The 127,972-nt window shown below is 37.3% G+C and overlaps 8 protein-coding genes, 2 long non-coding RNA genes and 1 pseudogene across 17 annotated transcripts; 5 read left to right on the top strand and 6 right to left on the bottom strand.

Moving 5' to 3' along the window:
• The first annotated feature begins 5,606 nt into the window (after positions 1–5,606).
• LOC126627138 (probable L-gulonolactone oxidase 6) lies at positions 5,607–11,047 on the top strand. The gene is made up of 4 exons (XM_050296564.1): positions 5,607–6,376; positions 9,355–9,610; positions 9,957–10,058; positions 10,161–11,047. The coding sequence occupies exons 1-4, from the start codon at positions 5,681–5,683 to the stop codon at positions 10,862–10,864; spliced, it is 1,758 nt and encodes a 585-aa protein (XP_050152521.1). The 5' UTR covers positions 5,607–5,680; the 3' UTR covers positions 10,865–11,047.
• Positions 11,048–20,066: 9,019 nt separating this feature from the next.
• LOC126627159 (probable L-gulonolactone oxidase 6) lies at positions 20,067–22,378 on the top strand (annotated as a pseudogene).
• Positions 22,379–34,698: 12,320 nt separating this feature from the next.
• Positions 34,699–36,187, top strand: LOC126625535 (mitochondrial import inner membrane translocase subunit TIM10-like). The gene is made up of 4 exons (XM_050294603.1): positions 34,699–34,755; positions 35,115–35,167; positions 35,622–35,660; positions 35,797–36,187. The coding sequence occupies exons 1-4, from the start codon at positions 34,714–34,716 to the stop codon at positions 35,921–35,923; spliced, it is 261 nt and encodes an 86-aa protein (XP_050150560.1). The 5' UTR covers positions 34,699–34,713; the 3' UTR covers positions 35,924–36,187.
• A 3,077-nt stretch (positions 36,188–39,264) lies between these two features.
• LOC126623605 (heterogeneous nuclear ribonucleoprotein Q-like) lies at positions 39,265–44,294 on the top strand. 3 transcript variants are annotated; one of them, XM_050292559.1, is made up of 9 exons: positions 39,265–39,465; positions 40,342–40,745; positions 40,855–40,971; positions 41,074–41,214; positions 41,302–41,478; positions 42,083–42,296; positions 43,358–43,539; positions 43,616–43,701; positions 43,795–44,294. In XM_050292559.1, exons 2-9 carry the CDS (start codon positions 40,344–40,346, stop codon positions 43,925–43,927), a joined length of 1,452 nt encoding a protein of 483 aa, XP_050148516.1. In that variant the 5' UTR covers positions 39,265–39,465; positions 40,342–40,343; the 3' UTR covers positions 43,928–44,294. The 3 variants fall into 3 exon arrangements, with proteins under 3 accessions (XP_050148516.1, XP_050148524.1, XP_050148508.1); XM_050292567.1 differs by having other exon boundaries at positions 40,284–40,745; positions 42,089–42,296; XM_050292551.1 differs by having other exon boundaries at positions 40,284–40,745.
• Positions 44,295–53,168: 8,874 nt separating this feature from the next.
• Positions 53,169–53,783, bottom strand: LOC126621495 (uncharacterized). Its single transcript, XM_050290038.1, has one exon. The coding sequence runs from the start codon at positions 53,698–53,700 to the stop codon at positions 53,236–53,238; it is 465 nt and encodes a 154-aa protein (XP_050145995.1). The 5' UTR covers positions 53,701–53,783; the 3' UTR covers positions 53,169–53,235.
• Positions 53,784–61,893: 8,110 nt separating this feature from the next.
• On the bottom strand, positions 61,894–64,012 carry LOC126622537 (3-ketoacyl-CoA synthase 1-like). The gene has a single exon (XM_050291331.1). The coding sequence runs from the start codon at positions 63,729–63,731 to the stop codon at positions 62,100–62,102; it is 1,632 nt and encodes a 543-aa protein (XP_050147288.1). The 5' UTR covers positions 63,732–64,012; the 3' UTR covers positions 61,894–62,099.
• Positions 64,013–72,806: 8,794 nt separating this feature from the next.
• On the bottom strand, positions 72,807–74,279 carry LOC126626531 (uncharacterized). Its single transcript, XR_007624716.1, has 2 exons — positions 73,954–74,279; positions 72,807–72,959 (listed from the first exon to the last, which is right to left on the bottom strand). It is a non-coding gene; the product is annotated as an uncharacterized LOC126626531 (long non-coding RNA).
• A 3,383-nt stretch (positions 74,280–77,662) lies between these two features.
• On the bottom strand, positions 77,663–82,356 carry LOC126632325 (CBL-interacting serine/threonine-protein kinase 9-like). 3 transcript variants are annotated; one of them, XM_050302701.1, is made up of 15 exons: positions 81,910–82,356; positions 81,360–81,422; positions 81,055–81,126; positions 80,802–80,909; positions 80,557–80,637; positions 80,270–80,323; positions 80,055–80,180; positions 79,881–79,970; positions 79,530–79,652; positions 79,264–79,371; positions 78,833–78,949; positions 78,638–78,694; positions 78,395–78,469; positions 78,213–78,283; positions 77,663–78,038 (listed from the first exon to the last, which is right to left on the bottom strand). In XM_050302701.1, the coding sequence occupies exons 1-15, from the start codon at positions 82,084–82,086 to the stop codon at positions 78,014–78,016; spliced, it is 1,347 nt and encodes a 448-aa protein (XP_050158658.1). In that variant the 5' UTR covers positions 82,087–82,356; the 3' UTR covers positions 77,663–78,013. The 3 variants fall into 3 exon arrangements, with proteins under 3 accessions (XP_050158658.1, XP_050158664.1, XP_050158671.1); XM_050302707.1 differs by having other exon boundaries at positions 77,663–78,098; positions 81,910–82,354; XM_050302714.1 differs by having other exon boundaries at positions 81,075–81,126; positions 81,910–81,995.
• An 18,426-nt stretch (positions 82,357–100,782) lies between these two features.
• Positions 100,783–104,775, bottom strand: LOC126629914 (probable protein S-acyltransferase 12). Its single transcript, XM_050300070.1, has 7 exons — positions 104,328–104,775; positions 103,350–103,599; positions 102,645–102,736; positions 102,186–102,312; positions 102,006–102,091; positions 101,628–101,693; positions 100,783–101,538 (listed from the first exon to the last, which is right to left on the bottom strand). Exons 1-7 carry the CDS (start codon positions 104,514–104,516, stop codon positions 101,422–101,424), a joined length of 927 nt encoding a protein of 308 aa, XP_050156027.1. The 5' UTR covers positions 104,517–104,775; the 3' UTR covers positions 100,783–101,421.
• Positions 104,776–117,317: 12,542 nt separating this feature from the next.
• Positions 117,318–126,801, top strand: LOC126619603 (GRF1-interacting factor 3-like). 4 transcript variants are annotated; one of them, XM_050288025.1, is made up of 5 exons: positions 117,318–117,470; positions 117,580–117,716; positions 125,276–125,352; positions 125,775–125,865; positions 125,942–126,801. In XM_050288025.1, the coding sequence occupies exons 2-5, from the start codon at positions 117,639–117,641 to the stop codon at positions 126,344–126,346; spliced, it is 651 nt and encodes a 216-aa protein (XP_050143982.1). In that variant the 5' UTR covers positions 117,318–117,470; positions 117,580–117,638; the 3' UTR covers positions 126,347–126,801. The 4 variants fall into 4 exon arrangements, with proteins under 4 accessions (XP_050143982.1, XP_050143990.1, XP_050143976.1 ...); XM_050288033.1 differs by having other exon boundaries at positions 117,339–117,469; positions 117,585–117,716; XM_050288019.1 differs by having other exon boundaries at positions 117,347–117,716.
• LOC126619628 (uncharacterized) lies at positions 122,010–123,968 on the bottom strand. Its single transcript, XR_007622121.1, has 2 exons — positions 122,546–123,968; positions 122,010–122,328 (listed from the first exon to the last, which is right to left on the bottom strand). It is a non-coding gene; the product is annotated as an uncharacterized LOC126619628 (long non-coding RNA).
• Positions 126,802–127,972: the final 1,171 nt, after the last annotated feature.

Raw genomic sequence — 127,972 nt, 5'->3', positions numbered from 1 at the left:
GGCCGATCTCAGAAATTGAAGAGGCGTTTGTTTTCTTAAAAGCTGGGCTGCTCAAAGACCACGAAGGCTGATCTCAGAAATCGAAGAGGCGCTTGCTTTCTCAAAAGCTGGGCTGCTCAAAGACCACGAGGGCCAATCGCAGAAATCGAAGAGGCACCTGCTTTTTCAGCCTTGTCAGCACCTGTCACATGCACACTCAGCTTAGCTGAAATTACGGGCATTCTGTCGAAGATTTCTGGTGAAGTAGAAAGCACGTGAATCTTACTGTTCAATCATCCACTTTCTACACGCACCATCAGCTCATGGGTACCATAGATAACTTTGCCAAAGATCTCTGACAAAGTTTAGACACGTGAAGCTTGCAGCTCCCAATAGGGTAAAAGAACAGCACCACTGCTGGATAATTGGAAAGTCCCTGTGTGTCAACCTCTATGCTCCGTTGCAAGGTAGACTAGCAAACATGCCCAACCTTTACTCACATTCGAGAAAACACTTCCAACAAGATTGCTTGCTCCAAAATCAAAGAGTCACCGCCCTCCAAATCTCGAGAACCAGACTCCCAACATGATTACTTTCTCAAAAATCGAAGAGACACCGCTCTTCAAATCTCGAGAGCCAGACTCCCAGCAGGATTGCTTTCTCAAAAATCGAAGAGGCACCGTTCTCTGAATCTCTTGAGGCAGATCCCCGACAGGATTGCTTGTTCGAAAACCGAAGAGGCACCGCTTTCTCAACTTCGAGAGCCAGATCTCCTTGGATAAAGCTTGTCTGTAATCTTCACACGCAACATCAGCTTTCCAGATACCACAGACCATTTTTTCAAAGTGCTTTGACAGAGTTAAAACACGTGAAGCTGGCAGCTCCCACTACCGTGCTATGACCAAGCAGGGTAAAGGAATAGCATTACTACTTGTTGTTAGGGAGACTCCTATATATGTCGACCTCCATCCTCAACGGATAGGCAGACCTGCAAAAATGCTCAACCCTTCCTCATATCTGAGAGGGCACTCCCAACGAAGCCTCTCGAAATACTTAGCTTTCTTTACCCCCGATAATACCTTTGCAAACAAGCTACACCAGAGCAAGAATATCTCCTATCATCAGGGTTAAAAGCAAGAGTATCCCATATCATGCTTTTTCCCTGTCTTTTCCTTTGGCCTTGTTCTTACCTGCAAGATAAGGAGAAAGAGAGCAATCAGTCAGCACTTGGAATCAAGCTTCCAGTCAGGAACTGACTGCCTGGAACCCCTTACCTGATTACTTACCTGGCATTGCTCTCGAGTACTCATCTTCAACATCTTATGCTTCCAAAGAAGATACCACATCTGCCTGAGGAATAGATAGGGAAAGTGACAAGGATACAAGGAAGCATGTGGAGACAAGCGTAACAGAACACGTGCCGATACATCCACTACTTTGTCAACAGCAAAAGTATCCCATATCCGCAGGGTCAACGTACTCTAGATTTGATGGACTTGTTTTGACCCTCAAATTCTTCAGTCAGCCTTATACTCTAGAGGAAACCAGAAAACCCTCCAGCCCAGTTCAAGAATAAGCCTGTGGAAAGTTACTTCTTCAAAAGAAAAAGTATCTCATATCATCTCTTCTCCTTTTTCTTCTCTTTATCCTTCATGCTGCCTGCAAGATAGGGAGAATGAGAACAATCAACCAGAACTCAAAATCAAACTTCTGATCTGGGACTGATTGCTTGGAGCTCTGATTGCTTACCTTGTTTGTCACCTCTTTCAGCATATCCCCTAGCTCGGCGACTTGGGGGACTCCTACTACATGGTTTGTATCGCACTTGACCAAGCCTGAAACTACAAGTGAAATTGATACATTACCTTATGCATCTCCACCAGTTAAAGATACCACCCCTGGATGGAGGAAGAGTACTTCCAGAGAAGATGCCACATCTACCTATGAGACAGATAAGGCAAGTGAAGACGATACCACACTTCGGTACTTAGAAGTTTCGTGATTACGAAGATCATTCTCCCACAATATTTCCTAATGTCATTTGTACTAAATCATTCACTTGTACTCACTAAAGGAGAGCTTGAACCTATGTACTTGTGTAAACCCTTCACAATTAATGAGAACTCCTCTACTCCGTGGACGTAGCCAATCTAGGTGAACCACGTACATCTTGTGTTTGCTTTCCTGTCTCTATCCATTTACATACTTATCCACACTAATGACTGGAGCAATCTAGCGAAGATCACAAACTTAATACTTTTTGTTGTACCAAAGTTCTCACTGATTTTGTGCATCAACAATCCTTAAGTCCTTACCTTTTTGCGTTGGTAATGGATGAGTTAACAGGACATATTCAAGATGATATTCCTTGGTGTATGCTTTTCGCAAACGATATAGTGTTGATAGATGAAACTCAGGAAGGGGTAAATGCGAAGCTTAACCTTTGGAGAGAAGTGTTGGAATCTAAAGGTCTTCGCCTAAGCCGATCAAAGACATAATATATGGAGTGCAAGTTCAGTGCAAATAGAGGCCAAAATGAGTTAGGGGTGAGGATCGGAGGTCAGGAAATACCAAAGAACGACCGTTTTCGCTACCTAGGATCTATCTTGCAAAATAACGAAGAATTAGATGGAGATCTCAACCATAGAATACAAGCTAGATGGATGAAGTGAAAGAGTGCATCCGGCGTGTTGTGTGATCGTCGTAGGCCACTGAAGCTCAAGGGAAAATTTTATAGGACGGAAATAAGGCCGGCGATGCTGTATGGCATAGAATGTTGGGCGGTGAAGCATCAACACGTACACAAAATGGATGTAGCGGAGATGAGGATGCTTCGTTGGATGTGTGGTCACACGAGAAAGGATAAGATTAGGAATGAGGATATCCGAGGTAAAGTAGGAGTAGCCGAAATTGAAGGAAAGATGAGAGAAAATCGGTTACGGTGGTTTGGCCATGTGCAAAGAAGGCCTACTGATGCTCCGGTTCGAAGATGTGACTACGGGATAGAGGATCAGGGCCGAAGGGGTAGACGAAGACCTAGGAAAACTTTGGAAGAGACCCTAAGAAAAGATTTAGAGTACTTGAATCTAACGGAGGACATGACACAAAACCGAGCGCAATGGCGTTCTAGGATTCATATAGCCGACCCCACTTAGTGGGAAAAGGCTTTGTTGTTGTTTCTATTGGCAATGAAATTGTATGGTTTGAGGACCCTCCTGATCTCATTCAGGACCTCCTCAGCCATGATTTGATGTAGTTCTTTTGAATTCAATAAAATATCAAGCTTTCGTTAAATAAAAAAAACATTAAAATCATAAGCATCAAAATCAATAAAATCTTCAATCAAGATTGATGGGTCTTGTTTTCCACTCAGAGTGCACATTTTTTTGTTTATATTAACCAATTTTTAATTAATTAAAAGCATTAAAATTAAAAACATTAAAAGCTTCAATTAAGATTGTGGGTCCCGTTTTCCACTCAAGGTTGTCCGTATACAGTCCCTATATATGAGGACATACATTATGTATCCAGTGAGTCTCTATACTTTGGGGACTCACTTTCCGCTCCTTTGGAGATTAATGTTGTCCCGATATTTATTTTATACCTATTTTATAAGATGGTTGTCCCTATTTAGGGAATCTACTGGAGATGCTCTACTTGTTTAGTGATTCGGCTCCGGATGGAATCTTCGCATATTTCTCTTAATATGTAAGTGGTTCAGATGGAAATGATACTTAAACCGCTTCCAAAGACTCAGTGATAGGGTGAGGGGGCATCCTCGCAGAGGCCCGTCTTCTAGGACATGATCTCGAGTTTGGATGAAGCCCAAAACCCGGCGGAGGTAAACCCTGTGTCATAAGTAATTAACCATATAAAATATTTTTAAGTCTAAAATACAAAAATAAATAATTAAAAAATGAGTCTCAAACAAATAATCACACTAAAATTTAATATTAGATGTGACTAATAATATTAATAAAAATTGCAACGCATATCGTGAATCGATAAAACTAAAACTATAATGCACTATTAGGTAGTGGAGAAGGAATGAGTTTTTGTCTAAGTGTTTGAAATACCAAATTTCCAATTAATTCTGCATGGAGCAAGGAATGAAATTTTCTCTCATGTCCATGCATGGCATCCCCAAATGGGATTATTGCACACTGATTACTGCTTTCTTTCTTGAGTTCATCATATCATCATTTGAGAAGGTGACGACTTCATCACGGCAGCCTGAAAATTGGGGGTAGTTGCCTTAAATAGCTTTCATCTATGACTTGATAAGTCGGCATCATCCCATCACTATATTAGAGATGGTGCGTACAGTGTACCTCATCACATCATTTTATCTTCTTGTATATATTAAACCCATTCTGGAACCCTAATTTAATAATAAAACAAGGGATCTCTTAACACACACACACACACATATATATATATATAGTTATAATTGATGGAAAAGTGTGATGACCAGAACCACTTAAGCCACCACAAATTCCACAAAGAAGAAAACCACTACACTGTTGCCACACTACAGAAACAACTAGTCTTGTGGAGAACTAGTGCAGTATTGGTTTTGAAATACTTTTGATAGGGTTTCTATCTGTTTAGTATTATTGGTTCGCATGCACTCCACGCATCATATAAATTAGAATCCAGTAGTATCCAAATTGAACGACACCTATCTTCGCATCCCTTTCCCCACTCTTTATCTGTCTATGTACTTCAACAGCTCATTCAATTGGAAGTTACCATGCACTAATTGCAAAGCAACAAACACTCGTGGATTTCAAGCTAAAGAAAATAATCCAGCTGTTTCAATGACCACACCTGTCTGCATGTCACGATGCCAAACCGACAATATCAAATATGGAAAAAGGGATTATGATCTTAATATCTGGTTGACCAACTCCCAAGTACCAACTAGTATTGAAATAAAATAAAATAAAATAAAAATCGATATATCACCTATATATAGATTTTTTTTAGCCAAAATGATTAATGAGATTTTGTATAACTCCTCATTTTGGTTTCTGAGATTAGAAATCGATAGAATTTGTTCTGAGTTTATCCACAATCAATCATTTTGGTTATTTCGTGAAAAATCTCCATAAAATAAGAATAAAATGACAAAAATACCCTCAATTTTGGTCAAATTATTTTGGCATGTCCAATTCAAAAAAGTTTCTCTCTTTGTTTATTTAATTGAGAGTAATTTTGTCATTTTAATCCTTATTTAACATAATTTTTTCACCCAATGGTCAAAATGATTGATGGTGAACAATCTCAATGACCACTTCTATTGATTTCAAATCTCAAAGACCAAAATAAGGAATTATGCAAATTTTAGGACCATTTTGGTTAAAAAGTCATATATATATATATATATATATATATATATATATATATATTATGTTATAAGTATGATAAACCGATAATATTAACTTTAAGTTTATCCTTTATGCATTGTCTACAAAGCATTCCAAACTTTAAAAGTTTTTAGATTTCGTGCTAAGTATATATATACAAGTTTATAAGTCAAACAAATATATATATATATATATATATTTGTTTGACTTATAAACTTGTATATATATACTTAGCACGAAATCTAAAAACTTTTAAAGTTAGTATGTACCTGCTAAGGGGTACATATAAATATATGCTTCAAGACCAAGAAATTTGAAGAACCACATCAAGCATGCCTTTGTTATACACAAACTCAGTTAAGTTGGGGATCCTTCTCCGATTAATTTGTCTATTCATCTTGTCATTCTCGGTGTGCATTTCAACCCCTCCAGAGGACCACATAAAGTGTTCATCATCAACCAACACAAACTGCGCCATCACAAACTCCTACGGCATCTTCCCCGATCGATCGGTTTGTCGAGCAGGCAGCGTAGCATATCCTTCGGACGAGGAAGAACTAATTTCTGTAGTGGCCAATGCAGCAAAGAAGAAGACCAAAATGAAGGTGGCAACTCGTTACTCTCATAGCATTCCAAAGCTGGTTTGTCCAAGTGGGGAAGATGGGTTGATCATAAGCACCAAGTACCTCAATCGTGTGGTGGAGATTGATGCTGAAGCAAAGACGATGACATTGGAGAGTGGTGTGACTCTTAGGCAGCTCATCAGTGAGGCTGCCAAGGCAGGGCTGGCCTTGCCTTATACACCATATTGGTGGGGTTTAACCGTGGGAGGTTTATTAGGGACTGGGGCACATGGTAGTACGTTGTGGGGCAATGGAAGCTCGATTCATGATTATGTGGTGGGACTTACAATTGTGAGTCCAGGAGGACCTGGGGATGGTTATGTCAAGGTCCGAAGGCTCAATGATGGCGATAGAGATCTTAATGCAGCTAAGGTTTCACTTGGAGTCCTAGGAGTAATTTCCCAGGTATTTTTTATTATTACTGTTTTTGGCATTCCTAAAGAACTTCATAGACTATTCATGTGCACAAAAGGCATACATATTTAAAACAAATATGCTACTTTTACCATATTTTTCATATTACATTTGTATTATCCGTCTAATAGAGATGAAACTCACATGTGTTAGTGGGTCGTACCTCTATTACAGAGGTGATACAAATTAAGGCACTATTACAAAATATACAAATTAGGTATAAACAATATAATAAATGTAACTTAATGAAAATAGTGAGGATATCACATTTATATACATGCAATGCCAATTAATGAATCTATTTCATTAGATATTGGTTATATGTATCACTTGCCACATAAGAAAGTAATTTAATGTAGTATAAATTAATAACCAATAAAAAGAGATTTAAACAGTATCATCGTTATGACGCATCTTGACAAAGAGAAGGTATCAAATGATAACCTTAGAGAACAAGAAAATTAGAATATACCAGAAGTAAGATAAAACGTTAAAGTTTATCGATTGAAATGTAGGAAAATTCTTAGGAGACTATTTTTGGATCACATTGGTACCATTGTGTATAACAAATGACGTGCACATGTCATGTCAATTATTAAGTTCATCTCATTTTTTTAATAAAATTAAGTTTATCTCATTAAAAATTGATTATACATCACAATTTTGCTATAACATGTGGTACAACATGTGTGGTCTCCTTAATATATCTCTTGACATTATGAAAAAATGGCCAGCCCTAACACTTCAAAGGTGATTTATATAGTTCTGAACTTTCTAGGACTAGGAGCAAAACAGTAAAAGAGTTCAACAAATAACAAATAATAAAATACCAAAAAAAGGTCCTAAAGTTAGAATGCTAAAAAACATTGTAAACATAGAATTCGGCCCAAAAAAACCATTAGTCACGGTTAAGAAATGGGTTGAATTCGTGATCATCGGTCCAAATCGGATACTAGGGCTAAAATCTGCATAGATTTCTGTTGTTACCGAATTTGTACTTTTCAACTTGATCTTCGATTCATTCCTTCATTTAATTTACGTTACATATTAGGAACAAAAACTTATACGATGAAAAATGCTTATTTTACTGCCCTGTGATAATGGGATCAGTTATTTACTGGGATTAGTCCAATGTGAGATAGAGTGGGGAAACGTAAGATTAGTATTAGGATAAGTTACGTATGCCCTTTGTGCAAAGGGATTCTCAATTTTTTTTTTTTCAAAAAATCGGGATTAGATGTGGGGTTCACTCCACATTAAACTTCAATGATCCAAACGTCTATTTTGTTCTGGATTCATAGATCATCCTTGCAAAAATTCAATTCAATCCGAAACCATTTGCTTATTTAATTATCAAGATAAAATTTCATATTTTTTATATAATAAATTATTCGTTAACTTCTTTGAACCCAATTAGATATCTTAAATATTTTCGATTTGGTAATATTTTGCAAGGATGATCTATAAGGTGCAACTTGAAAAATAGACGGTTCAGATCGTTAAAGTTCGATGCAGTATGGACTTCACAACTAATCTCTATTTTTATAGAAAAAAATAAGGATCCCTTTCCTTAAAAATTTTCTATATATATATTTGATCCCTTAATTAATAATTTACTTCGAGTAAAATTACTCGCAAACACCAGCCATGACAGTAGCGATGATGACCATGACCACCGGAGGATAAAGAAAAAAAAAAGGCCAGTTTATATTTTGGTCGACAGATTTAGTCGATCGTTACTTAAGTTTCTAATAATTTAAGTTGCATTCATAACCTTGTAATGTTTCATTCACTTTCCAGCCAAATACAAAAAAAAAAAAAAGGCAAATTAGGGAAAAGGATAATTGGTGGAAATCATTGATAGTGTGTTACCCTGTCATCACTCCATCAAAATGCTAGATAGAGGTCATTTTTTGTCTTTAATTGCAAACTAAATCAAACTTCAAAGTTACAATTGCATCTTTATAAACTATAAAGATTAGATGGAAATCAAACTGAACTAAGGGCATACAAATCTAGATATATGTATTCTATATATTAACAAAATAAGTACGTCAACCAAAATTTTCATAAAATTACAATTATAACACTTTATACATAATTGAATTGATTTTTTTTTAACAATCGATATTATCTACATTAAGAGAGAAAATGTGGGCTTAGCCTCACAATGAATTAACAATAATGTGATACAAATTCGTCTTTGACGAGAATTGAATCTAAGACCTCTCAATTATAAGTAAAGAGGAATAGCATAAGATTATAGTACTAAATGACATAATTGAATTTAATTAAACATGAATAAATACGTCAAACAACTAATAAAAGCAAAAAAAGTTAAAATAAAAACCACGTCTCCCAGACTCCCACTTCAACCCCCACCCCCTCCCCTTCTTCCACGCCCCAATTTTTTTAATAACAAATAATATTAAGAGAGATCATTATTTTAATGACTAATAAAACAAAAAATCTCAAGCGGTAAAAATATGCTGGTTGTTAGTAAGAAACCTCTTAATGAAATATACTAGCATTTGCTTATACACTTTATGTGTATGAACACATTTTTTTAGATATTAGTATTTGCCTACACATTTTGTGTGTATGAACACATTTTTTTTAGAAAATGAGAAGGAGAGAAGGGGAGAGAGGGAGAGAGGGGAAGAGAGGGAGACAGAGAGAACGTGAGGGAGTCAGAGGTTTTTGTTTTTGGTTTTTTTTTAAATAATATTAGAGATATTTTAACATCATCCGTAAGTGAGGCTTCAATAAAAATTAGTAAAATTTGAACAAATGAAATTACATTATTGCATATTATTATATTTTTGTGTGATAGAAGATTACGTTGTCTTTTCACCTTCTTTTAATTGAAAAGAGAATTTCATTAATTATTAGAGATAAGCAACATATTTCATGATGTAGAGACTAAAATATGCTCTCTCTCTCTCTCTCTCTCTCTCTCTCTCGGGTAGGTTACTCTAAATTTGCAACCCATGTTTAAGCGATCCATCACTTATCTGAGCAAGGACGATTCAGATTTGGGAGACCAAGTAGTTAGGTTTGGCAAGGAACACGAGTTTGCAGACATCCTATGGTACCCTAGCCAGCACAAGGCAGTCTATCGGATGGATGATCGAGTCTCCACCAATACATCTGGAAATGGCTTATATGACTTCATTCCTTTTCGAGCCACACCTTCACTTGCTCTTGCAGTTGTCAGAACCACAGGTTTGCTTACTATATATGTATATAGTTAACCACTTAATTACTAATTAGTGTTCAGAAAAACATTTCAAGACGTTACGACGCATATATATATATATATATATATATATATATATTACAAAGTGTGTTGTTATTGGAACTCCGAAAGATCATTATGCACTCCTCCTAATTAAATTTTTTTTTTTGTACGTTCTTAGAGTCCAAATAATTATTTTAGAGTGTTAATGCTATAAAACTTATGTGACAACAAAACATGTCAAATTGTAGATATCAATTCAGAGTGTGGCACCATAGCAAAAAATGTTTCGATTTTATTTATCCATGTATCTTTATCTTGTTATTATAATAGAGGAGAATCAAGAATCCAAGAGTGATGCTGATGGGAAATGCACTGGTGCGAAGTTGGTTACATCTACACTCATTAAAAGTGCTTATGGTTTAACAAACAATGGTATGCACTCTGCCTGGTATTTCCTGCTTTTCTTGCTTAATCATTCTGCACTCCATTTCTAAAGCAAAAAAAGTACTTCCAAATAATATTAACTTCAAACAGGTCTGATTTTTACTGGCTATCCTGTTATTGGATATCAGCACCGGCTTCAATCATCAGGGACTTGCCTAGATAGTCTTGAGGATTCAAGAATCACAGCGTGCGCATGGGATCCCAAAATCAAGGGTGAGTTTTTTCATCAAACAACGTTCAGCATCAACTTGTCTCTGGCTAAGAACTTCATCCAAGATGTGCAAAAGCTGGTTGAGATTGAACCAAAAGCGCTATGTGGAGTAGAAATCTACAATGGAATCCTAATGCGGTATGTTACAACCTCAAGCGCTTACCTTGGCAAGCAAAAAGATGCAATCGACTTCGATATCACATATTATCGAAGTAAAGACCCTATGACTCCTAGACTCCATGAAGAAATACTTGAAGAAATAGAGCAACTTGCTCTTGTTAAGTATGGAGCATTGCCTCACTGGGGAAAAAATCGGAACATAGCATTTGATGGAGTGATGAACAAGTACAAGGGTGCTAAAGAGTTCTTGAGGGTAAAAAATGTTTACGATCCAATGGGGCTATTCTCTAGTGAATGGACAGATCAAGTTCTTGGACTTAAGGATGGGGTGACTATAGTAAAGGAAGGGTGTGCACTAGAAGGGTTGTGCATCTGCTCAAAAGACATTCACTGCGCCCCAAGCAAAGGCTATTTCTGTAGGCCTGGCAAAATCTTCAACGATGCAAGGATCTGTACCCTGTGATTACGAACCGTGCTAATTAACTAGTTAATGTCACGTTGTCGATAATGTAATTTGATTGAGAGGGTTTTGCTTGCAGTATAGTTGTTCTTGTTTGTAAAATTGCCTTCTGTTGACTGTTGTAGTAACTGAATAAATTAAACATCCTATAAATAAAGGTAGCAAGCTTGGAAGCATAAGCATATATACAGCAGTCTTCCTAGATGTTGTTTTCTCCTTTCTCTAAACAGTCAAGAAGCAGTACCAGAAAACCGTTCATAAGCTTTGGAACAAGACCTCAATATATAGCCCCAGTTTGGGGTTGAGGTGATTTAAAAAAAAACTGGGATGAAAAAAAAGCTGGAGTAAAATTTGTGTTTAGTAACTCTGCTTATTTTCAAAGGCACTGTCATTTTAAGCTGAAAAGTGGCAAAAGGCTGAAGCAACAAAATGCAGCTTCTCAAAACCAGCTTTTTTTTTTCAAGAGGCAAGTCACAGCTGTTTTACATAAAAGTTTACTAAACACTATCATACTGCTTTTTTTTTGCAAAAGCACTTTTACAAAAAAACTTACCAAACACTCTGCTATTATATTTCACAGCCGCTTATTCTCACATCACAACAGAAACAGCTTTTTTTCAAAGCACAACAATACTAAACCAGCCCTAGTCTATTCTAATTGTGCCCAGAATTCCATTCCATCAAGCAAAATGACCATATGATTGACATTATATAAAGAAAAAAAAGTAATAATGAGGATCCATTATGTTGTGGTATGAATTTAGAGAGAGGGAAGAGAGAGAAATTGTCAGAGCGTTGTGATATTTTTGATGTCTTGTATCTTTATATATACACTAGTGAGGAAGAGAGAACTTTGTTGTCCAAGTAATACAAACATTAATAGGAAAGATCTTCTAAATCTCATAGGATTCTTATATAATCTCTACTTAGGATTTGCACAACCACACACATGTAAGCTATAATTCTAATTATAACACATCCCACATTTATCACAATTGTTAGACTAAACATTTGTGACATTTTTATTAATAACCTTTCAATAGTTCATCTGAACATAATCCAATTTCTCTTTCTGTTTTTGGTAATTCAGAATCCAAGTCCTTAAATTGGAGTGTTTACTCTTAAATAGAGTTATCTAATTAGGAAAGTGATATTCAGTAATTATTATTGACTACAATACATAGATATACTGTTAGAAGGGGATACTGCAACTAAACCAACCATTAAGCGATGCGATTTAGCTTGATTTGAACTGAATCGTAGAGAGAGAGAGAACAAATTGGGCAGTTGAATATATGTATACACATATACACACACAATATAAAAAGACGACAAATTAACTATATATACACGTTGAGCCACAATACACATATATCAAATGTACAAACCTAAGGCTTAAGGGTTAATGCTTCGAAACCAAGAGAATTAAGAACTGTCAATCATGTCTTTGCTACACACAAAATCGGATGTCTTGGGGTTCCTTATGTTGCGAGTTATATATTAGTTAAAGTGTAAATAATAGTTTATTGTCCCACATTGGTGAAGTACATATGTAAAACCAATTGTAACTCCTATATATACTCCGCTTTAGAGATTAATGAATATATAAGAAATTCCCAAATATTGTCATATATATTTTTGGTATTTACCATGTTTAGTTTGATATGGCATCAGAGCAGTTCGCTCTTAGTGACCTTTGTGCTTTAATTTTCTGCCCACATTTGTCGTGATTTCCTTCGTTGAAAAAATAAAAAATAAAAATGAATAGTGTCACACTACAGTACAACGCTTTGCTACAGTGCATGAACAGTGTCTTCTTTGTGAACAGTGATCCTCTACAGTACCGTAAACAGTGATTGCTATAGTACTGTGAATAGTCTGCTGCTACATTGTCCTGGTAAATTGTTTTTATTCCACTGCGTATCTTTTGTGCCTTTATTATTTGTGATTTAGTTCAATGGCTCAATACAATCATAGTGTTGTTATGCATCTTGATGGAACAAATAAAATGGATAATTGATACTGGGGCCACTGATCATGTGACTGGTGTCCCTAGAGTGTTTGATGAGTTATGTGACTATGTTTGTGATTCGTATATTACTAGTGCAAATGGAGTACCTTCCCCTGTAAAGGGTGAAGGCACTATCTCTCTTACTCCGACCTTAACACTGGTCCGTGTTTTACTTGTTCCTGATGTTAAGTGCAATCTTTTGTTGGTAGGAAGACTTTTTGATACCTTATATTGTTCTGCTCATTTCTACCCTACATATTGTTATTTTCAAGATATTCAAACTTAGAAGATAATTGGTCGTGGTAAAAGAATAGGGGGTTTGTACATCTTGACTATGGAGGATACTGTTATTTCCTATTCAAATAATCATCAAGTTTTAAGTGCTATAGTGGATGACAAACATCAAATTTGGTTGTGGCATCGACAATTGGGACATCCATCATGCAGTTATATGAAGCATCTATTTCCTTCTTTGTTTTGCACTTGTAGTGATTCAGAGTTCAAGTGTGAAACATGTGTCATGGCTAAGAGTCATCGTGCCTCCTCTCCCGTAAGTGATTCTAAAGCTACTTTGCCATTTATTTTGATACATTCTGATGTGTGGGGTCCAGCGAAAGTTACTTCTAATGGATTTCGTTGGTTTGTACTTTTATTGATGATTGTACTCGATTAACTTGGGTGTTCTTAATGAAGAATAAGAGTGATGTTCCGTTGCTTCTTCAAGAATTTTGTACAATGGTATCTACTCAGTTTCAAAATAAAGTTAAGGTCTTCAGGTCTGATAATAGAAAAGAATATGTGAATCACACTTTGGCATGCTTTTTTCGTGATCATGGTATTATTCACCAGATGACTACTCCGTTTACACCCCAACAAAATGGTGTGTTTGAAGGGAAGAATCGTCAAATAATGGAGGTTGCTCGCTCCTTAATGTTGGATAAATGTGTTCCTAATCATTTGTGGGGTCATGCTGTTTTGGCTGCTGTGTATTTGATCAATCGTATTCCAAGTAAAGTTCTTGATTTTCAGACACCGCTTGATGTGCTACAAAAACATGTTTCTCTTGTTTCTGTATTAAAACTTCATCCGAAAGAGTTTGGGTGTATTGCGTATATGCATGTTTACTCTCATCAGCGGAGTAAACTTGATGCATGTGCTCTTCAATGTGTCTTTATTAGGTATGCTAACAATCAAAAAGGCTATAAGTGTTATCATCCTCCAACTCAGAAAACTTATATTACCATGGATGTCACCTTCCACGATGAAGTTTTGTATTTTATGAAGCCCTCTTCTGACTCTCCACTTCAGGAGAGAGGAGGAATGAATTGCAGATTCGAAGAGACAGTATGGATGATGTGTTACAGGCAAAGTTAGGAACATAACCTATTATGTTGCGTGATACTGATCAATCGGCTACAGATAGTGATCGGTCACCTATCATTCCCGAAACTATTTCTACTAACAACAGATCAGATGTGCCCAACGAGTTACCTGTTAGTATGTCAGACGAATTACCTTTTGATGATCGGTTGTCTGCTGCTGGTATGTCTAACGAGTTGCCTAATGATGGTTCGTCCAGTGATGATTCTTCTAACAGTTTGGTACAAGATGGTGGCATACATAAGGTAAATTTTGATGATTCTTCTACTTATCAGTTGCCTCCACGAGCTAATCGTGGAAACCTAAAGTACAATATGAGCCTGATATGCATGCCAAAGCCAAATATCTTATCAATAATTATGTGTCTACTTATCGTTTGTTCAAACCATGTGCATCTTACATATGTCAGCTATCTAGTGTATCAATTCCAACAAAATTGCAAGATGCTTTGTCTAACCCTAAGTGGGTTAATGCCATGAAAGTTGAGATGGAAGCTTTAGAAAAGAATTCTACTTGGGATTTTGTTCCTTTACCAAATGGGAAGAAAACTGTTGGATGTAGATGGGTGTTCACTATTAAGCACAAAGCAGATGGTTCTATTGACCGGTATAAAGCCATATTAGTTGATAAAGGTTATACTCAAGCCTATGGGGTGGACTATCAGGAGACTTTTGCTCCTGTTGCCAAACTTAATATTGTGCATGTTCTTATGTCATTAGCAACAAACCAGGATTGGCCTATGTTGCAGTTTGATGTTAAGAATGTTTTCCTTCATGGTGATCTTAAGGAGGAAGTTTATATGGATCTCCCACCTAGTATCAGAACATCTTCTGGAAAAGGTGTTGTATGCAGGTTACAAAAGGCTTTGTATGGTTTGAAACAATCTCCTAGAGCATGATTTGGGAGGTTTACAAGTTCAATGAAGAAGTTTGGGTATATCCAGAGTCATTCAGATCATACTTTGTTTCTAAAGTGACAAAATGGTAAGCTAACTGCATTGATTATTTATGTTGATGACATGATAGTGACCGATGATGATCAGAAGGAGATACAACGCCTTCAAAAGCACCTAGCTACTGAATTTGAGATGAAAGAATTTGGTGAATTGAACTATTTTCTTGGAATCGAGGTTGCACGATCCAAGCATGGTATTTTTCTGTCTCAACGAAAGTATGTTCTTGATTTGTTAGCTAAAACAAGTATGTTAGATTGCAAACCTGTTGACACTCCGATTGAGCAGAATCATTGTCTAGGCTTATTTTCAGATCAAGTTCCTACTCATAAGGAACAGTATCAGAGGCTTGTGGGGAGATTAATTTATTTGTCTCACACTCGCCCTGACATTGCTTATGCAGTTAGTGTGGTAAGTCAGTTTATGCACTCACCTAGTGAAGCTCATATGGATGCAGTAACCCATATTTTGAGGTACTTGAAAATGGCTCCTGGCAGAGGCTTGGTTTTCTCCAAGAATGGCCATTTGAATGTCGAATGGTATATCGATTCAGATTGGGCAGGTTCTATCACTGATCGGCGATCTACATCTGGATACTTTACGTTTATGGGTGGTAATTTAGTTACTTGGAGAAGCAAGAAACAAAAAGTGGTGGCTAGGTCAAGTGCAGAAGCTGAGTTTCGTGGTATGTCTCATGGTGTAGATGAGTTGTTGTGATTGAAAAAATTGTTGAGAGATCTTGGTTTTAAACCCAATGGTGCTATGAAACTTCATTGTGATAACAAGGCTTCTATTGAGATTGTTCATAATCAAGTGCAACATGATCGAACAAAACATGTGGAGATTGATCAACATTTCATCACGGAAAAGTTGGATGCTGGAATTATTATGTTTCCATTTGTGGGATCTGAGGATCAACTTGCTAATGTTCTTACTAAGGTTGTGTCTAATAGTGTGTTTTCCAACTCGCTTGACAAGTTGGGCATGTGTGACATAAATTCTCAAACATTATTATATATATTTTTGGTATTTACCATGTTTAGTTTGATACCTTCTCTGATTAGATTGTCTATTTCTCATCATTCTCGCTAGGTTTTTCTCTTCCTCCAGAAGACCCCATTAAGTGCTCATCATCAAGCAACACAAATTGCACCATCACAAACTCCTATGGTGCCTTCCCCGATTGAATGGTGTGTTGACCAGGCAGTGATCCAGGGCCAGCCCAGGCCCAGTGCCACAGGGGCAATTGTCCAGGGCCCCAAAATGAAGGGGGCACCAAAATAAAAAAAACCCATATAACTAAGTATTAAAAAAAAAATTCACAGCCCAAATAGGGGCTGGCAAGAGCCCAAGAGGTAACAAAAGGGCCCAGAAAGGACCTGGCCGCAGATTAGAATAAGAAAAAAAAAACATAACAAAACATAACAGGGACCACTTGGTCCCAATTAAACCCTAATCCCTAATACTCCAACCTTTCCCGATTCCCCACCCGCCCACCCACCCTCCCTTTTGTTCCCTACATCCCCCATTTTGCCGTCCCTGCCTCTCCCTTTTCTTTCTCTAAATCATTGGTTGCTTTGCTCTGCAGTCCCCCACTTATTTGCTGCAATCTTTAATGGTTGCTCCAAACTCTCAAGCGTGGGGACAAAATTAGTTTTGAGGTAAATTTTTAAAATTTGAATTCTCAATTTATAATTTAATATAAAATTTTGCAATGCAAGTGATATAAAATTATATGATAAATTGATAATTGATGTATAGAATTGTTGATGAATGATGAATTGAATTCTTGACTAATTGATTATTGAATTATTTGATTTCATTTCAAACCCAATTTAGGTTCAATTTTTATAATATGTTCGACTATGTGTTAGTGTTTTTATAATATATAATGTGTTGGAATGATAATTTTGATAGGAAAATTTTGTTATATCATGTGTAGGTAATTTTTGCAAACAAATTATCGAAGCCATGTCTTTTAGGAAACAACTCTCTGGTAATATGAAAAGAAAAAAAAAAGGCAAAGGATAACGAAATTGCCGAAAGTTTAAGAGGATCTCTTAATAAATTTTTCTCTACAAAGAATAAGTCAGTTGAAAATATGAGAGAAAATGATGTTGGTGAAGAGCCACAAAATGTTGTTGGGGAGTCTCATGATCATGAAAATTGTAGTGATTTAGAAGAAAATGTTGGTGATGAGTCTCAAGACCATGAAAATGGTGGTGATGTGGATTTAAATGTTGATGATGATCATATTGGTGTAGAGGAAAATATTGAATCTCTTGAACCTATTTTCCATTTAAACATTTATGATCTAAGAGTTTGAGATGATCTTAATGCAGAAATGAGAGACTTGCTTGTAGAAAAGGGGCCAATTCGAGAAACTAATCTCACTTATCCTAAGGACAAACTCTTTAGAAAATTTTCCTCACACTACTATGATCGAAAATTACTAACAGGTGACATTTATGATAGGAAATGGCTCGGGTACTCAAAAGAGTTGGATAAAGTCTTTTGCTTTTGTTGTAAATTGTTTAAAACAATTGCCTTAAAAAGTGAGTTAGCAAAAGATGGAATTAGTGATTGGAGACATCTTGGTGTGAAACTTGACCAACATGAAAAGAGTAAAGAGCATCTTACTAATTTGAGAACTTGGGTTGAGTTGAAAAGTAGATTGACAACAAATCAGACAATTGATAAAGAATTTCAAATGCGAATCAAGAAAGAGACAAATCATTGGAAACAAGTGATGCTTAGAATTATTGCTGTTGTGAAATGTCTTGCCATACGTAATTTAGCATTTTGTGGAACAAATGAAAAACCTTATAAAGACTCTAATGGAAACTTCTTAGGTTTACTTAAAATGATTGCAGAGTTTGATCCAATAATGCAAAAGCATTTTCGACTCATTGAGAATAAAGAGATTCATCACCACTATTTGAGCCATAAAATTCAAAATGAGTTGATAGCTACTTTAACTTCAAAGGTCAAAACCACAATCATTAAAAAGGTAAAAGAAGCCAATTTTTTTTTTGTCATTCTTGATTGTACTCCTGATGCAAGTCATGCGGAACAAATGACTTTAATTTTGAGATGTGTTGACTTGTCAAGTAGGTCAATAAATATAAGGGAGTATTTCATGGAGTTTTTAAGTGTGGAAGATACATCAGGACAAGGACTTTTTAATGAGTTGCAAGATGTCCTAAAGTCTCTTGATCTTGATATTGATAATGTGAGGGGACAAGGTTATGATAATGGATCTAACGTGAGAGGGAAACACCAAGGTGTCCAAAAAAGATTGCTAGACATAAATCCCAGAGCCTTTTACATGCCATGTGGTTCTCATTGTCTTAATTTAATAGTTTGTGATATGGCAAGTTCATGTCTTAAAGCAAAAATTTTTTTTGGAGCATGTCAATGCATATATACGGTGTTTTCCAACTCTACAAAGCGTTGGAATATTTTGCTTGAACATATTGATGGTTTAACTTTGAAGTCATTGTCAACTACTCGATGGGAAAGTCACATTGAAAGTGTTAAAGCAATTTAATCCCAAGAAGCTCAAGTTAGAAATGTTTTGTTTACGTTGGTGGAAATTACTGAGAATCCCCAATTGAGTAGGGATGCAGAATGTTTAGCATCAGGAGAACTTTCCAGTTTTGATTTTGTATTAAGTTTGGTTATTTGGTATGACATTTTGTTGAAGATTAACATGGTGAGCAAAAAATTACAATCTGAAGACATGCGTCTTAATGTTGTTGTAAAGGCATTGGAAGCACTTGTTACCTTTTTTGAAAACTACAGAGAAACTGGTTTTGCTTCTGCCATGCATGATGCTAAAGAAATTGCACTTGAATCGGAAATTGACCCTGTTTTTCAAACTAAATGTCATAGACCTAGAAAAAGACATCATGATGAAGTTGATGGTAATGAGAGGGGACAACAGTCTGCTGAAGAATCATTTAACAGATTATTTTCTTGTTATAGTGGATATTGCTCTTTCTCAACTGAAACACAGGTTTGAACAGTTAAAGGCTTTTGAATATATTTTTGGCTTCTTGTTTGATGCACCGAAGTTGATTTCATTGGATGATCAACAACTAAAAGAAAATTGTATGAATCTTGAAGCACATTTGAAACATGGAAATACCATGGATGTAGATGGAGCCGACTTATGTTCCGAATTACAGGTGTTGCAAATGATGTTACCTGAAGAAGCATTTTTCTCTAATAACCCTTGGACATCCATGGAAATAGCAAACTTTGTAAAAGAAATTGACATGTGTCCTAATGTCTTGATTGCTTATCGTGTACGGTTGACTGTACCTGTGACCGTGGCATCTGCAGAAAGAAGTTTTTCAAAATTGAAATTATTAAAATCTTACTTGCGGACCACTATGACTCAAGATAGGCTAAATGGATTAGCAATCTTATGCATTGAAAATGATGAGATTGAAGACTTGGAGTATGATGATATAATTGATGATTTTGCTTCAAAAAATGCCAGAAGACAATTTCTTAAAGGTTGAAATTTCAAGGAGCTTTGCTAGGAATGGTTGTATATGATTGTATTTTTTATTGTCGGGGTTTAGGTATTATGTCCCCCCCATTGTATATTTTCTCAAGTAATATAATTTGGGCGTGAGGGCCTAGCCCCCTAGCTTCGACTGGGTTCCAGCCCTCGTTAAATATTTTTTTTAAACATATGTTTCCATATTAAAAAAGGTCACATTTTGAGCTTTTGCACTGGGCACCCAAAAACACAGGACCGGCCCTGCATTGATTGAATGGTGTGTCGAGCAGGCAGTGTGACATACCCTATTAACGTGGAAGAACTTCTTTCAATAGTGGCCAATGCAACAAAGTCCAAGACAAAAATGAAGGTTGCAACTCGTTTCTCTCATAGCATTCCAAAGCTGGTATGTCCAAGTGGGGAAGACGGGTTGATCATAAGCACCAAGAACCTCAATCATGTGGTGGAGATAGATGCCGAAGCAAAGACTATGACATTGGAGAGTGGTGTGACTCTTAGGCAGCTCATCAGTGAGGGTGCCAAGGCAGGGCTGGCCTTGCCTTATGCACCATATTGGTGGGGTTTAACCATTGGAGGCATATTGGGGACTGGGGCGCATGGCAGCACGTTATGGGGTAGGGGAAGCTCGGTTCATGATTACGTGGTAGGACTTACAATTGTGAGTCCAGGAGGTTTTGAAGATGGTTACGTCAAGGTCAGGAAGCTCAATGATAGTGATCAAGATCTTAATGCAGCCAAAGTCTCACTTGGAGTCCTTGGAGTAATTTCACAGGTAGAACATTGTCTAATTTTGACAGCTTTTAGCAGGCTCGCATGAGAAATTTTTTAGAGTGATAGTCATAATACTAGAAAATGGAAGTATATATTATTTAGGAAATGTGCATTAATTTGTCGCTTTCTTGTGTAGGTTACTCTAAAACTACAACCCATGTTCAAGCGATCCATCACATATTTAAGCAAGAACGATGCTGACTGCAGAGATCAAGTACTTGTGTTTGGTAAGCAGCCAGCACAAGGTAGTCTATCGGATGGATGATCGTGTTTCCTCGGATATGTCTGGCAATGGCTTATATGACTCCATAATTTTCCGAGCCACATCTCCACTTACGCTTGCAATTATCAGAACCACAGGTTTGCTTTACATATAGTTAACCACTTAATTAGTTTATACCATCTCAAATCTGAAAAGTTACGAGTCTCACAAAAAAAATTTAATTTTTATTATACAGAACTAAATCGTTTGACAAGTTTAGATTAATTTCCTCGTGCAAAATCGAATTCAGCCAATTTAATCTATATCCATATGTGGTTGCATACATATTTTATATGTAATTTTTCTTGGTTGACATATAAATCGTGCTCATCATGAACGTGAGTCGCAACTGAAACCTCATTATACTGAACTGCTAGTTGGTGTCCCATAGATTTAAATTGTTTCCACATCTGATTTAAAATTCACAATGAATTAGCATTCATGTCATTGAATTTACACCCCAATATATGGATTTGCTTCATTTCTTTAAGGATCGATTCTGTGATTAAAGAAAAGGACTTTTGATAATCCAAAACCAACACGACTTCTATTTTTGTTTGATTTTCCATTACATAAGATGTTAGGGTACAAGTGCAACTATTCACACAATAAAGGTTCAGTCATGTTTTGCGTAGGCCATGCTACATAGCTAATTAAGGTTTAATCATGTTGCGTTTTCTTCTTATTATAATAGAAGAGATTCAGGAATCCACGAGGGATGCTTATGGGAAATGTCTTACTGCAAATTTATTTACATATCTTCTCATAAACAGTGCCTATGGTTTAACAAACAATGGTATACATTCTTTCTGCTTTTCTTGCCAAATCATTCTCAACTCTCATTTTTAAAGCAAAAATTAAAATTAAAAAGTTACTGAATTTTGTAATTTAATTTGCAAATAGGTTTGAGCTTTACTGGCTACCCTATTATTGGATATCAGCACCGACTTCAATCATCTGGGACTTGCCAAGATAGTCTTGATACTAATACATCATGTGGATGGGATCCCAAAATCAAGGGTCAATTCTTTTACCAAACATCATTCAGCATCAGCCTGTCTATGGCTAAAAACTTCATCCAAGATGTGCAAAACCCAGTTGAGATTGAACCCAAGGCCTTGTGTGGAGTAGAAACATACAATGGAATCCTAATGCGCTATGTCACTGCCTCAAGTGCTTACCTTGGCAAGCAAGAAAATGCAATCGACTTCAATATCACATATTATCGAAGCAAAGACCCCATGACTCCTAGGCTTTACGAAGGCATACTCAAAGAAGTCGAGCAAATCGCGATGTTTAAATATGGAGCGTTGCCCCATTGGGGAAAAAATGGGAACGTGGCCTTTGATGGAGTGATCAACAAGTACAAGGGTGTCAAAGAGTTTTTGAGGGTCAAAGATGTTTATGATCCGATGGGGCTCTTCTCTAGTGAATGGACAGATCAAGTTTTTGTATTTAAGCGTGGGGTGAGTGTAGTGAAAGAAGGATGTGCACTAGAAGGGTTGTGCATTTGCTCACAAGACATTCATTGTGCCCCAAGAAAGGGCTATTTCTGTAGACCTGGCAAAGTCTCTGAAGATGCTAGGGTTTGTACTCTTGTAAACTAAAGAACATGATCAGCAGTACCGTAGTATTTGCATGCATAATGCATTCACAGCACAAATATGCTTTCTTTGCTTTATATCAAGATTTGGTGTTTCGTAAACTGATTGTTTGATTTGGAGCTAATAAATCTACAAACACTCAACTACAAATTAATCTCTCCTTTCATTAGGATCTTTAAACCAAAATTCTGTTTTGTTGTATGTGTTTTTTTTTAAATTGGCAAATATTTTTAGAAAAGTGATATCTGCACACTTATTTTCTTTTTATGTTATTTATTTAAATTAATTAAATAAATAAAGAATAAAGTGACGTATATAAACATGAGTATGCTTAAAAAAAAAAAAGTAATTTCTCTTGTTTCTAAATTAGCCAGAATAGTGAAAGAAGTCTACAATTAAGAGTTTTTGAATAAAGTATATAATCAACAAATTCCACAAAAATATAAGATCAAATACGGTTTTTTGTTCGTATATGTGTTGGTGGATGTTTCCAAACCCTTATGTAGGCTAAGAGCAATTCCACCCCTAAGGACTTTGCGCCAGCACCCAGCGCATTTATCCACTCAGAGCAATTCCAGCGGGGACAAAATGTCCCAGCCTTCAGTCCAAAAACCAAGCCAGGCCCCTGTCAATCAAGTCCACCCCAACAAGTTGACTGGTACCCAGCCCGAGCTGGGCAAGAGCCCAACCCAAAAGAGACTGAGACAGAAGCCGGGGAGGAAGCCTGGCGCGTGCGCTTCACGCAGCCGTGGCGCGAGTGCCCGACAAGCTTTCAGAGCCCGGGCCCGCATGCAGGCGCTGTCAGTTTCACCCCCCGAGTTTGCGACGTGGCTCCCTCTCTGCCGTTGGATTTCCAACGGCTATTTTTCTAGACCGTTGGATTTCCAACGGTAAAAAAATTTTAAATTTTACTTTTAAAATAGACCGTCGGATCAAAGATCAACAGTCCACGTTTTTTTCACAAAAAGTAAATTAAAAAAAAAAAGGGCCCAACGGTCAGAAATATGACCGTTGGCCACGTGGCAACTCCCTAGCTCTTGGATTTGAATATTTTTCAAATCCAACGGTCCAGATTAATTAACTATATTAAAATTCATTAAAAATTATTAAAAAATACAAAAAAATTATTAAAAAATACAGAAAATTTTAAAAAAATTACAGAAAATTTTGAAAAATGTTAATTTTTTTCCTATAAATACCTAACCCTCATCTTCTACCTTTACACCACATTCCAATATTTTCTACACTTTCTATACTATCTCATTTCAATATTTTCTACACTTTAAGAGAAAAAAATGTCTTCGTGGAAGCTCATTGAAGATGTTACGTTGTGTGAATGTTGGGTTCACACTACTCATGATCCGATTACGGGTAATGAGATGGATAAGCGAGAAATGTGGAGTAAAATTACGAAAGCGTTTTGTGATGTACATGGAGAAAACGCCAGAACTAGTCAAGGTCTTCAAGGTCGTTGGAAAAAACTCAACGCATCCTTTACTTGTTGGAAAAACGCCATCTCTCATGCTTCCGGTAACCTCCGTAGTGGGACAAGTTTAGCGGATCAGGTGACAATATTTTTATTTATTTATATGCATTCCACTCACATTAATATTTTGATTTATTTAATTTCGTATGTAATTTTTATCTTATTTCTTATGTAATTTTTATGTAATTTTTATTTAATTTCTTATGTCATTTTTATTTAATTTCTTATGTCATTTTTATGTAATTTATATGCATTCCACCCGTATTAATATTTTGAATTTATTTATTTGTGTTACACCCGCATTTTTTAACACTATGTTATCCCACATTTTTATAGACACTACAAGCTCAAGCATTCTACAATTCAAAGAACGGGAACAAATTGTCAAAGATTGCCCTAAATACAAAATTGTGGCAACTGGTCCAGAAGTTGTCATGCACGGTATGGGTCTACATAGTTCTCCAGAACCAAACATGGCCGAACAAGAAGCCGACACATTTCAAGACACGGAAGGGATGCCTGAACAAGTGCCCGAGACCCAACCGACTCGTCAGTCCCTTAGGCCCGTAGGTAAAAAGGCGTCAAAGAAAAAAGGTAGTTCTTCCAAGAATGACTACACTAAATATATGGAGGAACTTACTCGCCAAGGTGAACTGAACATGGCACGAGAAAAGGTTAGAGATGAGGAAAAAGTTGCTGCTATGGCAGCAATATTAGCAGCTACTGAGGCCCGTGATGCGGCGGCTGAGAGACAAAGAGAAGTAGTTAATCGAGAGAACGAGCTGGTTAGAGAAGCACTTCATCGAGAAAATGAATTGCTTCGAGAAGAAAGGATGGCTCAAGCAGATCGTGACACTATGAGCAAGTCTCTAGTAGGACTGTCTCCGAATTCTAAATATTTTTGGACATCGGAAAAAAGAGATGTCATGCGAAGAAGGCGTGCAAGAGATGCGGAAACAAGTCAAGGGGGTTCTAGCAACTTTTGTGACAACCAAGATCCTCGCACCACATATCCTAACTCGAGAGACTTTGTATAATTTTTATGTATTTTTTATGTTTTTTCTTTCTTTTTTCTTTTGAACTTTATTTAATTTCTTATGTTTTTTTCTTTTTTTAGGTTTGAACTTTATTTAATTTCTTATGTTTTTTTCTTTTTTTAGGTTTGAACTTTATTTAATTTCTTATTTAATTTTTATATTATTTCTTATTTATTTTTAAAACTTTATTTATTTTTATTTAATTTATTATGCAATTTTAATGTAATTCTTTATTTATTTTTAAAACTTTATTTCTTTTGTACTTTATTTAAACACATGAAATAAGATTACATAAACTCACCAAATAAATTTAAAAACAAAACACACTACATAGAATTACATAAACTCACCAAATAAATAGAATTACATAAACTCACCAAATAAACTTGAAAACAAAACACACTACATAGAATTACATAAACTCACCAAATACATAGAATTACATAAACTCACCAAATAAACTTAAAAACAAAACACACTACATAGAATTACACACTACATAGAATTACATAAACTCACCAAATAAATAGAATTACATAAACTCACTAAATAAACTTAAAAACAAAACACACTACATAGAATTACATAAACTTAAAAAAATACAATTTATTCTTCAACCACAAGCCTTATTCTAATTATCTTCGCCTTCATACAATCCCCACTGGTGCTCAATCAAGTCATTCTGGCGGGTTACGTGCCAGTATGGCTCTTGCACATTAGTGTAACGTTGAACGATCAATTCATTGTAACGTCCATCGCGTTCCAATGGCTCGTGTTGCACTGGATCTTCGGTCCCATCATGAGCACAATAGATACGTGTTCTTGAGTTGTTCATCGGATCCGGCTCATATTCATCGACGCCATCATAATCATACTCATCTTCAACAATCATGTTATGGAGAATAATACACGTCATCATGATGGATCGAAGAGCCTCGACATCAAACATTCTAGCTGCAGCCCTGATAATCGCCCAACGAGCTTGCAGGATACCAAAACAACGCTCGACATCCTTCCTACACCCTTCTTGACATTTTGCAAAGTGTTTTTCCTTTTCAGTTTGTGGATGTGGCACTGTTTTGACAAATGTTGACCACCTTGGGTAAATGCCATCTGCAAGGTAATATGATCCCTCGTATTGGGTACCATTAATGGTATATGTGCATCTCGGCGAGTTTCCTTGCAGCAGTTCGTCGAACACTGGGGATTGGGCAAGGACATTTAAGTCATTCTGAGCTCCTGGAACACCAAAAAAAGCATGCCAAATCCATGTATCAAATGAAGCCACCGCTTCCAAAATGATGCTTTTGGCTCCTTTTCTGTTGCCATATGCTCCTTGCCACGCACTTGGACAGTTTTTCCAAGTCCAATGCATGCAGTCCATGCTTCCAATCATGCCAGGGAAGCCTCGCATCTCACCCTTCCTCAGAAGCCTTCGCATGTCCCTTGGCGTGGGTGTCCGGAGGTACTCATTGGTGTAGAGAGCTTCAATTGCATAGCAAAAACGCATCAGGGACTCCAAAACAGTTGTTTTTCCCATCCTCGCGATCTCATTCACTTGATCTGCAGATGCTCCATATGCAAGCATTCGCAAGGATGCCGTAATTTTTTGCTCGGGAATAAGACCTAGAACATGAAAAGCATCCTCTTTTTGCACAAAGTATGAATCATGGTTGCAAATATCACTCATGATTTTGTTGAACAAATTTCGTTGCATTCTAAAACGCCGTCCAAAAATATGATTAGGGAATATGCTATTGGGAATAAAATAATCTTCCAATAGATTTTTACCTCATTTTTCCCTTTTTCTATCGAGGTTTGCAACACGTCTTGGTTTGGCTATCTGACCCACGGCTTCCATGACACGGCGGGAATGTGAGGCCTTCTGCCTTCTATGGTGATCATCCTTATCCTCCTCCATGAAGAAAGCCTCATCTCCACCTCCACTTCCACCTTCCTCGAGATTGGCCAATTCTGCCTGTTGTGCCAACAACCTTTGTTGTTGCTCCTGCAACTGTTTATACACCCTTCTTGAAGAAGACATTGTAATAAGAACTTAAGATTTGAAAACAATGAACAAGGATTCTGAGCTAAAAAGAAGGATTGAGCTTGGTGTGAGGATGGATGTAGGGATGTAGGGTTTATAAGGACAAAAAAAGAAAGGATGAGGTTCTGGACAATGCCACGTGGCACTACGTGATTGGTTGAAAATCTTATCGAAATCTTGGCTAAATTATTGTAAACCGGAAGTGACACGTGGCATGTCGGGATTGGTCGAAAATATTATCGGAAATCTATCCACAAAATAGTACGTTCAGATAATGACACGTGGCATGACGTGATTGGTTGAAAATCTTATCGAAATCTTGGCTAAATTATTGTAAAACGGAAGTGACACGTGGCGTGTCGGGATTGGTTGAAAATCTTAGCGGAAATCTATTCACAAAATAGTACGTTCAGATAATGACATGTGGCGTGACGAGATTGGTTAAAAATCCTATCCGAAATTAAAACTATTTTATTTTTTTATTCTTTTAGACAAAATTTAAAAATATCTTAAATGGGCTGGGTGCCAGCGCATTTTGTAGGGATGGAGATCGTTTGTGCCAACGCATTTTTTCACTAGGTGCCAGCGCATTTTTTTAAGGGTGGAGATGCCTTGGCCTATTACTGTTCACTGGAGTCTGTTACTGTTCACCAGCACCCAGCGCATTTATCCACTCAAATGAATAGTAACAGACTCCAGTGTACATCACAAAACGCTTTCGTAATTTTACCTTAACTAGTTCTGGCGTTTTCTCCATGTACATCACAAAACGCTTTCGTAATTTTACTCCACATTTCTCGCTTATCCATCTCATTACCCGTAATCGGATCATGAGTAGTGTGAACCCAACATTCACACAACGTAACATCTTCAATGAGCTTCCACGAAGACATGTTTTTCTCTTAAGGTGTAGAAAATATTGAAATGTAGATAGTATAGAAAGTGTAGAAAATATTGGAATGTGGTGTAAAGGTAGAAGATGAGGGTTAGGTGTTTATAGGAAAAAAATTAACATTTTTCAAAATTTTCTATAATTTTTTTAAAATTTTCTGTATTTTTTAATAATTTTTCTGTATTTTTTAATAATTTTTAATGAATTTTAATATAGTTAATTAATCTGGACCGTTGGATTTGAAAAATATTCAAATCCAAGAGCTAGGGAGTTGCCACATGGCCAACGGTCATATTTCTGACCGTTGGGCCCTTTTTTTTTTTTTTTTACTTTTTGTGAAAAAAACGTGGACCGTTGATCTTTGATCCGACGGTCTATTTTAAAAGTAAAATTTAAAATTTTTTTACCGTTGGAAATCCAACGGTCTAGAAAAATAGCCGTTGGAAATCCAACGGCAGAGAGGGAGCCACGTCGCAAACTCGGGGGGTGATACTGACAGCGCTTGCACGCGGGCCCGGGCTCTGAAAGCTTGTCGGGCACTCGCGCCACGGCTGCGTGAAGCGCACGCGCCAGGCTTCCTCCCCGGCTTCTGTCTCAGTCTCTTTTGGGCTGGGCTCTTGCCCAGCTCGGGCTGGGTACCAGTCAACTTGTTGGGGTGGACTTGATTGACAGGGGCCTGGCTTGGTTTTTGGACTGAAGGCTGGGACATTTTGTCCCCGCTGGAATTGCTCTAATCAAATTGAAACATCTGGGCCAAGGTTCAATGTGAGTTGACTTTAAGTGCGAGATGTGCAAAAACACAGATCCATCATCATTTGGCCGTGTATTTATCCATTGATCCGTCTATATGCTTTCTGCATTATTTGCACTACAGACCTCTCTTAAGAAAGGCCTAGTTAAATTACTTCAAGTTGTCCAATATAATTTTAATCATACAACAAGCTTTAAACACGTGGAAAGAAAAAGAAAAATGCATTAGATTCGAAAAATTCGTTGTATCAAAATGTGTCTAGTCGATGTCACTCAGTATTACGGTCTAGCGGTATTCCTCTTTACTTAGAAGTGAGAGGTCTTAGGTTCGAATCTCGTGGATGGCGAATTCGATACCAAATTAGGTTGCCCATTGTGTGGCTTAGCCGAACTCCCCCTCCCCTTAGTGTAAATATATTGATATACTAAAAAAATATGTGTCTAGTAGATTTGGGTACTTTGAAACTATTATTTTTGTGGTTATTTCAACTAATTAAGGTAACCTTATAATTATTAGAAAGAAATCCATTCTTTTCAAATTTTTCCATCTAATAAAAGCTTATATTAGAGCATCTCCAATCCAAAAATATTAAATGCAGAATTTTGTGATCTTATAGTCAAATTATAGCCTTTTAAACAGATTTTTTTCTCCAATATTGCAGTGCTGAAATTCATTTGTATTAATTATCAAACATGTTGTGGCCTATATTTAACTGAGGAATGCGGCATGGAGAGAAAGAGGGTGGAGAATCAACTTGAGGAATTGTGTGTTAATTCCTCAGTCCTTGTTCCTTTATTTATAGTAATAAGGAGGAGAGAAACTTGCTCACCAAGTAATTCAAAACCTATTAGGAAAGATCTTCTAGATCCCAAAAGATTCTTAATCTATCTCTACTTAAGATTTACACAATCACAATATGTATTAGAATATATGTCACAACACTCCCTCTTGAGTGTACAAATACTCAAGTAGATGACACATCAGATCTTCAGGCAAATGTAGAAGTAGTTGATGAAGTTGTCTCATTTAGTTGGCACAAGTGGCGAATGCGAGTCTCAAAACAAATGGAAGAATGCATGAGTGGTAAAACTTAGAAAACCTCGCTATGGCAAAATCCATGATGGGATAAAAGCCCATAGTCAATGGAGAAAAGTGAGAAGTTGCTTTAAGTCAAAACTATATGTCTTCGGGACACAAGTAGAACATCCACAAAGATATGACCAACCCAAGATGGGTGCCTCGTAAAAACCTAGTCAAGTAGCAAAAACCAAATGGGAAAAACGCTCATAAGTCTAGGGAAAAAAAGTACATTAAGGTCAAGTGAGTATACTTATGGATATTCCCCCTGAGTTTGACAGAACTTCCAAATGAAACTACAAGCATCGCAAATGAGAAAGTTACGCATACTAATTCCTTGGACAAGCTTCTGGAAGGTAGATTTCGGCAGTGACGTCGTGTAGAGATTGGCAATGTTGTCTGGGATTGGACTGCTTGACTTTAATCTTCTGATGCTCATGCTGATGTAGACACAATATACTTGGCGTTGACTTGTTAGATGTATCATGATCTAGTCGACACATACAACGTTATCTTCATGAATCGTTGTTAGGACTTAACGATGGATGAAAATCGCAGGGACTTTGAATATGCTCAACAGAGTCCTGACCATATCTCTCACGTGATGAGATATAGTGAGTCTTGGAATGATTCAAATGTTTCGCACCAAAATGTCTATCTAGTTGACCTCCAAGATATTGCGTTGTTCCTTAATGGTAAAAACATAACCATTCGGGAACGTACCTTGTGCGGTCAGAAAAATGGTCTAATTTAGTGAATCCCACAAGGTAAGCATCATTCTGAAGATTAAGGGGGTGTGATCTATTCTGAGATGCATAGGTATACATAAGCCTAAATCCGTAGTAATGGAAAAACGTCTTTAACACCAATTTGGTAGTGGCGTGTAAGCTCAATGCTACTTTATGCCAAAAGATTATCAACACATAAAATGTCTGATTTAGTGCATTGAACTAAGTACAACAAATGCCAATTGTACTTAGATATGGTTGCCTCACGTTCCAATATGGAACCTTATGCTCTATATCCTCTATAAAGGTTTTATTTGCATATAGTGTGCAGACGATGACATAAGACCTTATGGGTCTAGTTCGACTGGTGGACCAGAATACCATTAGAACTAGCTTAAAACTTCAGGTCGAGGTAATGTCAAGTTTTCCCAAGATCATTCATCTTAAAGTCCAACTTTAGGTGCGAGCTAGTTTTTTCAACTCTAGCAATTTCGAATTTTGTACACACATGGGTATATATCCCTAACTGATCAAATATTCACTTACCGGGTATACCACATCTGTCTGAATAGTTCTGCATCTGCAAAGTGAATGCCTCATCAAAACCAAGAGTGTGTTCTTAAGGTCTAAAAGTATTTGAATCAGTACATGTTAGTCATTTAGAAACTCCATATTGGTTTCGTATTAGTATCCTAGAGATACTACAACCACGTTAGTAATGCTGCAATCAATCACATGGCGTATGAGAGAAACCTTACGCCATAAAGCGTCTTATCGCACTATTTCATTTATCTCATTCTTCATAAATTGATTCTTCTAGTTGATCAATCAATTCTACGTTGACACTAATCAACGAAACGCGATTCGTTCTCATCGTTTTTCATTTATGTCGGTAGTTACCATACAAATGAAACATCATCTATGATAATCTCATTCTAATTCCATATTTCATCTAAACTAGTATACTAGACTAAGAACTTCAAGTCTTGGGAGTAATCCGAATTTAATCTCATGAGATAGAAAGGATTGAGACAGCGATCGAATGGCGGATTTGTTCATTCCATGTTCCTCCACTTTCAAGGAGGTGAATCCATCGAACCGAGTGATCTGCCATGCTTCTGGCATAGGACGGATTGATTGGCTAACCGTCAATGTACGAGGGTTGGGCACAGTAGTGGCGTTCCTGCTTTCGGGAACGAAGGTCCATCGTACATTTGGTACATTCATCTTTGCAGGCAATTTTGCAGCTGGTTTATGTGATCTCGTCACTTTTGCTAGATCAAATGAAGTGTCTGGTTATACTCTGACGATTTAGATTGGGATCGAGATAAGACATAGTAGGGACATCCACGATAATTGGCATCGTTTTTTAGGAACATTGACGTTCTTATCTCCCCCTAACAACATGAAGACTGTCTCATAAAAGTGACAATCCTCAAAACGAGCAGTAAAGAGATTGTATGTCAAAGGTTCTATGTAACAAATATTAGAAGGAGAATCATAACTGACATAGATTTTCATCTTTCTCTAAGGACTCATTTTTTGTTGTACGTAAGGGCGGTGCAAATGGCACATAGACCGCACAACCAAAGACGTGCAGATGCGATATGTTGGGTTCGTATCTGGTAACCAACTAACATGATATTTATAAGGTTGGGTCGTGGCAAGCCTCAGGTGGACCAACATGGTTGCTTGCAATATTGCATGACCTTAAGCAGAGATCAGGAACTTGGTACATATGACCAACGATCGCACAATCATTTGAAGGCATTTAATGAATGTTTCTGTTGCGCTGTTCTTGGTATGAACATGAGATACTAGATGTTTAACTTCAAAACTGAACAGACATGGAATATCCATCGAAAGTTTTCGCTGTAAATTCTCCAACTTATCCAATCAAATATATTTGATCAGATAATCAAGATGGTGAGCCCTAAACTTGTTAATATAAGCTACCAATGTGGAAAAGGCAACTTATGGACAGCAGCTACACATGTAACCAACGTGTAAAAGCACCAACTAATACTATAAAGTATCTAAATGGTCTGCAAGGTGGCTAAATCAGTCCACAAATGTCCCATTGAATCCTGTGCAGAAAAGATGAAGAGTACTAAGGAATGATACAATTCCAGATATGTCTTTACTTTTGGTAAGAGGATACCCAAAAACGATGCATCATGGATCATCTTAGATATTCCAAACGTACATCCATAGCGAAAATTCCTTTGAAATCTCGGGCTTCTGGCTAACCACATAGTGGGCCTAAATAGGTGTAATCCACTCGTTAAGCATTCCATCTTCTCTAAAATACGCTTCTTGCTATATTTGTATGAAGTGCAATATGGTAATATGCGAAGGAATTTTACTCCATTTTCTATGTTGGTTTCATTATGGTAATAATGCTCTCAAATATCTTTAAAGCTCAAAATGCATTCTTCCGGAATGAGTGAGTACCTTTATGGTAAAATTAATACCATTGGACAATATAGGGCAGTGTCATGCCCCACAATCAGGTTGGATAAGCCTGAAAGGGTTGTCAATGAGTGATTAGATATGAAGTTAGCATAGAACCAGACAACAGCTAATTTCTCCACAAAACATACCTAAGCATGAATTAATTGTATTAGTCACATGTGGTAATTTTCGTTAATTAACTCTTATTTGAGAATAATAGTGACATCCAAACACCAATCTTAAACCCGAGAACAAAATAAATTGTTCACAAAGCAAACCAAAATATACAATGGGGTTTGGCCAATACAGCATTTCATGTCAAATTTTGCTCGCCAAATGTGTTAGGTGGAGAAAAATTAGTCTCACAGATTGACTACGAGAATGGTACTCCTAAACAACATTGTAGAAGCATAGAAAAGTGCATAACCAATGATCTATTTTGTCAAAACAGAATTAGATTCTGCAGGGTTGACGTTCAGGAATACTATATCATATTCTTGAAGTTTTTAGGTCTTAGGTGACAAGGATCATGCTTCGGGCATGTTACCACATCTTGGCAGGCCCAAATTCTACCATAGGTTGTAAAAAAATTTGAAATTAGATTGTGAGAGACAGACAGACCCAAACTTAGGTTCGATAGGCTCCAACCGAAACTAGAGGGGTCTATTCGGTAGGCTTCTGTCGAAGCAGAGCATTACCATTCGATGCACCTCTGCCAAAGTAGAGCATGCCCTTCGATGCATCTCTGCCAAAGCAGGACACCACCATTCGGTAGACTCCAATCGAAACTGGGTCTATACCATTCAGTAACTCATAGCAGAATTACTAGGGGTACCTTTCTCTCACAAGTGTGGTAGTAATCACATCAAAGAATTTGGTAAACCTTCGCTCTCTATACTACTACTTCAGAAGCAATATAGAGATATGGAAGGGCGAGAAAGATTTTCTCTAGTCAAAATTCAATCGGATGTAAACTTAAGAATTGTACCTATTCATGGACGTAAAAACATTTCAATCATGTCTTGCTTCGGGCAAGAATTCATTTTTGCATGAAACGGTCCATAGGAGCGAGTCAAAGAGTCATGGGGTCCTCGACAGTGAGGTACTTCCATTTGATATGTTTCAAGCATAAGTCTTCGAATGAAGATCATGGCGAAGGCTTATTCAACTCTTCCATACCATAACTGGCTACAATGATTTCTCAACTAGTCGTACTCAAGCGGGGTGTCACATCTTGTATCCACATAAAGTAGTTTCTTGATTGAAACTCCCAAATAAGTGAAATCGAACTTGTTACGGTTTGACAATACGCTGAATGGCGGAAAAAAAGAATGTGATTGGTGCTTTAGGAAATAAAATTTCCATAAACATCAAAGTTAGAACATTCAGGTTCTAAGAAATGTTTTGGTTTAAACAGATTTAAGCATAGAGAACGTCGCGTTTCAACATGAGTGTTGCATGTTAAGAAACTTCAGGTTTCTATGGCACTTTTCCAAAACTTCGGGTTCGGAAGTATAAACTTCTATTTCATAATACCTACAAATAGTGGCGGATCCACAGTGGGGTCGTCGGGGTCGCACGACCCCTTGGAAACCATGGAAACAACCTTGAAGCTCCCATATGCGACCTCTTGGAGCTGGGGTCGTCGGGGTCAGACTCGCACGCCACCTCCAATGCGATTTCCATTTTCGCCTGCTTCAGCTTAAAATCAGACACCTAAAACCCCCTCTGCATCTGATAGCTTCCAATCACAATACTTTCGGTTCTCTCCCACCGAGTAAGATTACTTAAACCCTCTCTGCTACTTCATTCTATTTCGGTTTTGAAGGAATCGTGTGAGTTAATTTGGGGGTTTTTTAGGATCTAATGGCTGCCCCTAATGAGCCGACAGTTTTGGACAAGGAACAGGTGAGTGCCCTTTTCTTCATTGTTCTAAAGTTTCTACCTTTGGAGTTTGAATATGATTTCAAGTATACCCAAGATTGGAAATTCATGGTCAGATTGTTTAATGGGGGTTGGGAATCTGTGTATTCTTTGAATTTGGGGGTAATCAGATTTGGTATAGTTTGTCTAATTGGTCAATGATGGCGGTGTTTTCGACATTAGTAGTGAAACCGAGGCATTTCACGGGAGTTAGGATGGAGCAATATGGTTGATGTTAATGGATTTCTATTCTTTTTGTTATAAATTGTTGCCATAAAAGTTGTGTTATTAAACAATGTTGGCGTTTTGGAAAGACTTGAAGTTTGTTTTCAATGAATGTGCAGATTTTTGGTATGGCCGAGAAGGAGATGGAATACAGGGTTGAGTTGTTCAACAAGTAAGTTTTCTGAACGGTGTTAGATATCACAGTTCACTAATGTGGTTTTATATGGAAGGCGGCGAGGGTTGTTTCTTCAAGCCTATATTCTAGTTTGAGAAATTTTTAGGGGCTTTTTTCCGTAAGCGTGATCATTTATTTGTTTCTTTATTTTGGCTTGTACCTGTTTAACTATTATTTCCGTTGGACTTAATACTTTGTGTTGATGAGCATGTATGATTGTTCACTAAAAAACAAGGCTTCTGAACAATAGTTCTAAAGCAATCGTATTTGGTTGTCTTGTGGCTTCAATGTGTGAGCATTTTAGTCTTTTCTGTTTGTGTTATACACTTTGACTGAGCACATCTATTTAGGTTGCGAATTCTGCTTTGGTATCTGCAATTTTCCATGTCTAATACTTTGGCTCCAGTGGTTACCGGTTTTCACTTACGCATTTAATTGGTTATTGATTCAGGCTTACCCACACATGTTTCAACAAGTGCGTCGAGAAGAAGTATGAGAACCCTTTTCTTTTCTCTATTTAGTTCTTATGGACCTCTATGAAAGATACGCAGCAGTTTACTTTAAGGCCCTTTTTTGAAATCTAAAGTCACTCAAGTTAGTAAATGTGAATTGTCAAATACATCCAGGTACAAGGAGTCTGAGCTAAATATGGGTGAAAACAGTTGCATTGATCGGTGCGTGTCAAAATACTGGCATGTAAGTATCTATCTGTTTCATATGATTTTAGTGCTAGTGTATTGGATTACGTTATAAGAACAATCCCAGTCATCCTTCAAATATTTTTATTTCTTCATTTCTGCTGTCGTTGATATTTGTCACTTCAATTTATTCTCTTTAGCTACTTCCACTGCATCTCCAAATAATTTCTTTGAAAAATTGGGCATTCATAGTGAAGAGTTCTTAATTATTTTGTTTTCTTGAATAATTGCCATTGTTTTCGACGGTTTGGTTACACCTTAAAATGTTGGAATGCTTCTACCTTTTCGGCAGCTTTGTTAAGGAAAAGTTATGAGGATTTTCGATGGTTTGGTTACACCCTAATAGAAGTGCTTTTATAGCACATTACTAAACATTCAAGTGCATCATGAAAAAGTTCTTTTATAGCACATTACTAAACATAGGTTTTGTTGTCCTTACAACGGTTGTCAATGACCGGGGCTTTGTACTTCGCGACCCTATCTAGATAAGTTAGGGACTCACTTTTGTTTTTCCATCCTAAATTTTTATTTGAACTTTTACACTGCGACCCCTTGGGGTAAGATTCCTGGATCCGCCACTGCCTACAAACAAACACAAGACATAATATATAAAGCGAAAGAAAACAAATATATTAATAGTGGGTAACTTTGGCACCCTTTATGTAAAAATTTAGGGAAACACCCCTATAAATGGTATAGAGCTTTAGGTCCAAAATTTATTATTTTAATTGGCTTGGTTGCGGGCCAGCGAGAAAAAAAATTGGGTTAATAGAACCCAGGCCCAAATATGGGCTAAGAAAGAAAAAGTGAAAACCAAATCCCGATTATAGGGTTTAGGGTTTCATATGGGCTAAGTAAATAGACAAAAAAAAACATATTTATTTACACGAATTGGATTGCAGGTCCAATTGATAAAAAATAATAATAAAAATAAAAACTAAAAAAAAGTAGGTTGAAAGCCCAAAAAAAAATATAGAGGAATAAGTCCAAGTCTAGAATGGGCTGCTAGGCTGGTTGCTTATGTAGCAGGTCTAAAACCCAAACGGGCCAAGAGGTTTTAGGCCCAAACTAGGGCTATGAGCCTTTTGAGATCTGAGCCCAGCAACTCTAGATTTGGGTTTCAACTGGAAACCTCGACGGTAACCGCTGTTGGCGACGACGGAGACACCAAAACAGTGTCGCATATCGATCTCAGGTGAGGAGAGCCAGGGTTCGTTTTGGAACCCTCTGTTTCCAAACTGAGATATATTCTCAATGTCAGAGTCGCGAGGAACACGGCTGGGGAAGCTCTAGGAATCGCGATGGGTGTCTAAAAAAATCCGGCGAAGTGTTTTGACCGAGAAAATCAATCTTCATCGTCGAGATCGACGGTGGTGGACAACTTCTAGCGTCACCACAGTCTTACAATCACCGAGATTTGGTGATGGGTGCAGCTGCTGGCGTAGTCCTCGATTCCGTTGAGGTGCAGAGGGCTAAGGGATGAAGATGTCGTAAACGACGTCGTTCTGTGCTGGTGCCAGGAGTTGTGTGGCTCAACTGGGTTTTGCGACTTGGCGCAGCCGTGGGCTGCAAGCCATGGTTTAGACACAGGTCCAGCGCGAGCTCGGTGCTGAAGCACTGGGCTCTTATAGATTAGGCCCAAATTTGAAACATATATTTCCATGTTTTCAGGCCCTACTTAAGTTCTAGGGTTTCTTCTTTCTTTTTCCTAGCTATTCACACATATTCAATACACATAATAGCAATATTATGAATGTAATGCATAAACAATTTATGTAAAATCTAAAATTCATAAATCGTAAAGTTGGGTCATGCATTATGGTGAAGGTTCATGCAATCAAGGCTGAAAAAACATCGAGATAAACACCGTTGTTTTAGAAGAACCTGGATTGCGTGATGAATATTGTGAACGGGTTTGCAGAAATTCTTTCTTCAATTTCGACTTTCATCTTCAAGCTTGTATCACGTTCAACATAAGAAAAAAATAAACTGAATCAATACAAGTATATGAATTCAATTAAATCAAAATTTAATCAATTAAAAATAATTGAAACGTAATATTCCTCTAATTGAAGATGAATAAATTCTCTTTAGTACAACATGAAGAGCGTGTTGATAACGTGTTGTGACCTATATTTAACTGAGGGGTGCGGCATGGAGAGAAAGAGGGTGGAGAATGGACTTGAGGAATTGTGTGTTAATTCCTCAATCCTTGTGCCTTTATTTATAGTAATAAGGAGGAGAGAAACTTGCTCTCCAAGTAATACAAAGTCTATTAGGAAAGATCTTCTAGATCCCAAGGGACTCCTAATCTATCTTTACTTAGGATTTACACAATCACAATATGTATCAGAACATATGTCACAACAAAACAATTGTTTTAGCCTCAAAATTTTTGTTGAAAAGAGAGTATATTCTTACAAGAAAAGACTATCGGGATCTAGTTTGAACTCTTCGTCATCGTGAGTATTTATGCATAAAAAGAACTTATTTGGTGATGCCAAAATAAGCTAGAAAGAGAGTCGCACATGTGCTCCCATGCTTAGTTTCGCATAACTAACATTCATAGTTTTTGTATCACCTAGGTCTTCGCTTAGTGATATCTCTCTTTTTAGTTTACAAAGAGATCCCACTTTCGAATCTCTCATACTGCACAAATTTAAAAAAAAAATGTAATCAATGGTGATATTGTCATTTCATAATAAGGAAAATATGTTACTTGTCCACACGTATGTAGATAGAAATCGTTGATGTAGAAATGGTAGTCGTTGATTGGGGTAAAACTCGCGCCATTTAGTGATGCAATCGACATGTATGCAAACATAGTAACTGTTGATTGTGCAATACTCGAGCCATTTAGTGACACTACCCACGCATATACTGAAATAATAATCGTTAATGCATAAATGGTAGTAGCCATTGATTGGTGTAAGCCTAGCACCATTTGGTATGCAAATACCACGTATACGTGACTGTACTTAGCATAATTTTCAAAAAAAAAAAAAAAAATGTTATTCTTATCCTCTATTTGTACTATTATTTGTATCATCTATTTAATAGAGATGAGAACCACGTGTGATGGTGAGCTCTATCTATATTAGAGAAATAATACAAACAAACAGTAGATAAAAATGAAAACTAATGAAAAGGGTTTGAAAACTTTGAGTTTTAATGATAAGGAAAAAATAAAGGGTAAAGTGAATAGTACCATGTTTGACTTTTAGTGTAAAAGTGTGGTTTTTCGTTAAAGTGAACAATACCGTGGGTTTTTCGTTAAAACTCCTAGATAAAATTCAGCTAAGACAAGCCAAAAGACAACGTGTCACATTTTCATTCGTCGGGAGAAAACTGTCTCACAAGTATATAATGTCAACGCAACATTTTGCATTTCTCTCTCACACCCTCTTTCCCAAATAGGGAAATTCGGGAAACGAAAACCCAATTCGGGGCTCGTCGGATAGCAACATAAAGCACAACACGCAGACACACGGCACTCGAGTTTCTGCCCCTCTTCTTCCTCGACTCAGTACGAGCAACAAAGCCAAACGTCAAAATCCCCAACACCCAAATCTTTGCTCCCAGAATCACACCACACTGGTACGCCGCGAAGTCTCACTCTTTTTTTCTTTCAATTTTCTCATAACTTTGCAGTAACCGGAGTTGCCTTTGCCTTTGTATTTCTGATACGCTTTTGTGACTGTGACGGCCTTAAAATCTATGGCTTTTATGTGGGTTTTGTTCACCTGTCTCTGTGCTAATTGATCCTTCATTGGAGGTCCCTGATAGGCATAGAATGGATTGCCCTATTGGGGTTTCAGACAGATAGAGGATTTTTCTTGGATAAGTAGATTGAAACTCTATTGGGTTTTTGTCTCCTGGAACAGTTTCATCAATCGGGTTCTTGGGTTTTACTCAGATGAACTTTTTATTACTCCCTTTGAACTAAGTATATTGCTTTGAGAATTGCCAGAGATGGGTTGTCCAAGTCTGTAATTTAATATGTATTGGAAAGAACGCATTTGGTTTGCTTTCTAATCTAATTTGTTTTTAGATATGGGAATTCTTGAATGTGAAAATTTTGGAGATTAATTCTGCATAACCCTTTAAACATAGTCTAGATTTAGCTTCTTGTGCTCAGTTTGCTTGATGGATTCGCGACGTAAGGAAATAAAACTTGGATTTGATAAATGGTCTGTGGTTGGTGTGGCAATAATAAGGTTCCTCTGTTGTTTCTCAGAAACCGTGGGGTGCGGAGGAAAGTTGGCAAGTTTTAATGCACTTGTTGCCCGCACTGTACCAAATTAATTTTACACTTTCCTCCTACATATAAACTACTATTTGGTGTTTTTAAGAAGAGTATATGACATATGCTCATGGGGTGGGTGCAAATCCGTAATAATAGTGTGAGCTTGCAGCTTATTCAGCTGACCATTGGGCTAGTTATTGGATGACAAAAGTTGGTGCGTGAACCAGACATGGCAGAAGGAGCGGAAGTTGAGGACCGGGTGGATCTGGATGAGGACAACTTCATGGAAGAGATGGACGATGATGTAGATGAGCAAATAGATGAAGATGGAGTAGATGGAGGCAGTGATGAAAATGTGGAGGAGCATGTTGAAGCAGCACGTGAAGATCCTGCAACTAAGACTAGCTACACAGATCACCCACCCAAACCAGATGAAAGCCACAATGCTGGTGAATTTGTGGAAGATGGAGAGAAACCTTCTACTCCTGTCAATGAAGAGGAGAAAGAGAAGCATGCACAACTTCTTGCCCTTCCCCCCTATGGGTCTGAAGTTTTCATTGGTGGACTTCCTAAAGACACTTCGGAAGAAGATCTGAGGGATCTATGTGATGAAATAGGCGAAATTATTGAGGTCAGAACTTTGAGCTCTTGTGCTTGTGACGTTTTAGCCGTATGTTTGGGGTAGACTGGAGTTGGAGTTGTATTTTTTGTGAGGGTTTCATTCTTTAATTGTTTTGCAGGTAAGATTAATGCAAGACAGGGAAACTGGTGAAAGCAAGGGTTATGCATTTATAGGATTTAAGACTAAAGAGGTTGCACAAAAAGCCATTGAAGAGTTGCATAGTAAAGTATTCAAGGTAGTGATGTTTTTCTTTTGTGGTGTTGTGTACTATCATCTTTATTCCTTTTTAAGATAGTTCCAACGTGATTAACACCTATATTGTGTTTCATCTATGCAGGGTAAAACCTTAAGATGTTCACTTTCTGAAACTAAATATAGATTGTTCATTGGTAATGTTCCAAAAATCTGGACTGAGGATGAGTTTCGTAAAGTCATTGATGAGGTTGGTCCTGGGATTGAGCACGTTGAACTAATAAAGGTCAGATTTGTTAATCCATCATGTTCATATAGAGATTAATGCTGCTTGGATTAATATTCTTATGGAATTTTATTTGGCTAATTGCAGGATCCTCAAAATCCAAGCAGAAATCGTGGTTTTGCTTTTGTTTTGTATTATAATAATGCCTGCGCCGATTATTCAAGACAGAAAATGTCGAATTCAAATTTTAAGCTGGATGGAAATACCCCAACTGTTACCTGGGCAGATCCAAAAAGTACTCCTGATCATACTGCTGCAGCTCAGGTATACTCCAATTTCTAATTGAATGAATTTCCAGTTTCAGGGGCTTAATAGACAAGTTTAAACTTTAAGGTTTTTGTTTTTGTTTGGAAAACTTAAAAAAGAAAATATTTCCAAAGATTAATCTATTATGTCTGAACTGCATCTGGTAGCATATCAATGCAAGCGAGTAGTTTATAAGAATCTGTGCAATGTGAGTATGACTGTAATGCCCCAAAACTTGGAATAAATTATTTTTCTTCTTTTTATCGAAGTTTTTCTTTATTGGAAGTGTATTTTATTTGCAAGTTTATTTTAATGTTTTGTGAGGGATTTTTTTTATTTTCAGAAATTAAAGAGTGAAGAGCCCAAATGAGTTATTGGCATTTCATATTAGTATATAGAGATATACTCTAGTTATATTTTCAAATCGTTAAATTCATGAGTCACAGTTTGACTTGATATGAACTTGGTTAATTTGTTTAAAAACTTTGATGGAGAATTTAAAACTCAGTTGCTCATTTGCTTGAAGTTTAAATGGTACGTTTTCTTTCTATTTAAAATTTTCAGATTATGTTACTGCCTACGAATTGACATTTTCTTTCTGGTATGTTGTTTCTTTTACAAGTCCCAGGTGAAGGCTCTTTATGTGAAAAACATACCTGAGAATACTAGCACTGAGAAGCTGAAGGAACTATTCCAGCACCATGGTGAAGTGACAAAAGTGGTTATGCCACCTGGAAAAGGTGGTCAAGGAAAACGAGATTTTGGCTTCGTCCATTTTGCTGAAAGGGCTAGTGCACTGAAGGCTGTCAAAGACACTGAGAAATATGAAATTGATGGTACGTATTTTGCACTACTTCAGGGGCTTTTTGAGAATCTAAAATCGAGCAAGATAAAACTCTATCAGAAGTTGTTCTTAGTAGTTTTTAGTTTGATGTGATGTCATTGATGCATCTTTTAACTTACATGCAGCTTGCACTAAGTTAAGTGTATACAGTTGATGATTTTGGAACTCCTTAACTAAAGAAACTAATAAATCTAGCAAAACTTGTTATGGAAATTCTATCAGTTGGTTATGCATCTAAAGTCAAGTGTATGGAGGGGTGTCTTTGTTTGAAGATTGATTTTTTGTTGGGTAGAGATTAGGGGCCTGAGGCCCAAAGATGCAGAAACTAACTGCAAGAGGAACAAACAGCCCTAGGCCTGTGAATACAAATAATGCTTTAGAAAAGGATTATGCTCATGCCTGTAGGGGGTGCACTCATAATGCTACAACCAAAGGCCTGAAGATATCCCAAAGTGGGTAAGCTAATCTCCCGCACAACTATCTCCCGGTAAATTTGTGAAATAATGAAATAACATAGGGGGTTAGTTCATAATGTTTTAAGAATTGGTGTTTTGTGTCAAGATTCATGATGTAGAATGAAATGCTATATGATTTGGTTTGATATAGGAACTCATGGTGGAAGCATTAACTCTACTGTCCATTCTTTTCATCATTGCGGTTAAAGTTACTTCAATTAAATCATATGTGAAACTTGTATTCCTATTATATTATAACAAACATGTGGAACTTAAAAAATTTGTGGCTTCCATTAGGAACTCTTAAAATTTTAGAAATAACAGCTTGTAGGCTTGTAAATATCATGGTTATCTTAAAAAATGAAAAAGGCCTGAGGTTAAATGCTTTGTTTGCTTGTGCAAAGCTACTTAATGTGGATAATAATCAATACAGAGCAGGTCTTAGTTGAAAATGCTTCTTTATGTTACATATGTTTATTTGATTTTTGTATAAAGTATCATGAGTTGGTCGAAAGACACAGGTCTGAAACGTCCTCTTTATTTCTTTGTTGAGTTCGTAGTGTCTCCAAAATTAATATACGAAGCTATTTGTTTATAGGTCATCCACTGGAAGTTGTCCTTGCGAAGCCTCAGACTGAGAAGAAACCTGATGGGGCTTATCCGTACAATGCCGGGCCTCATGCAAGCCACCTTGCACGCCCAGGGTATGGTGGTGGTTATGGCGGAAATCCATACGGCTCAGTGGGGGCTGGATATGGTGTTGCTGCAGGCTTTCAGCAGGTACATCACTGAATTATATTGGTCCTTTTGCACTTTGGTAGTCTAACTTCTTCTAACCGGTTTTACACGTGAACAGCCAGTGATATATGGTAGAGGGCCAATGCCTGCGGGAATGCACATGGTGCCTATGGTTTTACCGGATGGTCGAATTGGCTATGTACTGTAAGTTGTCATTTGTTCTCTGGGGGAGGACCTTTAGAATAAAAAATGAAAAAATGTACAGAACAATGTCTCATAGAGATTGGTATTGTGCAGTCAGCAGCCTGGTGTACAGATGCCAACTCCACGACCTCGAAGAGCAGATCGGAGCAATGGTCCAGGCAGTGGACGAGGAGGTGGCGGCAGTGAGGAAGGCAACCGTGGTGGCAGAAGGTACCGACCATACTAGCGGGCAGAGGATTGAGGCTGTTTTCGGATAAAACAAGGAGCATGTGATTGGTTGAAAGACGAATTACCCTAAAAAGGGGGAAAAATAACAGAACCACCTCTCCCTATTTCAATGGAAAAGATGGGGTAGAAAAATGGTAAAACAAAAACAAAAAAAGGCTTCTAGGATTAGGAAAAACTGAGGGTTCTATAACTGAATGTTGGTGTCTCAGCACTGTTAATGCATGCCCCACAAAAAATGTGTTCCAAGACCATTGACAATCTAGGAATTGCCTCTTCTGTATAATGTAATGCAATTGTTGGCATTTTTTAATTGACACCTAGCAAAAATCAAAGTTTGATTTTATTGCCGGTACTATGCTACTGCATCCCAATTGTGTTGACACTGCTTTTCTCCTTCTGTCGCATTTTGTTTAATAATCAAGGCTCGTTTGGCACTGCTTTTAGAACGGTAAAAAATTCATTTTTGGCTAGGCTTGGTACAATGTTTTGTCGTGCTTCTAACAAAATCATGTATGACAGAATGAGCATGCAAAAGTATTTTTAAACGGGCCTTTAAACTATTTTAGGTAAAGGATTCTTTCGGGATCTATTTTGTGGGGATTCTCACATCCTAACCATTCATCGTACATCGTGATGTTAGTTTTCGTCAGGTATTATTTGTATTTAATTTTAAATTAAAAAAGTCATATGATTTCTAACCACACAATGCACAATTTAGATCCGGATGGGATTCAAATCCCTATTTTAATTGATTACGTGACTATTCAATGTGTTATGTAACAATGTGTATCGATGTAATCAACGTATATAGCACCCAAAAAAATATGGCGCCTCTCGCTTTGCTCTTAACGTGTATCGATGAGAAGTGTTTATGAAAGACATGCATAAAACTTCAAATAGAACAGCTACGCTTTTAATTCAACTTAATGATACAATGTCATGTGAATTCTTTACATAATATCGTACTAATAAAAGAAAACAGAATGTCACAGTAATTGTGTACACGTGACATGAAGGTCTTCCTCTATCAGGGCTCATGATATTTGGCAAATGTCATAATGAGGGGACCAGCTAACGTTTTAGCAAATTAAAAGTTGTCTGTGGACAAGTCAGTTTGTGGATCAAAATCCAAAATCCAAAATCCAAAATCCAAAGTGGGTTTTGTTTTGTCCTAATTTGTGGATGAGTCACTCAATCACTCCAAAGGGACCCAATTATATACGCTGCATCAGATCACAAGAACCAACAGACAAATGCTGTCGGTGTGTTGACAACGAAAACACCATTTACCAGAGTAATTCACCAGTGCGGTTTTTAACATGTATTAGGTGCACACTTGCTTTGGGCTTCACCTTGCTTTGAGCTTTGTCTCAATTTTCTTGAGCTTGAAATCAGTTTATGATGATTCTCGTACTTTCTACCTCTCCAATTGTTGTTCCTAGCCGCGAGCCAGTTCACCGACCTCTTGCCACTCAGCTTATCGAGTGTTTCCTCTATGGATTTCATTTGGACACATTCTTTGGCTTTGGGTGGCTCATAAAATACAATTAGTTAGCATTATTTGGTAAGATTATGAGAGAACTCGTAGCACGGGTAGCTTGTCCACCCCATTTTCTGTTCATCCACTTGGTATGTTGGAGGCAGCTATTTGGGCGGAGGCAGCTGACCCCTTTTTTCAAATGTAGGCTTTTCTGTTTTACAGTTGTCATGGGCTCCCCTTTTTAGGGCTATTTCCTTGTATTTCTTATATGTCGGGTTGTCGTCTTTTTGGTTGTTTTCGATTGTCCTTGGACTTTCATAACCTCGTATTAGCTTTCTATTTAATGGAATTAGCTTGTTTGACCAAAAATAAAATAAAATAAAATAAAACTTAGATCAGCATGTGGTCGTTGACAAAGAGTTACTCAAGCAAAGAAAACAAAGCAGACAGATGTTTTTTTTCATATTCTAGTCAATCTAAAGTCCAATTCAAGAGAAGGCCATCCATGCATACATAATTTGATTGGACAGACAACAAACTTGCTTACAAGAAAACCAAATCATGGATGTCCCATAGAATCAAGTACTTGAGTGTTATATAAGAAAATACAATAAGAAGTCCAAGTGTTGTGGCTACTTTTTCTAGGCTCTTCTCGAGATAGGAAGAATTGCACCACTATTTACTTTAATTTAATTGTGTAGGTCCGTCACTGAATGACCAGATCTATTTATACGTGGAGTTTTATATCAAAGGGAGTCGGTGCAATTTAGAAAGAAGTAGCGATCAGTTCGACAATCATTTCTTAACTTAATACTCCATTACAATTACATAGTTCTCTTATGCGTAACGATTTGTATTCTACGATTTCGAAGAATGAGAAATACATGTATCTTAACATTTGAAGAATTTCCATCCAAAGGAAAACCTAATGGAAAGACTTGCATTCTTTCTAAATTATTGAGTAATGAGGATGATAAAGGAGTCCAAATTCAACTTTCCAAACTTAACGGCAAAACTTGCGTTCTTTCCAACCAAGTAATGCAAAGTTTTCCCATAACCATTACCCAAAAAGTTCAAACATAGGCAAAGTTAAAGATTAAGAAACACAACAAAAATAAATTATTGAGTAATGAGGATGATAAAGGAGTCCATAGTCAACTTTCCAAAGTCAAGAAGTAAGAAACAAGCTTAATTGCGACGCAAGAAAAGGTTTACTACATCATTAAAGATACAAGCTCAATACGGCACTTCCTCCACCATATTAATTTATCATATATGGCATGTATGACGGTGGATTTATCTCAATGGAAGTATGAATGTATGATTTTTTAATTAACATGTAATTTTGTTGGTGTTGCGCATTAGTTTGAATTTCCATTCTCGTATTTGTAATGTTGTTGCACATTGTTAAACTAAGTCTGCACTTTCAATTGGAAATTACCTAGTTTGTGTTGAGGACCCTCCCGTTATTGTCCTTCTCAAGATTCGTTAGGTAAGAGAGAGACTAAATCATGCATGATCCAATGTTGAAGAGAAACTGAATCTAGAATGGGTTTATAAGTAAGTTGTGCTATGTTGGATTGGATTTATTTATTAATTAATATGGAGTTGTTACATAATATCTAATATTACAAACTTGGCTTTTAGGGCACACCTCCAACAGGCTACTCACAATATTGTTAATTGATTTTAGGGAGCTCTAATGAAAATGGCTTGGACCAACAAATATTGAACCAAAAACCATCCCAAAATGTTATTTAACCAAAAAGGCTCAAAGTTTAATAAAAAAATCATCCAAAATTATTGTTCACGGTCCAAACTTACAAGCCCAACCCACTACAAATCTACACTTCCGTAAATACCCCTAAATGATTTGATATTGTCCTGACTCTTCACCAACCTCAAACCAGCATGAAACTGCCATAATAACTCTTTGTCTTCCTATCAAATCGAATTCCCCCATTTCAAAAACCACCAAATCAAAGTTCAAATCAAAGTTAAAAAGGAAGCATTCATCAGAACAAAGCCGCCGAAACAAGTTCAAAGAAGTTCAATGGCAAAAACTCTGTTGAAACAAACCGGCAAAAAAACGGTGCAAAACGTACCAGAACCTTCGTCGGAACAAACCGGCGAAAAAATATGGAAAACGTACTAGAACCTTCATGTGAACAAACTGGAGAAAAAGAAGTGCAAAACACACCAGAACCATCGTCGAAACAAATCAAAGAAAAACTAACATTGTTTCTAGAAAAAAACTAACACTGTGTCTGGAAAAAAAAAAACATAAAACTGTTTTTGGAAAAACATAACACTGTTTCTGGAAGAAAAAAAATTCAGGTACAATGTGTAAAAACTAACACTGTTTCTAGAAAACTAAAATTGTTTATGAAAAAAAATCAGAACCACCGTCGAAACAAACCGGCAAAAAAACTAACACTGTTTTTGGAAGAAAAAAAACTAACACCGTCTCTAGAAAAAAAAAAAAAAAACCCAAAATATAAAACTGTTTCTGGAAAAACAAAAAAATAACATTGTTTCTGGAATAAACTAACACTATCTTTGAAAAAAAAAAAAACCAAAACATAAAACTGTTTCTGGCAAAACAAAAATACAACAGTGTTTTTTGAAAAAACTAACACTGTCTCTGAAAAAAAAGAATCAAAACATAAAACTGTTTCTGGAAAAACCAAAACATAACACTATTTCAGAAAAAATAATCTGATATAGTGTTTATTTTGTTTCTGTACAAACAAACACTATATTTGGAAAAAAAAAAAACCAAAATATAACACTATTTCTGGAAAATAAAACACTGTTTCTGGAAAAAAAATGTTGGCAAAACTGTATCTGGAAAAAAAAACATTGTATTTGAAAAAAAAAACTAAACAAAAAGCTAACAAATCTCGAATTTATTTTTTGGAGAAACAAACGATGAACTCCAGTGAAGAAGAAAAATTGAAAAATAATACCTCGAATACACTATGAAAAATTGAAAAACAGTGCCTCGAATTCTTCTTTTCTTCTTCATCAAATTGAAAGGTTAATAATCAGATGAATGAGGAGGGAATGGCAGAAATTCACCTTTGACTTTTTTGCCGATGTCGGTGAAAGTGCAGATCCCTTGCTCATCTTTACAGAGAAGAGAGAGAGAGAGAGAGAGAGAGAGAGAGAGAGAGAGAGAGAGAAATTTTGGGAGGGAGGGAGAGAGACAGAGAGTGACAAAACATACCGTTTTGCTTGTAAGAGATCGTTTCTGTTTGTACCATACTTAGGGCCTCCGTATTTAAATCTCGTATAAATACTCGGAGGACTCAAATGTAATTATGTAATAAAGGAAGGGGTAAATATATAATAAGTGAGGAGCCATTATTCTATAAAAGGACTCCTCACTCTCCTCATTAGGGGAGGCCATTTCTTAGGCCATGGGAAGAGTTCTCTCACCCTCAAAAGTTCTCTCCCTCACTCCCCTCACTTCTCAAAGAAATACAATAATCAGTGTGGACGTAGCCCAAACATTGGGGTGAACCACGATACATCTTGTGTTATTTACATTTCTTGCAAATTCACGGTCAGATTTACGTTGTTCCAAGACCTCCGGTTTTGTGCATCAACATTTGGCGCCGTCTGTGGGAAACGATACGAAAATTTGTGTCGGTTCTCTTTCATTTTTTCACCTCCACCGTGAATCTGCAAAACCCACACAGAGACACAGACACATAGCTCTCCCTCTGCCTTTGAACTCACGTCTCTCCCCATTCCCACCACGTTTCTTCATACCATTTAAATTATTCTTCAACCCAATTCCTCTCCCTCTCCCACACACACAGAGTCGCACACACAGAGATATACGTGTGGTGCATATTGCGATTTTTTTTCACTAGTGAGATCTCGGTAGGGAGTGCAGTCGCTGTCGACGTCGTAAGCTTCAATAATCTTCGTTTGTGAAACAAATTCGTGTTGCTGTGATAGGGTTTCTATGAGTGGAGACAAGTACGGAGATGGAACACCATGAGGATGAAGGTGGTGCTGGCAGTGAACCTCATAGGAAGCAAGATGATGAGAAGGTTGCTGCTCGGCTTGAGGAAGTCAAGAAATCTATTGAGGCAAAGATGGCTCTTCGTCAATGTAATCTGAACCGTGAACGGCCTGCTCTCGGCCCAGCGCATCCAAACCCACCCCAAAACCACACGTCTCTCTCACTGGGTTTGCAAAAATTAAAGATGTGGTTGCTGTCTGCAAATGGGTTTCTGAGAATCTATCAACTGACGCGATTTTGTGGGTCAACCCATGACCACGTAGCCCAAAGCCAAGATCTGATACAAATCGCCTTCCTCGGCTGAACTGCTAGAATCTCAGAATCTGATCCAGACCAATCCTCTGCCATCCGATCCCTCCCGCCACTCTCTCAGAACCTACAACTGAAGCGGACTCGCCTGGGAAAAAACGAGTCGAGTCATCTGCCAGAGTCCATTCCCGCTACGGAATCTCGGTCCTCGTCACCGGCGCGGCGGGCTTTGTCGGGACTCACGGGTCGGCGACGCTCAAACACCGTGAAGACGGGATCCTTGGTCTGGATTGCTTCAATGACTACTACGACTCTTTGTTGAAGAAGGCTTGGCAAGCACTTTTAGAGCGAAGTGGGGTTTTCATTGTGGAAAGCGACATAGAGAGCATGACTACTTTACAAACCAAGGCAGACTCCTACCGTTGTGGATACAACTATGCAATCAAAATGAGAAAACCATGTGAAATCATTTTTTCATTTCTGAGAAAGTAAAAGAAGAAAGCCATGTACTCGCGGTGAGAAATCATTATCTGATTCCTGAGAAAGCCATGTGGTAGCGGTTTTGAAATCATTTCCTAATTTCTGAGAAAGCAAAAGGCGAAAGCCATGTGGAATCATTTTCTGAGAAAATAAAAAGAGAAAGTAAAAGGGAGGCACATGGGGACACTGCAAAAGTAAGGAGTAAACACCCCACCAGAATGATGTAATTTATTTTTCGTATATTTCGGAGATATATGTATAAACCCCATCAGAGGGTAATAATAAAAAATAAAAAAAAAGTAAAGCCCAAAATAAATGGGCTGGAATGTTATGTGGAGGGCAAAGGTCCATAAGCCCAAAATAACACCAACCAGGTGACCAAAAGTACGTCCAGTACTACAAAAAATTATTCGGCACCCTGCCGCTATTATCACCAACCAAGTGACCAAAAGTACGCCCAATACTACAAAAAATTATTCGGCACCCCGCCGCTATTATCACCAACCAGGTGATCAAAAGTACGCCCAGTACTTCAAATTATACATGAGCATTACTCATATCAATCATACATAAACATTCATGAGCATCACTCGTGTCAACATTCATAAGCATCACTCATGTCAATCAGCTTCAAAAGCTTCATTTACAAAAGCTCTAGCTTCAAAAGGTTCATTTACAGAGCTCTAGCTTCAAAAGCTTCATTTACAAAAGCTCTAGCTTCAAAAGCTTCATTTACAAAAGCTCCAGCTTCAAAAGCTTCACTTACAAAGCTTCACCTACAAAGCTTCACCTACAAAGCTTCAGTGTAGGGTATACAAATACCGCCTCCGAACAACCGCCACTTCGGCCCATACATGGATTCACTTTAAAGTCTCCAGCCAACAGACTCTATTGACCGAAGACTTGGGGGACTACATTAAGTACCATATATTGGGCCTTAATTGGGCCTCATGAAAAATACAAAATACTTGGGGGACTTAGCCCATTATATATGTATTGAAGAGCGAGCCCTTATTCTATAAAAGGGAATCCCTTACTTTCATTAGAGAGCACTCATGAAAAATACTTGGGGTACTTAGCCCATCACTTATGTATTGAGGAGCGAGCCCTTATTTTATAAAAGGGACTCCTTCACCTTCATTAGAGAGTATCGTCGCCCGCTGAGCAACCGCCTCGCCGCGAGCTCCTAACCCATTATTCATGTACTGAGGAACGAGCCCTTATTTTATAAAAGGGACTCCCTCACCTTCGTTAGAGAGCATCGCCACCAGCTAAGCAACCGCCTCACCGCAAGCATCACTCCTAAACCCATTATTCATGTACTGAGGAGCGAGCCCTTATTTTATAAAAGGGACTCCCTCACCTTCATTAGAGAGCATCGCCACCCGCTGAGCAACCGCCTCGCCGCGAGCATCAGTCCTAACCCATTATTCATGTACGAGGAGCAAGCCCTTATTTTATAAAAGGGACTCACTCACCTTCATAAGAGAGTATCGCTGCCCACTGAGCAACCGTCTCGCCGCGAGCATCACTCCTAACCCATTATTCATGTACTGAGGAGCGAGCCCTTATTTTATAAAAGGGACTCCCTCACCTTCATTAGAGAGCATCGCCCCCTACGAAGCAACCGCCTCACCGCAAGCATCAACTCTAGCCCATCATTTATGTATTGAGGAGCAAGCCTTTATTCTATAAAAGAGACTCCCTCACCTTCAAACGCCACAAGCCGAGCCAACCAAGGCAACATAAGCCATAAGTCAAGCAGCCTCGCAACATGTGCTTCTTCTAGTTGAGCATCATTTCACTTTTAGCACCGCCTCATATCAAGTATTAGTTCAAGACGACATCTAGTTACTTCGGCCCACACATGGACTGAATTTCAAGTCTCCAGCCAAAAGACTCTCTTGACTGAAGACTTGGGGGACTATTGTTTGTACCATACTTAGGGCCTTCGTATTTAGATCTCGTATAAATACTCGGAGGATTCAAATGTAATTATGTAATAAAGGAATGGGCAAATATGTAATAAGTGAGGAGCCTTTATTCTATAAAATGACTCATCACTCTCCTCATTAGGGGAGGCCATTTCTTAGGCCATGGGAAGAGTTTTCTCACCCTCAGAAGCTCTCTCCCTCACTCCCCTCACTTCTCAGAGAAATACAATAATCAGTGTGGACGTAACCCAAACATTGGGGTGAACCACAATACATCTTGTGTTATTTACATTTCTTGCAGATTCACATTCGGATTTACGTTGTTTCAAGACCTCCAGTTTTGTGCATCAACAGTTTCCAATTTTCACAAAGATGGAGATGGCTCAAAATTAGGCTTGGGGTCGAAGCTGTGGTTTTTACATAGTGATAGAAATGGAGTTGCTATGCGAGATTAGAAAGAAAAATGGAAGGTTTTGAATGTCAGGAAAAAATGGGGAAGAGAATATGAGAGAGATTCATAATGAAGAGAGATTAACGGACAAAAGCTTATCGTTAGGGATAAAATCGTAAACTCAATATTTGGGCCATTTTAATTAGACTGATTTAGTATTTGATTTTGTCCTAACCATTAAATAAAGTTATTACATGATTTTTGGTTAAAACTCAAAGTTTTCAAGCCATTTTCATTAGTTTTCTTTTGGTTTTATGGTGCAATTTCAACTTTCTTCACACTGTTGTCACAGTTGACACTTCAAATTTGATATTTTATTTAGGATGAGAAAAAAAAAATCATTGAATTGTTTAAACCTCTCAAACTAAACCAACATGATTAGTATACAAATTTGGCTAGAGCAGTGTGTTCCACTCTTTGCATCAAACTCGAATTCTCATTCACATAATCTTGATGTATTTAGTATAATTATCTTATCATTTATACCACATTTGCGTATCATATGGTGTATTAATTGATAAGTTTAATTTATTTATGCTACAAATTTGAAGTTTAGAGCAAATCAAACCAAACCAAATCACGCACTCAATTTTTGTGCATGAAAATAAGTAAAGGTTAACAAATAATATAATTCACACTAAAAATTAGGAATACATAGATGGGCATAATTCCAGCCTCAAGGGGCCTTGGAAGAAAGCTCTTTAAGGCGTTTTCCCAACTCATCCAACCTACTACCCCACTCGCTTTTCACACACAAGGGCCTCACGTTGCCATACTCGTCCACACCTTCTTCTTCCCTGTGACTGCCCGCATAGGATGATGACGACGACGACGGCGGTGCCTTCTTCTTTTTCTTAACGCTCTCTCTGTTTTTCTTCGCCGCTGCTCTCTGCATGGCGGAAAGCACATCCGACCCACTAATTACCTTCTTATCCTCTTCATCTTGCTTTTGCTTTCCTTGTAATTTTGGGTTGGGATTGGATTTGAGTTTTGTGAGGATTGATCGGCCTAAGCCTCCGAGGTCTTGGGATGGCGGCTGAGACTTGGCGACAATAGAGAGGCGGATGGGGTACGTCGGAGGTGGTTTGGGGATGAGAGGTTGAGATGGTGGTGGCGGGGGCGGGTAGGACACCGCCCACATGGTGTGGTTGTGGTATTCGGGTTGTGTTGCTGATGGGTTGGCTTTTGGTTTTTATGTTGGCCATACATAATGAATGGGTTGGGTTATCGGCAAGTTGGAGATGGACTTTCGCTGATCCACGGGTCTAAGTTCGTAGAAAAACTTCAATAGTACGGTTGCATCGTCCAATAAAATAAGGGATGTGTTATCCACATTCCTTTTTAGTTCTCACACACTCCTTGTTAATTTCTACCATTTGATCTTCTTCAATTTACCCAATCCAATGGCCGAAACTTAGAAGGGTGTGTGAGAAGTAAAAAAGTGTGTGTGGATATCACACCCCTAAAATAAAGACTTACGTAAGCTTTTGTTTAAATATTTTACTGTATGGGCACTAAACGCCACGTGACGATGTATCTGTGCTATATATGAGAGATTTTTTTAATATGACCGGCACATGGAGTGGTACACCATGTGTCACTATACAAATTGTGAGATATGTGTGTTAAAAAGTTAATAACTAAAAAAATAAAATTTCCCACAACTTTTATAAAAACACGTGGTATACTACCCATGTTCCGGTCACAATAAAAAATTTAACACTATATATGTATTCTCTTCATGTTAGGTCAATACACGTGTGTTGTGATTATTTTTTTTGGTTTTTATCACAAATAGTACTTGAAATTGACCCTCACCATCAAGATGGTCCCTAAAAATGAAAATCAATCAATGTAGTCCCTGAAATAGATGTCGTAAATCCATGTGGTCCTTCCATTAAAATTTTGTTAAAAATTTCGTTAAGTACTGATGTGGCACATAAATAAGTTTTATATATAAGCCATTTTTTCTCACAAATGGTCATTTAAATTGACCCACGACATCAAAATAGTCCCTGAAATTGACCCACAACATCAAAATGGTCCCTAAAATTAAAAATTGACCAATGTAATCTTGCAAGTAAGTGTCCCAAATCAATGTAGTCATCCCGTCACAATTCTATCAAAATTTTGTTATGTGCTAATGTGACACATAAATGGGTCACACAAGTCTAATTAAATTTTAAAAAAAATATTACAAATAGGCTTAATAATTTAATAGTTAATAAAAAAATTTATCAACCCAAAAATCCAGTCTTGCAATCACCTCCAATCCCTGTCCACATTTCTCTACCTCCTTTGCTCTCTATTCACTGAAAAAAAAAATCAATACACTCATCTTTACACACTTTGACATTTTTCATCGAATTGAATTTGGATCAAGATCACCTTTGGTGATGGTTTGGCCCATTGACAATGACTTCTGGGACATCACCGTTAACATTTAGGCGATCAACATCTTCACAACTTTAATCTTAGAAAGTTTATTCGGCGCTTCCCTGGTGGTCTGGTGATGCAAAGAACGGTGAGGTCTGCCTTGAGATAATGAGGTTATAACCGAGGTGCGTCTATTGTTGGTTGAAAAATATTTCCACACCCCCTCTTAGGAATTGGTTAAGCCTTGTGCCTTTGAGAACTTATGGAAGAGATCTCTCTTTGGAGTAAGCCCTACTATAAGAAGAAAAAAAATTCATTGTGCAAAAAGGTATGTAGACAAACTTTTTAATTAATTATTAAACTCACATCAGCACATAACAAATTTTTTTTACAAAATAATGGCGAAATGAACATATTGATTTGCGACACTTATTTTTAAGGACTACATTAATTAATTTTAATTTCAAGGACCACATTGATGGTGTGGGTCAATTTCGGGGACCATTTTGATAGTGTAGGTCAATTTCAGGAATCATTTTTGATAAAAACCCGTAAATCTTATAGGGCCCATTTATGTGCCACATCAGCACTTAATGAAATTTTTAACAAAATTATGACGGAATGACCACATTGATTTGCAACACCTATTTTCAAGGACTACATTGATTGATTTTTAATTTCAAAGACTATTTGTGATAAAAAACCTTATTTTTTTAATCCACGAGAGATTGGCTTTGGTGGTTCTTTTACAAACTAGCCAACCAAAACTAAACTTGTTCCAAAAATGTAATCTCTTCTAGCTGTTTCTGACGAATATACTCTCAACTTAGTATTCATATCATATTGTGTTAATTTCACTAACTCCTGAAATTTATAATTTTACAAAAAAAAAAAAAAAACATTACACACTGACATCTCTTAAGATTTCAATTCACTTTAAAATTTAAAGTAAATCGATCTATGAGTTCTAACTCAATTACTGCATGCATAGTATTAAAAAAAATTTAGTTTACAAAATAGCTCTCATTTCCTTCTACAACCATCCAAAAAATACACAAAAAGACAGAATAGTACGAACATGTCCCTTCCCAATATGGGTGAGTGAATCATATGGTTAGCATGAGTTTAGCATGTGTGAAAGAACGATACCAACAAGTTAGTATTGAAAGACCTTATACATACCAACAACTTATACATATCAACAACTTATACTGTTATACATATCAAAGCGCTAGTGTGACCGATCGATACCAACAAGTTAGCATGACACATGCACAAAAACGACGCAGTGTGAACAAAGATAGCCTTTTTTCGCGAAGAAAAACGTGAAGCGATAAACTCTATCCTAATAAATGCCATTGTTAGGGAAGGGACAGGTACAACATTGAATTTTCAGTCAGCTTCCCCCAAATAATTGATACAATGCAATGTGGGATGGGAACGGGATAATTGACCAAACAAAGTATTGAATGTCCATCGTCATTCAGTACTATAGTTTGGTTGTATTCTGTTTTATTTGAAATTTAGAGGTTTTAAGTTTGAATTTAGTGGATTGTCCCCCCTGCCAATTCTTGCAAGTCGCGGTCAAGTGGATGTTAGGAAGGGGTTGCAAGGGACAATGATTGTCTACCCTCCCGTGCCCTCCTGTTTGTGTGATCACCGTTAAACTACGTCAACATTTTATATTACTATTCATTTTTGTCTTATTATCTCTATAAAAAAATAATATAAAATGTTGACGTAGTTTAACCGTGATCATACAAAACAGGAGGGTACGGGAAGGCACCAGAAGTGGGAGGGCAAACAATCCTTGTCCGGTTGCAAATTACAAAACCTAATAAATCTAAAATATACATTAAAAATGATAAAATTAGTGTGATTTGACTGAAAAATGTCATTAATTTATGGATAATCACAAAACCAACAAATCGACATTTGGTCACTAATATGGGGTGGATTGTTTGCCCTCCCATTTCCATATTCTTCTCATCCTCTCCTATTTTATGTGGTCATGGTTAAACCACATCAACATTTTATATTCCTATTACTTTTTGTTTTATTATTTTTATAAAAAAAATCAATATAAAATATTGACGTGTCTTAATCGTAACCACACAGACAGGAGAGGATGTGAAAAGTATGGAAATAGGAGGGTAGACAATCCACCTCCACCAACCTCTGTTACATGTCCCAATCAAGTTTGCTAAGCAATCAAAGGCAAAAGAAAATTTCTCAACCAAATTTCCATACCCTTAACATAACATTTTTTACATGTGTGGTCGTTCCATACCATGTGGGTAGGAAGGAAGATTAAAACAGATATGCAGAAAGAGGGACTTAATTGCCTCTACCAATCCTAGCCACACGATTTTTCTATGTTAGAGTTACTCTATTTTCTAGTTTGGGTTCATTTCATTTGAGGAACTTTGATGACACGAGAAAGACGTTTATTTAACAAATTAAAAGCATATACACAACAAATGAAGTAATACCTAACCTTCGATCAAAGGGCGTCCTAAACGAATAGGGGGCACGAAGTTGGATTGTAAAAAAATTTATAGCCACTAGAGAGAAAATTGGAGTAGGATTCTCTTCCCTTTTTTTTTTCCTTTCCTTCCCTCCCCTCCTACTTGAACGGTCACGGTTAAGTCACATAAACATCTTATATTAATTTTTTATAAAAAAAAAAAGGCAAATAGAAAATAAAAGATATGAGGATGAAAAGAGAAGAGTAGAGAATCCAACTCGGAGAAAATTACACTGCCTTGGACCCCTGGCTTTATCCTTGGTGACATCTCTCTTGTCTCCTTCATGTTTCTCTTGTCTTCTAATCATCTCCATTTTCTGGTTATAGTGGCTCTTTCGCATTGCTGAAAAAAAAAAAAAAAAAACACTTATGTGGATCTCTCTCGGTCAAGGTGAGCCTTTTGTGGTGACTGTGGCTTACTGCTCAACATTGAATATTGTTTAGATATGAGATTGTGGTTTTTGTGATTCTTGGTATTTGTGCACTTGATAAGTACTAGGGTTGGACAACGGTTATGGTGGACGGGTAACCATAGTTATATACCCATAACCGTTTATGCTCATACCCGCATAATCGTTTACCTGTTGGGTAATTGCTTAAACCGTTGGGTAATTGCTTAAACCGTTGTACCCATACCCATAACCGTTTATAAACGGTTAACCATACTCATAACTGCATACCCATTTAACCGTAACCGTTTAATACTCGTTTACCTATTTACCCTTTTTAACTTGTTTATCTTCTTTATTTTACCATTACCCATTTTTCACCCGTCTACATGTTTTTTAACAACTTGAAAATTAAAAAAAAATTGTCATAATTTTCTTTTTTTTTACAGTTAAACACCGTTATAGGTACATTCATTATACATTTCCGTATTTTAATTTTTTAAGTCCTTATACCATTCCAATAATTGAAATAATAGTTTACTGACGATATTTTTAATTGTTACCAATGAAGGTAAATATAATATTTGTTAAGTATTATTGAGTTACAAAAATTGTTTATGAGACATTTCTGTCAATTACACGGTTACCTGCAAGGAATTTAAATTAATTTAGCGAATTCCTTGATGATGAGAATCATCATTCCAGTAGCAGTGTTATTGAGAGAATGATCGATGAATTCCTTGCTAATTTATTGGGTGCTAAGTATTATTGGATCGAGAACATGGTTTGTGTTAGTTTTACATATATAAAATAAATGGGTAATCGGTTACCCGTTTATAACCACGGTTAATACCCATAACCGTCCATTTAAATTTCATGGGTAAACGGTTATACCCATAACAATTTATTTATCTAAATCGTTACCCATAACCGTAATCGTTTAATTTAAATGAACGGGTAACCGCGGTTATCCATAAACAATGGATATTTGCCCATCCCTAATAAGTACTATGAAGAGGAAGCTCAGATTTTAATGGAGGCAAGTCATAACAATGTTTCTTTTGCCAGGCATTGCAAGATTATCAAGGGGAGCTTGGACGCTAATTCATTGGCTTGCAAGGTTTAGTTCCCGTGAATGTTATATTCTTTGTCAATTAGATATGGACGCTTCTAAATATATTGCTTCTAAATATATTGTATTTATGATGAATTTGTAATTGTATAGTTCTTCATGGATTTCCTATGTGATTTTTCTTGAGTCAGGTTTGCCCTCACGTTTGACAGGCACGTCGGTCATATGTAATATTTAGAATTATTTTCATTTTGTTGGAAGAGATCTTAATTTGTTAAACTTTTTCTCTAAATGAAAATTTGAATTCAAAACTTAAGTTTAATTGTCGTGTTGTTCAAATAAATAAAACAAAACGATGAAATTTGATAGTTCCATGCCCACGTCAAATTTCCATTTTCAAGTAGTTGAGATTGCGATAGATCAACTTGTCCTTTTTATGTGCATTGAACATAACTGTTCAGCACAGAAGATACGTATCAATGCCCATTTATGTACGCAGATTTTCAAAAGGAAAATGACATCCACAAGTCTACTTTTAATTTTAACGCACATTTTTTAATTTTCGATTCTCAGATTGAATGGGTTGAAGATCATTATGACAAAAATTAATAAGAATATATGGATAGTACTATTCTTTTAAAATTCCTTATCTGCTTCCAATTGAGATGTTAAAAAATAAATGTCAAATGTTAATTTGATGACTAACGTGTTAATTTTAGATTTTCTCTTCTCCAATTTTTTTTTTTTTTGGTTATAATAATATTTGTAGGACACACAGTTAGAAAAACTAATTGACAACACATTTTCTTATATGTGAAAATTGACAGCAAAAAATACTTATAACAATTAACATATAATTGACATATCGATTAAAACGTTTTTTCTAGCAACAGACGCAGCAAAGAGTCAATGACTGCACATAACCCCCGACGACTTCATATATCCCCCTTTATATTTGAACGAAATAAACAATTAAGATCAGAAGATGGAGATTATTAAAAAAAATAAAAAACTAATGAAAAATACTTCAAAAATTTAAATTTTAACAAAAAAACTATCCTACAACTTTATTTAATAATAACGATTAAAAAAAAAAACCTAACTATGTGCGTGCAATTGCACAGCGTTTTTTCCCAGATTTTGTTTGGTTTGGGAGAAATTTTTCAGTGTGATTGGCACACGAGGTGGTACATCACGTGTCACTATACAAATTGTGTGATATGTGTATTAAAAAGTTAATAACTTAAAAAATAAAATTTTCTATCACTTACATAAAAACACGTGATGTATCATCCGTGTTCCCGTTACAATAAAAAATTAGGAAAACTAATGAAAAGGGCTTGAAAACTTTGAGTTTTAATGATAAGGACAAAATAAAGGGTAAAGTGAATAGTACCATGATTGACTTTTTAGTGTAAAAATGTGGTTTTTCGTTAAAGTGAACAGTACCGGGTGCTTTTCGTTAAAGTTCCCTAAAAAATTTCTCTTGGTTTGGCGTGCTGGTGTTTTTTCCCAGCTTTTGTATTTGCTTCTATGGAGTATTTTTATCAATTTAAAATGCATGCCGCAACTTTTAAAAAAAAAAATTATGTGGAGTGATTGATGGCAGGAGAAAGGGGATTCATAAAAAAAAAAAAAACAAGAAGTTTTAATAAAATATTTTCGGTAATGTTCATTTTTAACGAAAAATTACATTTGTACATTTATCTGGTACTACTCACCATACCTTTAAAAAGGAATTTTCATTAAAATGAAAGTTTTTTTTTACTTTTCGTTAGTTTTCCTAAAAAAAACTTACAAGAAGGGATTTTTTTGGGAAGAAAATAAAAAAGCAATCTTAGAGAGAACTTGTGGAGTTCATTAACATAACATAAGGAACTCCAAAAAAAACTTTGAGTTGTGAACCATATGAATTTTCAATTACCTTCCCTTCAGTTCTAATTGGTTCTTTGTTTGATTAGAAAATATAAAAAATTTGAAAAAGTTCAATGTAAAACACTAGACTAAGAAAGAAATATTATTTATGAAACTAGACCAAGAAAGATACACTATTTATGAAACTGTATCATTTAGTATACGCTATTTATGAAACTAGATCAAGAACTAGACACTATTTATGAATATATGACCAAGAACTAGACATTATATATGAAAGTGGACCAAGAACTATGCACTATTTATGAAACTGGATCAAGAACGAGACATTATTTATAAAACTGTACTAATTACTATATATTATTTATAAAACAAGATCCAATAACTAAGCACCATTTACAAAAGTGAACCAAGAATTAGGCATTATTTATTAATTTGAACAATAAATAGTGTAGTACTGTTTAGTTTCATAAATAGTATAGTACCGCAGTTTCATAAATAGTATGGTTTTTTATTAAATTAAACTTAATCCAAGCTATTTTCATGAAAACTCCCATTAAAAAATTCTTAAGTTGAACATGTTAACTTCTCAAACAAGCATAAAGCCTCATTCCACAATGCACTCTGCATATATTTTCCTCTCCCTCCACTCCAGAATCCTCCATATCTCTCAATTCCAAGCTTCTCTAGCGATTAATTTTGGTCAGGCACGGTACCTGGTTGTATCAAGGTTTCATAATTATATGATTTTCATTTTTATCCTTTTCTTTTGTGCAGAGTGGTAGTTTAGATAGTTAGTCATTAGGAGAGAGTTGCGTTAGTAGGAATCCGCACTAAGGTGCATAAGTATGATTACTTTTTGTCGTTGCATATATTTTTCTCATCTTAGGTTTTGGGGTTTCAAGCGTTCTTTTGTATTGATTGATTGTTAGATTAGGAAAGTAAACTGACAAACTAAATCTTATGAAATACATGGGCGTTAATTCTTTCTAAGACTTTTGGCTAGGTTTTCTTCATGACCCCATTATTGTTTTAACTTTTAAATTTGATTGTGTGACATTGTCAACTAAAAAAAAAATAAACATACAAAGAGCATTTGCAAATGCCTTAATGTTCAGTTATTTTTTAAATAATTCATTCTACAAGTTGGTATAGGAAATTCAGTAATAAACAGAAAAATAAAAAAGGAAAAAGGAAAAAGAAATGAAAAAAAGGAAAATAATTGCAGCCACAAGCAATTCCACGTGCGAGAGTACGGGTGGAGCTCCTCGTCCACTGAAAACGCCACGTGGACAAACAGTCTAAGCCATCGGGACTTTGACCGGGTACTTATCAATCGAGTCCATCCACGGATTACCAAACCCGTCCCCGACCGAAATCGGCCGGAGGGCCCGCCAAACCGCGCTGTTACACTTAAAACCCGACCCAAACGCGATCTGCCAAACCCGATCGCCCCTCCCAACCCGACCCTTCGCCTCCGCGTACGACAGCTCGTACCACAGCGAACTGCTCGACGTGTTGCCGAACCGGTGCAACGTCATCCGAGACGGCTCCATGTGCCACTCAGTGAGTTGAAGATTCTTCTCCAACTCGTCCAGGACGGCGCGTCCGCCCGCGTGGATGCAGAAGTGCTCGAACGCGAGCTTAAAGTCCGGAATGTACGGCTTGACCTTCGCCTTGAAAACCTTCTTCCGAATCAGCGTTATGAAAAACAACACTTGTTCGGTAAACGGCAGGACGAGTGGGCCAAGCGTCGTTATGTTCGTTTTCAACGCGTCGCCCGCCACGGCCATGAGCTCACGCGCCAGCGAAACGCCGACGGTGCCTTTGTCGTCTTCCCGCTGGTAAACGCACTTGTAGTTCTTGTCGTCGGCGCCCTTATGGGTCCGGACGGTGTGTATGAGCTCGTACTTGGACCGGGAGCGGTCGCGGTTTTTGTTTGATAGGAGAACCGCGGCCCCGCCCATTCGGAAAATACAGTTGCAGAGGAGCATGGATTTGTCGTTTCCGAAGTACCAGTTTAAGGTTATGTTTTCGGTGCTGACTACGACGGCGTAGGAGTTGGGGTTTGCTTTGAGGAGGTCCTTGGCTAGGTCGATGGAGATCAGTCCGGCGCTACAGCCCATGCCGCCGAGGTTGTAGGATTTAATGTCGGTTTTGAGCTTGTAGTGGTTGACGATCATGGAGGACAGTGACGGCGTCGGGTTGAACAGGCTGCAGTTAACGATGAGGATGTCGATTTGGTTCGGTTTGATTCCGGTTTTTTCGAAGAGTGAGTCGAGCGCGCCGAACATGACCGACTCGGCCTCGGACCGGGCTTGCTCCATTGACAGCTGTGGCGGGTTGGAGGTGATTCCGCGAGGCAAGTACGTCTCGTCGCCTAGACCGGACCGGTTCGAAATGCGGGTCTGGAAGTTAACCGTGTCCGGAGCAAATGCGCCGTTGTCTTCCGTCATTTTTAGAAACGACTCGACGGACATTTTGCGTTCGTCTTCCGGTTTGTAGCATGAGAAGTCGACGAGGTAGACCGGTCTAGACCTCTTGGCCCAGTAGAGGCCAAAGAAGAAGAGAAGGACCCCTGAACCGGTGAACCTGGTGGCGGCGTCGATGCTTTCGAGCCAGACGGCCTGGTTGGTCCAGAGCTCGGTGATCCGTTCCAGCTCCAGACCGGTGAGCTGGATTATTACGGAGACGAAGAGCGGTAAAATGAGGAGGAACAAAATAATGGTGGCTGCGTTAACGGTATAGCCATACCCAAGCTTGACGTACTTGAGCTTGACGGACTGCAAGAAGTCCGGCAGGTGCTGCCGGATTTTGATGACGGCGGAGGACGAGTCCTTGAACGCCATCTCCGCCGTCAATCTCTCCTTGTCCATGTTTATACTACTACTGTTATCACTACTACTTCTAGGATGAACAGAAGCAGCATCCATTGACGATTGGTTTTGATTTCGCTCTCTCTGGATGCTTACAAATTAAACAAAACCTGAAATGATGAGTGTATATAAATACCCAGATGGAAAAAATGAGTGACTGCTTGAATTGAATCAAGAGTCGCAAGCAAAGTTGAACACGTTTAGGGAAAGAGAGGGAGGAGAACTTGCGAGGAAGAAGAAACGGGGAAGCTTATAAGAAGAGATGGTGGTGTTGTTCCACACACAAAGTTGAATTAATGGTGAGTAGTTCTTAGAAGGGAGATTGGATAGGCAGATGGCTCAACCACCATTAGGGTTTATAGACTAAATTAATATTTTGAGTCCAACTTCTGGCTTTGGAAATGTTTGTTATATAAAATTATGACATGAGTGTGTGACTATCCATACACACCACAAATTACTTCTCACACACCTTTGTTAATTTATATCCGTTGATATTCTTTAATTCATTCAATCTGACGGCCGAAAATTAGAAAGGTGTGTGAGAAGTAAAATGGGATGTGCGGATATTACATCCTAGTGCCAATTGACTATATGGCCCATGTGAGATAATAGAGAGAGAGAGAGAGAGAGAGAGAGAGAGAGAGAGAGAGAGAGAGGTGAGGTAGAATTGAAATGCATTATATTGGAAAGGTACATTTGATATGAGGTAGTAGTACGATTATCGTTCCCTCCTTTTCGTAATTAGTTATCCTACAAGAAAGAAATAACGAAGTTACGAAATGATCTCTTAAATTTTTTATATGAAACCCTAGTCATATTTTAGCACCAAATATAGGGTTGGATAACTACTTTTTACTAATAAAACGAGGTCTAAGTTGTAGCTGAAAGACATTATTAAATTGAACAACAATTCAACATATTGTAGCTTACAGATCCTTTATCAAGCGGGTGAGATCCTATAGGAAATGGACTCAACCCCGGCCAAAATGTTGAACTCTTTTTCTTTCTTGTTGAACAGTTACACATTTTTGACATTTCCACATATGCAAGTGTAAAGGCTGGGGACCATTTGTGCTGCTGTTTTTGGCCTTTTTGGGGGAAAGTTGTTACGTTCAATAATATTTGGGACTTTGGAGGGTAAGCAATAAATTTTAAGGAGTTTTAACGAAAAGCTTACGATACTGTTTACTTTAACGAAAAACCACATTTTTACATTAAAAAGTCAAACATGTTACTATTTATTTTACCCTTTATTTTGTCCTTATCGTTAAAACTCAAAGATTTCAAGTCATTTTCATTAGTTTTTCTTAAATTTATATATATATTACATGATGGGAGTGTGGGGAAAGAAACAAATAAGGGGATGGGGTATTTTGGGAAATTTGTGTAAGAGAATGAGAGAGAGAGAGAGAGAGAGAGAGAGAGAGAGAGAGAGAGAGGGGGGGGGGGGTGTGGTGCATGGTGGTTGTAGGTGTAGTTGACCGACCGAGGCCTTCAAAGAAACAATAAATGGAGGTAAGAGTCAAACCAGTTCATGTAGCCGCTAAACAAACAAACAAACCGTCCAAAACTTTGCGACGTCTGTTTTTATTGCATTTGGTAATGTTAGAGAAATCAAAATTTTTAACTAAATTTACAAACCAAATAATGTGTCATTGATAGGAAATAATCACATTAATCAATACTCAAGTAATAATTCAATTATCAACATCCACATCATTTGGTTTACAAAATTTGGTTTAGAAATTTGGTTTCCCCTGGCAAGCAACAACTTGGATAAGCTACGAAGCTCATGTAAATGACAATAATTAACATATGTGATAACCATAAAACAAGTCCATCGATCTCAGTGTAGAATAGCATTCACAAAACCATACTTTATATAATCATAAACCATTCACTGGAAATCTCGAAGGAGTCACCCAAACATCCATCAGTTTTTCTAAATCAAACCACAAAGGTTCTCAAATCTCTAGTTCATAAATACGTTAAAAATTAGGCTAGAGCGACATAGTTCAGCTGTAGCGTACAATAAGTAATCATCAATAAGTGGTCCTCCAATGCGGATTAACCAAGTAGAACCACTCATGAGAACAAAGTAACCATGTACACAATGACCCTCCCAATACGGATTAACCAAAGAGAGTCACTCTTATGAACACTGGTAGGCGATGATCACCCAATGTGGATTGAACAAGCATGATCACCCCTAATTTACGTATGGCCATACCTAGGTAACCAGGATCGCCCAATGCAGATTAACCAGGCGCAATCTTAGGCTACCCAATGCGGATTAACCAGGTGCAACCCTTAAAAAGTATGGTTCTTAATGTGGATTAATTAGATAGAACCATCCATGTACCATTGCTACATGGTGCAGAGTTGGTATCACATAGCCCATTAGCACTAGGGTAATGGTCATCTCCGAACCTTCACGTTTCTCAAACATAACAAAATGCATATCAAATCACTTTCATGAAATAGATCGATAGTTGAATTTAAAAGCAACATTTTAATAAAAGTTACATTTATAAATCCATGCTACTTTCACAAAGTATACTAGCACGAGAATTTTCAAGGTAATGCCCCATACCACATATACTAAAGTCACTCACGTGCGCGCTGGGTCAACTGAGATATTTCGTCACTATGACGAAATATTCCGTTACACTTAACGAAAATTGTAATGGCATACTGGACGAAGTCAGGAATATTCTGTCACGTGATGGAATATTCCATTTCACCGAAAACTGTAAAATTGGCCTGAAAACTTCTCGAAGATATAACTTGTTCATTTTTTCAACTAAATTTGACGATCCTTGTATCAAAATGAAGCTACAAAGATAAGGACCAAGTTCATACCTACTGGAAGTTAAAAAAAAAAAAAAAAGTCAGAGATGGCCTAAACTTGTCGAAAAATCTCAGCCCAAATCGAGGTTCATGGAGCTTTGTTATTTGAGGTCAACCCAAGCTCGAAACTGACTTCTGGGGTGACCGGACTCAATTGGTGTCCCAAAATTCGATCAAAATCGACGTAAAAGATACAGAATCTCGTCGGAAAAGCTAGCCTGTTAATGGGCTCGTGGGTTCAGACATATCCTTCATGAATCTCCGCAAACGAGTGGGGTGGTAGTGATGTTTGCAAGGACTAACTCGCCGAAAAAATGACGGCTTGCCGTCATGTGTAGCTCGGGTAGGAGGACGTTGAGAGAGAGAAAGTGCAGAGTGAACTGCATGAGAAGATAGAGTGAGGGAGAGAGAAGGGGAACACAGAAGAAATGGGAAAGGGGTTCCACTGGCACGCAAAAAAGGCCATAAAGATTCAAACAATTTGTGTCCCCCCATTACAGGTAAAATTACCAAAACTACTCTCGATTTTCGAGCCCCATAGGATCTTCATTCTAGTTCCAAATTTTACTCCGCTTATGTCCACGAGTTCGTAACGACATGTCCTACTCAAATATGCTAAGAAATGGGGCAAAACATGAAAGGAGCTCAAACGTTCACGTAGAATTTCTCGCAACATGGGCATTTTCATCCTTTTACAAATTCGAAAAAAAAAAAAACAAACGTGTCGTAACAACATCGAAATACGAAGTTTGAATAATGAAATCCGAGGACAGGAGTTCACATACAATCTAGGAATTGACGTGCGCCATAAGTAATCATACTCATAAGAGGATACAATATATAATCCTAGATATTCTCTTAGATTCTCTTTGTTTAATATAAATTCTATATACTAAAAAATCTTTATCGACTAGTATAAAACCCCATGTTGGGTTCATTTGTGGGAACACAATTATCTCATTCTCAATATTCTCTTACCCACTTCTTGAGTCTTAATAGTTTTTACTAACTTAACCGTCGATATCAGACTGGCACCCAAGGTTAATCATGGTTGTTTGTTTTTATTTTTTATTTTTTTTTATAGGTAGTTGAGTTTGCTCAAACCCTTTGTTGAGGACAATACGGAAATTTGATTTTAACAATTATTAATTAACGTGACATGTACACATTACTTACCAAATTGAAACCATCAACTTGGACTAATGACTTGTTTATTCTATAAAACTAATAATTTTGACTCTTCAGTAAATGATGGATTATTCTGGTGAATAATGTCTTAACTTTTAACTTAATGCTTTTTTTATTTCAAACTTTTTCTTTCTCTATTCAGAATAGATTATAATAATAACATCGCTTGTTATAAATAAATAATAAATAATAAATACTTTGCTTGTTATATATAATAAATAGTAAATACTTTGGCATCACTGTGAATATAGCCAAATAAAGTAAAGCATGTAGCAGCCAAAACAAGAAAAATAGTAGAAAATCGCAACCCCTTTGATAAACAATTAAGACTTTAAGGGTGAGTTTGTTGCGCCGGACTATCTTGGACTGGACTAGCTTCAAGGACTAAGCTGGACTGGCTTAGACTAGACTAAGCTGGATTAACTTAATGAAGCGTTTGGTGCAGTGTTAGACTAAGAAGCTGTATAATAACAAATTATAATATTATATTATTTAATCTATAAATTATTAATAATTTATTATGATCTTATATTTTTCTCCATCTTTTCCTACCATTTCCGTCCCACTCTCTCCCTCTTCTCTCAATTCTTCATCCCACCTTCTCCCTCTTTTTTTTCCTCCCAGACCTCTCGATTCATGTCTCTCTCTCATTCCCGGTCAAGCTCCTTATCGATTCCAGTCTCTATTTCTCTATCCTCCCTCCCTCTCTAGCTATGCGATGTTCGAACGGAACCTCACGGCTCCATTTTTCCCGACGATTTGCAGGTTTCTCGACGTGTTTTCTGGCCAACCCTAGTTAAATTGGATGAAGTTAGCACCGCCAAAAAATTCCTCACCATCCCTAGATCGAGATCTTAGCTTTGCATGCTCGAATCTGTCATGGATTCGAAGAAGCCCAAATAGGCCGAGACTTCCAGACCATTTTTCGGCCACATTCGACTACCTTTTGGCCTCGATTCAGGTAGAATCGTAATCTTGTCAATACCAGCTTCAATTTGGTATAATTTATATGAATCTGCTTTTGGTTTCTGGGTTTTTGGCTTTTTTGGGTCTCTGACTTGGAGATCTTATGGACAGATTATAGGGAGGTAGGGAGAAAGACAGTGGGAGGGCAAGTTCTCAGGCGTGGGGTGAGGCAAAGTGAGGGGAAGCGGGGAAACGGGACTAGCAATCCCCTCCTTTTCGAGGGCTCTCACTAAGCCTAGCTAACGAAGGATTTAGTCGGCACGAGTCCGACTTAATCCCACTAAACTCAATCCCGGCTTGCACCAAACATGGGTTATTAGTCCTAGCTAGTCCAGTCCTAGCTAAGGGGGTCAAACAAACGAGGCCTAAGACTAAAATTTTGACCTCCACACTAGAAATGAAAACAACAATTTATAATGTAATATTCTAATAACCTAAGTTGTCGTTGCATGTTCAAACCAAATTCATATATACGCGTCCAATAGACTGATCGAAATATCCCCCCGCTTTCGGAGCATGTTCATCTTTCTTCTCGTACGTCCATGATAATTTCTTTATTTTTCAAAAATTAATTAGTTTTTGTTAAACAAAATCGATGTAATTTTACTCAACAAAGCAACAAATAGCGTTAGCATTAGACTTCGAGAATATTAGACGAGCATGACTATAAATCAGGGCTCGATTGTTGAAATACTGTAGCTATTATTCACTTCAGTAAGAGCGATTGGAAGGAACCACACCTCAAATAGACTACACTCTTCCTAAAAAAACCCCATACTATAGTAAAAAAGAGTAACAGGTGTAAAAAAAAAAAAACATCAATAATGTCATGCGAAATTTTCTCAAACCAACTTCCAACATCATTTATGCTAAGAGCAAAACGAGCTAATAGGTTATTAGTCTATTGGCATTAAAACCAATTATTTAAATATATTGACATATAACCAACACCATCGAATGAATTTGCTTATGATCATCGCAAAGATGAACGATTGAGGATTAATTAGTTGTGAGTTGTTAGAGTCGACAATGAATCAATGAACTTTATTACAAGTTATCATAAGCAGATACATCTGATGATTAGTGATATCAGGGCCGTCTCTGATATTTTAAGGGCCCTGTGTGGAATTTATAAAAGCGCCCCTCCTTAAAGATAGTCTTAAAAAATGTAGAACAATGTATTGACACTAAAAATCAATTACTTAAATCAAAACAAAGTTTAGCACTCACTGATTGCAAGTTTAAAAATATCATTAGTAATAAATAAAAGAGCTACAAACATAAACGTTCACTAAATAATCAAAAGCATTTCACTCTTAAATAACCAAACAAGAAAACAAATTTCAAAAACTCTAACTTTAAAGTTTCACTTGAATATGTAACTTTATTATATAATAATATTGAAAAAATACCGTCTTTTATGGTGTATTATTGACACTCAAAATATCTTATTGTGCTCTAAATTTTTATATTTAGAAAAGAAAAAAATTATGCTTATAAGGAATGTAAGATGAGATTTTAAAGTGCTCACAAAATCAATTTTTGAATATAGAACATTATCTCATAACAAAAGCAATTTTAAATATAGAATATTATTACATATAAATATTAGGTGACAAAAATTTTAGAGCCCCTTCAAATTTGGGGCCCTACTGCACCTTTAGCACCCCTTTAACGCCCCCTCAGAGTGATATGTCCATGAATCATATGTATCTAGACTTTAAATCTTTTAATTAGATATGCTAGAAATTGATGTTTCTGTCCTTCAATCACAATCACAATCACAATCACAATCAAAGAAAAAAACTAAATTGCATATAGACTGGCCAGTCTGGCCCCATATGAGCTTGTCCTAATTAACAAGGTTCTTTAGCTGATCTTGGTCAACTCATAAGTAACCTAGATTAACCACAAAATAGAATAGGATTAAGGGGGTAACTAGCTATTTAAAGTGAAACGAATAACCAAAATGCGTTACTTAGCTCATAAGATCTTGCATTTTATACTCTTATCTTATTAACAAAAGATTCTTCTATGTAATCATATTTTTGTTCAAGTGACATTATCATCCAATAAAAACCGGTTACGTGTTTAAAAAGTGCAATACTCGTTGTAAGTTTGTGAGAATTCACTGATTTTTTAGAGTGAAATGCATGCCATCAAGCTTGAGAATCTACAAGTTGGTCTTGTTTGGTAATTAACTTTGACGAAGTTTATTGTAACCAAAGAAGCGTGAGACGTGACAAATTTTTGCATGTGTGGAGCTGCTAACTAGAAACTATAAATCCAATCAATGACCAAGTGGCACATTGGGCAACGGCCTGTCTGTTGCCAACTGTGCCTTTTCCAAAACTAATTGCAACATAAATAAAGCTTGGGTGGCAGTGGGCTATGGGTTGTGTTTTAGCCGTGTAGGGTTTCGTCCATTCGGTGAGAAAAAGATGCCGACCAAATTTTATTTGTTGTGATTTAATGGATTTTGAAAGTTCGAAAACGAAGACCTCGAAATAGAAACAAGAGAAAAAGTTGGTTTGATTTTCCAAGATACGTTTACTTCATTTGAGACATTATAAAGAAATCAATAAACTGTTTTTAAGAGAGATAGGTAAATGACACATTCTAAGTAGGGATTTATAAACTTTTATCATTTGCCTTTGCAATGACCATATGAAGATTTTCTAATCCCTCCTATAGACATTTTGCGATTCGTTTCTTACAAGCTTGGCCTCAATCTCTTGAGACTTGGAAATCCTTCGTCTAAACATATGAAAAATATTAGAAATTATGATTACATTGTTCTACCACTGCATCTCAAATAGAGACGAGTCTTACTTGTATTGGTTTCTCGGATATTAGAGGTAGATAAACAGTTACAACACTTGGGCTTCTTAGAACCCTTCTATCATAACAAGCCTAAAAGCAGGTATACCAATTAAAAAACCAAATACACATGTTCGAACAATGATGCATGTCTCAAATTCAATGAACTCATACGAGGTGTGGCTAGGTGCATATATAATCTAAAGTTCTACCCTAATAGAAAAATTATATTTTCCTTCCACTTATATAGGTAGACAACAAAAGCAACTAACAACAGTCAATTATACCAGTTCACCAGGTATGAATATCTTCAAAACCCAAACTCGTGAATTTGTACAACGTCGAAATCGGCATGATTGTTTTTTTTTTTTTTTTTTTTTTCTGGTGCATTTTTGCTCGGACCTGGCTTCTCTGCCCTCCCACTTCCCATACACTCCCATCCCCTCCTATTTATGCGATCACGGTTAAGTCACGTTAACATTTTATATTACTATTGCTTTTTATCTTATTATCTCTATAAAAAAAATCAATATAAAATGTTGATGTGGCTTAATTGTAACTGTACAAAATAGGAGGAGATGAGAGTGTATGAGAAGTGGGAGGGCAGAGAAGCCGGATCCTTTTTGCTCACCCACATTAACTTTGGTGTATGCTCACCATACACATCCTTGTTTGCCATGTGTCTTATCTCTTAATTATAGTTAACATCTTTATTAAATGTTCTTTTTGTTTTTTAATAGTGATTTAAATAGTGATTAAATAAAAACAAACAAAATAGTAACTCTACCCAGCCATGCCAACCCAGACAAACACGTAGCTGTGCCGCCACCACCGACGATGACCAATTTCAACCCAATTCCTTAATCCTTATCAACCTATCATTCCACTCGTACCCCAAAACAACATCTACCACGCTCTTAACAACGTTATCCGTCCCATTATCTTCGATCATCCTATCATAAAAATGCTTGAAATGGAAAAGCCTTTTTTCAACTACTCTATAATTACCACAAAAGTTTGCACAAAAATGGAAAAGCCCTCCCTATCATTTGCCTCAGATCGATCCAAACCCTTTCATGGGCCTTTATCCAATTTCTTCAAAACATAGATTATTGCATCAGTGGTGAGTGATGTGTACTAGGGCTAGGTTCGGTTCAAATCGGTTCCGTTTTTTGCTAAAACCGAAACCAAACATAAATTTTGGTTAGGTTCGGTTCGGCCCCTTTTTTTTCGGTTTTAGTTGGTTGTTTTTTTTTCGGTTCGGTTTTGGTTTTTTTTCGGTTTTTTTTTAATTGAAAAAAAAAATTGAAATCTGAAATTTTAACATCTCCAACACAATCACACTTCAAGTCTTCCACACCTAAAATAAACATAACGTCCAAACTTTAAAGTCCTCAAGCACACACTTCTTCTCTTCAAGTCCTCAAGTACACACCTTCTCTTCAAGCTCAAGCTCATCTAATTAAGATACAAAACATATAATAAGATTCAATTAGGGAACAACCCTAAATCACGATTCATAAAGCTTTCCTATACACCAATTACATAACATATAGCTGTAAAGAACAGAACATAACATCCAATGGGTCAGTGAAGGGATAACATGTCAGAACGTGAGAACTTAGATTGTCTACAAAACAACTGATCTTTGCTGCAGCTTGGGTTATCTATATATATACAAAAGCTAGCCTTTATTTTAGTATGAAACAAAATTATAATAAGGAAGAAGAAACTATATATTAACTACTGTAAATGCATATCTTATTAATGCAGATAAGGGTATGGTTTTTGTCAGCTAACTCCAATGGAGATAAGGGCTGACTAAGCTTTCCGACGGTATGGTTCTGTGCAAACATCACCATTTTTGGTACCTTCCATCCTTTCCAAAACCAGCATATACAAAATCACTATTCTATAAAACACTCTCAGAAATGACTAGTTACAATTAATCATTTGAAACACATGTATTTAATAATTTCATTCCAAATACACACAATTTTTGAAATCGAGTTATGAATTGACAGAGACACCATAATCTGCAAGGCCTGCATCACAATTTGTGAATTTTCGTCTATCGATTTTATCACCATTGCTTTGATAATTCGACTTCCATTAAACAACAGTGCTGTAACATATCAGTGAAAAAGAAATTTATTGAATTGGCTATCGAACTGATGGCTGAAGAAGAAGATGGTTCATATTCGTATGGGAACACAAAGTATCGAAGTCGAACCCAGTTTTCACCACAAGGGTATGAATGTTCAGACTTCAGATGCACAGCCAATGGTTACAAACCCATAAATCAAAACCTCTCATTTTTTCTAATTGACAACCCATTCCTTACCCATCAGATTCTTCTAATTGACAACAATAGTAAGCATTCTAATTGACAACAATAGTGAGCATTACTATCAAAGGAAATTTGTAGAACATGAGAGACTGACTGACTAACCTTGCAAAGGCAGTCGTGGGTCGAGAGACTCGAGAATGGAAATGAAGAGAGGACTCAGAGCCAGAGAAGGTCGCGGGTCATGCCGTCACGGCTCACGGGGGTGAGAGATTGAGAGTGAGACGGCGACACTGACTGAGAGTGAGACGGGTAGCACCGTCGCAGGTCACAAGGAAGAAGATGAAGACAGGTAGCAAGTGCGAGGAGCGGCGGAGGCTGCGAATGGGAACTGGGAACTTGGGATTTGGGAAGGCTAAGGGAAGGGAAGGGTTTCTGACTAGAGTACAGAGGGAAGGGAAGGCCCGAAAGTGGCGAAGGGTGAGGGGGTATGGTTTCATACTGAAAAAACGACACCGTTTAATAATGAAGATATTAATTTATAATTAATTATAAAAACTTCGGTTCGGTTTGGTTTCCGAACCCCAAAAACCAAACCAAACCGCCAAATCAACTTCAGTTCGGTTCGGTTTTTCAGTTTCGGTTCGGTTTTTTTTCAGTTCGGTTTTTTTCGGCTTTGTTTCGGTTTGGTTTTCGATTTTTTTCGTTTTTCGGTTTTTTTAACCCACCCCTAATGTGTACAACTCGAATAACTCATTCTTGAACTCACCGGACAATAGGTTAGCCAAAATGAGTTGATGCCTCGGAGGACTAGTGCTGAATAGAGATAAGAGGGACGGCAGAAGGGTGAAGAAGAGAGAGGAAGAGAGTGAACATATGGTTTTTCCGGCGGCAGGACAGAGATCTGGTCACCGGTGACGACGTGGGTAGTTGACTGTTCGTTGGGTTGGTTGGGTGGGGAATTTGAAGCGTCAGAGTTATTTTATTTTTGTTTAATCTCAATTTTAAATCATTGTTAAAAAATAATAAAAAAACATTTAATAAAAAGGTTAACTGTAGTTAGGAGATGAGACACATGGCAAACAAGGAAGTATATGGTGAGCATACATCAAAGTTAATGTGGGTGAGCAAAAATGCACCCTTTTTTTTTCTTTCAAACTTGTCAGAATCGACGGGATAAATATTGAAGACACGGATGAACTCAACACCCCCAAAATCGTTGGAATTTGGCAGTTCAATTAAAAAAAATTACAATGGCATGTGATGTAATTTGTGTGAAAATTATGGACATGTAAATTACTGACGTGGTGATGTGGTCTACTTACTAGATCTCGCCTATGATGATGTTATACTAGCGGACTCCATTCAAAATATGCCTATGAAATTGGACCTATATTGTGTTTTTTTAATGAACAAACGATATCTATGCTAGGTGTGGGCAAACGGGTCTAAGACTCGCAGGGCAGGGCAGGTCCAGCCAATTTAGGGTGGGTATGAAGCCGGTACAAATTTTCTAAACTTAAAACGAGGCGGGGCGGGCCGAGGCCATGTAATTAGCGGGGAAGGTACAGGTTTTCTAAACTAAAAATGAGGTGGGCAGACCAGGGCCATGTAGTTCTCGGCCTCGAGGTCTCTATCCCGACTCCGACACCACCATCTGCTTTCCTCGACACAACCACCATCAACTGTTCTCCTCAACACTGACAAACTCTATTTCCCTCAAATTCCCAACTAGAGCACTCGCAGCGGGCGGCGACTCTCTCCTCCCTCGATCTCGAAGTATGTTGCTACTAACCACCTAATCTAGTTCGACTCGGTCGATTCTGGGCGTTTCTTGACTCGATCGACGACCTCATCACCACCATTAGGGACTGGAAGAAGCTTGCTTTCACGCTTCAGGTGGCATCTGGGTTGAGATTTGATCTGAGTTTTAAAATTTCAAGTTTTTGCCTTCCATCCCTTGTAATATATTAACCTTTTGATTCTGGAAAGGTTGAGTGAGTTTGTATTTTCTGGCCAAATTGTGGGTCTTCTTTTTATAAATCTTCAATCTTCAATCTGTAAGTCAATTTTCATAACCCAACATTTCGTTTTTAAGTATTCAAAAACCAAACTTGAATTGCAGCGGATAAACTTGATCAATTTTGTGAGTAACCCAGATCTAGAATTTAGTTGGATTTGATTTGTGGCTAACAAAAAATAAAAAAGATATTGGACTCGTATGAGTCGGGTTAGGTCTGGTTCCAAATTCTGAAATCCCATTGCCCGGCTCAGTCCGGCCCATTACTATTTACAATGGGTAAGGTCCGGTTCTTCTAAATTTGGGTCCGTGCCCACCCCTAATCTACACTAAGGGGTGGGGGAGTTGGCTAAACCTTACAATGAACTAGCAATAATGTTGTTCAAATTCACCTTTGACGAGAATCGAACCTAAAACCTCTCATTTACAAGTGATGAGGAATACCACTCGAAAATTGGACCTATATTAAAAGACCATAAAAAGATCGTCACTTTCTTCTCAAAAATAAGTTTTTCTTTTTTTGTCGATTCGTTAAATTAGAAAATGCCCAATACAAGGTACAACAAACAACCCAATAAAATCAAGGATGGCCAAGAAGCCCATGCAACAAGAAGACAAAAAAGAAAAAAGAAAAACTATAAACTTTATCCTTACTACTCATTGCCCACGACACAAATCATTGCTCTAAGCGAAACCTCTCATACTTTTGAGAAAAACACTAACTACTCACTGCCCCACAACACAAATTCAGTCTGGTTAGATAAGTTAGGGTTGGCAACCGACAGACGACGACTGCCTTATTAGAATGCGTTTTCCAGAAGCAACCACCAAAGGCAATAACAGAGCAGGAGTTGAAGAACTAATTTGGCTTAATAGTCTTGGCTGCCTGTTAGAAGAAGTTCAATTGATTAACTATCTCAAGACTCAGTAAGCAAATAATCTTTTATTCTTTCGCCGAAAGATGACACTTCATTAGCTTTCTTGGTGAAGTGAAGTGTTTTATGATTGGATATTCTCAAGTCATGTTTAGACTTCGACAGTTAAACGACCGAATCAATTGATTAACTATCTCAAGACTCAGTAGGCAAATAATCTTTGATTCTTTCGCCGAAAGAGGACACTTCATTAGCTTTCTCGGTGAAATGAAGTGTTTTATGATTGGATATTCTCAAGTCACGTTTAGACTTCGACAGTTAAACGACCGAATTATTTTACAATAAAGCACTCATTTTTTTTGTGTGTATCTTTATCCCTAAGGTTTGATACCAATTCGGCGGACCTACAATGTTACCAATATAGTCGAGGCTACTGAACCTGGTGCACAAGATCCAGAATTTCATAGTGATTTGCATAACCTCTTCTCAGGTTATACAACTCAAGGCTGAAAGTGTTCATTCCTCAGCTGAAGTTGCTTGATTCAAAAGTCAGCAACACGATTCACCACACCATCACACCATCACACTCAGAGGCATTCCCCCGACCAAGCTCAGTTGCGAGTTGGCAGACCCACATCTGCAATCAACCCCCAAAAGACATAGTTCCTAATTACTTCAGTCTCCGCACCACATAGTGTATGTAATTTTGAGGACCAACACTTGCCATACGAGTCCAGGATGTTCTACCATTGTCATAGGTCCAACACTTCCATTACATCAATGCCATAAAATTTCAATCAAAATATCCGTTGGTTCCAATCCATATAACAAGGTGTTGCTAAGTGGAAGGCTCTAATCAATGAGAGCAATTTAGAATAGGACGCCATAGTGGCGGTAAACTTAAGTCCTCCTTATCAATGTCCACAAAAGATGAGTGGTAGCATAGGTCAGAGTTGCTAAGTCAGAAAAATTGGTAGAATTTTAAATAACATCACAAAGCTCTTATCAAAATTAAAATTGAACTCGCTAGCTACATGGGGATGATCATGAACAAAGGTATCACATGACTGTCCAAAAATTGGAAAGTACAATCAAGAATGTTCATTGTTCGATCTTCCATCACAGCAGGGAATCAAGAATTTCTCACTTCACTCTAATGATATATAATTGTTTCTTCAAAATCGTCGATGGATTCAATTCATAGAACTAAAAGGAAGAGAATCCAGACCACCCCAGTTCTGAGGGATTCATATCTCGTTACCGTGGACCACTTCAGGCCTGGCTACGCTGCCCGATATATGCTCCCAGTTTCCTTTGCATCCATGGACCATTATGCATTTGTATAGGTCTCAGACCTAAATGCATCACAGGCCAAAACAGATCAGAAGAACCAAAAGAAGAGTTTTTATTATGCCCTGCACAAAAAAAAAATTAAAACATCTGTCAACAAGCATACTCTCCGTAACAATGAGCTCACATGTACACTTGAGCGAGCGTGCAGAGAGCGAGAGAGAGAGAGAGATGATCACCTTGATTCTTCAGTAGTTTCTTCAGATTTCCACACTATATCTTGTAAACCCGATGAGAAAGTTTTGTAGAACTGTAGTAACAGACATTTAGAGGGCAGAATCAGTAGACAGCATGTTGGCCCTTGAAAAATAGTATGGAAAATGTTTGAAACTAAAATGTTCAAAATAAAATGTTCGCTTGCCTTGTGAAACTCTAGTGTGTCACCACCAGTTTTTCGGAGCTCTACCATGTGCACGGAGGGGGCCATCTCGAACACCTTAAGCAAGAAGTTAAGAAGAGAGTTAATTACACCATGTTTTACGATTCGGTACTTAATCGAAAGTAGCATCTTTAGTTTTTGTCAAGTTGACCCTTACTAAGTGATGACTTGCTTTCCAAATAACTGTATCAAACACGTAATATATATACATGCCACAGACAATACCTCAGTAGCTACGGAGAGGTGGCCCTTTCTGCCATGCTTGTCTCCTTGCAACTTCATCTGCAATTGCTCGGAATTAGCAGAAGATACATTTGGAATTTATAAACATAACAGGAAGGTTGTTTTGATAGGATACTTGCATATTAAGTCAAGTCTTATAAAGTGCAGCATGAGAAAGAGTAGAATAAAACACATTACCTTGTAGTCTCTCTTGTGAACATTAAAGCCCAAAGGCTTTGCAGCTTCCTCAATTTTGTTCATGATTTCATTTGCAGGGCGTTGGGAAGTAAATCGGGTTTCTCGTTTCACAAGACCCTATAGTATGGAATTCCAAATGATCAGAAGGCAGAAAACTTGCAGAATAACTTTGACAACTACAAAGAATTAGAAGGCCACTATGGATTGTGAGCCTAAGCATGCTCTTGATTCAACAAAACCTATAAGTCCTAAACACTAATACCGCGAATCCTTGACTTTCTAATCTTCCTAAATCTACTAGGCTCCCTAGTTTCTGTCCGACTAACAATTGGAACAAAACATGTATTTTGCAACTGCAAATACAATCATACTGTAGAGCGCCACACCGAAGCATTCATAAAAAGGAATTAAGAAAATGTCATGCTACATACCATTTGCTTCTCAAATAAATTTTCCAGGTTGAAACTGTTTGAGCTAGAAATAAGCTCAAAAGCATTCATTGATACAGGTTTCTCTTTCCTTTCCGTTACTAATTTTTCCTGCAACAAGCCAAAAGAAAAGGACTATTTCAGAATGTGTACAAACTCAAGACAATATTCTATCAAGCACACAAAAACTGACAGATTATTCCGACTAAAGATAACTAGAAAAATTCATGGTTGAGAGAAATAAATTAACTTATGACTAATATTCATACGTTTGAGTTGCCGAAAACAGCATCTACATCATCTAGATTTACATCCTCTTCCACTTTGAACTGTGCTGGCTTGTACCCTTCCTTAAACCATTCATTTTCTAAGATCTCAGGAATTGTGGTCCGCTGTCACAGAAAAAGAAAAAAAAAAGGAGAGAACAAGAAAAGAACACCTAGTCAGGCTATATAACAAATGATCGTCTGCATTAAGGTATTAATGCCCTGTAATGCCTGTATAATGAGCTTATATGCGCACGCTCATATACCAATGGTCTCAAATAATAACTTTCAAGAGCATATGGGAAGAATGTACTTATTGAATTTTGTCACAGTAGAAAGGGCTTTGGAGCTCACCGTTACAGGGTTTGGATCAAGTATGCGCTGAATCATTTTCTTTGCACCGGATGAAAACCATCCTGGACATGAAAATTCAGCTTTGCAGATCTGAAATTAACAATAGCCATACATTAATAAGTTATCCAGAGATTCCCATCATTTAAACAGAGGATGCGAAACTTGTTTACATACTTTTTGGTACAGCGCTATAAGACTTGGTTCGTCAAAAGGCAGGTAACCAGCCATGAGTACAAAGAGAATGACCCCGCAAGACCAAATATCAGCTGATGTGCCATCATAACCTTTATTGTTTAGCACCTGATACAAACATACCAAATGTGAGAAACAAAAGAACATAATCAAACAGTAATGCAATAACTTGTTTTCATAAGGTCAGAAGTGAATGCCTCAGGAGCAACATAATTCGGAGTCCCACAGGCAGTATGAAGAAGGCCATCTTCCTGCAAAATGTGTACACTATCTGCTTTAGTATGTCATATAACATAAGTTATAACATATCGGGAACAAGATCAAATTGAACATTCCGACTTCCCACCAACGACAAGATCCAAATACACTCCTCATAGCAAGAGGAATATTCACTTCTGGTAACAGTACATGTGGATTAAACTATAATCAACTTCAATACAATATTTTACATCCACTAAAATCTTTTTGCAACAATTTTACTCACCCGCACTTGCTGTTCAAATGTACTGAGACCAAAGTCTGAAATCTTCAGGACACCATATGAATCCAGAAGAAGGTTTTCGGGCTACAGAAGAAGTAAAAAGATATAAGTGATGAATACTCAAATAATGAAACCCAATATTTCATTCCTATCGCATGCAGTATGCAACCAAAAACCCAATATTTCATTCCTATTGCACGCAGTATGCAACCAATGCATCTGTAATAAAGTTATAAAGTCTGTTAAACCTTCAAATCTCGATGGTACACGCCTCTACTATGGCAGTAATCCACAGCATTAATGAGCTGTTGGAAATATCTCCTGGCCTCATCCTCTTTCAGTCTCCCATTTTTGGCCTAAGGAAAAACAGAACTGATAAGGGAGTGTTTTCCAAAAGAAACACAAGACTTGTGTCCTAAGTAACAAGTAAGAACATAGTATTTAACCAAAAAGAGTATTGTGCAACCGGGGATAATGCAAGTTGAAACAACAATCGCTTACTATTTCGTCAAAGAGCTCACCCCCATCAACAAACTCGAGAACAATGTAGATCTTAGTTTTGCTTGCCATGACCTATTCATAAGCACAAAAAGTTCTCGATTCAGAAATGTGCGAAGAAATCTGTATATGCATATGGTATTCATTGCGTATTTCAATACCCCCTGTACAAGCTATATGATTGTTCATATCATTTACAATCAATCAAATTTAAGATTTCACATTTTTTTTAAAAAGCTACTATAACGATCATAACGAAAACACCTATAATTTTTTTTCTTCAACAAAATAAAAATGGAAGAGATTACCTCAAACATCTGGGTAACATTTGGGTGTTTGATCAGCTTCATTGTTGATATCTCTCTTTTTATCTTTCAATACAAGCACCAAGAAACAGTTAGGTATACTTTCATTCCTGCTCTACATTATAACCAACTAAAGTCCTCGTATTTTATCACCTGACCTACTAAAAAACATGAATTATAATGTTTATCATTGATCGCCAACTTCAAACCAACCATGAAGAATTAGAGTGTTAGAACAAAAAAAAACAAAAACAAAAAAAGGCATTTGGGTCACACTGCCATCCTAAAATGATTAAAGGCATGTACTGTTTACCAGCGCCTCCTTTTGCATTTGGCAGAAAAACTTAAAAACCTTTTCAAAACCTAAAACAATAAAAACGATTATGCGCAGAAGTGATTCATACCAAATCATTCTGAACGACATTCCTACGTACATTTTGATTGATTTGAAGAAAAAAGCACATTATATAAGGATTAGGATATGGGGACACACGTTTTTACACACATTTTAATGTGTTTCAACCAACTGAACAATTTATGTTTTATTACGTACGTGTTCGATCATCTTGTTTCTGAGGACTTGCTCACGGTGGACGATTTTAATGGCGACGCACTGCCCGGTCTCCATGTTCTTGGCGAACTTCACCTTCGCAAACGCTCCCTCTCCCAGCGTTTTCCCCAGCTCGTACTTCCCCAAGCGGGTCCTCATCCTCGGCCCCTTCACGCTCATCTTGCGCCCCTTCCTTACTATCCAGATCCCACGGTCCGAAATTTCCAACTTGTTCCCGCGCAAAGGATCTAAAGATTATAACTCAGTGTTTGTTGCAGCTTCTTGGTCGGGTTCGATAGGAGGGAGGGAGGGAGGGAGGGAGAGAGAGAGAGTGGCGGATGATGAAGAAGAATAGAAGGGAGGGATTAAGGTGGTGGTGTTTACCGTGTTGACAGCGTGTGGGATCCTTCTGATATTCTCTCATCACAAGTTCCGTGGCTGTCCTGCCTCTTCCTAAATCACCTGCTATTATATCTCATAATTTCGTCGATAACTGTCTCTTATTTTTCCTTTTTTTATTGTTTTCCCAAAATACCATTTTTCTCAAAAGGCTAGAATTATGGTTTGGAGCTTGTTTTAGTGGTGGCGGAGTTATTCACGCTCAATCCAAACACTCTCACGTAGGTGAGAAATCGACTCGATTTAAAGTGTGGTCTAAAGCATCTTTAAAGAATTAACAAATTTTTTCTTTAAAAATATCATTTGCTAATTTCACTTACACGTTTATGTTACTTAACAAATTTGTCACTCTATTAGTACCTTGAACTCACTCACTCTCTCTCTCATATTTGCATCCCATGTCTACTTTTCTTTCCACTTTTTCTAACTTCTCCAATCCACTAATTTTTTTTGCATAATTTAACATTAATTTAATTCTTTTTAAGAAATTTTAATCACATACTGTATCTAGTATATATAATTACAATATTTTCTTGTTTTCAGGCCAAGGAAAAATATATAATTACAGTATTTCTCATCATGTGCGCATGTGAAATGCGTATCAAAATATAACTCGGTTGAATATAAGAATCTTTGATATATCATATAAGATTTTAGAACATTTTTGTAACTAATATAATGAGATTAATTAGTCTTTATTTCTTCATATTTACAATAAGAGTATAACTAATAATAATAAATAAAAAAAACAAATGAGATAATGTATAATTTGGTAGTTATTATTTCATAATAGGGTTGATATCTAACCTAATTTGTTTGATTTCTATTTTATACTAACGTTATTATTGGTTAGTCCAATTCATTAGCATTGTTTGGATACAAGGGCAATAGTGTAATCGTGAGTAGACTGCTAATTATGTAGGAGAAACAAACGATATAGATAAACACAAACGTGAGGTCTCATGCAATAATTGAGGTATGTCTCACTACAAGTCAAAGGGCTGGCAATTGCATGGAAGCTTCAAAGTTGGTTGGGACATATTGCCCTTGCCAAGCCACGCGAGACTTTGTTTAGTGTGACCATCACATAACCATGTGGTGACATTGACTCAAGTTATAATATGTGTAACATGTAGATTATTAACAACATGTTATGTAAGGGTGTAAACATCACGTACAAAAATTGTTAAATCGAAAAACGGCATGTGTACAAGAAACAAAAGTTAATAATCAAGTTAGGCCAACATGCCATCTTTGTAACACTATGTAGAAACTCCTTCCTCTATCTCCATATATAAGCAAGAGTTACATTTTCTTGGTGATCCGATGATTAATGATATTTTGTCACTCACCGTTGCATTTAATATCAATAATTGAGATTGAAACATTAGAAACACATCCATTTAATACACACCTTGTATATCAAATTCAGCAATAAATGACCACGTCGAAGAAAACACTTCTGCCATGCAAAACCCTCTAGTAGATAAACTAATCACAATGAACTTTCTTCATTAGTCATTTATGCAATGGTTTAAGAATTTCAACTATTCAGATCAATGAGAAATGAGCCCTATAGCATACAGGCTATACAGTTTTGTTTGGTTCACAACATCATATAGGCTTCTTAATCCACTTCCACGGACAAGAATCTTATTGGGCTTGAATTATATCCCAATTCTAGCTGGATCAGAAATGGTCCTGGACACATTCAAGAAAGGGGCCTTATTCGAGCTAGAAGGAGAATAATTGAAAGGGGTGTGATATCCACACACCCCATTTTACTTCTCACACACTTTTTTAATTTTCGACTATCGGATCTGATGAATTGAAGAAGATCAACGGACATAAATTATCAAGGGGTGTGTGAGAAGTAAAATGGGATGTGTGGATAGCACACCCCTAATTGAAACTGTCATATGATGAGAGAGCGATAGATATATATAATTGTGTAAAACTAGTGACTAGTCACCCTTCGTTGCAATTCTTAGTTTTGTTACAGGGTGGTTTGATTTTATTTTCTAAACGCACAAAAAGAGCTGCACAATTACGCATGCTTACCAAACCAGTTGAACATATGTCATTGCATTAAACCCCTAAAAAGGAACTTTTTATGAAGTGTATATAGTACTCTTGTCTTCTCCTTGCACACTCTCGCCTTGTTTCCTCCACATAGTTTTCCTTTAATTTTATCAATCAAAGGTTAGAAAAAGAATGGAGGAGTGTTTGAGGAAGAGGGACTGTGCAGAAATGATGTAAGAGAACTTCTGGTTGTTAGTTATATATTAAATAATATTTGTATTATCTACCCTAGGAAATTTGGAGAATAGTTCTTATCAGTTTGCACAATTTAATCGAAAAGAGTTATAATAGATTTGCCCTAGAAAGGGATTTTTATATAAGTGAAATGTATAAGAAAAAGCAAAGTTTATTATATCTTTTATTGTATTCTACTTTATCTTCTGCTGTTTTAGGGTTGTAAAGGTTTAGGGACCTGGCTTCGTTGCCCTCTCAGTTTCTATACACTCTCATTCCTTCCTGTTTTGTGTGGTCACGGTTAAGCTACGTCAACATTTTATATTGATTTTTTTTATAGAGATAATAAGATAAAAAACAATAGTGATATAACATATTGACGTGGCTTAATCGTGACCACACAAATAAAAAAGGATGAGAGTTTATAAGAACTGGGAGGACAGAGAAGCTAGGTCCAAGGTTCGAGGGAGAAACCTCCAAGACAACTACAAGTGTACAACTACACAAATCAAACTGAAGAATAAGAAAAGTGACTTTATGCTGTTATCATTTGCAGAATGTCGAACAAACCAACCCAAGTTATATATATATATATATATATATATATATATATATATATATGGATGACAGGGTTTGTACTCCTGCTTTAGGGTTGCAACAAAATACCTTTCAATTATTTAGAAAAGAAAAATGGGCAAAAGAATAAAGTCCAAGATGTATAAGTAGCTGATGACAGCAAGAGCTGGGACTACCCAAGAACAAAACATCCCAAGAACTCTACATTTACATTCGAAGCTGAAAGCTGCACAATCTAATGTCTGCGTGTGCGTGCGCGCGCGCGCGTGCGTGTTGGCGTTCTAAAACTGCAAAGTTGCCGAGTAGTTTTACATACATATACTTGTTTTTAAAGATAAACATATAATAATACTCTAATAATAAAATTTTCGTATGATTTAAATGAACACTTTTTTTTTTGTACCCATAACTTGTGATCTATTCTCATTACTTCAGCTTACCATAAATCTAAGTGGTTAAGAACGTTACCTTTACACCCGAGGGTTTGATTTACATTCGATAAATTGTTTCAAAATTATATGTCATAATTTAAAGTTTGATAATTTGGATGATAATGTTACTAATAATATCGTGATGGAGAGGGTAAAGATAACTGCGTATATGTGAACTAATCATAATTGATGAGAAGAGAAAAAGTGTAGTCTATTTGAATGTTCCCTAGTAGCTAAGAGCAACTCCAGCGTGGGAGCCCTCCCCCAGACTATTCATTATTCAATCCACCAGTGAATAGTAACTGTCTTTAATGAACAATAACAGCTTTTTGCATCTCCACCCCTACACTGAATAACCTTGACAATTGGCAATAAAATATTACTATTTTTTTATTTATAAAATAATACAAAACAATTTTATTTGTAATTTCGGATAAAATTTTTAATCTTTCTCGTTGCGCCACGTGTTATTATCCGAGAAGACAATTATTGGTGATGGATTTTCGATAAGATTTTTAATCGTTCTCGTTGCGCCACGTGTCATTATCCGAAAAGACAATTATTGATGATGGATTACCGATAAGATTTTTAATTGTTCTCGTTGCCCCACGTGTCATTATCCGAAAATACAATTATTGGTGATGGATTTCCGATAAGATTTTTAACCAATCATGTCACGTCATGTGTCACAATCTGTTTACAATCTTTGAGGATAGATTTCAGTCAGATTTTTAACGAATAACGGCATGCCACGTGGCATTATCTACAACCTAATCGTTTTTTAATCCTCTATATAATCCATCATCCATCCTCACAAATCTCACACCAATTTTCTTAAGATCTCTATCATTATTCATAATTTCTACTTCCTTCTTCACCAAAATCAAAATCTATATCATTATTCATAGTTTTTGCTTCCTGTTTACAATCATGTCTTCTTCTTCCTCAAGGATGATGTAGGAAATCGATCAGCAAGAGGAAGAATTGTTTAACCAATCAAAAGGAATGTTCCATCTCCAGGTGGCCCAAAATGAGATGGAAGATGATGAGGAGCGTAGAATGAGAGATAACAAAGCAAGAATGGCCAGAACCTCACATTCCCGTCAGGTCATCCAAGCTGTGGCTCAGATCTGCAAGCCCAACCGTTCCGCAAACCTTGTTAGAAGCAGGCAACGACGAGGTACGGAACTCTTGGACGATTATTTTATCCGTAACAGTGCATTCCCTGATATGTACTTTAGATGTCGTTATATAATGGAACGACATTTGTTCAACAAAATCATGATTGCTGTTTGCAACCATGATTCTTACTTTGTGCAAAAGAATGATGCTTTTGGTGCTATGGGTCTCCTTCCTGAGCAAAAAATTACTGATGCCTTGCATATGCTTGCATATGGAGCATCTGCAGACCAAGTGGACGAGATAGTGAGGATGGGGAAATCAACCATCCTTGAGTCCTTGATGAGGTTTTGCGGAACAATCGAATCTATCTACACCGCAGAGTACCTCCGGAAACCTACTGAGATGGACTTGCAATGGCTTCTGAAGAAGGGCGAGATGCGAGGTTTTCTTAGGATGATTGGAAGTATCGATTGTATGCATTGGACCTGGAAAAACTATCCAAGTGCATGGCAAGGCACTTATAGGGATAGAAAAGGAGCAAAAAGTATCATTTTGGAGGCGGTGGCATCTTTTGATACATGGATTTGGCACGCATTTTTCGGGATTCTGGGAGCTCAAAATGACCTCAATGTCCTTGCCCAATCCCCAATGTTCAACGATGTCCTGCAAGGAAAGGCACCAAAAGTCACGTACTGGGTCAACGGAAGTTAGTACGACGGGCCATACTACCTAGTAGACGGCATTTACCCAACATGGTCAACGATGTCCTGCAAGGAAAAACACTTTGCAAGCTGTCAATAGGGGTGCAAGAAGGATGTGGAGCGTTGTTTTGGTATCCTCCAAGCTCGATGGGCGATTGTCAGGGGTGCTGCCAGAATGTTTGATGTAGAGTCGCTTCGATCCATCATGATGACGTGCATCATTCTTCACAACATGATTGTGGAAAATGTGTACGATTATGATGCCGTTGATGAATATGAGCTAGACACGATGAACAATTCCAAAACACAAATATATTGTGCTTATGACGCCACCGAAGAACTCGTGCAACATGAGCCATACTGCACTTCAAAGGCCATATGTGCACAATGCCCGGCAAATTGACCTGATAGAGCATTAGTGGCAATTGAAACAAGCTCAAGATACTTAAGTTCATTTAGTGTGTTTGTTTTTATTTGGTATGTTTATTTAATTTTTATTTAGTGTGTTTGTTTTTATTTGGTGTGTTTATTTAATTTCATTTGGTGTGTTTTTTTAGTTCATTTAGTGAGTTTTTTTTATATTATTTGGTATGTTTATGTAATTTTATTTCGTGTGTTTATGTCATTTGAATAAAGATTCTCTTAGTATAAATAAATTACCAAATTAAATAAATTTACTCACTTTAAATAAAGTACTAAATTCAATAAATTGGAAACAATATAAAGTACTCTATTCAATAAATAATAAATTACAACCCAAAGTACTATATTCATCATCACTTAACCAATTTGTGGTGCTATGATGATCTTCTCTTGTCGTGTTAGGACCATCTCCTCTTACTTTCGCTTCTCTTGCACGCCTTCTTTGCACCACATCCTCTTTCTCCAACTTCCAAAAATATTTAGAATTTGGAGACTTCCCTTCTAAAGGCGTGTTCATAATGTCATGATCTCGTTGAGCCATTTTTTCTTCTCTAACATGTTCCATTTCTTGCCTAAGTAGCTCTCTTTCTCTCTCATTAGCTTGAAATGCTCTCTCAACAGCTGCAGCTTTTGCCTCCTTTCTAGCCTTATCAGCCTCAAGTTTCGCCATTTCCCGCGCCAAAGTCAATTCACCTTGGCGAGCAAGTTCTTCCATGTACTTTGCATAATCATTCTTGGAAGCACTCCCTTTCTCTTTGAAGCCTTCTTACCTTGAGGCCTAAGGGTGTGTTTGTTTGGCTTCCCTAAGTTTCACTAGACTGGCTTGGCTTAGCTAAGAATGTTAGTCTGTGTTTGTTGTGCACTAGGACTCACTTTAATGAGACTAAGTCTCACTCGTTCGGACTAAATGCTTCACTGAGAGTTCTTAGCGAGACCCCTTGAAAAGTGGCGGACTAGCTAGGACCGCTCGCCCTCGTCTGTTGTCTGCTTCGCACCTCCTCTGAAACTAACATGCATCTCTCAAAGATGCCTAGAAAACCAACCCAACACCAACCCACATGAATCTACATCTCAAAGATGCCAGCAGCATCTGAAATGCTTTAACCGACCAAGGACCTCAAAAATCCCAGAAAACCAACAAATTTTCATCATCGATTACCTCATAAATTCATACGGGTTGTCCCCAGAAGCTTCGATATCAACAATTCAACATCCAAAATGCTCGAATTAATTGCAAAAACCCAGTTCAAAATCAGATCAACCAAGTTGCCCAAATCAACCTCGTCGCCCAAATCAACCTCGACGCCAACTCCGACACAAGATCCTTGGCATTTCTCTAAATCCGGCTGCAAAAATGAAGAATTTTGATTTGGGGTTTTCACAAAAAAAGGTGACTTGAGCCTTTGAGAGAGAGAGGATGTTGGATGGAGTGATACAAGACGACCAGAGGATAATGGAATGGAATAAAAATGGCAAAAGTGGATTAAAATATTGTAAAAAGAATGACTAGATGATGCTCGAACGGATTAAAAAAATTGGCAATAGTAGATTAAAAATTGTAAAAGTGAATAAAAAATAGCAAAATATTTTAGTCCAGACTTTAGTCTGGCATTGCACCAAACACTTCACTAATTTTATCCTGCTTAGTCCAAGCCAAATCAGTCCAGCTTAGTCCCTGAAGCTAGTCCAGTCCGAAATAGTCCGGTGCAACAAACGCACCCTAATTGGATAATGGGTCGAACCCGACGCTTGTTCAAGTAGGGGTGTTTCAGGCACTTCTTCTACATCATCTTCATGAACATACGAGCCATGATCGGGTGTAAAGTGTAGAGGGGTGCTGTTCATAAAAACTTTTGAACCGACAGACACAACTCTGAATTTAGGACAATCTTTAACAATATTTCAACATTCCCACCGGGTTAATGATTTGTTTTTTGTTTTGGTTTTGGCACTATACCAAGCTTGTGCTTGAAGTTCCTACACCATGCAGGAGAAGAAATAATTATAATGAAAGTAGGTAACAAATTAATAATACAAACAAATAATTATAATAAAATTAGGTAACAAATAAATAATACAATCAAATAATTATAATGAAAGTAGGTAACAAATTAATAATACAAACAAATAATTATAATCAAATTAGGTAACAAATAAATAATACAAACAAATAATTATAATGAAAGTAGCTAACAAATTAATAATACAAACAAATAATTATAATCAAATTAGGTAACAAATAAATAATACAAACAAATAATTATAATCAAAGTAGCTAACAAATTAATATATTGTTACCTAATCCGCTAAATTTTCCCCACTTCGAATATTACCACTAGCTTGTGCCAAGGCGTCTCTCCACGTACTAAACGATTGGCTAAGTAATTTCCAAAGACTGGACATCGATTCTTTGGTTCTTTTCCCAGCCATTTTCTCAAGAAAATTGGTATGAATAAGACTCCACATTTCTCGCAACTGCATCTCATTACCCGTAAGAGAATTATGAGTAACTTCAACCCAGCTAGTACACAGCGCAACATCTTCAAGAAGTGACCAATTCGTATCTGCATCAGTAGTCATTTTGTTGAAAAAAATTGGATTGAAATTTTGAGAGAAAGGTAGGAATGTGGTTGAAAGTAGTTGAGAAAATATGAAATTGTGGTTTAAGGTAGATGATAATGAGAAAGTATTTATAGAAAAGTAAAAACAACTTTTTTAAAAAAAATTCAAAATTTTTTTTCGGATTTTTTACAATTTTTTTAAATTTTTATTCAACTAATTAATCTCTGCCATTGGATTTAAAAAAATTGAATTCCAACACTCCAGATTGTGTCACGTGGCACAACAGTAACTTTTCTTAATTTTCAAACTATTTTTTCTTTTTGTTTTATTTATAAAAGAGAATAATATCAACTGTTGATGTCAAATCCAACAGTTGATATTAATTAAGATTTTTTTTACCGTTGCAAATCGGATGGTAACTTTTCAAAACTGCGATACGGGCCCCAGTCGCTGAAAACATGTCGAGTGACGCGCCCCCACGCGCGGGTGAGATGCATGCGCCTGACAGAAAAAAATAAAAAAATGGGCTGATGCCTGGATGACGTCAGATCTACTTCGGGCTCGCGGGCTGGCAATTCCTCACAAGCCTGGTGCTTGGGCATGCACTATCCCTCGGGCTCCCACACTCTAGAGTCAATTGGCCGAGCTCACTACTACAAAATTATCTATAACTGGCGGTCCAAAAACCGACAAAAAACGTATATTACTGTCGGATTTTAAGTAAAATCCGACAGAAAATGGATGCAGTGGCGGATATAATAAGCGACAGAATTGCCAGCGTCAGGAAATGAATTTTCCTACAGAAAATACTCTAAAACCAATAGAAATTGTGGCGGATATAACCGACAGAGAATATATTAATAATAAATAAATAAGAGCATTTCTGTCGGTTAAAACCTATAGAAAATACTAAAACCGACAGAACTTGTGTTGGTTATAACCGAGAGAATTTATTAATAAGAATAAATAAAAGCATTTTATGTTGAATAAAACCGACAGAAAATATATTAATAACAAAAAAAATATAAACCATTTTCTGCATCATAAGAATGCCTCGAAGAACATTAGAGAGGGAGAGAGACGATAGATTCGGAATAGCCCATCTTCCAAAAGCCATGGATTTATTCTGCAGTCTGGACATCCTTGTTTCAAAAGCCATATACCAGTAAGTGAAACTTCACACTCGAACTTTTTTTTTTCCGCCATTTGTGTAATAATTTCGAGCTTCATTTTCCATATCAACACAGAGTTTTGTATTCAATTCGGAGCTGATTCGGCCTAATCTCAACTACGGGCATGCAATTAACATTTATTCACCCCAGCACATTTATCATTCATTCCTCTACATTAATGGGATTTGGCAGTGCCAATGCGGAAAAAAAAGACATAGTTCAGAAATACTCACAGAGGGGGCTACTAAAAAGCTTCTATGCCACTTAGATCCATTCATCAAATTCCTAATACACGCATTCTACTTTTTGGGGATCTAAGTAGCACAGAGGACACGGCTCATTAAGGCAGAATATTGATTCAGTTATGCACATGCTTGGCTCGAGAATGTATTGGTGGGTACATGCAAGCAAATAAGAACATATTCATGAGCATATTGAACAACATATTTGATTTATGCATGCATGCACAAACCAAGATATTGCCATTATTCCACATATATAACTCGAGATATGGTGTGCACAAGATCGAGCTCGAGTTTGGGGAAGTATGCCTTATACCTTTTCTTGTAGATCTAGAACCTCGATTTTTCTGCTTGTATTAGGCGGATTTGAAATTTTGCAGTTGCTTTATTTGTGTTCTTGACCCTCTCCGCTGATTGTTGAACCTGCACTGAAAGCACACATGCACGAGGGTTTCGTCTATTTTCTAATAAAAAAAGGAAACTGGAAACGGAGATGTCTAAGAAATGGTGGTGTGGGTTGTTTTGGTTTTGGGTTGCAGGCCGAGAAGATTAGAGAGGAAGGATGACATATGAGGCTGAAGATTATAGAGAGAAATGAAGAGAGAGGAAGAGAGCTCTCATGGCTCTAGGCTCGAGGCTAGAGAGAAGAGGGGATAAGAGCTCAACGGCAAAAATGGGAAATGAAGGAAGCGGGAAGGGGGAGGGGTTTTATTTTGGAATCTTTTCATTACTGTCGGTTAAAACTAACAGAAATTTTTTTTTAAATAAAAACCGACAAAAACATTTTCATTACTGTCAGTTATAACCGACATAAACAAAATGGCGGCAAAAATCCCCCCAAAATTCCCTTCCAAAATTTTAAATTCCCTTCCAAAGTTTTAAATTTCCCCCCAAAATATTGTTTCGATTTAAAAAAATAAAATAATAATTGTTTGGTTTAATAAATAAATAAATAATATGTATTTAAATTAAATACGTTTTTAAAAATTAAATAAATAATTGTTTGGTTTAATAGATAATAACCCATGTAATAAAATATGTGATAAAGAAACAAAAAGATAATTGTACAATGAAAATGTCATCACACAAACTAAATATTGTCTAATCAATACTTGAAAAACATAAATAAAAATTTAGCACAAATTACTTTTCCCACTTCAAAATTTAGGCAAATTTAACGGAGATATGCATTCTACGAAACTAGTTTCCATGATCTAACCGTCAAACTTGTTTATAGATACTATAAGATCGCATATGTAAAAAAATAGCAAAAAAAAAAATTCAAAGATTAGGTAACGAAACAAAAGTTTTCAACAGTTATAAACAAAAAATCACAATTTAACGATTATTTTAGCTTCGGTTTTGATGATTTTTACAGCTACAATCCTTGACCTTATAAGAATGCAATGAACAAATTCGATCTTCAATTTAAAATATTTACACTAGTGGGTATCACAAACTATTATTTTATACTTAATGGAAGTATAATATTAACTCTAAGTATTTGTTTAATCTACCGTTTTGACGCGATATGCATTATACGAAATTTTTTTCAACGATCCAACCGTCAAACTTGTTTGTACACACTTTGAGATCGCATACATAAAAAATCACAAAAAACAAACATTCAGAGATTAGGTAACGGAACAAAAGTTTTGGATGGTTATAAACGAAAAATCATAATTTAACGGTTATTTTAGCTCCGATTTTGATGATTTTTTATAGCTACACTCTTCAACCCTATAACAATGCAATAAATAAATTTGATCTTCAATTTAAAATATTTACACTAGTGGATCTTACTTTATACTTGATGGAAGTATAATATTAACTCTCAAGTGTTTGTTTAATCTACTGTTTTGACGTGATATGCATTCTAAGAAACTCTTTTCAACGATCCAACCGTAAAACTTATTTGTACACACTCCGAGATTGCATATGTAAAAAATTGTAAAAAACAAACATTTAGAGATTACGTAACGGAACAAAAGTTTTTGACAGTTATAAACGAAAATCACAATTTAACTGTTATTTTAGCTCTGATTTTAATGATTTTTTTACAGCGACACTCCTCGACCCGATTTTAACGAAAAATCACAATTTTAACGATTTTAAACAGCGACACTCCTCGACCCGATTTTAACGAAAAATCACAATTTTAACGATTTTAACAAAAAATCACAATTTTAAAGATTTTAATGATTTTTTACAGCTCTGATTATAAACGAAAAAAATATATTAAAACATGTGTTTATTTATTTATTTTTAATCAATAAAAAAATTTAAATTAATAAAATCAGACATGATAGAGTACACCACATGTTCATGTGTGTTTATGTGCCAAACAATGTGCTTTGTGACGCATTGAAAAAAATTGTTTGAATTTCTTTGTATCTTGTTGCTTGTCTGTGAGGGAGTATAATCCTTATTACAAAAATGATAGAGCTTCATATTGTAGTCTGTTGTTATTATTCTCTCAGAAAATTTATGACTCTGTGGGAATTAGGTTCATTAGACTTTAGGGTCATGAGTGAAAAAAAATATTTAAAAACATGTGTTTATTTATTTATTTTTAATCAATATAACATATTAAAATAATAAAATTTTCATTTATGTCGGTTATAACCGCCAGAATACTAAAATAATAACCGTCAGAAAGTAAAATAATAAAATAATCAATTTCTGTTGGTTATAACCGCCAGAATCTTCAAAAATATTTTTCAAAAAAAGATTCAAAAATATTGTCGGTTATAACCGACAATATTTTTTTGATATCCACCAGGACTTTATGTCGGATATAACCGATAAAATTTTTCTAATATCTGCCACTAATTAAATGATGTGTTGGATATATTTTATCTGACATGATTTTTCTAATATCCGCCATCATCATCCATCACCTAAAGCTAATATTGTAGTAGTGGCTCTTAGGCCTGTTTGCTGGCATGAGCAACAACCCACGGTGGAGTGCTCTAATGGGGGGGGGGGGGGGGGGGGCGGGGTCATAAGATATATAGATCCTTTGTTTCAATTTTGTTTTTTACTTTGGGCCCTGACAAAGGATTGAAGCTCATAAAGCTCGTTAGATCTTTAAGATTAAACTGGAATAAATAATTCGTTAAATTTAAATTATTTAAGTATATTGCAAGTAAAGAAACATTATTTTTCATGTTCAAGAGAAGAAAAATAAACATAAAGAAAATTTATCACCTTCAATCATTCTATTTCTGCAAAAATTAGAATCGAAAAGTTTTCTTTAAAATATGCAAAGGAAAAGGAATCACCTCTTTTCCCCTCTATATTTCTCACCTTCACTGAGTTGAACCCAAATTTCTATAGTTTAACAAATGAGAACGAATCCTCAGTTTCACCTTCTAGTCTTGCCGGCTTGCCAGCCAGCAGATTTATGACCATTACAAATCTTGAAAATAAAATTGAAAAATAAAATTTTAATACGTTATGAACAACCACTAGTACAGTTTTATCACTTAAAACAAGCCACTTGTCAAAACAGTGACCAATATATATATTACAAAAATAGATTCATATAAAATCTACCCCAGATAACTTGGCAAATGCGTTGTGTGATCGTGATACGTAATCATTTTTCTCCTTTATATTTATTTTCTTTAACAAATAATAACTTTGATAGAAAGCCACGTCGGATGTTTAGCTAAATCAGACTCTTTGGTTGTTCTTGTGTGACTTTGCAAAGTCCAAAGCCCTCCTCAGAACCTCACTCCCTTAGTATTAATCCACCAGATCCATGGGACTCTTGCCCTCCAAGCTCCCAACACTCTCCTGTTCTTGCTCTTAGGGTTTTTGTCCCTCCTTTAACACCTCTCTCTATATCTTCACCCCCAACACCTAACTTAATTTCCACATCTCTCAATCTTTTTCTTCATCACCAATAACACCGAGGTATGTTTCTTTATGCTTTTGTTGTTTTGTTTTATGGAACTTGTGCATGCGTATATAGAAATGTTCTCTTGTTAGACTGTATGTCTGATTAGAATACATGATATAGGAAAAATGTTCTTTTATCACACTGTCTAGCTACTTAACATGGCAAGGAAACATTACCCTACAAATTATGAATTCGATACTTTGTTAATTTTCGTTCCTTTTCGTTTTTTAACCAATATGATTTCAGGAGCAGAGCCAGGAATTTACTTTTTTTATCGTTATTTGATGGGATTGAACAAGGAAGACAAAGAAACAATAAGTTACTTGGAGCAACGAAGAATTGTGGAGACAAGAACAGCTTGCTTTTGGTCAGTTCTGGTGAGTGTGGCTGGAGGACTCATGTTAGGGTGGTGGGAGTATCAGTATCATCCTGCAAATAAGCAGCTGTGGATGGTGCCCTTTGGTCTCGTCCTATTTGCTACCCCAGCCATCGTTTGGTTCTCCGTCGTGGCCTCCGATATCTGTAATCCGAACGACCATTATGTTCTGAGGGTGAGTCAACCCGTTCACCTCAATGACTCGGTGGTTCCGGCCAAAAAAGATGAGCAATGGAGTAACCATGTGGATCGTGTATAGATATTAAAAAAATAATAAAATTATATATATATATATATATATTTGTTAACATGCGTGGAGTTTTTCTATAAGAGACCTGTTGACTATTAATTAATTTTTGTGGTTTATCTTGATATAGAATTACATTAGTAGTACGATTTAGTTTTGGTAGTTGCTGTATAAAGTTAGGAAACACTTCGTTTTTAATTTAAAAAAATAAAAAATAAAACTACATATTGAAATGATTATCAAGCAAGCCTAAGTTTTTCATTCTAAAAACTCTATTTAATAGTATCTGTAATCAATTTAAAAAGGAAAATTTTATTTGAACTCATATAACATTTTTATACACCCAACTTGCTCTCTACACCTATATTATTTTTAATTAAAGATTTAATATCTTTTTAAACCCAAATTTACTATCTAAACTACCCTCATAAATCCAATTCAATATATATATTTATCTTTACACCCATTCCTTACCGATTTTCTCGCTGATTGATCACCTTACTTCGGAGGTTTGCTATTACAAGCTGATAGATCAGTAGAAAGAATAAACACAAGCTCATGATCAAACAAAAATATGAACTATATCAAACATAACTAGTCTACCATAATATCATACCTTAAGACCCTTTCTACCTACACTTTTCTGGACCTCTTCAAGCATAGTGATCCCCCTAGTATCGATGCTTCCAACATCTGTAATTTGATTTTAATTTTAGCATTAGACTCGTAGTAAAGCTAAAAGGCAGATATCGTAAAAGTTTAATTTGTGACCGTTGCAGATTGATCACTTGCCAATATCTATTATAACATAGTGTAAGCTTGTTTCTCCAGAAGATTTTATCTTGTCTTCCTCCTCATGTACCACTTTGAGATCCTATGAACCAAATTTTGTGCATAGATTAAATCTCTATCCCGCTGACTACGTTGTCTTCATATATCGATATCTAGCTTGTATTTTATTACCTTTCCCTTAAATAGTTTGCATTAGCAAAAGTAGATATTGGTGCATCAATTTGAAGAATAATAACTCGTGGAATATTATTCAAAACGTATAATCTATGTTTCTACAAATCGACGATGGGGTCTCATCACTGGACAAAGAGGATACTTGACATCTCCCTTCCTCACCACGGCATTCAAGGTCATGGCTCCTCTGTTTGCTATTTATCCAAGGCGTTTGGCTTCTATTAGAATTATTCTTTTGTCAAGTTTGAAGATTAAGCTGTACTTCCTCAAGATGAAATAGATATTGAGCCTTATATGCTTGGAAACATATGGATGTCTAGTTTATGAAGAATTTTACGGTTCGTGATTTTCGATTTTTCTAAAAGATGTTATTGCTATTTATAGTGCAAACAACACATAATGATGATTTCTTGCAAATAAATGGCTCACATAAATGTTGATTAATTGCGTGATGAAAGTAGGATAAGCATTGCGTGATAGTAGAGTTTGATTATTTGAGATGTGGGGTTATTAATAAATTTTGATTTTATTGTTAATTTCATCTTGTACTTGGTAGTAATTATGCAATAGGGTAAAAAAAACAATTCACAATTAAAATTTAAATTTGATGTACAAAGAAATTATATATGTTCAAATAAAATTTCTCATTTAAAATCACAGACAAGGGGATTGGGTGGTATATGGGTCAGGTTTGTGTGGTTATAATCACATCATTGATTCATTCATTGTTAAATAATATAAAAGGGAAGAGAGCTGTCGGGGAATCAAGTTTATATGATATAACATAAACAGGTTAACAATGTTGCCTACCCTAGTCTTGCATTGTTCCAAATAATATTGATGCTCATCGATAAAAAAAAAAGTCTTTCAGGGAATCTTCTCTTTCCTCGAGTAAAAGATTATTTTAGTGAAACTCTGAAAGCGTGATTACTCAAAAAAAATTTAAGTAAAACTTTGAATACGTGTAATCAATGGAAAAACCATACATCTCAGGTACACGCAAGGAAGAAAATATCGGTAATATCGGAAATATCGGTAGTCTGAAAACACGGAAATATCGATGGAAATATCGGGATAATATCGATATCGATAAAAATTACATGGAAACCACGGAAATTGTAAGAAAAACTTGGAAATTTTTATTGAAACTTTGCAGGATGTTTATTTAGTCAATTATCTATTAGTTTATCACAAAAAATTGGAAGGAAATGCATTGCATGATGGATTTAACTGATTTAAGTTGATTATATAGCGAACTGGCAAACATTGTGAATGTAAAAAATATGTAGTAATTAATTAAAGAAGTTTAAACACACCATAATTATTTATATATAATGAATTAGTACAATATTTTACACTTTATACATTGCATGGTAAGATACATGAGTGACTTAGTACCACATAGAGTTCCTATGAGGTTCAAAATTTTCACTATCTTCATCATCTCTATTTGTAGAGTAAGTGTATTGTGAAGAGTAATCAGCAACCATGACAATGGTTTTCAAGAACCAAAACCCAAAAGTCAATAGGAAACCGAATACTTCGGTATTTTTCAGGATTACCAAACAAATGGGATTTGGAAACCAATCCCATATCGAAAATTTCGGTATTTTTCGGGATGGGATTCCCGAACTTCAGGATGGTTTTGGTTTGGGATTTTTCGGTTTGGGTTTGGGGATTTTTCGGTTTGGTTTGGGATTTTCGGGAATTTTTTCCAGCCGTACCATGTAAGTGACCAAATAAAAAATAGAAAAATTAAAAACCACATGCCATTAACTAAGTAATTAATTGACACAATTTAAAATATAATACCACAAAAAATTTGGAATATGTGCAAATTTGTTTCTTGTAAAAAGAATTCAAAACAAAACAATATATATAAATATAGTAGCATATTATCACAACAACCATAAGTGATATGGTGGTTAAGGCGTTAAGAGTCAAATGGGAGGGGGTTCGAATCCCTTTAGTTTCAAAATTGAGACTTTTCAGAAAATTTTAAGAATTTTTGGATGTCATATCGCGAAAATATCGCGATATTATAACTAATATCGCGATATTACCAATAATATCGATAATATCGCGATATTATCGATAATATCGCGATATTTTGACGAAAACTCATTGGATACTCATTAAAATATCGGTAACCGAAAAAAACGATTTCGCCGATATTTTCGATATTTAAATCCTTGGGTACACGTAAACGTTGTACCCTTTGTAGGAGTTGAAACTAACATTAAAGTGGTTTGCTTGGATAGTCATCTTTTTACTACTAAGCCACAGGCTACTCGGATTTTAATTGAAGGCTTATTTTATGAAATGCTTCTTGAAACTCGACTTCACCTAACTTTCTTTCTAGAGCCAAAATTTTACGATTTTACACCTTGAACCTTTATTCACTTCACTTTAACGAGATTCTGTCAAATCAGTAAAAATGACGTTTACCTTGCTAATGTGACCATGATGGATCCGCTAATTTGCTGATGTGGCAGTCACATCAACTTTTTTATGCCAATTGGCGGCACCCTCCCCCAATCCAAACCTTTCTTTCTGTCTCACTCTCTTTCCTAGCCCCATTTCCCAAGCCGCCGTCACCGAGCCGCCTCCCCACCATGAGCACTCTTGCCACCACACGCCACCATCCACTCTCCCAAGAAGACACCTCCCCATGCCTAGCACTTTCTGTGGTTAATACAGCACGAGGAACAGCTGTAACGGGCGGCGACTTCCGTGCCTGTATATGCCCTAACACACGCATAAAGACACACATACGCACATGCATACACACATACATACATAAACATATAAATTTTTACTAGTTCGCTATTTGTCTGTCGAGAAGTCCGAGGAAAGTGAAAAAAAAAAAGAAAATTACTTTGCTATTCTCGTATTCCATAAACATGTAATCATATCCCAATTTCACTTTCGCAAAGCAAACGAAAATCAAAATTTCAAGAGCTGCATATCTTTTCTTCCTTTTCTTTTTCACGAAGAGTTTATGGGAAGCCAAACAGAAAATCACAGAAAAACTATGCTAAAAACATTCACTGCAACATTTCCACTCTCTTCTGAAAATCTGGAATCTAAGAACAGTAAATGCACGTAAAGTTCGATGAGTAAATGATCAAATGGGGGCACGCAGTGGCAAGAGAGCTCAGAGCGGGGAGTTGGGGTGGTGCTGGCTTGGGAAATGGGGTTGGGAAAGAGAGACGGAGAAAGAAAGAGGAGGCGTGGGGAAGGTCCCGCCAATTGGCATACAAAAAGTGATGTGGCTGCCACGTCAGCAAATTAACGGGTCCGGTCCATCACCACATCAGCAAAGTTAACACCAATATAACAGATTGGATAGAATCTCGCCAAAGTGGAGCGAATATTGAGTTTCAAGGTGTAAAGTGGCAAAATTTTAGTTTTAAGGGGAAAAATGAAATTGAGAGTGAGTTCCTTGGGGCATTACAAAAAATAAGCTAAAAACTGCAAGAAAGAAGCGAGCAAGTGAATCAAAACTAACTTTATCCAGTGGAACACACTTGCGCCTGATTTATGATCAGAAAATATTTGGTGATTTACAACTTCAAACCCAATTTTCAGCCAACTGGACATCCAAATTATCACCCCAAGTCTACATCAACATCCCGTGCAATGTGAATGAGTTACTGGCAATCACAATTTCCAGCAACGAATAGTTTGAGGAAGTAGAGCAAACTTAGCTACACATCAATATAGATTTATACATCTCAGTATAAAATCTTCGACGCAACTACTTCAAGCACAGCCCTTTTCCCATATCCAAGAAATTGGGGTACACGTAGTTTGGACGAGGGACAAGACATGGAGGAGAAAAACAATCTGTATAAAAAATTGATGGGTAGCTAACTGAGTTTTTTCCCCAAGCAATCACTTTCCTAGTTTCCTGTGTAGGGTGATCCTTCTGAATCCAATTTTTCTTCAATGTATAAAAGTAAAAATAAATAACCATGACTCAAATTTAAATCCTCTCCTAACTATAGACTAAGTTGACTAAATTGGACACGGGGTAATACACCTTTTTAGACCCATTGTAATCAGCATGTATGAGTCCGTAAAGATATCTAAATGGCTGGTGGGAGGTAAAAGTATAGGAATTCACCAAGCATCAAGCCTCAGTATCTGAAAGTGTCGGAAACTCCAGTCCCCGAAGGGCAGGTACGTTGTCTAAATCCTCTTTTGAGAACAGTGGTAAGAGCCACAGTGCCTTCTTCGTGCCGAAAACCTACAGGACAGGATAAGAGTTAAAAATTATCAAATGTCTGATGGAAAAGGGGTTTACATAAGCAGTGAGAGAGAGAGAGAGAATTCCACCTGCTCAAAATTCTTCTTCCTGCCCAAGTCGTACTTCCATCTGATTGCTCCTCTCTTTTCATGAACCTGAAACATTGTTTCAAATAGTTGCATACAATTGCGATGTAATAAGACATGATAAATCATAAACATGTGGCATTATTAAATTCTTTGTAGATTCAGGTTACTCTGATATTTGGATCATTTTAGGCAACTGTAGCAAATTCTTATTGTACAATGTATGTATTCATAAATTAATATAGAACCTCAAGCAGAGGGTAGTAGCCAGATGAACATAATTTTATCAGGTAATTCAGGTCTCAAATGGTAAGTGCAAACTGTGAAAATATTCATAAATCTCAAAAATGGTAGAAAGAAAGTAGCAGGTGAGTGTATTACCTCAACCGTAGTAGTGTTGCTTGACAGAAGGGACGCATGCATAACCACAAAACAAAGAAGACTCAGTGCAAAGGCTAAATTAAGCACTGCAACAAGGTAAACAATCTTTAAGGAGCAAGTAAACAATGAAAGTGGAACCAATATGTGGACATGAAACTGATTTACTCGGTGGAATATTACCAAATGTCAAAAAAATGACTGCAAGATTTCCAGGAGATTCAGAATGATCCATGGCTTCAGAGAAGAAATCGATAAAATTTGGCAGCAAAACTAAGGTATCCATTGTTGTCTCCAGAAATGTATAAAGCTTTCAAGGCACAAACAGAAACTGGAACGAGTGAGCAAAAACAAAGGGACAGTAAAATAGCCAATTACTACTACTTTTAAAGTTTATTTGCACACCAGAAGGTATTTATTTTATAATCAATTGCATTTCCCATCTCTCTCTACGACCCCAACTTCCCCCAACACACACACATGTCAAAGATAACTCAAACATCTCCAGTTCCCAGCCCTAGATTCTGTGGGATTGCCAGCCTTTGAACAAAAAATCTGGTGGGGAAGGAAATCTACACAAATTTCTTATTTCGTGAGTCATGACTGCAAGTACATTAATAAGAAAAAGGAATATGTCATTACCAAGAAAAGAAGAAAAAACTTGTAGTTGCGTGCACCAACACAATTCACCACCCAAACACAATGGTGATCCATCTTAAGTACACATCTTTGGCCTACAGAGCATAAAAGAAAACAAAAAGATTATCACTTAATAGACAGTTTCACTGATCACTGAATGTTAAATAAGGATAGCGACAATGTTCCAAAGTTGTCAGGTTATCAATGATGACATAGAGTTGCAAACAAAGAACACGCCAAAAGGACACATGCTACCACAATTTAAATAACCGGATAGGATGTTAAAGACGTCAGATTGACATTTAACAGTCTTATACCATCTCTCAATGCATATCCTTGCTGACCAAGTTCTCAGGAACTTCCATAAACAGTGGCAAAGAGAGAAACATCCAACGGTAAATGATAACTTTATTGATAAAACCTCTAGAAACTTTATTGATAAAGCTGACAACGCAAAAATGTGAGAGTGAATTCATATATTTGGTACCACCCATGGGACTGGGAATATTTTCTAGGGAGATTCTATCAAGGATAAATGGCATCTCCTTGCAAGAAATATAAAAATCAAGGATAAAAGGTACTCTTACATGCATATTGGAAGCAAAGAAGAAAAATAAATGCTCCATGGGAAAATGCACAAAAATCAATAATGCATGCCCAGATACAAGCAACATATGTATCGTCAACATTAGAAAAAAAGTTGCTTACAGACAGAGCAATGATGGCATCGTGGTGGCTTGCCATTTTGGCATCGACTACAATACCCTACTTGTGGTCTTCTTTCTCGTCCATCTGAAGATTGTGTTGAAGTGAATGCCTCAGGTTCGATATTTTCTGACAAAGTCAGAGAACTACCAGCCTCTAAGTTTTCCTCCTCTATTAGAGGTTTCCAATTTTCCGGAACAGAACCAGGATCTTTAAAGACTACCATAAAGTAACTCCACAGTAACATTACAAGCTGCAACAAAATACAAATTCAAACCGAGGGCCAAACTCAAGAGTTAGTTTTCTACCAAATCAATCTTTCTACTCAATTCGGCCTTCTCAGAAGTCATAAACAAATAACATTATTTATCAATGTATTCTCATTTTAAATTTTGCTATAACAAGCTTGAAAAAATCATATATGACACGAAATCAACATTCACTCTCCTTAGTCTTTGTCAAAGGCAAAACTCCCACGGGTCCTCGACGTAAGTATGAAACGTACCTCTCTACTTACTAAGTTTTTTAGAACAGTTGTAAACCAGCCAGCAAAACTGAACCCAATATTTGATTTGTCTCCCCGAATTTCAGGTCTAATTTCAAATCCAGCTCTTATTAGCTTGTCAGACATTCGAGACCAACTTCGTTCAAGCTCATCCATCAATCTAAATTAGTAAATTGTACTAACTAATCTAAATTGTGCTCATTGCAGCAGTTATCAATCTAATTAATCTACTTCGATGCTATCTAACCACGTCAATTTAACTCTATTAATTAGACTCTAATCATACAAACAATAGCATCAACAGAAATTAACACACAACACACAAAATAAAAATCAAATCTTTTTCCAAAATAAAAACTGGGTTGTTTACAATTTCCAATTTCCCGATTGCCCTTTAATTAAGATTAAAAAACAACAGAAAAGGGAAAAAAAATAGAAAACTTGAAGCATCCACAACTGAAATAGTTGAGAATTACCAGAATATGGAACATTACGATGATGAAGAAAGCTAGAAACGAGTGGACCCCGCCGCGGAGCAGCTCGGGGCCCCAAGTGACGACGACGATGGCGTAGTAGGAGACGGAGATGATGGCGGCGACGAGGAGGATCATGAAGTAACCGATGACTTTGAGGCCGGAGCAGAGCCTGAACATGTTTATCTCCATTCCGGAATTGATTGGGACTCGAAACGGCCGAGATATCCCGATTTGGAATTGGGGGAGGGTGATTGGCCGCCTGGTTCGCGGGGGGAAGAGGCGTTTCCAGATGTCAGGAGCCAGGATTAAGGTGTTCCGGAGAAGGATTGGAGTGTTCCAGGATTTGGAGATGGAAGCGGTAAGGGACTCTCCAGAGTGAAAAGTCGACTTCTACTTTTGACATTTTACTACTGCACTAGTTGTAACCGAGTTTGGTACTTTGGGCGCGTCGGAGGATTTGTCACAAACTCATTCCACCTCTTCGTCTCCCCGCCCACCAACTTCAAACCTATGCTAAAAGTCAAATTTTAGCCCAAAATTTCCCCCCAAACACCACCCAACCCAAGTTAAATATTGGGCTAAAAGGAGAATGCTAAAACTGGGCTAAATTCCCCCTATCCGCGTGGACTCGCCACAATTTGGGCCACTCTCGGCCCGCCCACTCGCAGACGCGCCCCAAGGGCCTGGTTTGCATTTGCTCCTGACAACGCAGGGTCCCACTGCCAAGGCCCTGTCGGCCACTACCACCGAGCCTAACGGCTCTTTTCCTCATCCGACGATCATCATTTAAGGACCATTGGTTGATCGAACGGTCCAAATTCAAATTTCATTTTTAAAAAATATGTTATTTTAAAATATATTGAATCCAACGGCTGAGATCGAATGTAATCAAATCTAACGGTAAGAAAAATGATCTAACGGCCCAAATTTAAATCCAACGGCTAAAATAATTTAAAAAAATTATTTAACTCAAAATTTACCCAAAAACTCTATAAATACCTATGTATTTGTTCAAACATCCACACAAAACTCAATTTTCTCCTACAATTCTTCCAATTTATCTTTCTACCATTTCTTTCCATTTCCAAATTATTCAACATGGCAAGAGAGCATGTTACAGGTCGTAATTGGGCTAAATTGTCGTTTGAAGGCTTGCTTTGTGAAAAATTTAATGATTTTTCAATATTTATCGGAATTTAAATTTTTTTAGATTAAAATGTTCACAAAATTAATTTACAATAGTCTACATATTTTTTTTTTAAATTGATTTAAGAAAAATATTAGCCTAAATTCATTATTTAATAATCCAGGGCTAAAATTTTAGGCCATAAGGGTTGGAGCAGAAAAGCTGTTTCTGGGCTAAAAGCCAAATTTTCCGGGCTAAAAAATTTGTCTTTTAGCCCAAGGGTTGGAGATGGTCTTATGAAGACAAAATTTGTAGTCTAAATTTTGTGTAAATAAAATAGAAGTAGATGATTAGGTTACTGCATAGTATGTCACAGCTCGTCCCGAGATTTTCTTGTTAAGGACGTGAAATGTCGGATTTGCCCTTAGCGGGGGCTAAGGTACATGTGTGTGACATTATTTGGATTAATTCTATATAAGTTTTGGATTTAAATTTTAGTTTTATAAAATTTTGGTTAGGGATTAAATGGATGGTGAGGATTTGGTGTTGGACCATCTACTTTCCCTGCTCTCTCCCTCTTCCTCGTATCACTCTCTCTCTCTCCTCCCTCACGATTACCTGCTCTCTCTCTCTCTCACCCCGATTGTACGGACCTCACCAAAACCATCCAAAACTCAACGGATCGAAGCTATTGAGGTAAGATTCTTCATCCTTTCGTCGTCCTGAGTTGAATGGTACTACTTTTAGATAGTGGAACCTTCGATTTAACGTGAAACCCGAACCCTCATTTTTTGTCACTGTTCATGCACACGTGAAATGTTGTGTTTCAGGGAATTCTAAGCTTATAGTGAGCTTAGTGAGGTCCCAAGGAAGCTCGGAGTGCTTCGTTTGAAGGTTTTGGACGTCAGGATCACTAGGTTCGAGTTTGGTCGGTTTTTCTTGGATTTTCCCGGTGAGATTTAGTTGTTTTTGGAGCTTTAAAGCAGTATATCGTGAATCTACATGTTTGGGGCTTCAAATTGATATAAAATACGAAGAAAATGGTTGAGAAACGAAGGAGAACAAGGAGTTTCAAAGTTGGCCGGAAAGTTCAGTTCGGCGAGCCGAGGTTAGGGATGATGCGCGTGGGGGCGCGTGTCCCCGTGCCTGTCCCGGTGCGTGGGGGCGCGTGCGACCTCCAAAAATTTATCTAAAAATTTCTCGACGTCCGTGACGTCGAGTAGGTCGATGTGGTATATTCATATACCCAAATTGAGCATCGTATGAGAAGTTATTTCGAATTGTTGGTCATGTATTTAAATTAACGTTTTTATAGTTGTTTCGCATATAGGTGACACCTATCCCGAGGACGAGCGCATCCAGGGACGTCACGGGGGTTACGACCCATCGACTTATCAGTGAGTGGGCAGTTTTGTTTTCGTATTACCTATATACTACTGTTTTCCCAGAAAATGCGTTTATATGAAAATATGATTTAAATTGCCATGCATGCAATTGTTGAGATATTTAAATTGATAATTGATGCGTATATATGTGAATTGACGCGGTGGACGCACAGGTGAGTCTTTACATTATTCAGACGGTTTATTTTATGTGAATTACGTTGAGAGCTCATAAACTGCACCTTTGGTATTAGTGCTTATAGTATTCACCACACCGCACGCTCGCCTTGGATCCAAGTAGGTAGATGTTGTACAGACCACTAGAGGTGGTTCCGACATGCCAGTCGTACAGACCATTAGAGGGGTTCCGACTGGTGGGTGACTTTAGATTATGTGCACAGATGATTGATGAGAGAAGCACTAGAGCGTATTATTTCACCATCTTAGTCGTACAGACTACTTTAGGTAGTTCCGACTTATGTGCAGTGTAGTGCCGTACAGGTCACAGTTGGTGACTCCGGCAGGGTCGTACAGGTCACAGTTGGTGACTCCGACTTGATGGGATATTGAGCTATAGAATCAGCCGTACAGGACCACTGCAGGGTCTCCGGTTGATTTATTATTTCACCTGATTATATTGATGCATTCATATTATATTTTGGCATGGCATGGCATATTCTTTCTGAGATGTTATGTTGATAGATGGTGAGCGGAGTTTTGATGATATATGTATATATATATATATTTATATTCTATTTTCTGGGAAAGTATACAGGTTTTACGGAGAGGGGTTAGAAATGTTTTAAATGAAATGTTTTGGAAAATCTTTGGTTTTACTGACCCACTAATCTTTGTTTTGCGCCCCTCCAGGTTCTAGTTAGCAGTTGGTGGCTCTCGAGGTCTTTTTCGGCATTCTGACAGACGTACTGCATGTAGGACTCACCTGCGGGTGTTGTACTTTATTTATGGTCCTACTTGACTGCACTTAGACCTACGCTCTGAATTCGTGTGTTTATTTTATAACTCTCTCTTTGATGCTAGTAGGTTATTACTGCTAGTGGTTGGTTTAAATTCCTTCATATTTCTGTTATATCTTGCTTCCGTGTCGCACTTTTGGCTACGTCACACTCACGTGACGGCCAGCACGCCTTGATTCTAGGATCGGGGTGTGTCATAGTATTAATTAACGTGCTTATTTTTTATTGGTGACACATCATTTATTTTTCAAATTTAGTATGTACATCATTACCTTAAACAAAAAAACAATTATTTGTTTTAGTCATATTTTATTGAGAGATTATAGAGAGACCAGCAGTTGGCGAGCAAGAGAATTAGATGATTATGATGTGATGATTTATCATTCTATTTTTTTTTTCTTTTTTTGGTGAATAGAGGGGGCGAAGAAATCCCAGACGAACTAATACATAGCATTAATAACAATAGAGCGGCTCATAAGGACACCTACAAGATCATTCGTTAGATGTTGCATAAGCCATTAGGGAGGAAACTGAAAAGAACACAACCCAAGGTCCAAATTGTAGCTCCATTTGGCTAGCTAATCTGCAACATTGTTCACTTCCCTGAAAATATGCTTTAGTTCACAAAGCTCAATTCTCTCCTCAAATCCCTACAATTTTTCAAAAGGACAGCAAGGGGTGAAAAGTATCTTGCACATTCAACTTGTGCCAACCAAAAACATGAAGCTCCCACTTCAACATAACATGCATTCGAGAAGGAGGTTTATCAAATTTTAGAAGGGAATCCATCCATTCATATGCATATCCAACAATAACCTTTTTAGGATCACTAGGGTGGGAGAAAGCCACATTAAAAATCTGGTGGTTCCTCCATTTCCAGATATACTAGCAAGCAAGGACAAACAAACAATTTCATGCAATCTTGTTAGATCACATTACCTTGGACGTCATGTTAGCCATCAACCAGGCTTTCAAGTCCAAATTAAAAGTATTGCGCAATTAAGAAGGAATCCGAAAAATATCCCAAATGCATTCAGCTCTGCTACATTCCCTCAGAATATGTGTGATGGTCTCCAATGGGCAAGAACAAAGGTTGCAAGAGGAATTCACAATTAAGTTTCTTTCGGTTCTTTGCTCATTAGTAAGTAACTTACCTTGACCAATGGGCCAAAGGAAGAATTTAAGTTTGGGGGGGGGGGAGGATTTTGATAGTCCAAATCCCAAGCCAATAAAAGCAGGCCTTTTTTTACAATCATATAACACATTATAGGCCATTTTTACAATGAAAGTTCCATTTGAAGTGCATCCCCATATAAGTTTGTCCTCTTAAGCACCAAAAGTCCCAGCAGGCCAACTGATTATTTTTTGGACCAAGTTTTTTGGAATAGCAGATCTTAGCTTACTGATGTCCCACCAACCACCCCGAATGAAAGAAGAGATTGGAAAGTCCTCATCGGGAAAGTTATTAGCATCAATATAATTAAATAAAGGATCATTCAACACCCAATGGTCTTTCCAAAACTTGACACCATCACCTTTCCTAATTCTCCATTTCATTCCTTTGCGCAACAAATCAGTTCCATAAAGAATTCCTTTCCAAGTGTAAGAGTAGTCAAATTCATTTCCAAGTGTAAGAGCAGTCAGACTTCTTATGTAATTTAGTATCCAAAATAGAGTTCCCTTGCAAGTATTTCGCCTCATAGATTTTTGCCTAAAAACTTGTATCCTTAGCATGAATTCTTCATCCAAATTTACACTAATAAATTAAACAGTTTGCGCGATAAGGGAGAATTTGTCGCTCAAAGCATTTTTAGGTCGCACAAAAACTATGGCGACGCACAAATCGAGAAGGTCGTGAAAAAAGGCCTTACGCGATGCTTTGGTCTTCGTCGTGCGAAAGTTATACGTATAAGGGCCTTCGTCATACAATATATAAGGGTACAAGTGTAATTTGTGACGAGAAATTTCTGGGAACGTAAAAAATTTGTTTGGAAATAATTTGCACAACGAAGTGTATAAGATGTAAGATGCGCATAATTTTGCGCAACAATCAGTCGGCATCGTCCAAGTGAAATTTTAGAAAATAAATAAATTAATAGAATAAAAGGGAAATTATAAAAAAAATTCATACAAATGACCAAAAAAAAAGCAAATTAATAAATAAAAAATATTTTTTTATTTATAATATAAATAAAAAATGTACGTACAAATACAAAGTTTTAAAAGAAAGCGGGAACAAAACTATGAAAAAAAAGTGGAATAATCAATAGGCAAATCGTTTGGAGGTGCTTGATAATCTTGTTGCTGGTAGGGGTTGGGGTTGGGGACGGGGTCGGAGGTCGATGGGCTTGATTGCTGTGCATGCTCGATGTGGAAGGGTTCTGAGGGCGGTGGTACAGAAAAACCAGGAAGACGTATTCCAGAGGAACTGAAGGCTTGTACAAGCATTGACATTTGAGACTAGTGCGATGCCAGCTCACTCCTTAGCCCAGCGACTTCCTGCGTCAAAGCCGTAACCTGGTCTTTTGACTGCAAGGATAACGAGGCTCCACTTTCCCGCCACCTGGCATTTCCCATCCCCCGACAATATGTCCTTGGCCTCCGACCGAAAGTTTGGTCTAACGTCTTTGTTAGGATGTGAAACCTTGCATCCTCAGGGGAACCACAAACTCGATCGGCGTGTCCGAGGGAAGCTAGGAGGCGAACTCCTGAAACACTGACTGACTTTTCTCCACCATAGTCGCCTATGAAAAAAAAAACATAGATTATTAATAGAAAACAATTTGAAATAATTAGTATAAATCTTTAATGCATAAGAAATTACTTACATGAAGGGACTCGGTCAACTCATCCCTAGGCCGAACATAAACGTCAGCAAAGACGTCAATCTTCGGAAATTTTGAACCTTTCTGAAATCGAAAAAGATAAGGAAAATGTTAGTACGAAAAAAAAAATATTAGTGACATTTTAAAATTGGAAATGAAAGCTGTAATATATACCTTCTGCTGCACCTCCATCCTATAGGAGAAATGCCTCGAACTCGAATGGTGGAGAAAAGTCTTCTTTTCCTGATTGATCTTGTTGGCCTTCACCTTCATTTGTTATACAAAAAAATAAACGTATAAGTTGTAATACTTAAAGAAAATAAAAAAATAATAATAAACATTAGTAAAAAATAAAAGAAAGTAAAATGAAAGAAGTTGTAATTAAAAACACACCACATAGCCCACCTCATGAAAATGACCACAGAGCCAAACCCAACTATCTTTTTGATCCTTAAACTCCTTCGGGCAACCCTCCTCGAGAGTGACATGCGGATCATCAAACTGCTGGAAGTATTGGTGCAGGTCACTCTTCCACTGCTTGTAGCGTTCGGAGAAGAGCCGATTGAGGTACGCCAACATGTCCTCCAAATTGTAGTTTGTCTGCAATTTAACAAATATTATGAAAGTATTAGTAATAAAAGACCGTAATAAATATAAATATATAAATTTTACATCAAAAACATCAAAAAGACGACGCTACTTACGGACAATTGATTGCGGATCGTGTTCTTCGTCTCCTCCAGCATCGCCTTCAAAGACTTCCATCGCATAGAGCAAAAAGTCCGCACGACATGCCCAATGTCGTGGCCCAATGCATTATGCTGCTTCGCCGTTGGTGCTGCCCGATGTTGCTCATCATATCCGATTGGGATATGACCGTTGGTCACCCAGGTGACCTTTGCCGTCTTCAATTGCCAACAAGGTCCCTGGGTGTTTTTCTTCGCTGCAAAGAAATGAAAAAAAAAATCATTAACCCAAAACTAATAACAAATCCTACTAAAATTTCAACATAACCTCCCTTATAAATAAAACATTTCCCAAAACCTTGAAAATAACATAAACAATATACATATCCAACACAATGATCACAACAGTTAATAAAAGGGTCGGAATGATGACAACTTTTTAATCCTTACATGACATAACTTAACAAATTGAACCTAAAATAACAAAACACAAAGTACAAACATATAAGGGGACAAGGGATCCCTTTGCCTGATACCATTACTAGGCATAAAGCTCTCAGTTAATTCACCATTAACACAGACCTGGTATTTAAAAGAGGATATGCAGTCCATAATAAGATGAATCAAACTTTCAGGCATGCCAATCTTCTAGAGCACCCCACTGATAAAGCTCCAGTTTAAGTGATCATAAGCCTTGGACAAATCAATTTTCCAAGCCAAAAAACATTTCTTACCCTTGGACTTTCTAAACTTATAAAGAATCTCTTGTGCAATGAGAATATTATCCATTATATGTCTGCTACGCACAAAACTAGCTTGATTTGGACTTATCAATTTAGGGAGAAGACGTCTAGGCCTAGCTACAATAATCTTAGTTATGACCTTATATAGAGTGCAACATAGACTAATTGGTTTAAAATTCAGCATCTTTTGAGGGTTCTCAATTTTAGGCACAAGAGCAATTAACATACTTTTAAAATCATGAGGCAATCTATGAGTTTGAAATGCTATTTTAACTATATCAACAATATCACTTGCACATTTGCCTTATTGAGCTTGATAAAAGCAAGCATGAAACTGATTTATACCCGGTGCTTTAGTACCTCCAATACTGAAAATGTTATCCTTAACTTCAACAAGGTCAATCTCTATATTAAGTGATCTAATATCATCCAAATGAATAAAATGAAAGAGTTTAAGTAGAGAAGTAACATGTCTAGACCATTGCCCATGAGAGAAGACTGTTTGAAAGTACTCCACATCAAGACTCTTCAAGTCATCAGGGTCTAGAATCCATTCAACTTTGTCATTCTTTAGTCCTTCAATTCTATTTCTCCTTCTCCTCACAATCGTGGTAAGATGAAAAAATTTGGTATTACGATCGCCGTTTTGTAACTATTTCAATCTAGACTTTTAATGCCAGAAAACAGCTTCTGATTTAAAATTTGTTGAACTCTGAAATGAATTCCCGCTCCAAGTTGAGAAGAAAATTGTTTGGGCCTCTACACAATGCTTTATAGATACCAACAATGCGGCCAAAGAGCTTCCTCTTCTTCTGTTTTAAGTATCCAAAGACATGAATATTCCATCTTTTCAGAGACTCAACTAGAGCACAAGTTTTGTTCATGGCAGAACCATTAGAATTACCCCAATTTTCTGCAATAAGCTCATCAAATGCGTCATGCCTAAGCCACATAGCCTCAAATCTAAATAGTCTTTGAAGAGGATTGGGGACATGCGTGGATTGAAGATTGATTTTGTGAGGACAATGATCAGATTTAGTATTTGGTAAATGGAAAACACATGCTTTTGGAAATAAGTTTCTCCAAGCCATATTACATAAGCCTCTATCAATTCTTTCTAGAGTCTTCTTGTTAGTACAAGTTAATTTAGGACCAACATATCCCAAGTCCAGTAGACTATTTATATCCACCCGAGATTTAAAGTCCTTGGTCTTATAAAGAGGAGCACCACCAAGTTTATCACCTACCTCTACCATTTCATTGAAATCCCCTGCTAGCATCCATGGCATTTGGTGGCAGTTAGCTACACTATTAAGGTAATCCCATAATTTTCTTCTATTCGCAATACAAGGGTTAGCATAAATGAACGTAAACAACCAGGGGTTATAACCAGATCCCCTCACACAAGCCGAGATGGATTGATCAGTGGTGCCAATGACATCAATATGAACCTTGCTGTTATCCCAAAGAAGTCATAGCCCTCCAGAAAACCCATTAGCATCCATTATTTCAAATGAAGGAAAACCTAGCGATTTGACCATAGAAATGGCTCTCGTACAACTAATTCTAGGCTCATAAATCGCAAGAATCTCCATTTTGTGGTTCTGCTTTAAATTAGTAACATTATTCTAAAATTTGGTGTAGCCAGATCCTCTAGAATTCCACACAATTATATTCATGCTTAAAATTAATACGGATTGAGAAAGTAGAGAGCCAACATCATCCAACACCAAGCACCACATTTCTAAAAATGTTGACAGAACACATACCCATCATATAAAAATCCGACACTATCTCCCGACAGATCAAAGGCCAGGATACCCAGAAAATCAAGAACACAGAAAACCCTATATATTTGCAGCTACAAATTAACAAAATTGTGGAATATTACATAAATTTAGGGCGAATTACCAAATTAACTTAGATGGATTACTAGGCCGCAATCATCTGCATCAACAACAAGGATTGAAAGAAGGATTTTCCTTCGATTAGCATGAGGGCTAGTTTGCTTTCACTAAGGAGAGATAATTTATTGCAAGGGAGAAATGAGAAAAAACTCTACAAGCAAAAAGGAAATATTTTAATAAAAATGTGTGCTTGAAAAAATGGAAGAGATGCATGATTTGACTGGGATATAGGGAGGAGATTGTTAAAGATGCCAAGAACATTGTATAGAAAGCAGGAACTAGAAAGAATAGGGAAAAATGGCTAACGAGGGAGAATCATGAGAAAAGGTTGGATTGGGAGGGCAAATCTGGGGGAGATGAGAAGAAGAGTTGAGGGCTCATCAGGAAAAGGAATAGCACGAAGAAGCTCACAGATGAGGGGAGTTCTCACAAAAGAAATGGTTTTTTTTTGTTAGAAGAGTTGAAACTTTGTTCATTGCTAGAGTCACAAAATTTAAATTTAGGCATAAAAGTGGGACGAAAAAAACTTTAGGTATGAAAGTTGGAATTTAACAATAAGTAAGAATTACCAAAAAAACCTCAAAGGTGTATGTGCACTTATGCATCATAACCCAAATAAATTTCTTAAAATAAAATCTCAACCCAAAAAATAGAAATTGAAGATTTAGAATTTTCTCATAACTAAAAGTCTAAAATGTTGGTTTTCAAACTTAGATTATACACTCAAATCCTAATTATCAAACACAACCAAATATATAATACACCATCGTGTGATTCATCATTGCCAGTAATCGAACCCAGGACGTGCCGAGCTACTGAAATTTATTAAAATTGGTACCAGACGGAATATCCTTTATATAAAAATTATAATATGCTAGACTGACTAGCCAAGCCTGTTAGTCAACTAAAATAGATTTGTTAGTCAATAAATCAAAGATTCAATAACCAATTTCAAATGTCAAAAGCTATCCTAGTTAGTACTGCTTCAGTTCATTCCAAGTTATTACTGTGTCAAGTGAGCATAATTGTGAGCACATACAAATTAAATATTCAAGTGATACACGTAGCATGTATATGTATGTGAGATATGCGACACAAGATAAATAACTTTGAACACAAGATATTTTTGGCCTGAAAAATCCACCTCTGGGTTAAAAAAAAAAGGGACTCTCTACTGAGTCCAATCCACTAGTATAATCAAGATTCTTACAAAGTACCACACAAAGCTCAATTCCTAGACCTAGTCTACGAAACAGCTTTATCTTTATGCAACCTTGCCTTACACAAGATGAATTCCTTTGGTTTTCACGAAGTGGCAGTTTTTCCTGAGTTCTTCACCTTGTGGCACCGAAAATGCGTTGTCTCCACTCTTCACAAGATGACAACTCCTCCTGAACTCTTCACCTTGTGGCACCAAGACCAACACACAAGCTATGCATATGATGATATAGCAATGATATGCAAATCTTGATTCAAATGTCCAGTCAATTTCTCCAATCAAACTATTTAAGGAAGAAACTAACGAGAATCCTAATTGGGTCAGTTTTAAAGATTTGAAACTAGAAACACTTGACTCCAAATTTAATGCAAAACCAAAGACAATGCAACCCTCATAAGAAAGTAAACTCCCTATGGTCGAGCAAGTAAACTACCTAACATCTCTTTTTCATAAAGCATTGGAATAGTGACGAGAACTTGGAATTAGAATCTTTTCCTGATCTTCGTGAGGTTAGTTGTAGCTTTGAGATCTTCTGTATCAAAATAAAATTCCAATCCAAATTCAAATACGGATTGACGTTTTTTTTTCGAAAAATCGTAAAATCGAAATGTCATGCCATAAGAAAAAATATGGGAGAATATGAATAAATATTTTTTATTTAATGTTTTCCACAAAATGGTGACGAAAGGGATAACTTGTATAAATCTTTACATTTTCCAATTCAATGTGTTTAATGCATGAAGAAGGTTTTGCAACTAGGGTTTCATAAATGAAGAACAAAGAGCAAGGCGATACCTTAATGCCCTTTTCTCTCTTTCTCTCACTAGGAATATAATATGAAAATCCCAAAATGAACAAAGGAATCAACTAAGAATCTTAAACCCAAAAGCTTTGGTTCATTTTTCAACCCACATGACACGTGTCAAGCTTGAAAACAATCTTAAAAGATTAAAAGTGACAAATAGACATTCACTAGAAAGCTGTCAGTTAGCCTATGTGGGCAGGTCTTAAATTACGTGCCTAGCTTGCTGGAAATCCTCTCGCACGGTTGACTAGACAACTAAGCTAGTCAGAATGAAACAAGAATATAGACGTGAAATGCACATGCTTGAACAAATCTTTTGGAATGAGATGTGTTACATCCTTGAACATATATTTCCAACAGACACAACCCATAAATAGAGAAAAGCTTAAACCTAGATTGAGCATGTGGTACACTTATAATGTTGACAAGAAAAACCAAACCTAAAAGTCTAGACTTCAGATTTATTCACTCAACTAATTTGGTTGCTTTTTAACAATTGTTACTATCTAAGATTGATGTTGGATTGCCTTGTGATAATATAAGTTTTGTTAGTGTTTGGAGTTTTTTTGTTTTAATCTTAAGGGGTTTAAATGGTCATTTCATATAAAAGTACTAAAGTCATTTAATAATAAGCGTACTTAACAATATATGAGGTGCTAATAGAAAAATCTTATAATATATACTAAGTAGAAAATGGAATTTTTTTTTAGTAAATTGTAGTAATGATCCCTTAACTTTAACTCAATTGGAGCAATAATCCCTCAACTAAAACTCCATTACCATTGGTTTCTTAACTCATCAAAACGTGCAATTATGGTTCCTCAACTTTAATCCAACTGGAGAAATGGTCCCTTAATTTTAACCCAATTGGAGCAATGGTCTTTTAACTTTAATCAAATTGTAGCAATTGTCCTTCAACTTTAATCCAATTGTAGCAATGATTCTTCAAACATAACTCATTTTGACAAAATTCTGACGCAGTTGATGAAAAGGACCATAGCTACATGTTTTGATGAGTTGAGAGACCCCAATTGTAGTAATGGTCCTTCAAACATAACTTATTTTAACAAAATTCTAACAAAGTTGACGAAAAATGCCATAACTATACATTTTGATGAATTGAGGGACTAATAATAATGAATTTTTAGTTGATGGATCATTACTCAAATTTAATTAAAGTTAAATGACCATTGTTACAATTTACTCTCTTTTTTAATAGAGCAATAACATTGATATTTAACTGCTAGATGGAAGGAGAGTTGGTGAGAATCGAACTCACAACATACATCATGTATCTGGAAAACTGTAAAATTATAAATAATTATTTATTTATTAATTTGGGTGCCTTTTATTCTTAGAAGTCCAGAAACGTCGTCGACATCCAAAACTGAAAAGATATTCCCCAAAACCCGCTTTCAAAATTTTTGTTCCCACCTCATCCTTTCTTCTACACTCTCCACCTACCTAAAAAGGTGCACGACCGCCCTTTCCTTGTCTCTCTCTGTTTCTCAACTTCATTAATTTTTTTCCTTTTCCTCTTAATTTCTGCTTTTAATTGATTTTGTTTCTCTTTTGGGGGCTGGTTAGGGTTAGGGTTTTTGAATTCCCCAAACCACTGAGAAATTTGGGAGGGAAAAAAAGATGCAGCAGCCACCGCAAATGATCCCCGTCATGCCTTCATTTCCGCCCACCAACATCACCACCGAGCAAATTCAGAAGGTACCCTTTTTCCCATTTCGCTCAATTTTTATCTCTTAATTGTTTTAGAAACTAATTGGCCTTCTGGGTTTTCTGGTTTGTTTCTTAATTTTTTGTTATGTTAATTCATTCCCTCCCCCCACCCCCAATAGTTTGATGCATATGCTAAATGTTAAAAAACAAGGCTTAAATTGTGTACTTGAATAAAATTTGTTAAATTTTGTCCATATAGAAAAGATTGCACTTTTGCTGACAATATTTAGGGAGGAATTCCATAAGTCTTGCCATCGTTGTATAGTTTATAAGAAAATTAATGAAAATGGTTTGAAAATTTTGAGTTTTAACAAAATAAAGGATAAATGAATAGTATCATTTTTTTAAGTATAAAAATGTGATTTTTCGTTAAAGTAAACAGTATCGGAAGATTTTCATTAAAGATCCCTTCTTTCTATGGTGGAGTGATGTATGGGGTGGTTTGGGATTAAGGCTTACAAAAAAACATCTATGAAAAAAGCTGTGAGGGTTTTAAGGCCCCGTTTGGGATTGAGGTGATTTTAAAAAAAGCCACTGTGAAAAAGCTGAGGGTCATTTTTGTGTTTGGTAAACTGAAAAAAAATGGCTTATTTTGGAAGCTGCTGTGAGAATAAGCTGAAAATCAAAGGAAAAGCTGAAGCTGCTATTTGCTGCTTTGAAAAAAAGCCAGTTTTTTCAAAGCACACGAAGCTACAGTGCTCCTTTAATGAAAAGACACACTATCATCCTGCTTTTTTTTCCAAAAGCACTTTCACAAAAAAGTTTACCAAACACTCTACTGGCTTTATTTCACAGCCGCTTATTCTCACAGCACAGCCGCTTATTCTCACAGCAGTTTTTTTTCAAAGCACAGCAATACCAAACCAGCTCTAAGTGTTTGGTAAACTGAAAAAAAATAGCTTATTTTGGAAACTGCTGTGAGAATAAGTTGAAATCAAATAAAAAAACTGCTATTTGCAGCTTTGAAAAACTGGTTTTTTTTCAAAGTACACGGAGCTACAGTCCTTCTTTAATGAAAATACTGCTTTTTTTGTCAAAAGCACTTTTACAAAAAAGTTTACCACACATTTTGCTGATTTATTTCACAATTGCTTATTCTCACAGCACAGCCGCTTATTCTCACAGCAGGTTTTTTTCAAAGCACAGCAATACCAAACCAGCCCTGTGATTGGTGATGATCATTTATAGCAATGAAGCCAATAAGAATACAGATTCATATTGTACAAAGCGTATGAACTGGTGACATGAATGATGTTCAGGAAGAAACCTTTAACAAAGCTACGTATCCCCCCCCACCCCACATCGACTGGGTAGTTAATCAATCATCGCCCATTAAAGTATGAAAGAATTTAATAAAGTTAGGGTAATAACTAAAGATTATAAACATATTTCTCCAAATAAGGAATCCTAGTTCACAGTAATAGGGGAACATTCTTCTTGATTTAAAAGAAAAACCCACAGGAAACAGTCTTCAGTTGGTGTTTTTCGAACATCTTGTTGAAACATTAGGGATGCTTAGGAGTTCTTGTAGTTTATTCTCCTAACCTGTGTGAAGTGCCTTTTTAATGTCTGTTAAGAATTTTCCCTCCGTCAGCCTAGTTCTAGTGGTGAATCGTGATTCAGGCCACTGGATTTCCTGTTGAGAAGCTATCTAGATACTCTACTGCTGTGCAGATAGTACTCCACTGGTCCACCTCCGCTCCGAGTCTCCTCTGAAAAGTGTAGCTGAAGGGCACACATGATATATTTCTCTTGTCACCAAAGATGTCTTATCTCACAAGATCAGGATTCTTGATAGCATAGGAAAAAGGATTTACACATGGTCTTTATAGATTTGGAAAAAGCGTATGATAGGGTCCCAAGAGACATTCTTTGGAGGATTTTAGAGAAGAAAGGAGTACGAGTAGCATATATCCAAGCTATAAAGGATATGTATGAAGGAGCAAAGACTGCCGTAAGAACTCATGAAGGACAAACCGAAAGCTTTCCCATAACTGTAGGATTACATCAAGGCTCATCCTTAAGTCCTTACCTTTTTGCGTTGGTAATGGATGAGTTAACAGGACATATTCAAGATGATATTCCTTGGTGTATGCTTTTCGCAGACGATATAGTGTTGATAGATGAAACTCAGGAAGGGGTAAATGCAAAGCTTAACCTTTGGAGAGAAGTGTTGGAATCTAAAGGTCTTCGCCTAAGCCGATCAAAGACAGAATATATGGAGTGCAAGTTCAGTGCAAATGGAGGCCAAAACGAGTTAGGGGTGAGGATCGGAGATCAAGAAATACCAAAGAGCGACCGTTTTCGTTACCTAGGATCTATCTTGCAAAAGAACGGAGAATTAGATGGAGATCTCAACCATAGAATACAAGCTGGATGGATGAAGTGGAAGAGTGCATCCGGCGTGTTGTGTGACCGCCGTATGCCACTGAAGCTCAAGGGAAAATTTTATAGGACGGCAATAAGGCCGGCGATGCTGTATGGCACAGAATGTTGGGCGGTGAAACATCAACACGTACACAAAATGGGTGTAGCGGAGATGAGGATGCTTCGTTGGATGTGTGGGCACACGAGAAAGGATAAGATTAGGAATGAGGATATCCGGGGTAAAGTAGGAGTAGCCGAAATTGAAGGAAAGATGAGAGAAAATCGGTTACGGTGGTTTGGACATGTGCAAAGAAGGCCTACTGACGCTCCGATTAGAAGATGCGACTATGGGACAGAGGTTCAGGGCCGAAGGGGTAGAGGAAGACCTAGGAAAACTTTGGAAGAGACTCTAAGAAAAGACTTAGAGTACTTGGATCTAACGAAGGACATGACACAGGATCGAGCACAATGGCGTTCTAAGATTCATATAGCCGATCCCACTCAGTGACTTGGATTTTCCAAGTCTCCAACCAAGAAGTTTTCCTCACTCGGGAAATTAAGGGAACACTACCCCAACCTACATGCTCCACTCAGAAAGCTTCAACATACAAGCTTCAACAAAAGAAAATTCAAAGAACTTAGCGAAGAAGGCTTTGGTGTATTTAACACAATACGTTGAAATGAAGGAAAGCTTATTTATTGATATCCCCGATAAGCTACAAATATGTACATATACATGAGTCAAAATAAACACACAAGAGGGAGCCTTCACAAAGGTTGCTTAGGAGAAGTCTCAGCAGTCGGTAGAGCCCCAGAAAGAGAAGGCACCGGAGGGGGATCATTTGGAGCCTCAGTACTGGACAGAACCCTAGAAGGAGGAGGCATCAGAGGTTGATCATTTGGAGCTTCATTACGCGGTACAGCCCCAGAAGACGAAGGCAATAAATGCCTTTGGAACAAACCCACAAATCTCTGATGATCAAGTAAAACCTGACCATCAGTTTCCTTCATCTGGTCAAGCTTCCTCTTCATGTTTGTAGCATAGTCATGTGCGAGCCGGTGCAACTGTTTATTCTCATGCTTGAGCCCTCTAATCTCCTGTTTGAGACTCATCACTTCAGCCGCCAATGATTCAACTTGGCGGGTTCGAGCAAATAGGCGTTGGGCCATATTAGACACAGAACCTGCACACTGAACACTGAGAGCCAGCGAATCCTTAACAGCTAACTCATCAGACCGTTTGGAAAGTAGTCTGTTATCTTTGGGAGTGAGAAGGTTCCTGGCCACCACCGCAGCGGTCATATCATTCTTCATCACGGAATCCCCAACGGTAAGAGGACCAGTTGGGGAGACGAAGGATGGGCGCCATATGTTGTCTGGAGAAGGCGGGGCTGCCTCTTCAACAAGGTTCAAGTCAAAACGACGGTCGGAGGGGCCAGACATTTTCAAAGGTGTTGAAGAGAGAAGAGGTCGGACAAATCAAGATCTTAGAAGTGCAAGAATGAAGCTTCTACTGGTGGAGATTCAAGTGTGCTTTGGAACTTAATGCCAGCCCCTATAAAAATCTGCACTCGACGGAGCTTCAGAAATCAAAGAGGCGCCTGCTCAGAAATCGAAGAGGCGTTTGCTTTCTCAAAAGTTGGGCTGCTTAGAGATCACGAGGGTTGATCTCAGAAATCGAAGAGCCGTTTGCTTTCTCAAAAGTTGGGCTGCTCAAAGACCACGAAGGCCGATCTCAGAAATCGAAGAGGCGCTCGCTTTCTCAAAAGCTGGGCTCCCTAGAGACCACGAGGGCCGATCTCAGAAATCGAAGAGGCACCTACTTTTCCAGCCTTGTCAGCACCTGTCACACGCACACTCAGCTTTGCGGAAATTATGGGCATTCTGTCAAAGACTTCTGGGGAAGTAGAAAACACATGAATCTTACTGTTCAATCACCCACTTCCCACACGCAACAATAGCTCATGGGTACCACATATAACTTTGCCAAAGTTCTCTGCCAAAGTTGAGCACGTGAAGCTTGCAGCTCCCACTACATCGCTCTGACCAAGAAGGGTAAAAGAATAGCAAAGAAACAGCACTAACAAAGTTTAGACACATAAATTTTGAAGGTCTAGCTACCATATTATTACCCACAAGGGTAAAGGAACAGTACCACTGCTGGATAATTGGAAAGTCCCTGTGTGTCAACCTCTGTGCTTCGTGGCAAGGTAGACTAGCAAACATGCCCAACCTTTACTCACATTCGAGAAAACAGTCCCAACAAGATTGCTTGCTCCAAAATCGAAGAGGCACCGTCCTCCGAATCTCGAGAGCCAGACTCCCAACATGACTACTTTCTCAAAATCGAAGAGAGGGTAAAGGAACAGTACCATTGCTGGATAATTGGAAAGTCCCTGTGTGTCAAACTTTGTGCTTCGTGGCAAGGTAGACTAGCAAACATGTCCAACCTTTACTCACATTCGAGACAACACTCCCAACAAGATTGCTTGCTCCAAAATCGAAGAGGCACCGCCCTCCGAATCTCGAGAGCCAGACTCCCAACATGATTACTTCCTCAAAAATCGAAGAGACACTGCTCTCCGAATCTCGAGAGTCAGACCCCCAGCATGATTGCTTTCTCAAAAATCGAAGAGGCATTGTTCTCCGAATCTCGAGAGCCAGATACCACAGACCACTTTTTCAAAGTTCTCTGACAGAGTTAAAACATGTGAAACTGGCAGCTCCCACTACCGTGCTATGACCAAGCAGGGTAAAGGAATAGCATTACTACTTGTTGTAAGGGAGACTCCTATATATGTCGACCTCCATCCCCAACGGACAGGCAGACCTGCAAAAATGCTCAACCCTTCATCATATCTGAGAGGGCACTCCCAACAAAGCCTTTCGAAATATTCAGCTTTCTTTCCCCCCGATAATACCTCTGCAAACAAGCTATACTAGAGCAAGAATATCTCATATCATCAGGGTTAAAAGCAAGAGTATCCCATATCATGTTTTTTCCCTGTTTTTTCTTTTGGCCTTGTTTTTACCTGCAAGACAAGGAGAAAGAGAGCAATCAGTCAGCACTTGGAATCAAGCTTCCAGCCAGGAACTGACTACCTGGAACCCCTTACCTGATTACTTACCTGGCATTGCTCTCGAGTACTCATCTTCAACATCTTATGTTTCCAGGGAAGATTCCGCATCTGCTTGAGGAACAGATAGGGCAAGTGCGAAGGATACAAGGAAGCATGTGGAGACAAGCGTAACAGCACACGTGCCGATACATCCATTACTCTGTCAAAAGCAAAAGTATCCCATATCAGCAGGGTGGAACGTACTCTAGATTTGATGGACTTGTTTTGACCCTCAAATTCTTCAGTCGGCCTTATACTCTGGAGGAAACCAGAAAACCCTCCAGCTCAGTTCAAGAATAAGCCTGTGGAAAGTTACTTCTTCAAAAGCAAAAGTATCTCATATCATCTCTTCTCATTTTTCTTCTCTTTATCCTTCATGCTGCTGCAAGATGGGGAGAAGGTGAACAATCAGTCGGAGCTCTGATTGCTTACCTTGTCTGTCACCTCTTTCAGCAGACCCCCTAGCTCGGCGACTTGGGGGACTCCTACTACATGGTTTGTATCGCGCTTGACCAAGCCTGAAACTACAAGTAAGCTTCAAGTGAAATTGATACATTACCTTGTGCATCTCCACCAGTTAAAGATACCACCCCTGGATGGAGGAAGAGTACTTCCAGAGAAGATGCCACATCTACCTATGAGACAGATAAGGCAAGTCAAGACGACACCACACTCCGATACTTAGAAGTTTCGTGATTACGAGATCATTCTCCCACAATATTTCCTAATGTCATTTGTACTAAATCATTCACTCGTACTCACTAAAGGAGAGCTTGAACCTATGTACTTGTGTAAACCCTTCACAATTAATGAGAACTCTTCTATTCCGTGGACGTAGCCAATCTGGGTGAACCACGTACATCTTGTGTTTGCTTTCCTATCTCTATCCATTTATATACTTATCCACACTAATGACCGGAGCAATCTAGCGAAGATCACAAAAAGCGACCGTTTTCGTTACCTAGGATCTATCTTGCAAGAGAACGGAGAATTAGATGGAGATCTCAACCATAGAATACGAGCTGGATGGAAAGAGTGCATCCGGCGTGTTGTGTGACCGTCGTAGGCCACTGAAGCTCAAGGGAAAATTTTATAGGACGACAATAAGGCCAGCGATGGTGTATGGCAGAGAATGTTGGGTGGTGAAGCATCAACACGTACACAAAATGGGTGTAGCGGAGATGAGGATGCTTCGTGGGATGTGTGGGCACACGAGAAAGGATAAGATTGGGAATGAGGATATCCGAGGTAAAGTAGGAGTAGCCGAAATTGTAGGAAAGATGAGAGAAAATCGGCTCTGGTGATTTGGACATGTGCAAAGAAGGCCGACTGACGCTCCGGTTCGAAGATGTGACTACGGGACAGAGGTTCAGGGCCGAAGGGGTAGAGGAAGACCTAGGAAAACTTTGGAAGAGACTCTAAGAAAAGACTTAGAGTACTTGGATCTAACGGAGGACATGACACAAAACCGAGCGCAATGGCGTTCTAGGATTCATATAGCCGACCCCACTTAGTGGGAAAAGGCTTTGTTGTTGTTGTTGTTGTTGTCTAGTTGATACGGTAGTGGCATGAGTAGCGGTGGTCTTTTGGTAAATTTGCTGAAAGCTTTGTGCTTGTGAGATGGCTTATAGGTTAGATGCATGACAAATCATTTGATAAAATGTCTATTTTGGATGTGCTAATCAGTCTTGAACTGAGCTAATGAGTAGTTAGATGAAAGTAACAGATAAGGTGGATGTATTTCTTGTTACTACTGTAGAAATTTCCATCTAAGCCCGAAACTATTTTGAAAGGTTGAATTATGCTTTTTGAACCTAAATTGATGAAGAATTAAGGGCATAAGATGATTATTACCAGCACTAGATGTTGGTATCGTATGTTGGTATCAAATGTTGTTGTCATATGCAGGTTTTAGGATGACACTTGGCCCTTTCTTTATCTTGAACAATGTTGCTCTCTTTTGGATATCCACCTTGATTGTCAAATATATTGGATTTCACTTGATGTGCGTGGGAATTAAAATTATTTATTAATAATGTGTTTTTATAATTCTTTATGCAGTATCTTGATGACAACAAAAAGTTGATTCTGGCAATATTGGATAATCAAAATCTTGGAAAACTTGCCGAGTGTGCTCAGTAAGCCCTCTCTCTCTCTCTCCGCATGTGTTGTATGCATGTGAAATATGTTTTGAATCATATATGCTGGGGCTGTATAATGCACTTGTATATTGTAAGTTAGAGATGAGTCTGACTGATTAGAGATGTTAATTTTGAACTAGCCTCAGCCCTCATGGTTTGTATTGATAGCATTGATTATAAGATCCTTAATGTTGAGAACTTGTTAGGTCTTTGATTTATTTTTACTGTGGGATTAGTCAAAATTATTTTGCATAAAAATACGCATGGCTATGGTTTGGCTTACACATTTATTGATATGGTGGGGCTACCGTTGGCCATTCATTTAATGCTATCTCCCAGTTATGACTTCGGATATGACTTTCTATTCCTAATTCATGGCCACAATGTGACATATACTTATTGTAATTGTGATGATTTAGGTACCAAGCTCAGCTTCAAAAGAATCTGATGTATTTAGCAGCAATTGCCGATGCGCAGCCACAGGCACCAGCAGTGCCTGCCCAGGTGGGGGTAGCAAGCATGCCTGGATGTTTGGCTAATTCGTTTTTTCTATCCACACTTATCATCTATGTTTTAACACTTGCAGATGGCCCCACATCCTGCCATGCAACAGGCGGGATATTACATGCAACATCCTCAGGCAGCAGCAATGGCTCAGCAACAGGGTATTTTCCCCCCAAAAATGCCGATGCAGTTCAATAACATGCATCAAATGCATGACCCGCAGCAGCAGCAGCAGCTACATCAGCAGCACCAACAAGCCATGCAAGGGCAAATGGGAATGAGACCCGGGGGGGCCAACGGCATGCCTTCCATGCATCATACTGAGGGCTCATTTGGTGGTGGTAGTGGCGGCCCAAACTCAGTGGGAGGCCCAAATGATGGGCGTGGAGGAAGCAAGCAAGACGCCTCAGATGCTGGGGCCGGTGGTGATGGCCAGGGGAGCTCAGCTGGTGGGCATGGCAACGGTGATGGAGAGGACGGCAAGTGAATTGGCCCTTAAGGATGATTCCACATGGAAACATGTGCCTGTTGATAGTAGGTATTTTCCTAAAGTAGCTGCTGTGCTCGGTGACGTGTGACAGATCGAGCAAAGCAGCGAAAGTTGTCTGTTCTTTAGTCTTGAAGGGATTAGGTAGACGAGTTGTGTTGTAAGTCCCTTTGCATGTAGTGGATCTTGGCATCAGATGAAACAAGTGGTGGGATAAGACAGATTTAGTTCATAAGGGCTTTGGAGATGGAAGCATGTGTTCTGCACTTGATGTCTGTCTCAATATGTAACTCATAAACTGCATGCAGCAATGCGCCACAAATTCTGATCCTATTGCAAGTTTTGCTGGTAGGTTTTCGTTTTGCTTTTTCGGTCGTTATGTGTACGGATTTCTTCTTTAGCAAAAAGTGACTTGATGTCAACAAGGTCAGAGTTCTAAGATTGAAGTTTTAAAAGGCTTTGAATCTCCATGCATCTCCAATTTTTTCTTGGAAATTTTAGGGCTTGTTTGGTATCGTATTTGAAATTTTTTATAATTTCTCAAAGCATTTCATAAGAATTTTTTTTTAAAACAATTTTCTTTAAGACTCAAAAACTTGTTTGGTATGCGATTTAAAAGTTTTGAATCATACAACTTAGACTGGACAAAGAAATCCAAAAAGAGGGGGTCAAGAGACAGGAGAGAGGAGGAAAGAAAGTAAGAAATGATTGGAGGAAAGAGAAAGAAGTGAGAGGATTGGAGGAGATAGAGGAAGAGGAGTGAGAGAAAGAACCGAGAGAATGAAGAGAGGATTGGAGGAGAGATGAAAATGGCAGATTGGAGGAGAGACGAAAAATGTTTAAAAAATTAAAAAAAATTAAAAAAAAAAAGAAAGAAGGGGGAGAGAGAAAGAAGAAAAGAGAGATAGATTTAGAGTGGGAGGGGAGGAGAGAGAGAAAAGAAATGAGTGAGTTTAAGTTTAAAATCTTTAAAAACTCATTTTTTGTATTTTTAGTAAGGTTCTAAAAAACGCTAGGCGCTAGTTGAGCGGCGGGAGCGGCTAGGCGGGGTCTAGGCGGTTTAGACGGATTTATGTATATTTATTATATATATTATAAAATAAGAGTATATTTGTAAAATTTTTAGGGCTTTTTATGTTAGTTTATAACATTTACTCAGCCCATATATTTTAATTATTATTGGGCTTTGCTTCTTTTCTTGATTAAGATTGGGCTTTACTTTTCATTTAATAAACAACCTTATTTCTTTATATAAAAATAAATTTCTTATTCCTTACTGACATAGACGTGGCAAATAGACAACCACATCTCTTTCCACAACGGATCAGGATCCTCTCTTGAGCAAATAGAGAGGATCCTCCTGACCGGGCCCATCATACCGTTCAAAAGTTATTCAACGGCTATAATTATTATAACTTTTAGTAGAGCCCTCTGTTTGTAGTCGTTGGATAAATTTTGAACGGCCTGATGGGCCCGATCAGGATGATCCTCTCCATTTGCTCAGGAGAGGATCCTGATCCTTCCACAACTATCTTCCCACTTTAATTTCCTATTAGTCCATGAAACCTCTTCTCTCTCTCTCTCTCTCTCTCTCTCTCTCTCTCTCTCTCTCTCTCTCTCTCTCTC

This window comes from Malus sylvestris, chromosome 1 (assembly GCF_916048215.2).
Source record: "Malus sylvestris chromosome 1, drMalSylv7.2, whole genome shotgun sequence".
Classification (NCBI taxonomy): Eukaryota; Viridiplantae; Streptophyta; class Magnoliopsida; order Rosales; family Rosaceae; genus Malus; species Malus sylvestris.
Note: the sequence above shows the minus strand (reverse complement) of the source record. Positions and strands in the feature narration are given on the sequence as shown.

Coding starts and splice junctions, on each gene's coding strand:
- LOC126627138 (XM_050296564.1), top strand. CDS start 5,681: ATGCCTTTGTTATACACAAACTCAGTTAAGTTGGGGATCCTTCTCCGA. Junction 6,377..9,354: donor TCCTAGGAGTAATTTCCCAG/GTATTTTTTATT, acceptor TCTCTCGGGTAG/GTTACTCTAAATTTGCAACC. Junction 9,611..9,956: donor TGCAGTTGTCAGAACCACAG/GTTTGCTTACTA, acceptor TTATTATAATAG/AGGAGAATCAAGAATCCAAG.
- LOC126625535 (XM_050294603.1), top strand. CDS start 34,714: ATGGCTGCCCCTAATGAGCCGACAGTTTTGGACAAGGAACAG. Junction 35,168..35,621: donor AGGGTTGAGTTGTTCAACAA/GTAAGTTTTCTG, acceptor TTATTGATTCAG/GCTTACCCACACATGTTTCA. Junction 35,661..35,796: donor AACAAGTGCGTCGAGAAGAA/GTATGAGAACCC, acceptor AAATACATCCAG/GTACAAGGAGTCTGAGCTAA.
- LOC126623605 (XM_050292559.1), top strand. CDS start 40,344: ATGGCAGAAGGAGCGGAAGTTGAGGACCGGGTGGATCTGGATGAGGAC. Junction 43,540..43,615: donor TTGCTGCAGGCTTTCAGCAG/GTACATCACTGA, acceptor ACACGTGAACAG/CCAGTGATATATGGTAGAGG. Junction 43,702..43,794: donor GGTCGAATTGGCTATGTACT/GTAAGTTGTCAT, acceptor GGTATTGTGCAG/TCAGCAGCCTGGTGTACAGA.
- LOC126621495 (XM_050290038.1), bottom strand. CDS start 53,700: ATGTGGGCGGTGTCCTACCCGCCCCCGCCACCACCATCTCAACCTCTC.
- LOC126622537 (XM_050291331.1), bottom strand. CDS start 63,731: ATGGATGCTGCTTCTGTTCATCCTAGAAGTAGTAGTGATAACAGTAGT.
- LOC126632325 (XM_050302701.1), bottom strand. CDS start 82,086: ATGAGCGTGAAGGGGCCGAGGATGAGGACCCGCTTGGGGAAGTACGAG. Junction 79,971..80,054: donor TTATAGCGCTGTACCAAAAA/GTATGTAAACAA, acceptor TGTTAATTTCAG/ATCTGCAAAGCTGAATTTTC. Junction 78,039..78,212: donor GAAACTACTGAAGAATCAAG/GTGATCATCTCT, acceptor TGATGCATTTAG/GTCTGAGACCTATACAAATG.
- LOC126629914 (XM_050300070.1), bottom strand. CDS start 104,516: ATGGAGATAAACATGTTCAGGCTCTGCTCCGGCCTCAAAGTCATCGGT. Junction 102,737..103,349: donor ATGCCATCATTGCTCTGTCT/GTAAGCAACTTT, acceptor TATGCTCTGTAG/GCCAAAGATGTGTACTTAAG. Junction 101,694..102,005: donor GCAACACTACTACGGTTGAG/GTAATACACTCA, acceptor ACAATGTTTCAG/GTTCATGAAAAGAGAGGAGC.
- LOC126619603 (XM_050288025.1), top strand. CDS start 117,639: ATGCAGCAGCCACCGCAAATGATCCCCGTCATGCCTTCATTTCCGCCC. Junction 125,353..125,774: donor AAACTTGCCGAGTGTGCTCA/GTAAGCCCTCTC, acceptor GTGATGATTTAG/GTACCAAGCTCAGCTTCAAA. Junction 125,866..125,941: donor CAGTGCCTGCCCAGGTGGGG/GTAGCAAGCATG, acceptor TAACACTTGCAG/ATGGCCCCACATCCTGCCAT.